This window comes from Dromaius novaehollandiae, chromosome 14 (assembly GCF_036370855.1).
Source record: "Dromaius novaehollandiae isolate bDroNov1 chromosome 14, bDroNov1.hap1, whole genome shotgun sequence".
NCBI lineage: Eukaryota > Metazoa > Chordata > Aves > Casuariiformes > Dromaiidae > Dromaius > Dromaius novaehollandiae.
Genome location: NC_088111.1, coordinates 10,439,371 through 10,583,549, shown reverse-complemented (window position 1 = coordinate 10,583,549; position 144,179 = coordinate 10,439,371). Strand labels below are relative to the sequence as shown.

General features: G+C 41.0%; 3 protein-coding genes and 1 long non-coding RNA gene across 6 annotated transcripts; all 4 read right to left on the bottom strand.

Annotated features, from left to right (window-relative positions):
- Window positions 1-3,480: 3,480 nt before the first annotated feature.
- Window positions 3,481-44,563, bottom strand: LOC135329942 (uncharacterized). Its single transcript, XR_010391609.1, has 3 exons — window positions 43,803-44,563; window positions 5,513-5,651; window positions 3,481-3,570 (listed from the first exon to the last, which is right to left on the bottom strand). It is a non-coding gene; the product is annotated as an uncharacterized LOC135329942 (long non-coding RNA).
- A 7,037-nt stretch (window positions 44,564-51,600) lies between these two features.
- RPS15A (ribosomal protein S15a) lies at window positions 51,601-56,745 on the bottom strand. 2 transcript variants are annotated; one of them, XM_026096447.2, is made up of 6 exons: window positions 56,621-56,706; window positions 55,997-56,090; window positions 55,344-55,481; window positions 54,538-54,617; window positions 53,006-53,091; window positions 51,601-51,733 (listed from the first exon to the last, which is right to left on the bottom strand). In XM_026096447.2, exons 3-6 carry the CDS (start codon window positions 55,474-55,476, stop codon window positions 51,640-51,642), a joined length of 393 nt encoding a protein of 130 aa, XP_025952232.1. In that variant the 5' UTR covers window positions 55,477-55,481; window positions 55,997-56,090; window positions 56,621-56,706; the 3' UTR covers window positions 51,601-51,639. The 2 variants fall into 2 exon arrangements, with proteins under 2 accessions (XP_025952232.1, XP_025952233.1); XM_026096448.2 differs by lacking the exon at window positions 55,997-56,090 and having other exon boundaries at window positions 56,621-56,745.
- A 2,177-nt stretch (window positions 56,746-58,922) lies between these two features.
- On the bottom strand, window positions 58,923-66,863 carry ARL6IP1 (ADP ribosylation factor like GTPase 6 interacting protein 1). Its single transcript, XM_026096407.2, has 6 exons — window positions 66,715-66,863; window positions 64,044-64,177; window positions 62,083-62,202; window positions 61,071-61,188; window positions 60,282-60,366; window positions 58,923-60,044 (listed from the first exon to the last, which is right to left on the bottom strand). The coding sequence occupies exons 1-6, from the start codon at window positions 66,748-66,750 to the stop codon at window positions 59,926-59,928; spliced, it is 612 nt and encodes a 203-aa protein (XP_025952192.2). The 5' UTR covers window positions 66,751-66,863; the 3' UTR covers window positions 58,923-59,925.
- A 5,685-nt stretch (window positions 66,864-72,548) lies between these two features.
- On the bottom strand, window positions 72,549-142,314 carry SMG1 (SMG1 nonsense mediated mRNA decay associated PI3K related kinase). Of its 2 annotated transcripts, none has more exons than XM_064520329.1 (63): window positions 142,012-142,314; window positions 132,331-132,494; window positions 127,832-127,987; window positions 123,171-123,307; window positions 119,367-119,425; window positions 118,412-118,625; window positions 117,457-117,582; window positions 117,290-117,362; window positions 116,528-116,625; window positions 114,763-114,936; window positions 113,451-113,675; window positions 112,671-112,772; window positions 111,945-112,214; window positions 111,215-111,345; window positions 110,383-110,544; window positions 109,856-109,974; window positions 109,058-109,145; window positions 108,865-108,966; window positions 107,745-107,885; window positions 107,260-107,459; window positions 106,772-106,968; window positions 105,868-106,035; window positions 104,859-105,013; window positions 103,555-103,700; window positions 102,701-102,902; window positions 101,236-101,345; window positions 100,703-100,850; window positions 100,156-100,315; window positions 99,644-99,764; window positions 98,665-98,931; window positions 98,080-98,364; window positions 97,174-97,322; window positions 96,792-96,926; window positions 96,259-96,489; window positions 95,980-96,157; window positions 94,986-95,147; window positions 94,463-94,680; window positions 94,129-94,283; window positions 92,919-93,141; window positions 91,634-91,880; window positions 90,822-91,051; window positions 90,016-90,264; window positions 89,484-89,622; window positions 89,287-89,396; window positions 87,817-88,035; window positions 87,196-87,386; window positions 86,361-86,533; window positions 85,692-85,971; window positions 84,681-84,953; window positions 84,300-84,534; window positions 82,596-82,822; window positions 81,269-81,419; window positions 80,985-81,174; window positions 80,275-80,744; window positions 79,102-79,239; window positions 77,981-78,133; window positions 77,465-77,644; window positions 77,026-77,253; window positions 76,355-76,566; window positions 76,050-76,156; window positions 74,721-74,900; window positions 74,500-74,606; window positions 72,549-73,800 (listed from the first exon to the last, which is right to left on the bottom strand). In XM_064520329.1, exons 1-63 carry the CDS (start codon window positions 142,098-142,100, stop codon window positions 73,723-73,725), a joined length of 11,007 nt encoding a protein of 3,668 aa, XP_064376399.1. In that variant the 5' UTR covers window positions 142,101-142,314; the 3' UTR covers window positions 72,549-73,722. The 2 variants fall into 2 exon arrangements, with proteins under 2 accessions (XP_064376399.1, XP_064376400.1); XM_064520330.1 differs by having other exon boundaries at window positions 98,665-98,913.
- Between the last annotated feature and the right edge of the window lie 1,865 nt (window positions 142,315-144,179).

The following is a 144,179-nucleotide window of genomic DNA, read 5'->3' as shown; positions in this document are numbered from 1 at the left end:
TAAACCACTGGCATCTTCCTTTTATGTGAGACAAGCAGAGGAAACAACAGGCTGAATCCAAGTCTTTGTTTGGCTTTATTATGTGCAATTCCTTTTTAGCATTCTGAGCATTTAACCTTGAAAAATAGTGTTGTTTTGCTGCTGTGTTTTCTGATTGTTAGTCTGAAGGCATCTCAGTGGCATCTTTATAAATCTGCTGTAGCTGGTAAATATTTCTTGCAGTCCAGCACTGAAGACTGAAAAACCCAGATCACTTTTAGCTGTCAGGCAATTAATGTAATTCAAAGGAAATGAAAGGTATGTGCAACTGGGACTGCTTTTAATAACAGACGGTTCCTGACTCATGCTTCTAAGGGGAAGAAGAAAAAAAATCGATAAAATAAAGCATAGAGAGAGTGCTGGGAAAGAGCTTGAGACTCTGAATGCTGTTTCATAGCAGATTATGTGACAACTAATATTTGGTGAGAAAACATGATAAATGCATTTATTGATCAGCTGTTTCAAACAACAGCCATAGGTATACTTATACAGGCCTGCATCATGTCACATCATCAGTTTCTCATTTTTTCTCTTTCAGCTCCATCCTGTGTTTTAAATACAGTCAAACACAGGAAAGAGGTATTTATGTTTAGGGACACAATGCCAGTATTGATGGCTGTACTCTGCGCCAAAATACAAGGGGACAGAGAGACCTCAGCTAGTGAGATACAGAGGTCTCGAGACAGAGGATCAAGCAGCTGCACAAACGAGCCAAGGCTTGAGCCAGGTCCCAAGCCCTGCACAGGCGTGGGGAGCCTGTCCGCAAGCAGACTGCAGGAGCAGGGCTTTCAGCACTCGTCCAGGTGTGTTGCTATCAAAGGCAGCAACTGCCCAGCAGGTACCACTGGAGTCCACGGGAACAGCCCAGCATTAGGCATTTCGAAGACCAGACCACAGTGGGTGGTGTGGATTTGGGAACTGAACTGCAGGTCCTATTTATTTAGCTACCTTTTTTATTTGGTCAATAGCCATTCCTGGTGCCACAAAAGGCAACCTCTGGGGCGCTGACTGCAAAGGCCTGAGCTCGAATGCCTGTTTGGCATGGGGCATCCGACACTCCAGCAGCTTGGAGGCATGCGAAGTGAGGGGAGTCTTTCCCACATCACAAAGGTCCCCAAGCCCAGCTGAGGATATTACTGCTCTGGATGAAAAAAGGGCAAAACCTGGGAGGACACAGGCAGTCCCTCCAGAGCTGACTTGGCAGGGTGTCAGCGTCTGCTTTCACAGGACACAGTAGCTCTTCTGTGGATTTTCTATGCATCTTCTCACCCCAGACCCTGACTCTTGTTTCTCCGCCTAGTTCTGCAGTGAGCCGTATTTAAATAGCCCTCTGTACCATCAGCAGAGTTTTTATGGGCATCTCTGCGAGCCCAGAGCTGCAGCATTTCCATTTGCATTCCATGACTAGTTCAGCTTGCACGTAACCTTTCTTCCTCTGGACTCAAAAAGAGCTCTGCCTGTATTAAGATGGCAGGATCAGGCCCTTTTATGATACTGCCAATATAGAATAATTAAAACAAACTAAATGAATAATTCCAGCAGATGAAAATTAATTCAGCCACATAGGCAGATAAAAGCATTGCCTGTTATTTGAAGTGTCTGTGGAGTTGCACCTTTAAACACCATGGCAACCAATGCCATTACTGAGTTCTTTTTTAGATCTCATTTAAAATGTAGGAAAATTGATGCTTTATTCACTCAGGGTTAGGTTTTCTATTTTTTTTAATATGAAAAAATTTTGAATTGGGTATTGTCCTGCTTTTAACATCTCAATCCCTTTCTTGTGTAACCGCTTTTTCCTCCTTCCCTTGTATAGCTTTTCTTTCTCTAGCTCCCTGCAGGTTGACCATTTAACCAGCACCAGACATCCCTCTCCAAGAACCACTTATCGATCTGTTTTCTACTCCTTAACATACCCTTTCCCAGTTTCAAGACCCTCATCTCCACTCAGGCCTAAATGCAGTGGCTTAGTCTGTTTTCTTCTTGGCACCTGATTCCTTCAACAGTCTGCAAATGCTACATGTTTCATCAACAAAACAATCACTTATTAATCCTGCTTGCTAACTTAGAGCCAAATACTCCCATGGCTATAAAATAGCCGTGTTATATCCCCTTTCATATACGGCAGGTGCAGGGAAGTGGCGTCCTTGGCATGGTATCACACAGCCTATTTTTTTTTTTGCTCTCCCCAGTTTGTACGTGTGGGCTATGATCAGCCATTTCCTCTCAAATGGCAGTGCAGGAATCAGCAAACACACAGAAAACATCATTCTTTTCCCAGACTGATCTATCTCTAAGCACCGCAAGGCTGAAAACTGCGTAGGAATTACCATATGGGCAGTCAGTCTTGTCAGGCATCTAGTGACCAATTCCAGATGCTTCAGGAAAAAACTAGTCATTAACATCCCATGTGGGAATTGGCATGTAGCCTTTCCACCGTGCTAGTTATTGCATTGTCTATACCGTGGCTGTGCTGGAAGATCTATTCAAGATTTAAAAGATGTTCAAGAACCATCAAAATGGATCGAGCCTCTGACTTGCACGGGCCCCTGCCACAGAGATTGCACTGGGCAACTCCAGATCGGCTAAGCACCTCAGCAGCAGGGACACAGGAGATCATTTTCTCAGTCCATAAAAGTCTCTTCCCAACCAGTAATACAGCTTACTTTACAGTTCAAAGAATAACATACAAATTCCTATCCAAAATTTGTTAACATCACCCCTCTGGATGTTCTTGTTAGTTCAATCACAAGTCCAATCCTCCTTTTAATCCTGCTAAACCTTGGCCACCGTGATGTTCCTCCAGGATAATTTTAACACCATTCCTTACCTTTTGCTTGCTGGCATTATCTAAGAGTTCCCATCCTTTTGGAACAGCCAGAAATTTGGGATAGCACTAAAATACCCAGGAAACAGTTACATCTGACTAAAATGTACAAGCCCCTTTCAGCACAGGTCTAGCTGAGAGCTGTAACAGGCTGCCATACTCTCAGGTCAAACTATTTATTTAATAAATGACTTGTTCAACAAATTTTCCCCCTCTTCAGCTCATTAACTGCCCCTCCAAAAACAGATTAATTTTTAGAAGTTTACCCATTATTCACAGCTGCTTAATGTATTCAGGAGTGCAGACTACTCACAAGGTGGCCGTACAAAGAACTTAAAACTGTTAGTGGGTATTTGGTAGTCTGTATTTACTTCTGTGTCTTAATAGTTATTGAGTACTGAACCTCTCAGCTGAATTAAACATTTCTGCTTACCTCTAAAATAACTTTTAATTGTTCCTGACACATATCCTGCTTCATCAGCCACATACAAAGGATTCTCTTTTTGGTAAAAAATTACCTGAATTAACCATCAGTCTGACAAGTGTTCATGAACAGTAAAACAGAAGACGAGCGAGCCTCTAACTGCATCTGGTGACTATGGCACTTACCTTAACTCTGCTACTGATTTTCTGGGTGGCGTGAGGCATGCCATTTTACCATCCCGCTTCTGTTCTCCATGATTAGAATGTATAGAAGATCTGGACTGTTGAAAAAATCAGTATGGATGACAATTTGACCCAGTAGAGTACTAGATAAATAGCAAGTACCATTCATGGTGTTGAATAGATTAAATTCATAATTCTACCCCCAAAAAAGTTTTACTCCAAGCAACCATTCCACTGAACTGCTCATTGCAAACGTGTCAGGACAAGAATTCAGGTATTAATAAGCTTTAGAGGAGTTTAAACTAACCACTAAGTTCTGCAAGCTATTTTTCATATAATTTGGCCTCATCAAAGCTTATACAGACGCATTTGGCTGTCCTCAAGAGAGTTAAAACACTACTGCATATTCCATAATTTGCTCATTTTCGCTCACTTGACATAAAAGTAATGGCATTTTCTACTTCATTCTGCACATGGTGAGTTTAAACAGAAATGGCCAGCTCTGAGCCCTCAGCTCAAAATACAAATGTCACTACCTGCGACCCCAGATACAGCAGTAGGGTTTTTCAGGGATACAATTTATATTTGCTGGGTTGCCTTTACTGCTGCGTATTTGCAGAGAATATACTTTTCTTACACAATTGGGAGTGTTGACACAGGTGCCAAATCTAAGATAAGGTTTAGATAGACAATTTGCCCACCACCGCAAATACTGTTTATTTTTCAGTAAACACAACCTTTATGGGGACACAGCACAGGTGTCATGCATACTGATCACACAGGATCTAAAGACTGAGCAGAAAATTAAATCAACAGCATTTAAGTCTGCCAGAGAATTTCTCTTGTCTCTGGCTTCTGGGAAATTCAGTTATAAGGCATGACTGGAACAAGAGGCATGCACCTAATGCAGCCCCATGAATGGTACAGCAAATGATAATGTCCAGGAAGAGAGGAGAAGAACTAGGGATTTTGTTTGAAGAGTTGATTGTTGGATATTTATTACCAGTTATCCACTAGGAGTTATTCCATAACTATTCTCTTTGTACACTTACTGAGTACATCATTGGTACAAACTATGTTAAATACAGGACAGGAAAACAACTTTATTTTCTTCGCTGTTGAAAAAAACATGGCCAGTCTGACTGGGGTTATCTCCAAAGTAACCTGCTTGCTGATGGCATTGGTGACATGGACCTGAACTAACATTTCCAGTAGCCATAATTGTTATACACAGCACCAGTAATTTCTTTCCCAGTAACAGCTTGTTTACCAAATGAGCTATTGTACCCATCTACCAGCAGCACTTTTAAATTCATTTTTAGCATTTTTCTAATGTCACTTGACTAAGTGACCTAAAATAAGCTTGCAACCACAAAATGTAAGCACAGATGTATTATTAGAAAGGAATATAGAGAAATGAGGAAAATGACATATTGTACTATAAGCCAATACGTAATATTCACGGACACCATCTCATTAAAATCTGAAAGGCAGCCTTTTTACTACTTTTGCTTCCACTGATTTATGGAGGAGTGCCTAGGATATCATATTAGCTCTCAGATTCATTCACTTTCTTGTTTTTATGCCGGGAGTAGCACTCCTTCTCCCCTGCCAAATAATATATACTCCATTTGTATCTGGTATATTGTGCGCTCTTATAAACTGTTGGCCAAATTCAGCCCTGGAATGAGCATGTCATTACAATTATGAATCATCAGAACTGCCTCCTCCAGAGAAGAATGTCCTTTTGTCCTTAAACCTGGTCATTTTGTGCAAGAAAGTGACATGAGACCGTGGAGCCAGCTTTGACCCCTTGATGGGGGAAATAGGAAGAAAAAGGAAACTCCTGCTGACCTCCGTATAGAGCTGGTCAAAAATTAAGAGGCCTGAGATACTGACATTTGTTTTCATTCCAAATGGAATGAAAGTACAGGATATGCATAAAAAGAAAAATTCAGAAGGTTTCACTTCAAAAAAATACTGACACACCTGGTTGCAAGCTGCCCATGACTGTGCCCATGACAGCTATGATCTGCATACCTCCTGCTCTCGGGCTCCTCCTCAGCCTGGCATCTGCTGCAGGACCACGTCTCCTGGGGCACAGCGCTGGCACGGGGATCCTGCAGCTCCACGGGAAGGGAGCACCCAGCACCTGGGGAAGCGCATGCGAGCTGCAAGCCTGGTCAGGGAAAGAGAATGGCGACACCCGTCACTAAAAATATAACTCCTTTGGCAGCTTGTGTTAATTTTCAAATGAACCAAAACATATCTCATTTTATTTTCTGGAAAAAAAATTGACAAAAATCAGAGTTTTCTTCTGAAAATATTCTGATTTTGCAGAAATCTGGACACGGAGCAATTTGGGGATTTGTGTGTGTGTGTGTGTGTGTGTGTGTGTGTGTGTGTGTGTGTGTGTGTGTTTGCATTTGAAATTTACAGGAAACCTGCACTAAGTGAACTTCCATTACAAGTGCAGCCCAAGCAGTTAAACAAAAGCCACAAAACACAGTACAACAACTTTTGGTAAGCTGGTTCAATGTAATTTATCATAAAAGCTGCACATCATCTTACATGGGTGAAAGAATTTCAGCTTACGTGGTAAGTCAGTCTGTTACAATTTGCTGACACCTCTGTTGTGATTTACATACATTTCTCTAGCACAGAAACACAAAGACATTACTGATGTTTTCACAATTTTTACCTCTACTACATTAACATGCAAGTTAATCATTCAGAATTACGTTTGCCATCATGCACACAAATCAAATGATTTTCGTTACAAAGAGATTTCTGTAATAAAAGCTGACATCCACGGTACAGAAAATATTTCATGTTCTTTGTATGCAGACCTGAGCTACACAGCTGCCCTTAATGAACTCCACAACAATTGCACTTAGACTAAGTAGAAAAGTCCCCACAACCAATTAATACTCATACACCCATCATTACAAAATATGTATCAGCTGAGGTAAGACAGCTGAGATACTATAGGGACGCAGTGGGATACATAAGAGGTTCTCCACTTTTTCCCAGTCCATGCTAATATCTACCTCCACAGCAACTCCTTGCCCTCTTGCAAAGTTTTACAAAATGAATGTGGTTTATGCAATTTCCAAGATATGAATTACAGTAGGGCACCTTGGTCATGCAATCAAAGTGGTCTTTGTTGCTGCAGATTCCATTATTTCTCCAGAAGACAACATATCTGGCAATCAAACACCCTGTTATTGCCAAGACTGCTTTGCGCAGGATCTTCTCTTAGGATGCTGGTGACACAATGAAGTGGGAATGAGACCTGACGATACCAGCAACGAGAGGAAAAAAATATATATTTGCTAATTATCTTTTGGGCTCCAAAACAAGCCAGTTTGGCTATCAGAAATATTATATCAGACACTAACTAGCCTTTGCATTCCCATGCCCAGGGCGTGCAGGAACGCGGAGGAGGCTTACGGACCTTGCACCCACGATACCGGTCGCCAGCACTTCTCTGACTGCGTGGAGCGAGGCCGCAGCAGACCTCACCTCCAGAAAGCCATCACTGCTTCTGAAGCTGCGGAAACACCATATTTGCACCTTTTGCAAAGGACTTCTCACAGAGCAAGAGGGACTGCACGCCAGCAGCAGGTCTGGAGGCCAGCTCTGGGACGCTGCCTCTGCCTCGCTCTTCCCTGCAGCCCTTCGTGCCAGGCCCTTCAAGGCCTCGTTCCCTAACAGCGTGTCAGATAATTCACCTGCCTATCTGACCATGTGTCTTTTTTTTTTTTTTTTCCCCAGTCATACACTTAGTTTTCTGCTGCTCTGTCTTCACAAATGACTCTGAGGGAAGGGTCCCTTGGCAATGGCATTTTATGCCATGACAGCTCACTATAATGTGCCTCATCAGCCTGGCTCCATAATGTCTGTGCCACTTCACATTACAGCTTAAACAATGGGAATAAATCAAGTAAATGAAAATATGCATCCTGAAGGCCTAATGCAAGTAATTTCATCCATTTTGAGAGCCACCAGCTCTGATTTACTTTAGAACCTTGCATCTGCCTTGAGGGGGCCTCTGAAGTACCCCGTGACTAATGCCCCTATTTTTAGTTTTGTAGCAGAAGCCAAGGAGAAATTAAAGAAATAAAATGGAAAAATAATGAGACCTCATTTCAGCTCATAATAGTATTTTCTCAGGTGACTAAACATTCATTTGACTTTTGGTAGTGTTGAATTTGTTCTCCATTAGGACAAATATGATTTGGAGGCTAACTTGACCTCTGGAGTGTAGAACTTTCTCTTTATCTTTATTGCTGGCTTCAGTTATTTATCAGGTCAGAGCTCAGATTCCAGGAAAACTGAACAAAGAAATGAAATTAGCACAGAAGACAAACAGAACTGGAGGATTCTGGCTTTTGACTCAAATGAGCAATTTCTTTCAGACTGTCACTAGCCTCAGTACAAGATGAGATGCCTGTCAGAGTCCAGCATCTGTCATCTAAAGATTCATTTCACTATAAGCCAGAGATAAGAAAAAACATAAAAAACAAGTCTAGTCTGGAAGAATTTGCAGTAAGTTTTTACAGGTACCTGCTCCCTTTTGCACAATCCTACAGTGTACAACTTTTATGGGGAAGTCTCTAAAAAACAAGCAAAAACTTGGATATACCTTTTAGGAACTAAGGCTGTGGAAAACAAGCTTATGAATAAATTTCTGGAAGAAGAAACAAACATTATTCTCCAAAGATAATTCTTATTCTATAAAGGGGACCAGCAAGTTCTCTGTCTGTCTGTGTGTCTGTGAGAGAGAGAAAAAGACGGACCAATTTCAGATTCTCTGCAAGGAAATGGCAGATTTTCTGATTCAGGTCAAAATATTTTCCTTTGAGTACGCATGTTGAGTATCGACTGTGTTAAGAAGTGGAACGCAAATGCATTTCCTCTCTTAGCATTTCTCACATTATCTTTGTCATGGCCACGCTGTAGAACGTAGTGTACCAGTAGGTTTGAACGCATCCACAGGGGATAAGAGATTTTGCTAACTAGAGCACTGCTAACTTATTTAGCGAAAAGTCATCCAGGACAAGGACCTTGCTTCAGTCTGTTTTGCTGAGAGTTTGCGTTATGAAGAGAGAAACTAAAGTGGATTGAAAAGCTATTAGCAATCCTTCCTCCATCCCTTGAGAAACACTAAGCCAGATTCAACAGGGCTAAAAAGCGCTACAATATGAGTAAAAATGGCTTCCAGCTGCAAAAAAAAAAAAAGCATAGCACAACTGCTCCATCAGTGGGAAGTGCTTCATTTAGCAAATTCAATTCTTAGAAATGCAAAGTGCAAACTATACTGCTCCCTGTTGAATAAACCATACAACTGGCTAAGTTCAGCTGGCCTACATGAAAGGTGACATTTTGCCTAGGAATTTTTCTTAGAAAAGATTTTTTGTTGGTTATTTTTTCACAGATCACAATGGGAATTTCTGCACTAGAGAAAGGTGCCAAAAGCAGCTGCAGGTACTCAAATCCTACTTATTCCTCAGCATAAACAGCAGCCGCCTCCACAAATGGGCCTTGAAAAGGGTCTTTAATGGGCCTTCCCCCAAGGTGAGCAAGGAGTCGTGGTCCCAACCTCTGCAGATGGTCGTCTCCCAGAGGGGTTTGCCAACAATGGCACCAAATGCAGCCTCTCTGGGGCAGAGACACATTCACAAGGAAACAGGGTCACACTACAGCAAATTTCACCCAGTAGAGAATCAAGAAAAGATGTTTTTCGTCCACTATCCAAATCCGCATGAGAAGGTCTTGTGCGAGTCCAGTTCTTCAGGCAGGACCCCGCTCTGAGCTGCCCTCCAGGCTGGGCAGCAGCGTGACAAAGCACTGCAGGTTGGCTCCGTCTGTCCTCACGCCCTTGTGCGCCTCGAGGGAAAAAGGAGGCTTTTGGTGTGAAAAGAGGAGAAATGATCGAAAATAAACTGTGCAAGAAAATTACTTCTGAAAGGCTGTGCTTCTTCCAGGAGATATTATATACCTGCTCACCCTGCTGTTAGAGCTCACTGGATCATTTAGATATAGGGCTTTCCTCATTTTTTTGAGAAGATACATTCCTATCAAAACATTAACTCAGTTCTGCCAAGAAATTTCTGGATCTTACAGCCCAGATCCTTTGCTTGTTCTAGCTCCACTGGTAGTAAAGGAACTGTGACAACTTACATCATGTTGTGTCCCTATGCATCCATTGTATCCAGCTGCACTGCCAATTAAGTAGGTAATGTACATCCTTCTTCATCAAAGTGGTGCTCATAAGAGCCGGGGGTTGTAATGAATGCTGAAAGGACAGAAGGGGGAATCACCTTGACTGCTGCACCAAGGGCCAGCACATGACAGCTCCGTTTGTTTTTCCCCACTTAGGTAGAAGAGAGACTAATCCGTTTGAGAACATCCGCTCTGGGACAATGGGAATGGCCATGCCAGCTATTCCAGCATCCTGTCTCCCACAAAACACAGTGGTCCACAGAACAATAAGTGGGAGATAAAGGGAACATCCTATACTCAAAAGGTGGCTTCAAAAGGATCAGAGGAGGAACAGAACTGCAGCAAATCCTGCAACTGGGACATTCACTTTTCTAATCCCTTTCACAGAACTGATGATCCCTTGCATCAGGAATTCCTTTCTATGAAAACACTAATTTCTAGTCTTTTTTAAAAAAATGTAATCAGTAAAGGCAGCTATTCTGCTTTGGGCAGGATTTCCGGCTTTTGATAGTTGCTCCTTCCAGTTGTTTAACAATTTAAATCATAGTCACAGTGCCACATCTTCATTCCACCGGTCAAAGGATTTTGCCTCCCACAATGAATTAGAAAATGCACATTAGGAAAAAGCTGGCAGACAGATTATTGTGATTATCTTAGCAGCAGGTATTTAAAGCTCATTGTCACTGAAGCTCCTTGCCAATGCCCAAATTTTTTGTCACAGTTGTAAGGTCTGTGCTTCTGGGCTGTAGCTTCGACAGACATCTCCACCAGTGACGCTTCTTGTCTGAGACTCCGCAAGTGTGGCTCAGCGTGTGCTGAAGCACTGCCACGGTGACATGGGCTGTTCATGGGAACGATATGTGACCTGCCATCTGCTCATCCTATATTTTATAGTCTTTAAATTGCACTGTAATAATTTCCTGGCTGTCATCCTGGAAGGAGAAGGAGGCAGCACGAGTTCAGCCAGCTAGCGTGGCAGAGGTGAACAGAGCTTTCAGGCATTAAAAAAGAGACTTATTTAAGCAGTAAGTGCTGGGAAGGGGACTTTAATAGTATACATGGCTAAACTGGGAGGAAGGAAATTTTCTTCAGTAGTTTGCTTGGCACCATACACTCATTGGACAGAAACTGGTCTGGATCCCACTCAGGGGAGAGGTGCAGTGGCAGAGTGAAAATCCTTGGAAAGGGTTGAAAACCAACTTCCCATCACATAATTATCAGAAGTTTTAAAGTATGTTTGCTCTGAAATTGCAAGACAGTACAAGGCAGTTTAGGGCCAGCTCTGATCACAGGACTAGCTCCTTGTGCTGCCCAGGCCTGAGGTTTCAGACAATAAAGCTGCTCCCGAGGCACAGCTCCCTCAGAGGAACATGCGGCCCAGGCGGTCCCTCCGCAGAGGGAGAGGCCTCCTGGGACCCGGAGGAGGGCGGTCAAGCCGGAAGATGACTGCGGCTACTGAATACAAAGAGCAGGTCAAAAAGGCAGTGGGGAGGTCAGGACACCAAGCCCTAACGGGCACAAAAGGAAGTCTGTCTGCCTCTGTATGAAGCTGCCGTGGACGCACAGCCAGGGAGCCGCGGCTCTCAGCCGCTGTCCTCCAGTCAGGGGTTAGCACCCCTAAGGGTGGGCAGAAGCACATTTCTGAAAGAGAAAATACGAGGGTCAAGACTGGGGTCAGACAGACCAGACTGTAATTTTTGCCCTTTCTATTATTTTTCTCTTTTGAATAGATTAATAGCAATTATGAAAGCTCAAGAGCAATAGGTCACGTTTTTGAAAAGAGGCAAGAATATTAAAGTAACTAACTTCCAAGGGAAAACACTCTACTATTAACAGTACAGGCGATACAGGCATTGGAGCAAAGCCTAACGAAACATAGGATGCTGGCCAGAGAGTCAGCTAGTTTGGGGTTTCTTTAATTTTTAATTTCCTCTCCTCTCTGTGAAGGCAAATTGTCAGCTCTCTAGGATGAGAAAAACATTTTTGTTTGCTTATAAAGTCAGATAGAAAGAAGGCTTCATGAGGCATATTTGTCCAGCAGCGCTTAAGCACAACTCTTTGTATGGTCCATCAAGGCCTTGTTTACATGTGGATCTGCCCTTCATTAACTCTTGCGCTCGTTTAGTTCAGCACAGGAATGTGTGTGCACAGACTTAGTTAGCAGCTGTGCTGAGGCACCCTACTAGCTCCACGTTAGCTTTCAAGCGCTGACAAGACCATAGGGACTACAGAATTGGTGTCCCTTCTGGCTTCTCAGCTGTCCAAGGTTATCCCTCACTAAGGATTTTGAGCCAAGTTCTCTACCAGCGTAAATGGAGTTTTCCCTCATTGGTATGAAGAGAGAATTTGGCCTTTTGGTTTTGAACAAGACAGAAATCAATTATCCAGCACACCTTCACAAATGGAGCTGGTGGCACAACTAGGTTGCATGGCAGAAGAAAAGGTCTGCCCTTTTTTTAAAGAAAGATACTTGGGCTGAAGCAGCAGTGGCAGAGACATGACACTCAGCAGAAACCCTTACTTGGTGGTCACTCCATCTGAGAGCGGTCACCATGGCAACAGCGAGCAATGAAACGAACCCATCTGCCGGCAAACTAGTGCCTGCAGGCCTGAGGTGGGACCAGTCCTCCTGAACGTTGCCCACAAGCATCTCAGTCCACCTTTTGTTTTCAGAGGGCAAGTACAAAAAACCAAAAGCTCACTCCTCTACTGTCCTTTTGTTAAGTTGGCTGATGAAGTGGGAACAGAGTGGGCTGTGCGTCTTTCTGCCACGGACATGGTGCATGTTCATGTGAGAGACAGTAGCTGTTTAGAGACTGAGAGGCCATGTGGTGACAGGGGACACTTTAAGCCAACCGACAACACGAAGCATCGTCACATGTAATGCAGTGACCAGAACTGATTCTACGCCAAGGAAAATCAGCTGTGATGCCCGTGCATACAGCCCAGAAAAAGAAGTAGGACCACACAGACGCAGCCCCCATGGAGAGCAAAAGCTGACCTCACAGCTGTCTCCCACTTGCACTCTTTGAAGGAAGCGGTGTTTAGGAGAGCTTAATCACTACTTGGCCCACTGCGGACTTCCTCACCCAAGCTGGTTAGCCACAGACTGGTTGAGCCAGAGGCATGAGCCAAGGGTGGAAGAGTGCTCCCAGCTCAAGTCTTCAGACCACGTCCCCTGCTAGTCCAGTTCCATTATCTGAAACGAGCATCAGGCAAAAACAGAATCTGGCCCCTCCACTATTGCTCATCGTGGTCCCAGGCCACAGCCAACTGGAGTCATCAGAAATCCTCCTTCATTTCAGTAGGCTTTGGATCATATTCAGTGCCTCTCCTAATGTCAGCCTACACCTGAGAAGAGCTGGAGATGCATAATCTATTAACTTACCTCGACCCCTGTGCTCTGGCATGTCTCACACCTGCTCATAGCTGCAATGAGAAGAGCAGTTTTTTCTCTCACTGCAGTCTTTTTCTGTCTCCCAGAAATTTGGTTTGCAAGTCCATCATTTCCATAGCTCCCCATGAGGTCAGCATTAAGAAGTGGTATTTTTCTATTTCACAGAAAATGTTGTCTTCGACAAAACACTCCAAGCAGCACCACATGAAGGTGTAAAGGCTTTCAAATGTGTCTGTTAGGAGCCATACAACCCAGTTCACTAGATTTGATGGCAGAACTACTAACACTTAAATGAAGTCTGACAATTTACCACTTTGGAAGGACTCAGAGATATAATTAAAAGAATACTTAAAAAAAAAAAAAGACATTGAAAATCACTTATCAGTAACTCACATGCCCCTTGGGACCCTGACACTAAACAGTAGATATTGATCCAGATTAAAGTTTACTTCCTTTGCAATGACAAAATACCCTCTCCAGACCTTAAAAGTTGCCTGGCAGATTTCTTTTTCAGAAAACTGGTGTCCTAACATTTAATAAATTTGGCAGTTAAGATGATTCCATACTGTGTTGAATCTAATCTTCTGAAAAATTTGGTTAATGGTGGGATACTAACAAGGGCTATTTTCATGGGAGAGATGGAGAAGGGCACAGAGAAAGCGACTTTTAAATAATATACACTTATTTTGCTGATCATACCAATAAGTATTTAGGAAGATCTGCCATCCTCAAAGATCAGTTTGTATAGAAGGCTAAAAAGGCCAAACAGCTAAGAGGGAACTTTGGTCCCCAGGACCTTGGTGCTTTTGCTGCTGTGTTTCAGACTGGTTCAAAAATCAGCCCTAGCTCAGTCATGGTTTTATCACCACTTCTTATGTCCAAGGCTGCAGAAAGACCAGGTATCCCTTTCCCTTCCTGGGGGTGGGGAAATGGAGGAGGAGAAATAAAGGGCAAATATGCCCAAGGCTGCTGCTGTCTCCTCACCATAGGAGATGCTAATGGTCTTCAGAATCCGGCAGAGACTGAGTAGTAGTCTAGAAGGAAAGTTGAAGGTATCAAACCACCCTGCTAGGCCTCTGAGCATTCTCTCGCTGGGAACTACGCATCTTGTGGCAAAGCAGGCACAGCGATGACTCAAAATGATGTATGGTAACTACGCCATGCAAAAAAAAAGTTCAGGGTTTCACTTAATCACTCTAGCACCTGGTGTGCTTTCTCCAGCAATCTTTGCAGTTAATGGAGAGCACTGCAGAGATACACCTTGTGTGCTTCGTGCTATCACTAACGCTGAGGACTCAGAGGAGCTGTTCCCATTCCTTTGCCGTGTTTCCAGTGTGGTGGAAGTTCAGCCCCGAAACCACAGGGCTGAGACAGAGAGTCATTACGTAATCCCAGAGGTGGAAGTGTACAGACCACTTCCTTGTACCCACACGCTCCAGGTTTGGAGCACTTCCTAAGTAGATCACACTGAAGGGAGTTGGAACGGAAACAATAAAACCAAGTCATAAGGAAGCAGGAATAACTCCCCCAGACAAGCTTCACTAAGGCAGCTAAGGGGGCTGCTGGGATTTACCAGTAGTCAAGACGAATTGGAGGAGACAGGCCAAGAAAACCATTTGCCATACACAACCTCAGACTTCACTGGGCCAGTAAGACTCAAGAACCGTGCTACAGCAGCGTCTAATTGCCACTTTACTACTCGCATGCACGTCAACAAATACCGAGGCTGAAATTCTCCAAGCAAAATGAGGGGTTGAGCTTTGGAGTAAAAAGGAGGATAATGAATAAGATATAAAAGTACTTGCTGGAAAAGACAATCTACTTCATTTAGCGACTGATGAGCTCAAGCACGCAGCAGTGGGACAGCGAGGGACAACGCCTGGCGAATCCGGCGCCTGCCAGCGATTGCAAATGCTTGGTCAAGCCTTTTCTGTCTCCGGCTTCCCTTCCAGTCCCTGTCTGGCCTGCCTGCTTGACTGACACCAGCTTTATGTATGTGCACTGCATCCAGCCTGGCAGATGCTCCTCTATACAGGAATTAAAGCTACAATGTCCTATGGACAGCAACCATGTCATCATGCAACTAGCAGCTCTGACTTCCAGGTCATGCTATGATACAACTCATAGCATTTGCAGAGTGAGCAGGTTTTCTGGATCAGCGGTGCATTTTTTAACTGTGTCACCCTCCCTCACAAAAAGCACATATTGGCCCCAGTATGCCAGGAATTCGCAGCTCCCACGAAGTTCAGTTGGAGCTGACACACGCAGCAATTCCCAGACTTCAGCTCACAGTGCCAGAGTGGAAACGTGCTGGCAAAGCCATGCAGGCAATAGGGGTTTGGGGACCAAGTCCCACAGGGAGAGCACTATCCCACAGGCCTGCACGTCTGTTCGGTTCCACACCGATTTCCAGAGATCGCTGAAGAGCTATCCAAATGCACTATTTTCAAGATTACGCTTTTAATTTGATCAGGCATTTTCACAAGACAAAACCAGCCTCGTGGAAACTGCCACAAGGTTGTTGCCTTCCTTTCAAAGTAAATGATAATCCAGGGATGATTATACAAAGCGCAGAAAAGGAGGCAGGAGGTCAGCCTTGATAAAACAAGCTACAATATAAAGCCAAGCTAAAAAATCCAGAAGTAATTTAAAATGGCTTGGATATTTCTGTGAAAACAGACCAAAGTTTTTGGGTTCAAACAGAGGCAAGAGGCACAGGTCTTTCTGCTCACTTAGACTTCATGTTAGTCTGCAAATAAATTTGATGCATATTTTGAAATGGCACTAACAGTTTTCTGTACAATGGCTATAACCAAAAAGGCTTTAAAAAAGACCCATGCGATATACAGTGAGGCAAGATATCAGAATTTAAAACTATTATTAATTAATAGTCCATCGGAGATTATTTTGCTTTGTGTTGGGAAATGGGTACTGTTCTAAGTTGTTTTAATTTTTGTCTAACAACACTTGGTCAAACAGTAACAACTCGGTCTGCTGTGTCTTGGATTACATTTTTAGTTTGGATTTTGTTTTTTTCCTAAGGAACCATGTACAACTCTGTTCTGTCAGCCTGGGCTGCGTCTAAGAACACTCAGCGTTGCAAAAATTCATAAAGATGAAGAACTGCAAGGAAGTACAGCTTGTGTGGGCCTCAGCGAAGGAGACAGAGGGGTATTTGATGAATTTCTGAAGGGAAAAAAATTATACTGACAGCTCATTTCATTACATTATGGGGAGACCAGGTGGGTCTGAATTTCAGAGCAAACATGCTTGAAGCAACACAAACATCCGGTGCTGTTTCTCAGCAGTATTTATTCTGAATGATCCTGAATGCGCCCAGAGATACTTGCAGCTTGGCCAAGCTGCAGCCACGGATCACTGACGCCCTGCCTCGGGCAGCGAGTGCCCGCGCGCAGCGCAGGGATGGACGTCTGCCCAGGTGGTAGGATGGATACAGCTTTGCAAATCCCCCAGGCAGGGCCCCGTTTCCAGCTCAGCCGAGTGTTGGGGGCAGAGACACAGGGAGGTCTCCTCCTCTTCGGCACCAGGTACAGACCACCAGCCCGGACCCAGAAATCACAGGGACTCGCAGCCTGCGGTCACCTTCATCCCCTGCCCTGTGTTGGACTCAGAGGTCCTTCAGATGAAAGGCTGCATTTCTTTGCACTAATCCACCCCACAACATGTCCTACCGCTTGTTAATCCCAGCCCAGAGGCAGTCTCACAGCTGGGACAGCCTGGGCTCTTTTGAACACATGGTACATCATGTCCCCTTAGCAATGATCTGCAGCACTACAGCTGTCTCCCTTCCACAGGTGTAACCTGTGTTCACCAGATTGTACGGTAGCTAAAAAAGGGGAAAACACCATAAGAAAGCCTTCTCCTCGACGTATTTCTCTGGCTGCCTACAGCATGTGCACCCCTCAGCAAAAGCAGAGTGTGAACTTGCAGAGCATGCCACTGCTGTTCCTCTCATGGCATATAAATCATTTTATCAGAAAGAAAAAGGTTTTCTTATCACCATTTATAAGTTTTGGCCCATATATAAGATTTCAGTTGAGTCTATTGAAGAACATCCGATAATGACACAACTACTTGACATATTCCACCTAAACTACAGCAGCAATTCAAAGGACAAAATATTTTATCAGAAATAAGTTTCAGCAAAATTCAGATTACTCGAGTAACAGACTTTTTTCCTGGCATCTATTTCCAATGAAAGAAAACATTCTTCAAACCTCAGAGCTAGTTCTTTTAACCTTATTTAAAATACCAGTCCATTATCACACATCCACTCTATATTCTTTTTAAGGCTTCTAAGACAAAATGACATGCCATCATGATCTGTGTCCCAAGACCACTGTAATGAGCATAAAGTTTCCCAGCAGCTCTAACCAATTTTCTATCAACTGTGCCTTATATTTTCAGTGTATTGCAATAGGCCTGTCAGTTTGGGCTTGTTTTTTCTTTTTTCTTTTTTCCCCCCCTCTGTTATGTATTCTTGGTTCAGGTTGAAAATCAGATTCTTGTCTCACTTACACTGCTATATAAGAATCAAAAGGAAAATCATTCCAGTGTCACCTCAGGGTAAGAGCAGTATGAAAAGAGAATCAAGCCCAAAGACTTTAAAGTTAATAATAATAAAGTCAAGGGCTCTGTGCAAATGAATCTGAAGCTGGAATTGACTCTGATGGTTCAAATGAAACCCATTTTCAGCAACAGCTTCTTCTTTAGAGCCAAGGGTGTTTTTCACAGCCTTTACCCATCAGCAGCATCTCATACGCTTGGGTAGGAATTAACAGCTAATGTCAAACAAATAATAAAAACCAATCCCAAATGACCCCAAAATCCAGACAGTACAAGCAGCTCATGCTGTGAACGGTACTAAAAGGGTGATATAGCCCCAGGAGCACCAAGCCCTCGCTGCTGAGGGCACCCCTGCACCCACATCCCACATGCCAGGGCTCAGGTGCCACCTCCACAGCACCATGCAGGTCCCCCAGCCAGTACTAATGCTAGGACGTGCTGGCACGTGCCTTGCTCCTGTTTGAGTGAGACTCTAATTTTAGGCGAATTAAGAGAAATGCAGAGCGAGACCTCACAGGTTATTGTAGCTGGGATAACTCTTTGCCTTCCCTTGCCAGAAATGTCAACATGAACAGGATGAGCGATGAACTCAGGAGAGTCACTGGTATTTGCCAGCTGGCAACATCCAACTTTGTACAAGATATGATAATAGACACACCACATTGCCTCCCATCAACCAGCTTCTCTCTTCTGCCAGCCTCATCCCAAGTAAAAATTAATGCTGTTTTAAAAAAAAAATATATATATATATGTATTTACTTATTTGTTTATTCCTTTTCTGGAATCTGTCCAAAGAAACCGACAGCAGCTCTGCATGTTCCTGCCTTCCAGGCTTAGAGAAAAGAGCACAAGTGAGCAAGGCTCCAATATGAGAGGCACTTGGGTCACTACCACGTAGGAACCGCCTGGCTTGCGCCTGATGCACACAAACAAGAGAGGTCGAGGGGTGGACAGCCTTTCCTCAGAGGTGCAGGAGGAGCTCGAGGGGGTTGTCTACGCCACTGCAGGCTGCTTCAGCACTGAAATTCAGTGCATGACTAGGACCAGAGGAGCTCCCCCGGTCACAGCTGGGGCAGCCCCTTTCTCCCCTCTCCCCAGGACCAACCACCTCCTGCAGTCTCCAGGGCATCAAGCTGTGCCCTAAATGATATGTTGTTTTCTCTCACATCTGAAGTCCCGTATTCTTATCAGGGCAGCTGGGTGTGCCCCGTCTCAACGAGCAGGTAGCCTGTGGTGGAACGCATTGTTTGAGTGACTCCATTACTGATGCATCTGTTAATTTAGAAACTTTGGCAGTAGAGGAAATTTACAGCTGGATGTAGCATGACTTGTTTGCGTTTATATTTACAGAACATGCTATGGTGTGCTGTTGTCTTCCCAATAAATCACACAAACTGCTGCTGTGTCTCATGAACTCTGATATATTAAATGCAATATTCTCTTTTATGTCCTTTAGGAGAGAGGAGTATCTCACTTTGGCCATGGAGATTGCTCCAAATGTCATTGAAAGTCAGTGATCAAAAATCCCTAAAGTACTGAATGTCATGGACAATATTATGGTGCATGGACAGCTGAACATGATGCAAAGTTCAGTATCTGCTCCAGAAGCTGGAAGAAAAGCATTGCTCAGAGAGAACAGCAGCCTGTGCGTGATGGTGACTGCAGCAGAGGGATTCCTGGAGCTGCTCTCATGATAACTATTAAACCACAAATCCTGATTTTACAGCCACGCTGGTTAATTTTCCAGGATAGGCCCCTCTGGAAATGAGGCTGTCTCACTGGAAGTGCAGGCCTGGCTATCCTGTGTAAGCCCAAACTGCTGTTCTGAGATATTAGAAAGACACTGTCGCACCGAATGAGCCAGGTTTGCGTGGCAAAGCATGGTGCTGACCCTCTCCATGGCAAACTGCCTCAGCTCGGCTTCGCCCAGCTGCCACGGCCATGCCGGGAGTACCCCTTAGGAGTACCAAGGTGACCTTCACAGACACCAAAGCCCGACTGCCGGCCCCTGCCCACTCGAAGCCCCTCTGGGCCCTTTCAGAGATTATCTTGCACGGCAGAAGACGCCTGCGGAGCTAATGCTGACTGCCTTGTCTGCCTTGGTCCCTGAACAGAGGTGGCCAAACACCTTCCGAGGTGCATCCCTTCCACCGGGAACGCCAGCCAAAACACTAGTGACACGTCCCCCCCGACTAGCAAAAGGACTCTGGCTGCGGAGACTAATGGGGGCAAAAGGTCTGCCCGCTGCTTACCACGCATTCCCCCGTGCCAGCAGTCAAGTCAGAAAGCCAGAGCACCTTTCAGCGGCTCTGCCGGCACCGCTCCCCCGCGCCCGACCTCCCAAGCGGGGTGTAACAGCGCCATCTACTGACTCCTGCTTCAGCAGCGCTGACTCCGCCGCCCAGGCTGCAAAGGCCAATACTTTAACTTTAATGCTTCGCAAGAGAGACAGTAGAGATGTAACCTGCCACGGAGCCAAAGACAGCTGAGAAGCAAGAAATCTTCTGGGTTTCACTAGCTGTCGTTCCTGTTTCACTCTAGATTTAGCAACCATTACACAGCCACAACATGAGTCAGTCAACAAAGATCAGCCATGGGAACCGGCTGATAGACACAAATATGCTAGTAGGCTTTTAAAGGCCATGATAACATGTAATACTCTTAGCTTATTTTAATTAACACAAGCAGAATGAACTAATTGTTGGTGCCAGTGCAGCTGATCTGAGAGCTAAACTAATCTAGAAGGACAGCCAAAATTTTGACAAAGTGCACATTGTTGTGCAAGCTACCAAGTCAGTTTTAACAAGGGGGCAAAGATATTCATACCAGGGACTAGAAAAGAAGCATCCGCAATAGTGAGAGTGCCAACACTTCCATCTTCATTAGTCGGGGCTCACTTTTGTGTTAACGGCCGATCGTGAGCCAGCACAGGCAAACTTTAGTGGGGCTACATACAACCCTCCACAATGGAGAGGAAGAGCGGCATGAAAAGGAGATTCAGAGTACAGACTGGAAAATGCTCCAGCCAGCTTTTATACCAAGTCAGGCAACAAAATCACCACAGGCAGAAAGCAACAGAATGCAAGAAAGCAAAAATTGGCACCTGTTTTTTTGCATCTCGTGCGGTTTCCAAATAGTGAGAGCAGAAGAATGTGGATCAAGATATCTGACAGCTGCCCACAACTAGCATGGAGGATTTGTTACCGCAGCAGTGATAGACGGGGCTGCTAGTCACACCACCAAGTCCAGCCCTTCTCAGTTTCTGGCATAGTTGGTGACATTGTCTATTATGCTTTTGTTCATTTTTTTCAGCTCCTGTAATATTTAGTAGCTGATTAGGCTGGGTGATGATTCGGCAGTCAAGGCCTCTGCCACCCAACCTCTACCAGCCCCAGTAAACTCAAGTTGCAAGACCAGTCTCTGCCCGGGCTTCCTATCCTTTCCATCCTTTTGTCCAGCTCCTCAGCTCTGAGCTCAGATCCCCGTCACATGGCACCTTTCGTTTGTCCCCCTCTTCCACCTGGGTCAAAGGACTGCCCATATTCTTGTTCTTTGGATTTCCTCCCACTGAGCTCCCAGTACATAGCTTCTCCTCATACACAGATACTTCCCCTTTGCAAATATTCATCTGAAAGCAAGGTTTAACCCATCCACGTTCTATTCTTTGGGCTCAGTCCCTCAATATAATGACAACTCAGATCACAGCTCAACATTTCAGTATTAAAGCACAGATCAAAAGCAAGTTTTGAGTCATGTCTTGTGCTATTTGCAGTTCACACTAAATGGGGAACCTCTCTCCGTATATTACCCAGTCAAGAAATAAAGAAATTATGAATTCCATCTGCACATTGTGAGCTGTTTGTTCTACACAGACCAGGAATTATTTAGGGACGAAACTCGCAAACAATTTGTTGTAATGAATTGTCTGAGAGTTTAGCAATCTGCTCACAGGCCGTTTTCAGACAGAACAAAGCAGGAATTCATCCAATAACTTAATTAATTGCAAATTATTTTCTCATGTGTAACAGAAGGACTTTCCACTGAACTGTACCTTCTATGCAAAGATTTTAGAAGACTTTGCACACACTAACATAGCAGCACAACTACACTTTGCGAGAGGAAAATATTCCTTTGTTTTAGAGACTGAGAACAATGAATCTCTGTTAGACATTAGAAAAGTGACCAAAATATCCAAAGTGATGAGTGGCTCTGACTTTCAAATAATGAGAGCTTAGTAGATTTGTAAGGAAAATGTTTTTTTCCTTACAGGGAAAAGTCCTCCCCTAGTTAATCCTGAGAAGTTAGGTCAAAATCTCAGCATTTTTACATGCTGGTGATCTAAAATATATAAAAAAAGAAAAACCCTTTGAGGAGTTTCACTCTGTTATCCTGAATTCTTTGTAATAGAACTAAGCGGATTTGCCACATATTTTAAAGAGAAATTTATAATCTTGTTTCCGCAATTTCAAATGATTTCCTCCAAAAAATTCAGTTTGGGAGACTTGCTGAAATCAGCATTTTTGTGAGTTCTCCCCTACAGAATATTGAGTTCCCAGGCTCTGATCTCTGGCAAACATTGACCTCTGTCTCCTGCCTATCAGCCTGCGCCGGAGCCCAGTTCTCCCGCAGGAAGATGCTCTTGAAGGACAGTTGCAAAGGGCACTGACCACTCCACGTCCCATCTGTTCTCCATTTGTCTGTCCCTCTCATGGCCCTTTGGGATTTTTTCCTTCTCTTTTACATTTTGACTTCAGCTGCATAATCCGCTGCAGCAAAAGGATCAGAGGAAATTAATAATTGATAGCTGAACCTCAGAGAAGTTGTGCTCAGGTACAAAGCAGCATGATGAGTGTCCCCAGGCCTCCTAGTCTGAGTGGCCCTGAGACAAGGTTCGCTGCAACACCAGGCCCCAAGGAAAGAGCTCCCAGCCGGGACTGACACGCTCCCCGCGTTGCAGCTAACTCAGGTTTTCTAGGTTATTTTTTGCTATTGAAATACTGCCTTTTCTGATGGCAGGCAAAGTGAACACTTCCACCTTCTTTTGTTTCCCTTGCTGCCTTACTTTTTCAAAGACAAAATGAAAGTCGCAGCAGAGAGGCAAAACAGTTCAACTGAAAAAGGACTTGTCATTAAAAGGACAAGGGCGCCCTCAGAGCTGTGGCAGACTGTAAATAAAATATAGCACTTTCTGCTGCTCCTCACAGAAAACAGGTCCTTTGTCTCAGCATAGCAGATGAGAAGAGACAGAACAGAAATCCCGTTTCATCCCATTTCATCCCCGCAGGGCTGGAGCGATGCAGGGCACAAGCAGCAAGGGAGGAGGCAGGAGAGCCCCATGTCCCCAGCCGCTGCCCCACCGGCCCGGCACAAGGAACAGCCAAACCCCGACCGCCTGTTACCTACACCCCCAGAAAGCCACCTCACCAGCTAGGAGCACCGTCTCACCTCATGTTCTCGTGGCCGCGTGCACTGCTGGAGGCACCTCGCTGGACACCTCCCGCTCTGTCTATTGGCTGGGAAGGGCACCCAAATTGACCACCTGCCCCAGGCCCCAAGCTACTGCTGCAATAGACAGAACAGCTCCGAAAAATAAAGGCCACCAAGAATGCCCATCTGATGCAAACTTGAGCACGTTCCCAGCAGCTTGGTCCGATGCTCCATATGGAACCGTGGAAAAACTGGAGGTGAGAAGTCTCCTGTCCAAGGCTTGCTCAAAACAAGGCTAGCTTCACAGATACATCAGGTTGCTTAGAGTCTTCTCCAGTCCAGCTTTGAACACCTCCAAGCATGGAGATACCATAGCCTCCCTTGGTCCACCTCTCTGCACCACTCTCACAGTGAAACTTTTTTTCCTCATGTCACACGGAAAGCTCCCCCGTGGATGTGTGTAGGCTGACATCCAAACCAACACCACAGCAGCAGGGCATTGAGCACCACTATCCTGGCATGGCATTGACGCCTGGTGGGAAGGTCAGGTGCGCAGGGGGCCTTGCCACCTGTGGCAAACACTGAATGCAGTCTTGGAGCAGAGGAGAGCAGATCCTCTGAACTCCTCCCAGGGTGTAATTGCTCCAAACGGAGATCCATAGCCTCTGCGTCCTCCGTGTGTCAGTGCTCAAGGAAGGAAGGAAGGAAGGAATTAGCTATGAGAACCCCAGGGATCAGGGGAGGAAGGAGAAAGGGGCACACCAGGAGACTAAGGCTGTAAAGCAACTGGAAACTATCAAGCTAGCAAAACTGCCACTGGGACTGGCAAGCCTGAAAGCAGCCACAGCTCTCCCTCCTGCTTGGGCAGCAGCGGGAGCAGCGCGGGCCGGCGAGAGGAGCACACAAGCGGGCACCACGCAGGAGGCAGAGCCCCCGGCCTGCCTGGAGCACAGCCTGCAGGGCCTCTGCTCCACGTGCTCCTCGGAGGACGGCGGGGAGGGCAGGCGGGCACCTCAGCACTCCAGCCCCGGACCACGTCCACCCGTCCGAGACAGGAGATCCTACACGTGAAGGTCTGCACCCGCTGGCCCAAGACATTTCGGCTGAGCAGTTAATCTGGGGAAAGATTTTGCCCTTTTCGGTAGACTCAAGGTTAAACGTCAGCAGATGCATGTCTTCTTCTCTGGGCTGGCCAGGACTGATGTTTGTACCTCATTATGATACATGCAGCACTGTGCAAAACTGTAGGGTACGGCAGCTGTCAGTTATAACAACCAAAAATCCAAAAATAGCTATTTACAGCTTCAGTGAAGCCTCAGACACAGCGAGGCCTTAGAAATAGTTACAGATGAGTCTCCTTTCAAAAAGAGGCCTTTACAGGACAGAATGTAACAGCTGTGCTTGCTAGTACGCAAGACTGAAGCCTCAGGTCTCTGGCTGTACGCTAAGGAGCTCCAAGTTCTCCGTCAGTCACCAGCCTTGATGCCATCTAGTTTCCAGTTTTCAGTTTGGATGTGCTCATTTTATTTTGCTTGCTTGGGGGAAGAGATTTGCTTTTCTCTGTGTCACCAAGGACTACTCACTCCCTAATGTGAGAACGCCAGTCTGGGGCCGAGTTGCTCTACGTGGAGTGGTGACAACCATAATACACACAACGAATGCCGCCAGAAGGGCTTTTTTTTACTCCTTTGAAGTGACACTACAAAACAGATCAACTTCATTCAGGCAACTTTGAGCAACAACGCCAAAAAATATATTAGTATCCCCTGCCTAGTCCAATAAAAATTCTTTCAGAATCCTTTAAACTTCTCCAAAGTCAGGCACAAAACAGAGCTTGCATGGAAAAGAATCGATCTAAGATGCAGCCTTATATTTAACTCACTCCCTTTCAAAAATGCTCAACTAGAATATTAATTCAAAGGATTGTTATGCTTTTAGCTAAGATAAAATTTCGGAAGAGTCTGTTTTGTTGTTTTAATTACCTGCTCCAGTTTTAAGTTCTTATTGTATAAATAACATGCATTTTAATTGTGTCACTTAAATTAACTTTACATACAAAAGGGAAATCAAATACTTTAATCACGGTTTGTGTGGTAGAAACATCCTCACTTAGATGAGCTTGAAGGAAAGCACTCTCAAGACTTTGAAAATCATTTTCATTCTTTATCTCAGCTTAGAAAGTGCATCTTCGAAACAGAGGGTTTAATGTGCTGCTCTAGCAGGTCAGGAGGTCCCCGGTGCTTTACAGAAGTGGTTATTCTTCTGGTCTCGGTTCCCCTCAGCTCCTCTGCACCTGGGGGGCTGGTGCCATGCTGCTGCAGCCCTCCTCCCCTGCCCATGGCCACATTGCATTCCCTTACCACACGGTGACTAATCCTACTGAATTTAGTTTTCCTCCCAACAAAACTCCCAAACAGACTTAAGCCTTGGCCTGCATATGCATTGCAGATCCTATGTCATCACCACCTCCATATTCCCAGCTAAGAGAGAAACCCAGAGATTTCCTGATGAGCTACCACCGGACCTTGGAAACAAAGCTTAGGTGACAGGAGTAACCCAAGACGTCCTGCAGATCCTGAATAACCCTCAGAATTCAGCCCGGTTCTGGCTCTCAAAACAGCAGCTTTAGAAGGTGTTTATAGCAGCTGCTTAAAAGCGGAGCAAACTTCAGTTGTCACACAATCAGCACAGCCAATTAAATTAGGGAAGCATATTTATGCACCTAACAAGTTTGAATCTGCAGAAAATCCTGCTGGGAGCGATTTGAAAAGACTAATGAGACTTTTCCCATCACCAGCCGGGTATATTCTCCTTTAAAGGTTTATGAGCATGTCATTTAGTTTCACTACAGCTTTTGCAAAATCATTAATGAACCTGAGAAAACAATTAGAGACATAAAAGGGGAAGAAATGTGTGTGTTAGCTTGAAACCTGTGATGATACAGGGTAAGTGAAGCAGTGGAGAACACATTGCTTTGAAGACATCAGATGCAAGATCCTGATGTTTTATGCCTGTTAAAAATATCATCCCTAGTTTTGCTCCTGCTAATCCTAGGATGGAAAAAGATCTTTGTAGAACATTGTCTTGGAGTCCCTATGGCTTATTAAAACAAGGAGGACAGCAGAACAATCTCATTAGAGTAAACAGACTACATGAATGTCAGGCCCTATGCAATGCACCTCATTACTGTCTGCACAAACTGAATGGCAGAGGCATGAATGCTATAAAGGCTGGATCTAGCTTTGATCTTTCGAAGCTACCTTTGAATAACTCCCAGACGAATCGACTACATATTGCAGAAGAAAAGCAAATGTTCAAAGGGAGAAAGAACACAGACTTACAGACTCACAGAGGTCTTCTCTTCCTCTCAGTGCACATAGGTTATTTTGGCAAAACAGAGCCACCGAACAAACAGTGACCTGCAAATACACTGCCTTTTTTCCCTCGGAAAGGCATTTGCTCCTTCTGTGCTGAGATTATAGGAATGGGAATGGAAATGGAGAAAGCACATCTCTAAGCCCGTTCTGCTTCAGAAGGGCACATCTCCGCTCTACGAGCGGCCCCAGCCCTCTGGCTGTGCAAACCTCCCTTGCCTCCGAAGTGCACATGATCCCTGCGCATCGCTGCGTTAGCAGAGTGCCAGGGGGACGCCTGGGCAGCGGGGCAGGCGGCTGCCCAGTGCAGGCCGAGGTAGGGGGATAGGACAACATGTGGTCCTGTCACTAGTGCAGCACTGGACTGAGCTGCACATGGTCTTCTGACCTTACTCCAGCTATCGACCCAGAGTCTGGACACTCCCCTGCTCTCCCACCGACTCCCAGCAGCTTGGGCAGCCTCAGCCCGCCTCCTCCAGCAGCAAGACAGCACCTGCTCCTCCATTCAGTGCCCTTGCTCCATGTGAAAGCATAAACCTACTTCATAACTATCCCCATTAAGAAAGAGTAATGAATTAATTTCAGAGAGACTGCTTTGAGAGCAAGAAAGTACTGACTGACTTCCTGAGCAAATGACCAACATGCTCATCTTGTACTATTGTTTTTCCTCTGTATATAAATAGATGCTGTGCTCTTAGCCCTGTGTAACCGCTCCTGTGCCTTGACATTCACCATGCTCTCATGCAAGTGATTTCTCTTCTTCACTAGTTTCTCTGATCGAGTTTCCTGAAGCTCTCAGACAAATAAGTGCCAATTCAGAAAATGGACACTGCAAGCTTCATGTCTTTTCTTTTACCTTGGAAACACTGCAAGTTTGGCCACTATGCAGCAAAGATACAGCTAAATGGAAGTCAAAAAGCAGTGTCAATTCTGGATGATTTGCAGACTAAGTTTTCTTGGCCATTTAAACTTTTAGCTGCCACCCCCCTCTTATAGAAACTTGCTGTCTCTGAGAAAGTCTGAAAACAAGTCCCGTCTCCTTTGTTCATCAGTGACCCGCAACTGGCAGGTGGGTCGCAGTAATCTGCCCCGTCACAAACTGTTGAGTTAGATAACGTCTGGAAAGCATTTGATCTCAGGAAGGATAACATTTTTGGTGCAGTTTCATTTGTTAAGTGACTAAGTCACTTCTAGAAATAGGACTTCACTGCCTCAGTCATGCCATCATTTCTAAGTGGTTTAACCTACATGCTAGGCTCTCTTTTCAAGTAGCTAGTGATAATTCCAGTTTGGACCTAGAGTCCAGTACAATGAACTGCCGGCCATGAGTCAAGCCATCTTGGTGAAGAGGAAATGAGTACAGATGTCTTAGAGTCAACATTCACTGATAGGAGAAAAGCAGATTGCTTCTACCATTCCCTACACCCACGCAATCTGGGCTGGACTAAGCAGAACCGGTCCGCAGACCAGAAAAAGTGCTGAAAATCTTGTCAGTGACTTCAGTGAATTTGAATTATGTTCCAAGACTCACAAGTTTTGGTGGTAAGAAACTCCCACTAGAATCTTCATCCTCCAGAATGCACTTCTGAGACAAGATGCACCGTGTTCTTTGCTGCAAGGATTAGCATCTTACATACACTGCTCCTGTGCACATCAGCCTAGACATCAGTAACTGTTATGGCTCCATAAATCTACTCAGTCCAGTAGTTGCTCCACTACCATCAGAATTTGGCCCAGCCCCTGTGTCTGGCAGGGAAAATTGCGTGTAAAGGTTCTACAGACCAGAATTCCTCCTTTCCCTGAACACACTCCAGTCTTTTAATTGCCTTGTTTGGATTCTCCTTTCATCCCTCGAACCTTCCTGATGGGAATAATGCACAAAGTAGATGACAACTTTCAAGTCACTTTCATGTCACATCTGATAGCTGCTGTAGGAATGTTATTGATACTGTCATTAATTCTTTCATTTCAATTTTCTCCATACATTTCTGCCCCCAGCAAATCCTCAATATGAAATTATTTTCTGAACTGTTTCCAGCCTGCTCCTGATGTTGCTCTCAGAATGATCCAAAGACAGATAATACAGCTGTCATTTCTCAAGGCTCCCCTGCCATGCTTTGATAAAACCCAAATCGTGGTTTTGATGGTGCCAGATTTTACAAGCCTATTAAGCTGTCTCTGCCATGTGATGGTTTTCCCTTTACGAGCTCCGGGTTGACACAGGGTTTCCATGGTCTTCACAATATTTAACATCCCATCTCCGCCCAACTGCCTGCCTTTTTTTTTTTTTTTAATCTGACTGCCCCTTATAGCACCAGACTCAAGTGAGAAAACCAGCACAGCCAAGAGGACCAAGCACCTTATTTGTCTGCAAGCAGATTGACAGGGAGAAATATTTGCATTTGAATGGAAAAATGTGACAAAGATACCCTGATTTCTGGTTCTGATTTCTGTGTTGTTTTTTTTCCTGACAAAAGATCTCCATTCACCAAAAAAATCTAAAACACATTTCAGTCCACCCAGAAATCTGAGAAATTAGAAACTAAGCATGTGACCAAGCACTGCATTGAAATCCTAGCAGCTTTAGTGAGACTCAAACACACGCAGACAGTAGAGATGTAGAACAGAGAGAAAGGATGAAACCTATTATTCATTCCAGCACCATTTCATTAGTGTCAGACATTTACTATTCTGATGTGCAAACTGGTGATACCTGGCCTGCTCTGGTCCTCCCAGGTTTTGCCCACATGGATTATAATGCACAGGGGAGCAGACACATTAATTTAATCTTTAATTAAACATTGACTCTCCAAAATGCTGCCCACTTCCCGGGAGTTTTCATAATGTTAACCAATTCTTGCGGTAAGTGGTCAAATAAGAGGAAGTTCACAGTGAAGTTAAGTATTCCTCATGAATGGAGATGGCTCTTCTGGAAGCTGCACAGACTGCCCACAGCAGATGGTTGCTTTGAATCACATTCAGTAGCTTCTCTGTGCAACTGCCTATAAAACGTCATACACCAAAAACAAGCCATCTCCACTGTACCCTCGTGCCTTCATGGTGGGTATCAAACGCAGGCTCTAGCTCTCCCCCTCCATATTCCCATCCCCACTTTTACCTTTATAGACAGCAAAACCTCAGCAAAGTGAGTGAGACTAGTTCCTGCTTCCCCGCTCTCCTGAAACCTAGCCAAGCCTGAAGAAAGCTAACTGGAAATTTTCTAATGCTGACAAATGTCAATTAAGTTACAATCAAATTGTTTTGAAATGGAGGTCACAGGGAGAACTCTCACATTTCCGTGAATGTTAGTAGCACACGGATAACTGACCTGGTCGAAAAGAGCAGCCTGGCAGGCTGTGCACAAGCCAACATCTGCGAGTCACACACAGCCCCGGCTCTCGCACAGCCCCGTCTGCGCTGCCTGCAGCGATGAGCGCGCACTTCGCTGGACTGCTGATGTCGAGTCCAGTGCGAGGCCATACATTTGGGAACCAGAAAGACAAGGTTCCATTTACAGGACAGAAAGCAACAGTGCAGAGAAGAAAGCAGTGATCATGGACAGTAACTCTTTTAAAGCTCTCTCTGTAGTGCTGATGCCATTCTTGGATGGTTGAAAAGTTGAGGAGCATGACAGTAACCTTAGCTTTGTATATATGCCTGAGAAGTCCCTAGGAATACCATGTCCAGACTGGTCAGAGAAGGAGAAGACACAGAAAGAAGTTTAAATGAAAGCTAAAAGAAAAACAAGGCCTAGAGAATGATTCATGCGAAGACAAACCTAAGGAATTGAATCCATTGAGTTTCCTGAGTAAAACAAAGGGACAACTCAATTGATCCTCACAGATACACCCAGAGGAGGTGGCCGAGAGTAAGCCTCTTCAAAATAGGACCCAATGGTCAGAAGCTGAAGTCAAAAATTCAGCCTTGAAATAAAAGCTTGGTTATCAGCAGTGAGAGTAATTAAAGCATTGGGATAGCTCCCCTGGGGAAGTGGCAGACTCTCCACTGCTGGGTGATATACTTCAATCTGCTTCATCTATCCCTGCACATCCAAGCGTGCCAGATAGACATATTGCAGTGGTCCTGTCCCACATGGCATGCCCCAAGGCTAAGGGCCTTTGGCTCACACGTGCCCTGCTGTGAAACAAAAGCCTGAAGCCAAGGAGCTCCTTCCCTAGCCAGGGCTTGACTCTGGCTTCCCTGGCAGGGCATGTGGGAACCTGGGGAACTCAGGACCACACCAGGCTCTTGGAGCTCCTAAGGAATCAGCTAAATCCCAGGGCAGCAGTTTACCTTGCCAGACAGGGAGCTTCAAAAACAGATCTCCAATAGTTCCAACACATTTCAAAGTTTTCTAAGCTTTTCCCTGTCCCCATATTTCCCCCTCCCAGCATGGTTTGAGCTTTTTACTTTATATTCAGAAACAGAACCTGTTAATTTTTTTCAGAATTATGAAATTTGCCGAAGAGCAATGTAGATTCAACCACTCGTGAGTAAAACACACAACAATTAGTCATCACACAGACTGCAGATCCCTCCAGCCACTGCCACCGCTCACTCCTTTTCTTAGCAACTTCTCTCTCTTCAGATGCACTCTCTGATGATCACTGCAATACTGGACACACTGTGTCTAACTATCTTTTCTCATAAAGGAGTCATCTCCCAAAGGCCATAAGCTAGTCAAAAGACCTCTAACATGCCAGCCCACCACATAAGCCACACAGAGGTGTTGTCTCCCTTCCAGTAGCACACAGCAGATCTCACTTCCAAGTCCGCCTGACAGGGTCCTTCCAGCTCTGGAATCACAGCAAAAGCCCAGTGCTCCGAACTGGCAAGAGGAGAGCAACAGATTGACACAACCATCTGTGCCATCTATCGCCAGCCTGCTTAGATCGTCCTGGAATTGTACGCAACGCCTGTGTCGCAGAAGGGGCTCATTTTTCTAAACACATTTGCAGTGTGTTGCGCTGGGACCAGGTTTCCCAAATGAACGTGTGAGGCACCACGCAAGAAGTCTGTACTGTGAATAATGGGGCCACAGTTGCTTACAATGCAAGGGTAAGGCAACATCATTCACTTTGAGGTCTTCCCTCCCAAGCTTTCCAGACACCTGGAAGACCAAGGCCAGTTTAAAAGCCAGGCAGTACTGCTTGTTCACTTGCTTTTCCATTCATTCTATGTTTCCAACCAAGAGACTCTGCTGCAACTTGATGAGAAATTGAGCCAAATTTACACTTGCCTCCTCATTTCTAATTCTCCAATAATCACTTTAAGATGGCAAGAACAGCAAGTTAAGTGGCAATAATTTTCCAGTGTGAAGAGACGAGGTCAATATCTACCTTTCTACTTTAGATTTCCCAGTACAAGCATGTGTCATTTCTTTTTATGCATTGCAGGCACCTTTCAAGCATACAGCACGTTGTTTTCTAACAACCCGGAACATCTTGCTTGATGAGATCTCTGTCCAAATTGTTATTTTCCTCCAGCTGGGTCAGGGCTTTCTGGCTTTGACACAGTGAGGAAAGCACACACATTTTCTGTGAGTGCCCACACTGGCAGGAAGAGTGCTCGGGCATCCACCCCACTCCAACAGGTTGCTTCCCCTTCCTTCCAAGCACTGTCCACAGGAGGACATTTCCCCTTGCTGCCACCCAGTCCCCCCCCACCCTCCCACTGCAAGAGAGCACAGTCAGTCACGGTCTTTGCATGTGACGATATGCGTAATTTTCTTATCTGACTCACGAGCTACATGGTGGAAACAGCTTGTCTCACGCAGAGGAGGAGCAACACGTGCAGCAGGTACGCTGTGAAACCAGTTCTCTCAAGAGCAACCACCAGTGCATGACACAGCAGCAGTCAATCCAGGGCGCAGGTGTTGCTCCCAGAAGAGTTCACCTGTCACAGCTGACAGATCCTCGCTAAGCACGTGGCCACTTGCAGCTATTTACTTTTATAATGTCTCCTGCTTGATGGCAAACCCACCCTTGCTGCTGCTGCAGACACTGCTGCTGCTTTAAAAGAAATGTTTCACAAACAGCCATGCAGGGTTTTTATTTTCAAATGAAATTCCCAGCAAGGCCACTGTTTCCACTCTACTCCTCTCCCTCCACTGACACCAGGTGTCCACCCTCCCCAGCATGCACAGAGCCGCAGATGTGTGGCAGACCACATTGCACAATTTGTCAGATCAAGGTTAAGAAAAACAATAATAATCCTTCCTGAACTCATGAATAAACAGACCGGTTCAATTATGGGTAGCTTGCCAGAAAGAACTTCCTATACAAGTCTTTCACAGCACTCTCCCAAAATAGGTGAAGACCCCAAGAATGTCAACAAATGTATCCTCTTGTCATCCCCGCCAGCTGAAACAAAATCCATTTTACAGAGGAGAAGACGAATTGGGAGGTCCTAATGTTTTGCCTGCAGAGATCTACAGCACATGATATCTGCCAGCCCCAATGGTGTGACTGCAAGAAAGTCCGATGATGGAAAGTAATTATTTTCCATCATGGGTAGGTAGCACATTTCACCTACCTGCAATGTTTTACCTAAAAATGTCACAGCACTTTATTAAGTTTTGTGCTGTTGTGCTTGATTTATCAGTAGAAAAACAGAATAGCAGGGATTTCTGCCTTCCTTCTAACCTCCTGGCCTCCCCTCATGTTATTCAGTAACTTGACTGCAGAATGTGTAAGCCATACTGTCTTTCCTAACAGTTCTCCTTAGAGCCACCCAGTGTGCTGCCTTTGAACGTTTTTTCCCATTTATCAGACATTTCAGGTCTCTTCCACACATTCATGGTTCTTGCTTTACACTGCTTACACCAAACAAAGAGAGCAAAAAAGTCAGTACCTGCCTGACAAAGACATGTCTGCCTGCCTCCAGTTTGGTAGCTTTCGAGGGTGTAAATGGCCTCTTCTCTGCAGCAGGTAGGTTTGGGAAGCGCCAGCACCTCCAGGCCAGGAGGACAGGTTTGCCAGGGTTAGCGAGGCAATTGCAGCACACTGCAAGGGCCTCCTGGGACTTCTGGACTCTCTGTGGTGTCACAAGTTCCTGTGGACATGCAGTACCCAGATTAACAGATATATCTCCTGGTTTACTACAATGCCTCAGGGGCAGATATCTCTCAAAGTCTGTCCCACTGAACTGTAGGAGAACTTCTCTGTCCCTCTAGACACAGAGACTTGTGAGAAGGCAATGGAGCCATTATCACTCAGGCGATTTAGCTTTTATTCACAGTGCAATTCCTGCTGCCCATCTCAGGTAGTCCACACATAAAAGAGCAAAATGTCAGCCGAAAATTGAATATCTAGGAAAGGAGACAGAGGCAGAACTACCATTACATGAAGAGCTCAAGGTTAATCACACAGGGAGGGTGCAGTCCTGAATGGGAATGAGCCCTCCAGAGACTGTAGATGCCAGGTGTGCAAAAAGCACAATTCATTGAGAATTCAGTCACCTCTAACCCTGTCTGACCATTCTATGGTTCTCAGACAACTTCAGAATGGAGAAATGGAAATTTTGGTCTGCTTGAACGTCAAAGGACAAACACAAGCTAGAGCAATGCTTTGGCTGGCATTCGGGGGCTGAACTGTGCTCCCACCCCTACCTTGGAGCAGCCAGAGCAAAGAGCTGGACAGACGCACTCCTTGGACCGTGTGCTTCTGGCCAGGCATTATTTATCATCCACTGCCACCTCGTGGCACTGCCACCCACGGAGGCACCCACAGACGACGGACAGACTCCTCCACTGCCATTACTCAGCAGTGAACAGCACAACTTCAAGGAGCTCTCTGGACTGCGCAGCTGCGCAGAGCTGGAGGAGACCAGACTGCATAGTTTTCCCTGGCTGGACACCCTCTCAAAACATCTCCTGCCTAAATCCCAGCCAGTTAATTTAGCCCAGGGCTTTAAAGCCCATCCCTGTCAACACTTTTTTTGCTAGCAGAACAGGACAAAGCAGGTTCACCTGTAGTCAAAACCCACTTGGACCTAAAACGTTTTACATGTGTTACAGTTACATCCCTCAAGATACAGAAACTGCTTTCAGATGCCAGGCAGAAGACAGCTGGATCTATTTTTTTTCCGCAGGCTTATTACAAGTAGATCTGGGAGCAGGCACAGAAAGCAGGCACTCCTGCACACGTACAGCTGTAATTATAAGTTCAAACCACCTTATCCTGACCTTTCTGCAGGACAGTGCTAGCGGGAGTGCTCCTTCTCTGCCATGTGGCCTCTGCCTACAGTCTGCGGTGCCATTTGCAGCTGCTTTGGTTGCCCTGGCTCTGCAGGCTGCTTCCCAGTGCCTTCTCATACTTGGAATACATCAGGTAAATGGAAACGCTGACAGGGAGAGTAATTTAAGCATCCAGGAACCAAACTACCATTAAAACACTAACTCATGCAGGAACACATACATGCTAACATGCTAAGGAACAACAGCCAATCTGGAAAACAATAGGTAATTTTCCTCTGCCTCTTGCTCTTCTTATGGCTCATGCCACCTGTCATAAGTAGCTATTAAAAAGCCCATATTCCAGCATGGAGGAGAGAGGGAAACCTAAAATCACCACCAAACACTCTCCCTCAAATTCTGGCCATCAAAGGGAATTTAATCTCCAGCTGCCTCCAATTTAAGGAATACCAAGTAAAATGGTGAGAATAGACTGCAAAATGCTTTTTTTGCCATTATACTCACTACTGAGGGAAAACATTTTTGATGGGGTGACCTTTGCATTGAGCTTCGTTGTACTGAAATGTGTTTTGCAGACCATGGAAAAAGCTGCTCCTTTTGACAGCTGAACTCGGTACATACAAACTATCCACGAGAAGCTGCATCACAAACAGTGGGTGGCAGATGACAATTAGTTTTATTCTTCTGTTACGGTACTGATGGAGAAAAAAAATTATCTCCATTAGTCACAGCGTGCTTGATATTACAACAAAGAGAGCCCAGGCACTCTCCGTCTCCTTTTCCGTATTTTATTTTCTCTGCGTATCTGCGTGCGTCTCCTTTATTCTGTCACACGCACACGCACTTACTCATCGTCCGTTCCCAGCTTTGTCTCCCCTTGGTTTTAGTTCAGCCCTAAATAGGTTAAACGCAAATCCAGGCAGCTTGCTGAGCCATAGAAGAGTTTTGCTTCGGTCCTTGAAGATCAGGATAAAAAGTGGAACCCAGGAAAGACAGGGATTAAGCAGGAGAAGGAAGGCAGCGCGGGGAGGAGAGGGCGCACGGGCTGACTCCGTAACTCGTGCAAGCCGCTCCCCCGGCACACGAGCCGCCCCGGCACGTTTCTCCCCGGAGCTCATCTTCGCCTCCCCTTTTGGACACACGCGTTCCCTGCCGGGCAGGGGGGCAGAGCGGGGCTGAGACCATGTGGGACCACCGCCCCAAAATGCCCCACACACCACCCGCCATCGCACATCCGGCACCGGCCCTGGAGGGCCCCCGCTCACCTGCTTCCCCAGTGATGCGTCGCTGGGCCCGGGCCCAGCCCAGCCGCCCTCCTTGCCGGCTCCCCCGGCCCGGGGCTGGGCTGGGCCCAAGCCGGCGCAGCTGGGGGCCTCGGGTTGCCCCCTCCGGCTGCGGGTCGTCGGCCCCGGGGCCTCGAGCCCCGTCTGGGGCTGGGCTCCAGCGGGACGAAGCCCTGCAGAAATCCTGCGGCCCTCTCTTGTGCTTGGGGCGAGCTTGTCACCCGGGGCAGTGCATGTTTCCTCAGCGGCAGCCGCACAGCACATCTAGTTCCTTCAAATGCGCCTCAGAAAAGCACCTCTCCCCCATGGCAGGCAGCTGGCGGGCCCTCGCCGGCACCGCTGCCTTCTCCCGTTTCACTGCTTACCCCAAACTCTGTTATTTTTCCTTTTCCTCTTCTCACCGGCGGCTCGAGACACACCTGCGTCCACCAGCGGCACCGACGTCAGAGCAAGGACGACAAGGCCGGGTAGGAAATGGCGCCGAACGGCTGCTGAACCCCTTCCCCGCTCGTCTGCCGCAGGTGACGGAGAGGGGCCGGAGGAGGAGTGGCGGGCGCGAGCCCGGCTGCGCGGACGATGCCGGCAGCGGGCCGGGGATGCCGGCGCGTGGTCGCGAGGAAAGGCCCCCGCAGCGGAGCGGCTGGTGCCTCCACCCAAAAGCAGGCAGGAGCCGCGCGTGTGGGCGCGACCGGATTCGGCAGACGGCTCCGGCGGGACCCAAGCACGCAGCCATCGCCGAGGCAGAGGACGGTCATGGGCTTTCGGAAGGACTCGGCGCCCCAGGAGCCAAGCCCTGCTGGGGGCCAGGCATCCATTTAAACATCATCCATCTCCTTCCAAGGACCCCTTCAGTGAAGCAGCCACAAGTCTGACAGTTTGAAGGCTTGTCTACTCCCTTGGCCTCAAAACCAGACAGGAACGTTCACCACGTCTGTCCTATGGTCAAATACTTTGGATTCCTAGGCACGAGCAGAGCCCTACCATCAACTGCAGTTTCCAATCAGTACAAACCAGAAAGAAGGCGGTACGGTAAGGAAAACGATGAAGAAAGGAGCGAGCTTTGTCAACACTCCAACAGAAGTTTCACACACACACACACACACACACACACACACACACACACACACAGAGTTCACTGAAGCAAGGGCGAAGGTGCCAGTTGCTCTTTGCTCTCTGCCCGCGCTCTGCTGATGGTTCTTCTCCTGACTTTGCCCATAACATCTCTGGCCTTAAGTAAATCCCAACCTCAGGTGGAGAAAACAGCATCTTAGGGTTTCTGCTTGTATGGAAGGGCGCAGGGTTCCTCGGGCAGCCTGTAAACAGCACCTGGGTACTCATTTGTCTCGGCTTCCCCTCCCCAGACAAGGAAAACGTGCCCGAGGAGATGTGCCCTGCGCCACGCAGGGCAGTGGCCAAAGCTCGCGCCGACAGGGCCTGCCTGCAAGAGAGCTGCGGCAGCCCGGCGTTGGCAGCTCCTGCCTTGGGCGCTTGACCCCAGCCACGCGCCACCTCCCTCCAGCTGTGTCAGCACGGTCCCACGTGCAGGGGTGGCACTGGTGCAGCCAAGGGCAGGTGGGGGACGTGAGCCAAGCCTGCCATTGCCCCAGGAAAACATCCGTGGAGCCGTAGCCCCAGAGAGCTTCACAAACCACCCTTGCAGGACAGCCGGGCCGCCTTTCACAGGGGCTGATCCATGGCAAGGGCACTGCTGCAGCTCGGAGAGGGCCACAGCGTGCTTGGCGCCAGCCCCGCAGCCCCAGCCGCAGAGGAGGGGAGCGGAGAGGAGAGCCCTGGCCTCGCCCCACCAAGCAGGGCTCAGAGCACCCACCCTCAGCTCCTGCCTGCCCCATGCTTTCTCATCCCCCCACCTCGCCCTCTTACCCTCATGCCCTTGCCCACTAGCATCAGCCCCAGGATTGCTTTGGAAGCACCAGCTCATACACAAGCATCCCAAAGCCCCCACGTGCCCTGCAGCGAGATCAGCCCGGTCAGTCACATCCGATGCCCCTTTGTGGGCTGCAGCAAACAGGACCACAGGACTAGAAACGCCACACCAGCACCTCCCTGCAGACCCAGCAAGGTCTTTTCATCTCCTCCCTTCATTCCCAAGTGATACAAGCGGAGCTGCCACCAGCACCTCACTGGCATGAACATTGCTCTGTGCTAGCATCCCTGCCATCATCCAGTAAACCAGGAAAAGTTACAGCAAAAATTTTGCTGCATTTCTCATGCATATAAGCACATGGTAAATTTATTCTGTGATGGACTCGGATTTAATCTGAGAGGAAAGCTTGTTCAGTTTCAAACCATGGGCTGGTCTGAGCATGCAACAACTTTTTGCTAAAAAAAGGACTAATTTCAACATACCGTCTGCAGAAAAGCGACTCTGTTTTCCTCAGCCCAGCAGACACCTTGTAAGACTGATGGGGCAGAGGCCACAAGGGCTGCAGACAAGACTCCTCGGCGTGATCTGGGGCCTACGGGTACTATGTAAGACTCCAGACAGTGACCCACAAAGCCAGACAGGGACAGTTACTGAGAATAATCCCATTGAGGCAAGCAAGAAAACAAAAGGACAAACGATTCTAATAAAAATTATATCTTTTAAAGAAGTTATTTGACCATAAATGAACACAATGGTGGCAATATCAGACATGATGGTTGCCAGGTTTTTCCTCCTGAAGGTCAGGCAGCCCTTTGACTAATAAAATTTGAGAAGCACTGCTATAAAGTCTATTCCTCCTCCTGTTCTTTGCCTGCAGAGAGAATATATGTGCCTGAGGATGTACTTCAGATAGCTAGAGCCAAGGATAACTCAAATGATCTTCCCTGATAAAAATATCCTTTGTCATACAGAAGCTCCCAAACCATGATTTTGGTAGAAAATAGGAACGGTCATATTAAAAGCTACACACAGTATACAAAAGGCAAAGACAAAAGTATGTGAATTCAGGTGGTGGTTTAATCATTTTAATATCAGCTGAAGCATTGAAAATGTGATTAGCATATAGTTAGGAGACACTTCTCTTTTGCATCTAAAAATACCACGCCAGCTCTGGAACAGAGCAGGCATCAGCAGAGCAGCAGCATTGCGTAAGCCGCTACGTGCCATTGCCAGCCAGAAGCAAAAGGGCCCCAGGTGCTCTCTTGGTGTTGTGGGAAATAGCACATAGCCTATCAAGAAGTATGATTTTTATGACACTTAGCGTAACAAATCCATCAAGCTCAGCCTGAAATAGTCATTACACACAGGTATTCACACCACGCATTGGCATTGTTTGATAAAAGGCCACACATCTCCTGTAGCACTCAAAAACTGCTATCTATTTTTAAATGTAGAAACTCCAAATGACTAGTTAAAAACTTGAAGTGGGAAACTACATTTAGGGCCCAGTTCTGTGACCCTGCTGTGCATTAGACAGTGATTCCTCACAGCAGCAACAATAACGAAAGCCACGGGTCGCTCACGGCTCAGTTCCCGCAGGCAGAGTTGCCTCTTTGAGCCATCGCAGCCTGGTAAGGTTTGCATCTGTGCCACCGGAAATCTGCTCGGCTGCTTTGGATCAGGACCGTGACTTGCACAGACCTTTAAACACAGGCAGGTCAGCAAGGATGTTCACTGAGTAAGAAGAGCTGAGCACGTACTGCACATTAAAGGTCAGCACTGCTCACACGACCTTCACCAGGCAGAGACAGGCACAGGTCACGCTCACCACTGATCCCCCAGACCGACCGTGAAGGACTCCATCCTTCACACAGGGCACTAAAAGCAAGGACCTGAACGTTGCCTAGACTGTGAGGGACACCCGGATCTTTCCGAAGAGCCTGGGCAGAGGCTTCTTCCCCATCTTCCCTCAGGGGGGAGGCACAGCTGAGTGCTGGCACAGCCACCCCACCAGCTGCCGACCCTGCTGCAGCCCCCACAGCTGCTTCCCCGCGCTCCCCGTGTGGCTCCCATATAATGGCTGTTGTTGTTCTAGGCAGATGGGTCTGTTTTTACTTAAGGCAATTCTGTGTCTTTCATTGTGTTTTTAATTTTCTTTTTACCAAGATTCACTCCCACGACTGTACTTTCTTGCTTCTTCCAGCTTTTGTCCTTTATTTTTACTGCTGGAGTCAGAGATGACTATCTCTAAGAAGGAGATTTCAGCTGCATTATGTTGATGTTAAGTGCTGCTTTTCCTGCCCTGTCTGATTTTCCATGCAAGATGCTTTTCATATAGCTTTAAATGTTTTATTTGCAAATTAGTTGCCACGTCTCCAAGTTTCCCTTTCCCTGCTGGGGAAGCGCCAGCATTGCTGCAAGGAGGGGACTGCCGCCATGGACGGGCCTGAAGAAGCAATCAGCTGAACCGAGGAGAGGACCGCAGAAACCTCCCTAGGACGCAGGCTGCGCTGGGGCACTGTGCACTCCCCGCTCCAGGGCATGCCGCGAGGCAGCAGTGGGCACGCAGTCCTTCCCGCTGCCCACGTGTCCGCCAGCACTGCAGCAGGCTGCAACGCCTAGTCTCCTCCCCGGCAGTGCCCAGGAAAGCCCCGTTCCTCCCCAAGCCTCTTGCCTCTGTCCTGGTGCTGGGAGATGTCCTAGCAGCAAGAAAGCGCTGGTGAAGGCTGGGACTGAAAACGGATCCTGATGCAACCCAGAGCTGGTACAGGCTTGGGCTAGACCTGAGGCGGAGTACAGACCATCCCAACACATCTCCTTCCCCATGGCAGGAGGTCTCTGAGGAGGCCACACGAGTCTCCGAAACCTGCAAAAGTCCTCCAGAGGTGCCCCTTCCCCACCTCCCAGCCTGCCTGTTTGTTGGTCCTGCATCGACATAAACTCCCTGCTCATCTCCCAGTTCTGCAATACCTCGTGGCTTGCTAAGAAACAGTAAGTTCATGCCTGTACAAGCTCTCACACCATACAACATCCCACAGGCTTTTGAAATGATATATAGTCAGAGCCATACAATAGAGTAAGCACTACTGAAAGCCACTGCTGCCTCAGCATTTTTATTTTCAATCAAAGCAGCAATTTTTATTTTTTGCAATGGTTTTTTACCCCTTTGGCATTTTCATTAGAAGACCAACAGAGGAAAGAAAAAGAAAAAAAACCCTCAACAATCCCTGAATGAAAGTTATAAGCAGCCTGACACCCGGTAATGAGATATTTCAAGCTATAGCCTGGCACTTTTATAGTATTTCTAAACCAAGCACTCAATCAAGTGAACTTACAAAGAATGAAAAGTTTGATACTCCCAGGCATACGTCTTAAGGTTTTTCATCTTTCAGTTCAGCAGTGGAAGGATACGGTACAAATAAGGCAGGCAAATAGCTGTCAAGTAGATAACTTTTGCCACAGCACAATTATCCTCCTCAACAACAACAGCTTCTGAGATGGTATTCAGCATTCGTGGCTGACCTGGGAAGCTCCTGGCTCCTCTCCCTTGAAGTACCTCATGATTTTCCTTAAGGAAGTGGAGCTTAAATGACCCCTCTGTCTGTCCACCCTGGGGCCTCCCCTTCCCTAAGCAGCTCCACAAGCCACTAGCTAATTCAAGCAAAGCTTAAACAGGAAAGTAAAAATCCAAGGTGTTCCATTTCTAGATGTTTTTTGCATTAAAAGATATGCAAAAGAGAGGAGGAAACCCTGTGAAACGAGAAGGGGAGATGCAGCAAGGGGCTGCCAGGACCGGACGCTGTCGGCCGGACCGAGCGTGACGGGGACTCCCCGCGCGCCAGCCAGGGAGAGCGGCTGGCTGTGCTCGTGCGCCAGCGCGGGAGAGGCAGGAGAAGAATAAGGAGACAAGAAGGTTCCCATCAACAGAAATGCATTTAACCTGCACATTCAAGCAACCAACCTTATCTCCACCCACCATCCCCATTTGGAGCATCCAGCTCATCAGAAGACTGATGCTTTCACCCAGCGACCCATGCATCTCTCAGATTAATTCCTGCTGGATAACTGGGACATTTCTGCTCCCTCCATGCTCCAAGCACAGCTCAAGTGCAGGCCACTGCCAGCACAGCCCTGTGAAGGGCAGAAACACAAGGGCTGGGCCGGGGGCTCTCCCCTGCAGAAATTTCCCCTCTGCGGGCTTCGCGCAGACCTGGCACCACAGAGCGTCCCCGGCCCCAGGGCTGCGCTGTGTTCTGAAGCGTGAGTGGACTAAGCGTGCCCGACGCCACGCCGCGCTCCCTCCCCATGCACGGCTTGCGCCGTAACCGTTCAACACGAGAAGAGAAAGTCTTCTCTAAGCACAGCCACGTGTAAGCCATTTGCTCAGTAGATCTCCCACAACAAACGATGCCATCCAGAAGTCAGTGCTAACTGCAGAGACAGAGAAATCATCCGCATTTTTCCTATAACACTCCATTGTTATTTTTACACATGCACACACACAGGCATGAGTAAAGAACCCCTCTTATTTCAAGCTGTGCTATTATGCTAACTATAGAGAAATAAATATGCCACATTGTAGCTAATAAGTGTCATTCACATCAGTATTTATTCCAAACATGTTTCCCCCATCACGTCTGCTCTGCCTGGAACTGCTCATCACTAAAGAGGAGACCTTTATTTCCAGTGATTTAAGCAGACAGGAGAGAGTTAGCAATTAAAGCACACTTTTGTTCAGTTTAATTCTTTTTATTTCAGCTATCAGGGAATGTTATCTGCTATCGCGGTATCGTTCTGTTTCTGACGCTGCCACCTACCAGCGCCAGACTCGTATTTCACCAGCCTGCAAGGTGGGTTCCCACACCCTGGAAGGGGAACGGGGAAGGCTCTTGACGCGGTATTAGCTTGCATTTCTCAGTCCCCTGCCCTGCACAGGACATCCAGATCTATACCAGAAAGCAGACTCAAAGCCATTTTTATGCCAAGCTCCAATACATTCCTGTACTGAACTGCTTCGCCAGCGGAGCCCGCCCCAGCTCTCCCACCCCGCACGCCGATCCCGTCTCACAGCCCTCACGGTTGGCTCATCTCTGCTGTGAAGCAACACATTGAACCAAACTCAGAAACTGCTTTTAAATGCTCCCTCTACCTGGGCCAAACTATAATTATTTTTCAAGTTAAACTCAAAATAAGACCAAGCCAGAAATCTTCTACCGGTCATGGAAAACCAGCAAGGATGTGACATCTGCTCAAGAGGGACAGACCTCCCTGCCCATTGCACCACAGCAAACACAACCACCCAAACACAGACGGTTTGTGTAGTCAGCTCCCAGGTCCAGGCAGCCTGCCCAAACGAGGGAGAACTGGTGTGGCAGCTTCAGATCCGAGGAGCAGGGATGCCTAACGGAGGGGCTAATGTTACAGCCCCAAGGAATGAATCCCAGGGACTGGTTGAGGGCCAGCACTAATTACCAGCCCACGCAGACTTGTAGATTATATGTTGAGGATCCTGTTATGCTGGAATACAGCCGGGCATGTTATTGCAAGCAAGCAGACAACCAGCCATGTGAATTGCAGAGATGTAAGGAGAAAAGGAAAAAATATATTTAATTTTTCCCATGACCTTTTTCATTAATTCTCATTGTTAAAGGCCTGATTTATAGAGATATTAAAAACCTAAAGTTCTCATTAATTTTCCTGGACTACTAAAACAAACTCATACTGCACAAAACAATGGACCAAACACCTTAAAAGAAATAGCACAGGAACTCGCACACCAATTAGGCTCCATCCAATTAGGCCTACTTAATGAGACTGGGACAGTACATCAGAGGTGGGTTTCAGCAGCAGATTTTCTATTAAACTCACCAGCTACCTGGTTTTCTCCTCCTGCTCCCAAATATAATCCTCACTCCTTTCTGCTCACAGCCTGGTCCCGCTGAAAACACCACTTACTTGCATCAGTGAAAAACAACGGGAACGGGCACGCTACGTTTCTTCCCCACAACCGAACGGACAAATCCCACTCGAATCTAGCTGCGGAGGAGAAGACAGAGGGATCTTTCACATATACATTTCTGTCCAAGATCACATACCAACTGTTTTGCTGTCCCTGCCTTTTTCATATTTTTCTTACATTAGGGCAATAGAGACATCTAGAGATCACAGATGGGGGATTGCAGGGTTCTGGAAAACCAGTTTTCTGTAGAACGGGTAGCACGAGGCGATTACACCGATGGAACAACAAATAAAGCGAATGGAGTTTGAAACAAAGCAGCTCCGGGTTACAAATGGTGAAGGGACCAAGAGTGAATAGCAGTGAACGCAATAGCAGAGCACGAACGCTCTCCGTTTCCATAGCTTGCCATCCCGCTACGCTCCACCCAAACTGCCAAGAAAAGCCCCTCCTTGCCGAGCAGCAGGTAAAGGCCGGATCGCTCCATGCACACCGCAGCGTGCTGGGGATCCCCGCCCAACCGCAGCCGACACAGGGCGTGCAAAGGCCGCGGTTAAGCACAGCACTAACAGACACAACGCTCGGTAAAACTTAACTTAGACCTAGAACTTAAATCCTGCCCTTTTATTCTCTTAAAAATGTAGCCTAATCTGGGCTAGAGACGTCCCAGCCTCCAGGAGGAGCAGCCTCCTTCCCCTCTGCCCACCAGGCAGCAACCCGACTCGCCAGTCCACGACGCGGAGGCCCACGTCCAGCCCACGAGCACCGCCGCACCAACAGCCTCCCGCTTCTCCATCCAGTTACAGGACTGATAAGACACAGCATCCTGAGGATCAGGAGAGTTACAGCCAGTGACACCCCGTAAATCTAGGCCTGAATATTTCATAAACTCTGCAGGGTGCTGAGCAGGCCTGAAGGCTTCCAGGTAAATCACAGGAGCCGCAGGAACTGCCAGCTTCCAGGGAGGCCACAATGCTTAAAAAGCAAAGATCGTTCCACATGTAATATTTTGCAAGTGATCCTGGACACGTCCTTCATTTTCAATCAACTTCCAGTATAGAGGGAACCAAATACATCAGGAGGTTGAAACACAGTACTGCTGTACCGCAACAGAGTATTTTGTTGTAACTGGGCACCAGATATTTGTATTTGCTTTTAACTAAATCAAGCAATAAAAATGTCCTTCAGTTGACCCATTTTTACATGCCTACAGCCAAATTGATGAGAAAAGTCAAATCACAGCTCAGAACAGGTAGTACAAGCTACCTATTTCACTAAAACATGCACCAGACCCATATGATTTTATAGAACATTTAATGTCCACTTGAATAATATTGTACATCGCTATAAAAAAACCTAAGTGGTGGTTGCTGGGTGTTTTCAGCCAGCTGATCTCAAGTGTCCTGCATTACCCTGCTGCACGGCACTAAAACCTGATCAGCTACCGCTGCACCATGACTCTTGCCCTGAGGCCAGCCAAGAACAAACCACCCGTCCCCAGAGGGTCCTCACAGGCAGCCGGGTGTCACAACTGCCATACGGGGGGGAGTGGGATTCAAGGACACAAAACGCAGTAGTAGCAAAGTCAGCTACATTTAGTCTATTAAAGAAACCAGACATGCATGTGATTACCTTGTTAGGCTGCGGCTAGTAACCGGCACGTAAGAGATCTTGCAATGAGGTTTTTACATTTTCAAGGTCCCGGCACCGTGACCATGACTTTGTGCTTGATGAGAGCAATCCTTGCAGCTTTACTCCACTTGCAAAGGCAGCTTCACCACCAGCACCTTCCTGTTCATGTTTGCTCCCTCGCATCTGTGCGGAACTAAACTGGGTGAAATTTGACAGGAATGAGGTCCGTGTCTTTGTCACACAAAGGGCAGATCAGATAGCTGAGTGGTCTCTTCCGGACTTACTTTCAACTCAAATATTAGAAGGTGGAACATTTGTCTTAACGACACAAATACTATTTTCCCCACTTGTATTTTACATACTTTTTTTGTCCTGCATCTTTCCTCCCCCCATCTAGGCCCATTAAAACTCCAGCTAGAATTTGTGTCAGGTGATCAAGAACATCCATTTTTCTGCTTAAGGAAAATGAGCGCATCAGGAGAGTCAGCTTGCTGGAAGCAGTAGAGTCCAGCTGAAACCTCTGTTACACAGACTGAGGTACTGTCACAACAGAACAGAAGTATCTGCTCATCCTCGCCATCTAAGTACTGCATGAGAAAAGATACAGTCCCGAAAACACACTTTCACTTTCTCTGGAAGCACCCTAACCAGAGCCGCACGCCCAGCACGGAGCTATATCTCAAACTGCTGCACAAAGCAAAGTCCCATCTGTTCCTGGTAGACACACAACAGTCCCTCTCTCCCCAACCCTTCACTGATTAAAAAAATCACCACAATGCAATTAATAGCAGTGCCTCCCAGTCTTCAGAAACAAGGAAGACGCTTAGGAACAAACATCACAAACGAGGAGGACAAACGAGCGCAGTCCGTGCCGCAGCTGCCCTCTCCCGGTGAAGCACGAACCTTCTGCAGGCAGCAAATTCCCGCGGGCTGCCACCTCCGTCCAGCTCCTCCGGCCACGCAGATCACAGCACCCGGCCAGCACAGATTGTACTGCTTTGCCCTATTCACAGAACCAAAGCCTGGCCCAAGGTCCAAGTTTCCGTCCACACGCTGAGTAAGAATCACTTGGTAGAGGCTAAACACAACCCGGTCAGACCAGGAGGACAGGACAGCTTTCAAAAGCACGGGGAGCTACCGGGTAATCCTGGCTGCCGGGACTGCCTGGCTACGTACAGGGCGACCTCCCAAAGGTCAGAACTCTTACTACCTTCACCAGAACCACATTTCTTTGCACATATTCTCCTTTGCTTATAGTGCTTTTAATTTAAGATTATTCTTATATGTGTCACATAATAAACCAGACTAGATGAAATTAAAAATGTAAATGGGAAGTTTTATGCCTTCAGACATCCTCCCTCTCTCTGTCTGACAAAAGCAGCAGGAGGTCAATGGATGCATCTTTTTTCCCAGGAGAAGATGCACCTTTAAGTATCAAGCGATAAAGGCTTACCCAGTTACTCCTATCATGTGCTATGTCACCACTTTCTTGGTTAGAAACATTTGCAAACAAAACCAAAGTATTCTAGGTCATGAATAGAGCCAGTAGTCAAAATATGATGTACCAGAACAAGCAGATGATGAACAGCAGGAGAATTAAGAGGGAATTAGACAGTTATTTTTTAAAACAGAACTGCACAAGCAAAATGGCTGCACTTGAGCAGAAAAAGCATCCAGAGACATGAGTGGGAACAGGGCTGTCTAGCTTCTGGAAGGCCTCAACTCCAACGGAAAGCTTTTCTGAACTCGGTTAAATCCATCGCAATGTTTAGTGAGAGCCTGATATTTGCTTTAACTGGTCATAACACACCAAACTGAATATTGTTTTAAATCTAAATTTACTGAATAGTATTAGACAAAACACAAGAAATCCTGCCATTGGAGAGCATGTAATTGTAATAAAAAAAACAAAATAATAGGTTTGGCAGCTTTTCTCTTGGTGTTAGCGCGGCACAGGTCCCGGCTTCTCTTGATGACAAAGCAGCATCAAAGCCAACAGTCTTTCAACAGGCAAGACCAGCCAAACCCACCCATGACCAGTCCATCTCTCCCAGCTGAGCTGCTGAGATTGTGACTCCTTAAAACAAAACTGTATTTTCTCTGGCAAGGTCTGGGTAGCTCACACAAACGCCAAGGTGCTTGCCGTAAGCTAAGGCAGCCTAGAGGTTCCCAAAGGACACCAGGAGGCCCTGACGCACTCACCACTTCCACCCATTTTCTCTTTCTGCTGCACAGCAACAATGTGCATCCTCTTCTGCCACTGCTGCCCTTCTCCTAGATGCCAGTAAGCAGGAAAGAGTCCCTAAAATAACTGCTCAGACGCCGGAGACCAAGGTTGAGTCACTACTTGCATTCCTGGTGCAAGGAATTGACACAAGTCTGAAAACCAAACCAACACAAAACACACACAGCATTCAGGGGAACTGAGCTGAGTAAATTATCTATGGCAGAAAAGAGACAAAAGGGATCAGGAGGAGGAAGAGGAGGAGGAGGAGGAGGAGGAGGTCACGCCTGGGTGTTTCCAGCAAGGACACTCTCACACAGGCTTTTCTCTATTGCAGTATTTTGAAATCCATACTTATTCCCACCTCCCATGTTATCTTAAATGAGGACCTACTGCATCCAAGTCAGAAGAACTTTACCTCCGTGAACTAGACTACAAGGCAAGTCCAAATATTTAGCTCTACTCAAGGAGCAGAGGCCAGCAGCAGCGCCGAAGCCAAGCGGGCACTAACCAGCGCTCCCGGGATCCCCCCCTCACACTGCAGGATCCCACTGGAGTCTCCAAGGACTCAGTCATCTGCTGCCATCTGTTGACAACTTCCCACTGCAGAAATAGCTCTTTATTTCTCCTGATGCACAGCAGATTATTCACACATTTTATCCCATTCTTAAACAATGGCACTACTATGGAAAACCACGGAAGGTTTTCCGACACATTGGTTCTTCTTACGTGTCACCCACCCTCCCAGTTTCCCCCATATGATGCCATCTGCCTCTGCCCATACAGGGTCCCTCCCTAACATCTCCCTCTGCTCCACAGGTGCCAAACACCTTCTCTCAGACTAAGGCTTCAACTTGATTGCCAGTTGCAATCAGTACTCAAGCTTGCAGGTTTGTGCCTTTTTCTCTTCTCACCTCTCCCTGTTAATCCTTTTTATTACCCCCAATGATAGTTAACTTTTACATACAAACATTGCTTTCCTAAGGCACATGCCCCTAGCTCAGGAAACACCACTGATGCTTAGAAAAGCACCAATTTGGGGGTTTAAACATGTCTGAGAAAAAGAATTTCTGCACCCCCCTTTAAAGTAGCTGCATTCCCACATTCACAATCCTGTGCCAACTCCTCAATCTCATTTCAGAAGTTACCTGGATCTCCAGGCAGCAGCCACTATCCAGGGGTAAAGACCTTTCCCATCAGTGAGCTGCAAACTGACACGTACTCGTGTATCATCTTAGGACTCAGATCGGCTGCGTTAGCTTCCTGTAAGTGCTGTAAGTTTGTGCAAAATGCAGAATTACAAATAGGGCCAAAAAGGTGCAAACCTTTGCACTAAACCTCTCTGCATTAAGCTAGAGATCCTCCTTTAAGGAGCAGAATCATAGGAGCAGACTATTCCAAGAGCAATGCCAAAACATTGAGCTGTTTTCCCAAACACACATCCTGGTACAGCTTTCTGACTGATGAAAGGCACCTGCCCCCAGCTGCCTTCTAAGCCTAAAGAAAAATAGTAATTTCATGGCATAGTCCTACACTGGGAACTGCCACAAGTTGTGTAATTGTGAATAGGAAGAAACAGTCACAAAGCATTCCCTATATGAAGTTTTATGGAAATCCATGCTGTAAACTACACATGGTAAGGTTTGCTGTGGAAAAGGTACAGCTGCTGCCATATGCTTACCCAAGTCATTCTTTTCACAGCTCTCATTTCTTTTTAGTAATTCTGTAAGAGTTGTCAGGTTGGCTCCAGCAGGACTGTGTCATGAAATAACTATTCCAAACCAGCTGGTCAACTGAGAATGTCAAAATTACTCTTATTTCAGGACTATATATACTTCTCTATATTAGGCTCATCATAATGCATTTGTGTAGTATTAAAGCACATACCCTTACTACAGGTAAACTGTTTGATTCTGAAAAAGTTCAATGTGTTTGGTCTCTAAAACTGGCTTAAAACATGAAGAATGTAAAATTAGCAGGGAACCTGAAGCCATAGTAAATTCATACAAAGGAAGCCTCCTTACAGCACCGCTGATCGTCTCCCATCAGATATTTGGAACATCTGTGGTACCTGAGACTGATACAAACCAAGACTTTATAAACATGAGCAATGGAATCTGGAGGTGATCTTCAGGGTTATTTTAAGCAAGAGATACAACAGCTTAGCTTGTGCGTGCGATCAGTGGCCAATACTGCAGAACTCTCTCCATGAAGAATCCAAAACACTTCTGTGACAAGAGTTTGATTTAGCAGTAAGTTAGAAAAATGGAGCTAAGACAAACATTTTTTACTTCATAACTACTCTGTGTAGTTCAGTTTGTAGAACTCTGTCTCCAGGTGACCAAATTTCTGCCCCAGAGGATCACAAAAAGCTCACTTTCTGATTAGTGATACTGAGGCTTACACTGACCACACTTGAATGTTTTGGAGCAATCTGCAGTGCAGACTTTGTGAACTTTAACTGAATGCAACAGATGCAAGAGGAAAACTAGCCTTTTTAATACTTGTGCTCCTCTCAGTCAAGTTGCAAATCCCTTTACTATGGACCCTAGGGTGCACCACCAGAATGCACGCTTCAAGCATTCGTTAGCAGCTCTACTGCTAACTACTTGTTCATCAAAGACACATTAGGTTAGGACCATACCTGCCAGCCCAGAAAAAATTAGGACCTGCTTGTTTAGGAATAAGCATCACCTTCTGATTTTCCCCATAAGAAAATAACCATTCAACCTACTTCAGTTTAGCAAGTTACAAACTACGCAGTTTAAAGACTTTGCGCCTCAAGAATCATTTCCATCCCAAGGCTCTCTGAAAAGTTTTGTGATGGAAGTAGCACCTTCAAGGCACAGTACTCCTAGTCAAACTATTGTACTTATGATCAAGACATATCACCAAGAAGGAAAATTGTTTCCAACTGTTTGTACGAAGGAAAACCATGAATTCACCATAGCTGCTTTAAAGCACGTTGAAAGACTTGTTGAGTTTCCGTATGAACTTTCCTAATAGACTCCAAAGAAAGCAAAACAAGGCAGAGGATTTCCAACTGCTGTTGAAGGGCAATGCAGTCAGCCCAGAAGCTTCCTTCCCATTCTCTGCTGTCTGCAAGTAGCTCTTTGTCCACAGTCACTTGCTCTGTGTACTGCTTTGAAAGAAGCTGTTGATTTTTCTGTCCAGTACACTATGCCCTCATGTATCAGATGCGTAAAACAGACTGACAACACAATACTAGACATTCACTGCTTGCTGGTTCAAAACTCCTTACTCCCTCACTTCAAAAGGGATTTAAAAAGATCTGAAACCAAACAGTTAAGTCTGCATGGCAACATGCAGAGCAGCTGCAGAGCACCTACCCTACACAACAATTATGTTTCCAAGAACCATCAAACTAGAAATTTGAGAAAAAAATTGATTTACCCTGTCCTTCAGTTACTCCCTACACTGTAAGTTTGAAAGAAGTTTGTGTGATCCAAAATCAAGTTTCAGGCATCTCAACTACTGCACAATCTTGTGTCTTATAATTTTTTAAATAATCTTAAACCACAACCAGAAAATAGCTTCTGGCAGGGCACCTGCTATTATTTAGCCTACAGATGAAGCAATGGAGTCGCACTTATTTAGAGACACACATATCTAAGAGGTGACCCAACCACAGGACAGAAGAGTATGTAGCTTAGAATTCCCCTACTGAGGCTGTTTTGGATAACTGTCTGTAACTCATTCAAAAAACAGGTAACTATTAAAAGCATGTTATATCATTAACAGAAATAAAAGTTGCAACCATGGATGGTGTGGAACTCAAATGTCCGCGCCGAGTCCTTAACTTGCAATATCTTACATTTGAAGTAAAGTCAGAATTTTAGCATTGTTAAATAGCTGTCTGTTACAAGCTCTCTTGCAGGTACAGCTAGGAATCATTAAAATACTGACTGGAAACACCACAGTCCATTTGAGCAATTTATTAGTATCCTCTTTTACAAGTTTTAGAAAAAGAATCCCAGGATTTTGCCTCCTGTGTGTTTTCGCCTAGCCTCCTCGTGGTCCATGATGCCAGCTGAGGTTGTCAGTACTATGTACCTATTAAGAAAGAAAAAACGCTCAGTAATTTAAGTTTTGTCCTATACTCATGCAGAGCTGACAGCAATATCTAACTTCATTTTTATACTACAACACTTCAGATCTGTTTCTGTTAGAATTGACCTTATGTAACTAAGGTCAGGTTAGCAAGTATCAGTCAACAATAAAGAGCAACACTTCTAACAAAGTACAATTTTGAAGCACACAAAGGACATTCACAGGATTCAGATTTCCAAATATCTGCATAGTCTCAAGCAAGTTTTCATATACATTCCTACTGTACAGCCAGTTCAGCTGTTCCAGTGCTACCAACTGTATAGTTTCTAAACAAAGTCTGCTGCTGTTTTAAGCAGACATTCTTCTTCAGAGCAGGTATAGTTGCCATGGTGCCAGACAGCTCCTAAAGTCTGAATGCTTTATCACTCAGTGTTTTGAGCATAGTTCACTGTGATGCAGATGGGTATCTGCACTGACAACTAAAGCAGCCTTAGTAATTTCTAATGCCGCCATCTGGATTATCAGTATGCTTCATCCACAGAGCTTGATGACTGAAAACCTCTTGTGCCACCACTCTACAAATACTCTTGAAAAAAAATCCCAATATAACAATACATAGTAGTAAGCTATAGGTACAGCAAAACTAAGCTTAACGCTGGAGATTTAACAACAGAAATGACAAGAACTGTTAAATCCTGCCTTTGACAGGACAGACTGGATGAGCCACTGTTGTAGCTCTGTTCTTCTGGTACACTGTGATTCATTACTCTTGACTGAGTGAATTTTGGGAATGATCACCACACTGCAAAATAGTAGGATTCTCTATGTTTTGGAGGTTTGTTTAACAGAAGCCCTAGGTCTTGCATCACTTAATATCCAATTCATTTACTCACAATGAGCATGACTAAGGCAGTATGACCTACTTCTATCGATCTGGTAACTTTGATTACTCACTCCCCACATGTAGATGACCACCAGTAAAATTAAAATGACTAAGAAAAATCCAATAGCTGGTTTCACCATTTCTTCTACAGTTTCAGTGCAAAGCAAAAATAGGTCCTTACTAAGCAGAGCCACTTTAGAACTGGTTTAAAAAAAAGCATTTACATAGAAGTTTAACTTTTAGGCTGATGTTTACTTTCAGACTCAGAGAGGAAAAATGTCAAGTGAGTCTAACTTAGAAAGTATGGAAGTGTAACAAAAAAACCCTTCCATACACTCCCTTCTCCAGCTTGTTTTACATAGGACAGGTATTTAACTCCTCTCCATACTTACCCAAATTGACGCGAAGGCAGTAGGTTGTTCTGCCACTTTTCCAAGTCCTTCAGCTGAACATCAAATCTGGGACTGATTACACCACACTATAAAACAGAACTCCATTACAAACAGAAAAACTTCATAAATTGCATTTATACATCTGTCATTCCAACTCACTGTATGAAAGAATTTAACAACTGCCATTCGAGTCTTTTCTGTCAGCAAAAGATTGAAGTACCAAGAAATATTCTCCATTACCCATATTGTGAAACAAGACTTTTTTCTCAGATAAGTGAAGACTCTCACGCAGCTAAACAACTTTTATTTTCTTAGCCTTTGCTTCTTCCTCCTTGCCTGCGTGGAATGACTTATATTGCTACTGAAGCTAAATTAACAATTTAATGGCTAGACCTGGAAGAGTACAAAAGCATACTAAGCTACTAAACATTAATATCCTACATTATCAAAAAAACTGCGATTACCCAGGGGTATTTTATTTGGAAAAATCATCATACAAAGTTAGCCAAGAATACCTGGACATTTTAAACAAGGAAAAATTAAACATGCAAAAAAGTCATCCTCTTTTTCAAGTTAAGCCTATTAATTATTGACCATGACCACTACCAGCTTCAATTAGCTTAACAAATATCCAGAACAAGAACAAAAGTACACCTTCTGCGCTGATGGACATTTTACTGAACCAATTTTTCTGTTATTTCTACTACTGAGAGAAGCATTATGTGCAGCTGTACCACTCAAGATCATCTGCAACATCATTCAGAGACAGCTTAAGGAACACCATATTCAAAACTGACATATATTATGAAACCTAACACAATTCAGATTATTAGTGCTGTAAGTCTCTCCCTACTACACTCAAATAATTTTTAGCTACAAGATTTGTTCTTCATGATGATACTTCCCAGCATATTTTAGTTTACTGAAAAACTACCTCTCACTTGAATAGCTTAATTGGAAACAATGATACATTGCAAAGTCATCACTAAACTAGACAGGACAGCATTTTAAGACAAATGCACAGGAAAAAAGCAATTGCCAAAATGTATGCAAATACTTCATATGCCCCAGCAACTTAAGAAGCACCAATACAATTGGAGAATGTACCATTTTACTTTCCCTTAACTGCAAGCAAAGACCATCTATCAGCAGCAGAAAAGCTTGTCCTCTCACCATTTACAGGTATTAAGCATCCACTGGAAAGCAGGTCAACTGCTATATCCATCAACACAAAAGTCTTTTAAATAGCTTAAACAAAAGAAACCAGGAAATCACCAGGTAACCAAAAAGAGAGAGAAATACAATGTACTTGCAAGCTCGCATTCTGTGTTTAACAGAACTGTAACTAGACAAGCAAGAAAAAACAACAAACAAGTTAGGCTACTGATAACATCCATACCACTCTCCACGTACATGAACTTGACAAATACCATCTTCTTTATAAGTAACATTTTCAGAATTGGAGAAAACATGAAAAGGTCTCAGATTTAAACAGTTTCCTAGAGAACTGAGTTCAGAAAGACAAATCCTACCTTGTTGAGTCTGCCTGTGAGATTGACAACAATCTTCCCAGCTCTGTGATCATCAATTATCTCAAATTCACCAATGTAACCTATAAGAGATTAGAAAGCAGATAAAACCAGATGCATAACACACAGCTACATACAACTCATTTTAACTAGGTTGCACAAAACTTGTTCAAACATCTTCAGTTATTTAAGTCTAAAAAGCACCTTAAAAATACAGCATCCAGATAATTTCTGAACACTTTGTTTTCAACAAACAGGTTAACCCACTTCAGTGAATCTGGTGTGGCTCAAATGCACCAAAGGACTGTCTGTTGTACTTAACTACACATGGATTCTAGCTTTACAGAATGTAACACTGGAAGGAGAATTAGCTTTTTAGAACTTGTCTCATACCTGTGGAATCCTTGCAGTAGTTTTATACCTTAAAAGTTCTTTTTTAGAAAGAATACAGTAATCAAATAAGCTTATCCACCCCCAACAATACAGTTAATAGCAAACTTGCATAAAAGCATACATACATAACTTGTGGAGTCATTCTACAATGACTATTACCACCAACTAATTGTTCAAGTCTAAACAGAACTACATTGCCAGTTAAACAACACGCTCAAGCTCTTCCCAAAGATCTCCTTCATTACAGCAAACCAGCCGGAAACCATGAATGAGTGCTTGCCATTACCCAGGAGATTTTTTTTTCATTTAAACCATTTACGATATTGAAATTAGACAGAAGAAACTATTATTATCATACTGGACTTTGTTTGTGATCCTTCACAGAAAAAGGTCAACTTCGTGTAGTCTAAACTTACCATGCTTCATCATCACAGTTAAAAACCGGACAATTACTTTGGAGCATGGCCTAATGAGAACTTGGCGCTTTCCACGTTTCTCTGCATTGTTGATGCTTTTAAGAGCATCGGCCAGAACGTTCATGCGCACCATGGTGCCTGTGGGGAAAAAAAGAGGCAGTTATGTATACCAGCTTTTCATCACGGATATGTTTAGAGGCACACATTTTTTTAGAGCTACTTTTTATGCCCTAAAAGATCTAGCATTCTCACAAAAAGTTACACTGAAGCTTAAAAAGCACTCTTAGGTTAACAAACAGGTCAACTCATGTAGTCAAGTATGTCCAAAGGGATTCATAACCATCATAACAACCTGGGACACGTGACTTACTGTTACTTAAATATGGCTTTATCAGCAGACACACAGATTTAAAATACACTATCTAGAAGACATTACATCAACATGGCACCTTTCCTAAGTGAATTGTTTTGGGCTTTAAAACTTACGGAGCATTAGCTCTGTTTGAAAAACAACATATACATGATGTTAAATATATTTGACACAGTGCTCTCAGAAGGGCACCGGGTATGAACTTTCGCATTCTAGTGACAAGAACAAGAGCTCTCCCAGTACCACAAGGCATTACATGACTTGATGCTGTCGTGCCACTTACTAATAGAGCCAGTGCACTGCCAGACTACACAGGACGGTGCTCCTGACGCTGGGCCCAAGGGGCCAAGTCAAGCCATTCCCGAGATGGCCGGGTCCTGCAGCACATGAGGGGTTTCACCACCGGGCAGGAGCCCCCGGAGCAGCAGCCCTCGCTAACTGCTGCGCAAAAGCGAGCCCAGCCAGCAGCCCTCCGCCCGCGGAGAGCCGCCCGCTCCCGGGGCCCGGCCCGCCGCCCGCTCCCCAAGCCCCGCGCTCCCCCCGCCCCGGGCCCCACCACACCATGCTCGCTCCCTCGAGCCCCGGGCTTGGCGTCCGCCTGGCCGAGCGCTGCCCAGCCCGGCCTCCCCCTGCGCCCGGCCGGGCCCGGCCTGGCGCCGCGGCCCCCGCCCGCAGCTCCCCCCGCAGCCCTGCGGAGAGCGAAGTCACAGCCCGGAGGCGCTGCCCCCCACCCCCTGCTCAGGAGGCTCCAGAGAGCGCCAGGCAAGGCGCCGGCAGCCCGAAGCCGGCGGGGTCGGTCGGGCGCAGCCTCGGGGCCCCGGGGCGGCGGGCGGCGGCCGCCGCAGGGCCCGGATGGCCCCGGTACGCGGCGGATGGCAGCGGGGACCCAGCGGCACCCCCCACTCACCGGTGCAGCAAGATGGCGGAAAAGGAAGGGGCCCGGCCCCCGCGCGGGCTTATGGGAAGTTGCAGGCGCGCAGGGCGCCCGGGAGAGTCTCGCGAGACTTGCCGCCCCAGTCGGGAGGCGCCGCTCGCGAGGCCCAGCCATCCCCTATTGGCTGCGAGCCGCGCCCGGCAGGCTCGCAGCGGCGCTTCCGCTCCGTCTCCTATAGCAACGCGCACGCTTCCGCGGAGAGCCGCGCTACGGCCGCTCGCAGGGGCCAAAATTAGTAGAGAGCGGGGAGCGCGGGAGAGCTGCTGCCGCCAGCAGATCCTCGACCGGGACACGGGTGCAAACGGATCACGCACCGCAGCCGAGTGTAAAACATCTGCGTTTGGTGGAAGAAAATCCAAGAGGCGAATCCTGGCCGGTGTTCGCACCCGCAGGCGGCGAGCTCCAGGGATGGAGCTGAACCTGAAGTAACTGCGCACCAGAACCAGAAAGCAGCATCCGAGCGCTAACTTGTCTTCTATACAGCAAACTGTGCAGAAACACCAGTTCTAGACGGACAGCTGAACCTGGCACAGCAGGCAGTTTACTCCAATCTGAATACACCAGCACCTCATCTTTAAATAATGTAAAGCCTCTGGTTTCTTGCTATTTTTTAAAAAAGATGACTCAGACCAGCCTTCAACCACCACCCTGCACTCCACAGCTTTCTGCCATCCCATCAGCTGCTACAAAACTTTAAGAGGAGAATCCCTGTTATGGCACAAGGTTTGAGTTCGAGCCAAAAGCAGCAGATCAGCACTCTGCTGTCAAATGCAACTCTGAGAGCTCGCTCCAAGTGCTGTACATGTTGCAAGTTCTCTTAAGAACCAGCCTGGAAAAAAAAAAACAAAGTCACAAACTGAAGTACAAGAAGGTAGATGGCAGAAACCATAGAAAGGTTTTCAAAGAACCAAAAAGACAGCTTAAACATCTTCGCTTGCCATTTTAAGTTAAATACAAAAAGTACATTTTAATCAAAACTTAACAGGCTAACAGATACCTGACTTGCCAGAAAAATTGACTGATGTGACACTGTTACTACAAAATACAGACTCCACAAAATAAGAACATGTGTATCCATGCAGCATGATTTGCAAAGTCTTGCAGTAACAATGCAAATCCATGGTCTCTAGCAAATACATAGTGGGTAGCTACAATTAAGCTTGAAAGTGTTTTAAAAGGTGCTATTTCTCTCAAAATTCTATTACTGTTACGCCAGATGACATTTTACCCTGTCTTCAGGGTTCAATTCTCTGCAAACTGCTAAGTCATATTAATGTATATGATGAAAGTATTAACTATAGCTGCTGGGAAACAAAGTTCCCTTACAGTCTTGAAAGTAAAAGTGTTCTCACAGTTTTCAAGTCACCTATAAAAACACTAGTACCCAAAACCAGCATAATCCACTGCAGACTTAACCTACATTGTAGAAAAGGGTTCCCAAATTAATCATGCCTTCTAGGTCATTTGAAGGAGCAGAATTGCAAGTTGTCAGTGGTTTAATTATATACATAAACCCTCCACCCCACCCCCCACATAGTGTAGGAATTCCTAATATATTTGATTCGTACTGGTTTTAATTGGGCCATATACACTAACAGAACAGTGTAGTACTCCATATTGGGAGGATTGACACGAGGAGCTGAAGGTCTATGAGGGAAACAGAACACCACACCAAGACAATTGATTGTGTTTCTACAGAATTTCAACTTCAAATGAGAACATGGCTCAGAATATTGTAACAGAAAAAATTATACTGCTTCATTATTAATCTGGGGGTGCAAGGGTTGACCACCTCTTCTGAAGACAGCTCTACAGCACTGTTGAATATCACAGCTTGCCGTTTATATGAAGTGTATCTTCCAACAACAGTTTATCTGTGCAAGTAGAACATTTTCTAAATAACAACATTTTCAATATTACATTGTAGCATCTCCCTGCATTTCAGATCTGTTACAAATTTGACTTATTGGGCACAATTTGTCTTTCTTCCCCACAAATCCTTCCATATAACCCCAGTCCACTTTATCAGCTTAAATCAACTAGGGATGATGTTATTACAGCTCTTCCCCTCTACAGCAGAAGCTGTCATTACTTACCAGATAGAAGCTTTACTATTTGCTATGGGCTATTTCAAACGAAAGATGCTTTTCTGTTAAGACACTGCACTGATCTAGCAATGTACAGGACTACCATGTGACACTCGGACACATACCCAGGTCCAGTTCTTGATTAACAGACATATGCACAACTTTATGTTCAAAGAACAACTCTGAAAGAGGTTTCTCAAGTCTATATTTATCTATTCAACAATTACAATAGATACTGAAGAGAGTTCATTTTAAAACAGTAAACTTTTAAAATGCGTAACACAGGTTTTAGCTTTTTAAAGAAAAAAGTTCAGTTTAAAAAAAAAGATGGGAGAGGTCATAGAAAAGCACAAACAATTCAGACAGGCTTATTTACAAGAGACAAATCTAGCCTATTCAAGGTGATTTTGTGTACAGACAACATTCATAAAACCAAATGCATTACATGGCTCCATGACAACAGCAGTTTTTAAAACAATCAACTGTTAAGGTAACACACACCTTAACTCAGTTTCTACAGTTTCAGTGCAATAAGTTGAAATTTATGCTACAGCTAAATAACTGAACTAAAAATGTAGGTATTCCAGAACCTATTTGACAGACAATATGATCTATGCAGCCAAATAAGCAAACAGAGGTTTGGCGAGGCAACAGGATCACCTTCTGCCCCCAATTCTGGGTATGCACCCTCAGCTATAATTATTCTTCATTCTTATTCAGGTAATTATCTTCCTCCCACAAAAATCAGTAGTAACAAGTCTCCAAAAAGTGGGAGCTTTAGAAACTTCCATACTTGCTGTGGCCACAAATCATTAGTTGATTAATGACTGGTGAAGCTGACCTAATTGCAAGAATGCTATTCATACATGACAATACTGCTGTTTTTTGAGTTGGGGTATTTATTTATGGGGCTTCTTAATTTGGTGAAGATACTGAATAAGCTCCACATGTCAAAGGTCAGGATCTTTCATATGAGATCAGCTGCAGGCTGCAGAACCATCAGCAACAGAGCAAGGGAGACACAAATCCACAGCAGTTGCTAGAGTGACATTTTCACTGATCAGGGAGCCAATTAAAAAAGAAAAGTAAGCCAGTGAGCAGGACAACTTCTTTCTATTATCTTAATTATACATTAATTCTCAAAACTGTTCCCAAGGAAACCTTTTACAAGAGTGAACAGCAGTTAAATCTTCATTCATTTTTCTTCTCCTTGTGCTTGAGAAGTTTGTTTATCTCCCTTTTTGCCATTCCAATGTACTTTGTAATGATCCCATGCTGGTTTAGTCCAGGAAACAGCAGCAAGAAACTTACTAAGGAGAAAAAACCCAAACAACTGGAATTACTTAATACTCCTTTAAAAAGCTCCTTTCACCTTGCAATTTCTTGCTTCCCTTAAGCCCCATTAACTGCTTAAAAACAGAAAAAGGAACCCCCCCCCCCCCAAATCCCCATCACACTCAAATAATCAAAACTAACTTCCACCAGCCTCTTACCTATATAAGCAGGTAACAAAAAAGTTATTTCTGTTTTGCACACTGTAAACTTACCAATAAGATACGTGAGAAAGAGATTGTGAACTTGCTGTCCTATCCAGGCAACCACAGCAAGAGAACAAAGCATGGTCATGAAGTACTAAAAAATGAAAAGGAAACATTAACCAATAATCTGATGGGAATTCTACCCCTTCCCTTCAATATGAGGCATTATTTCAAAATTCAAAACTGTCTTGAAGTTCTTTGCCCCTTTCACACGCAATATTTATGCATAGGCCTGTTAAAATTATGAGATCACCAAGTCTACAATTGTACTTTCTTATTTATTTTCAGTTCATCAGTTTTACAGTATGTAGGTTCTTTTCTGTCCAGATATGTATGATGGAGCCAGATTGTGCTATCCCAACCGATGAACTTCTGTTTAACGCAGTACCTGAAGCTGTTTTCAGGACAATATATTTAGCAGCTCATGTACCTAAGCTGATATATTGCTATGGTCTAATTTTCCAGGCATTTAGTGTACACTGGAAACATCTACTTTAAGGTGCTCTTGCAAACTGGTTTTCCAAGGATTTACCTATCCAAACAAACCCAGTTTATCTTTAGATACCTTCAAGTCAAAGGTATGCTCTCAACTTGCAACACTGTAAAGTTAGAAGTGGTGTAACTGCTACTCAGGATTTAAATAAGATGTGTGACTGGCATTAAGTCACAGCCAGAACTGTTGTTTCTAGGTGAAAAATATCATTTTGTTCAGACATAACCCTTGCTAAAACACTTAAGATTAAACAAAACAAAGACATAGCTTAAGACAACACAGAAGAACTCCTGAAACTCTGATACCATTTTAGGCTTCTCCTCCTTCAGTGTGAAGAGACGTCTCCACCAGCCAACAATTCTGCGACGAGTTTTTACCAAATTGCTGCAAATTTCATGAAATCTTTGTTGCTGCTCAGTAGTCCTTTTATTGGAGAGGGGACAGAAAAAGAATTTAAGTTTTCATATGAAACTTTAATTCCTATACTATTTTTCTAGCAGAAGAAATTTGTCCAGTATTTATCTTCATACTTGCTTTGTTAGTTTAGTATCTTAACTTTATTGAGCATCGCAATACAACTGTGTGTGTCGTTTTAATTTAATTTAGCATTTTCTGTGTACACTGAATCTCTCTTAAATCCCAACCCCCTGTTAATCCAGAAGACCACTGATTTTAATCTCTATCTGCCACCAGTCTGTATTATACTGGCTCTTAGGCTGATACATTATTAGACAGGAACATCTATCCAGTAGTCAATTTAGCACAGATGTACTAACTTTTATTTTTAATTCAAAATGTAGTTCAAATAAGGTTCTCCTCTAGCTTGCCATTTTTATATAAGCCTTGACTTTCTCCCAATGTTTCAATCTCTTGTGACCACATCTATACTCCAAAGAGTATGTGCATTATGCTTTACCTTCATCAATATTTACAGCTACCACTCTCTTTCTGAATATATGATATAATCCTCTTCTCATAATTTTAGCTGTATCTAATATCCATTAATTGGTAAAAGCTAGTTTAGCAGAACTAAATAGCATCCTTGACGTAGCGCAGAAAAAGCCCATATTCCTGCAAAAATCTTATTTTGCTGGAAGAGAAGGAACAATAAAGATATGCTGCAGTAGCTGTCTTTCAAAAACACAAGAATGCAGGACATCTTACTATGAGTGCTTACTTCACATATAGAGATTGCCAGCTTCTTGCTATGGTATCTTTATATAGGAGTAGTCTGACATCTCAAAGTCAACTACCATTTTGATAAAGTTCATAATTTCTTTATGCTCAAGAAGCTATTTTAGTTTAAGCTTTCCTCACCACTTATTAGAGCCAAAGATTCTAGGTGCGAGAGCAGGAACAAGGTAATCAGCCAAACAGAGGAACATAACAAAACAGGAAACGCCTGAAAGAACAGATGGATCCAAGTAGTAGATCATCCTGTAGAAAGAAGGTAATGGAAATGATTTCTGGATACTCAGTCTATTAAATACTTGACTTATTTAGCCATCTCTTCAGACTGGCTCAAGACTGCAAACAGTAGTCCTACCCTCTTGCCCACTTGCATTCCCCCCCCCTCCAAATTTGCTCCTATTACTACTAGTTTTAAATACTTCAGTACTATTACAAGCAAATAGAGATGAAATGATCAAAATACAAGTTTCTTAACATACTAGGTAAGAAAATGCTAGAATACAGCATAGCATGAAGTACACTAGACCTAAAAATTCATTATTGCTCTATGGAAGTCAAGCTCTAGTGAACATTACACTGGCCGGGGCAGGGGGAGGAAGGGAGGCAAGTGAGTTTGTGAGCACTGAAACAGTCAGCTAGGGTGAAAGCTCTAACCTCATTGGTTCTCAAGTAAACCACAATATCCAGATACACTATAGGCTGTCATTTACTTTGTCTCTCACCATAACAGTTGGCCAAACCAGTTCTAGACATGGAGTTATAAACCTCCAATTAGGACAGTGCTGTGCGCTCTGACATACCACTCAAATGCAACTGTATCAGTTCTGGACAAGAATTAGCTTATGTCATGAGTGTCTGTTAACATTTAACTGTGCCTTGTGTTACTTATTCGCATTTAGCAGCACTTCCTAAACACTAAAGTAACAGAAATACTGTAAAGAGGTGACAGTCCATTGCAGGACCAATCTTTTTATACATTAGGCACAGCACTACGTGCTGAATGTTCAAGTTCATGTTTGCTGAAGTACCAATTCCAAATTCAGGATTTGTAGCAGTTCTACTTCCTCACAGTATTATTCAACACGTTATCTTTCCTTCTATAATTACAGACAATTTATAAGCGAATATCCTGAAGTTCATGCAATCACACTTTTTTTTAAATTTGCTTTTCAGTTTCGTTCTATTTCTACCCTCCTCACCTCCCTTGAGAACCATAAGCTTTATTTAGATCAGCCAGAAGACAGTTTATCCCCATCTCACCTAGTTCAGCATTTATACTTATAACTGCCTTCTTTTCTTCACTCCAAGAAAACAAGCAACTGGCAAACTTCACAACTGATACGGACATTTATCTGTACCAGGCTTGTAGGGGTCCTCTCGGCTACTACAGTATTACATAAAAGCACATACAAGTGCATCCAGCAATCCAGCTCAGTAGCTCCAACCCAGAGGCAGTTAACATTTTTCCACCCTGTTGACCAGAAATTACCCACAGTCTTCCCTTCCCCCCTCCTGCTCTCTTAAAGAGCAGAAGAGCCAGTCTAAAGTACCAATTGTGTGAAACTGACTGAATTCATCCTAAATGCCATGCCAAAGGTGCAAAACTGCCAGTATTCCTGAGAAGTCTGTCTGATGGAAACAAGTTTTCCATTATAACTTGAAACCATAATGGCACTGCTTTTGGCTCAGGGAAGACAGACACAGAGGATAACCAGATCTGACTAAGTAGGATACAAAAACGAACAGCATACAGCTGAAGGTGGTAAGAAGCTAGAGCAGTCATCACTGACAAACAGCTTTTGCAGAAAGCACTACCTGTCCCCTCATTCCCAGCAAGTTTTTTAAGTCTACAGTTGAGAAGTTAAAAGGAATTGCAAGATGTGAGTGGAACATGATGGGTGTTACTTCCTGTTCCCAGTTCTTTTCCATTTTTCTTTTCAAGAAAGTTGACATGCATTAAGGAACAGAACTTGGAATAAGAAAGTTTCCCATTAGATTTTTAAAGAAAATGGCATACTAATTTTCTTAACAGTTTTGCTACCAGCCATGAGAGTGCAGTGCTGACCTATGCTCCATGAGCTACTTACAGGAAAGAAAAGGAAACAACACTCATCAGCGCAAGAGGAAACCAGGCTCTCTCCCAACGAAGAATTTTATCAGTCATCAAAATCACTTCTCCCCATCCTTGCAATTGCTCTTCCAAGCTAGCAGTTTCTGCAGCCTACACAAAAAAAGAGAAGAAAACTTTTTATTACTAACCAGAATATCACAATAGCTTCTGTATGTGAAGTATCTAAAAAAGTATATCATAAATAAAGACTGCAGTCACAAATCCTTCTGTGTATTTACATTACTAATGATGTTGTAAATTATTTACCATGCTATGACACTGTAACAGTGATATTTTAGAAAAGCCAAGATCCCAACAAAGTTGCAGCATCTCATCTCAGTATATAAACTGGTACAAAGACTGAGTTCTCTTAAGTTCACTTTATGCACTTTGCCATATATTTCCCAATATGATTAACTATATGCATGTTCCCATTCTTCCTCTCCTTCAAAGCCTTTTTTTTTTTTAATTACAAAACCTGTTACTATAGAACCTAACAAAAAGTAGTATTCTATAAAGCACTTATATGTCACATCCCAAATTGTCTATTTCAATTCTCTAATAAAAAAAGATGTTAAAGTAAGTGTTCATCCTCATCCTGCTTATTATAGTTGAGATATCTAAAAAGCGCTACTTTATGGCTATTCTCACTACATTCTCCCAAATTTTAGTAAGCTAGTTTCCCCCAATCTCCCCTTTATGGCACTTTTCCCTTCCATCAGATTACGAAAAACTTAAGCTTTAAAGTCTAGCTAGAACCTCTCAAATTCTCAGCAACAACACTAGGAAAGCTGTGAACATGAGAAGTATTTAAAATATGTTTAAAAACAACTCTAACACATTAAACTAAAGCTTTCTTTCTAGTTGCTGTCCAATATGAAACGGTGTTTCTTGGAAGACAGATTAAAAAAAACTCAGAAACTACAGTAAGGAAAAATTATCCAGCTGATCATATTCAGATTGCAAAGAAACAAAGTCTTTCCACAAGTTGCCCAAGACTGTGACCAGGGGACCTTTACACCCCTTCCTATACTAACAAAGGCATAAAATGACGCAGCTGCTCTCTGCACATCTTTTGGATCTGCTCCAGCATCAGCTTGCGGAGCAGCTGGCATGAGAACTGCCACATTTAATAGTTCACCCTCAGTGGGACAAGAGATCTCAGGGATTACAAAATTCAAGTAACCACGAACAGAGCAGACTATTTCCTACAGAGTAAGAGGTTAAAAGTCATAATGGCCTGCACATCTGCCGTGCAGAGATGGCAAGAGCAGGTTTATTTCTCAAGTGGATAGTACATTTACTTCAAGTGAGAAGCCTTACACCACTTCCTAGGTAACAAAGACAGCTGCATGCAGTTACTATGGTAAAGCACAGTTCCCGTATACAGTATCATTGTAAACTATTTTAAAATTACAGTTAAGGACAAAATAGCGCAGACAGCTATTCACCTGACATGCCTCCGAGTTATCATTTCATGTTTTATAGAATACAAACCCCCACACAAAGGAAAAAAAAAGCTGCATTTCTCCAGAAAACATTTTACACAAACTGTTTTTCTTTATTACTTGTGTCCGTCTGCAGTTAACAACACAGTTAAAAGAAAATTTAATGGGCAACACAGTGGAATATAACACTGTAATTAGTAGTAGCCTGCCTCTGTCAGCCTATGAGCACAGTAACTTGTTTTCCCAGTGGGTCAGGAAGAGAAAGCTTGCTAAGTCAGTTTTGTCAACACAGTCAGTTTTGTCAACACCAACACACGTCCATCAAAAGTGATTTTTCCTTAATTAAACAACTTCAAGTTTCCATAAATCTGAACTTCTTTTCTGAAGGGGGCATCCCTCTAGAACATCAGACATATTTTCAGCAACGTAGGCCCGTTTATTTTTCCTCGGAAATTTAAATATTCTTTCCACGTCTAAACTACTGCAAGTGCCAGTTTCAGTTCTTTCAGCATCTCCCAGTTGCCCAGCTTCCCGTTTTGAGAAATGCTGGTAGGCGGTCCACTCGGAAGCCTCCCTTCTCCCACCCTTCCACGCCTTGCTTCTGCAGCAGTTTTCCCAGTACCCGTCTGGTTACAGGGACCGATGCGGTCGCACCCTTGCCCAAGCCCACCCTTTGTGTATTTAAGGTAGACTAGCCACCCAGCTCCTGTCACTATCTTCCCGCATCTTTTAAGCATACGACAGCACAGCCGCGGGATGTTGAGACACGAAGACATGAATATTAAACGCAAGCCTTGTCCATTAGGTAAAGCGAGACACCACTACGAGCCTGCGAGCAGCACAGCAACAGCAGCGCCCGCTCCCAAGTACGGCACAGAGCCGCCCTAGCTGAGCTCAGCCTCCGCCAGGCCCGAGGTCCCAGTCGATCCACGTGCAGCAGCCTTGTGGGAAAGAAAGGCGGCCGCCGCCGGCCGAGACCCCGGCCAAGCTCGGCTGCCCCGGCGCGGGAGGGCCGAGCGCGGCCGCCAGCCAGGCCGCGAGGCGGGGAGGCCGGCCCGGGCCCACCGAGGCCCTTCCGCAGCCGCCGGGAGGGGGGCGACGGCCCGGCGACGCCGACGCGTAGCCCCACCGGCCCCGGGAAGGGCCGCTGCCCGCCCCACGCCGCTCCGGGCGGCGCCGCAGCCAGCCCCGGCCGCTCACCAGCTGGTTGCTGCTCCTATTGTCTCCCTCCGCCATCTTGCACCGCCCCCGCGCCGCCGCCGCCGCCGCCCCCCGCCGTCCAGCCGCTCCCCGGGGCGCCGCCGCCCCTTATAACCGCGGCCCCCTCCCCCCCTCCCGTCAGAGTGCCGCAGCCCTGCCCGACATCGCGATTGGCCGGCTCGAAACGCAGCGCGGGCCAATCCCAGAGCGCTGGTCGGGACTCGCCAACGGCCCGTTGGCCGATGGGATTTGAATAGAGGCAGCCGCCCCTCCGCCCTTCCCCCTGCGCCGCAGTGCGACTGCGAAAGGGGCATCCGTTAACGGCCGGGCCGCCGCGGGGGGCGGCGGCGGCGCCTGGGGCCCGCTGGGCGGGCGGGGAGCTTCGCCCCACGGTGGGCAGCTGCGTTGCCTGGACCGGGCAAACCGGCGGCTTCAGCAGGCCCCGAGCGGTGCGGCGTGACCCCTCCCAGTAGTTGGGCAGCACACCAGAAAATGAGGAAGCTCGCCAAGGGACAGAGGCATCCTGAGGAAGGCAATCCAGCAAAAGCGCAGTCAACACCTGAGACATAACCACAGCCTTGTTAATGCCGCTTAGTCAAAAAATAATTGTCTGGACTCAGTACATGCAGAACTGATTTAATCCTACAAGCACCTACAGTGCGTCAGAAAAACAAATGTTTTATTTCAAGCAGAATCTGCTTTTTTTTAAAAAAAGTCTTACCCCTGTAACCTAAAAATGTGATTATCAGAAGGCATTAAATAAAAGGCTACTCAGTGTGCTTTCTAAAAACATTACCTTCGCTTGCCACATACAGCATGTTTAAACAATAGTCAGATACTTCTGAAACTGAAAAGAATGTTTCAAGACTAAGAAATAGCCCACTGTCACCAGAAGGCCTCACTAACAGAAATTTTCTTGCTCCTAACATTTTCCTGTTTTTAATAGCATAGGTATTTAAACAGATTGCTTTTGATGTGAAACAGCCATTATGTCACCTGTAAGACAGCTGAACCCAGCTGCAAGAGATTTCTTAAAGATTACCACACAGGAAGCAGATGAAATAATCCATAGCTTCCCTGGAAGTTGCACCAGCTCCGAATACCACAACATAGCCACCATAATTACCATCAGGAGTCCAACAACTTGCTCTAATTTTTTCACAAGCTGTAGTAGCACAGAAATAGACATGGGAGAAAGGCACTAGGAGATGCATTTATTTACCGACTCAATTTCCTAGATGTTTCAGTGATGCATGTATTATGAGCTTAATCACTGTCTCGAGGATGTAATGCAATTCCACAGTGAGGGAAAGCAGTTTTTGTGTCAACGCTGATAAAATGTATTGCTCTTCTTCCACCCCTTCACCCCAATTCATGAGCTTGACGCAGAGCAGAAAGGACACAGTGCTAGCTTTCACCTCAGCCAGGGCTAAGGCTGGTACCTTAGAGGTACATGTCTTTGATCTTCTGGAATCTTGAAGGATTTTGAAGAGCACTCTGTAAGGAATGCTTTACTGAACAACTTTCAAATTGATTTACTTGCAATTCCTAAAAGCTGAGAATATCCTTGTGTATTGTTTTGCACTCACCTCAGAAATGTTGGGTTCCACCCCCAAATCCACTATTGCACTACAGCAAACCTCAAACAAAAAATAATTTCATAAGAAAGCGATGTCAGCAGTAATTCTGACGAAAGTCTTTTGAGAAAGCAGTGCACTGTGTTTCTACTCATGTCAATACTGTTATTGCTCCTAGGAGTATTTGCAGCCTCCTGCATGAGCCAACTCAATAGAGGCAGCCAGACAGCTCCTGCTTTCATCTAGTCAGATGATTCTCTCCACAAAAACATAACAGTCACCAATAAAAAAAGCAGATATTTTCCATTGTCTCCATCCCCACTGCCAGATTCATCAGTCTCCCAGGCAGTCTTTCAAAAGCCAGCTCCCAAATGAGACTACAGCTGCAGCTTTTCTCCCATCCCAGTGGGCCTGTGCAGGTCTCCCTCCCTGGGGTAAGTGCTCCTCCGGGCCCAGGGTGTGGAGGGCAAAGCGAGTCTGCCAGGACGCCCTCGCTGTCCAAGAGCACTGGCGCAGGTGTGCACCCCGCTGCAGAGAACACGAGGGCATCAGGCACCACTCGGCGCTCTCCTGTGTGAGCAGCCAGGCCACAGAGCACAACATAAATCCAAAAAATAGGCATATGTGTGTGGGTGTGTATAAATATAAATACAACATTTGTTAAAACTCCTAGTCCTAATACAGAAGGCAGAGAATGGCACTATCAGTAGTGTGGAAACCCAATCATGCAAGTCTGTCCATCACCTCCCACATATTACCTGAACTGCAGAAAACCTGTACTTTCCTACATGCTTGTGTCATGCAGATTGTGCTGCAAGGTAGATGCATTGTTCATGCATTGATATTCTCTTAGAAGGGATGCACAGAATTTGCAGCAAGCTTCAGACTTAAGGTCACTTTTAAAACAGATTAAATTAAATGCCCAAGCTAACTTTAAAGCACCATTAAGAGAAGCAGTGTAATTAGTCCCTGCATTTGGAGAGGGGGAGACAAGGGGTGAGACATTTTACATAGTAATTCTCTCACTCCTTTAGCATATGTAACAACATAATAAACTCATCTCAATTTTTTTCCCTTACGCTATTAACAAAAAGACAAAGCCTGATGGAAGTGAAAAATTGATCTGATCAGTTACACATTTAGGTACACACAAAAGTAATTTCATATTTAACATTTATCTACATTTCTAACAAAATAATCTTTGTTAACTAAAATGCTGGTAGTGCACTCCTGAATAGATCTTTTTCACTACAGAAAAAGAATATAAATTGCGTATCACATGTTTAAGAAAGCAAAAGCTAGATGGATGGCAGTTCTCATCTTAAACATTTTTTCCTGGAACAATTATTTAACCCCTAAAGGGGCATTCCTACTAATTTAGAAAAAGCTTTAAAAAAAAAGGGGAGGGGGGAAAGAGGGAAAAATAAAGCAAAAAAAAAAAAAACCTTTTCAAGCATCTAAGCATACTAAAACAGCAAGACCAGATGTACTAGGCACAGAACACACTGATGAAAGAAAATGGATCTTCAGGACTACAGTATTTAAAAAAATTAAGCTTTAACTCTCCAATTCTCTACAGTATTTTTGAAGTAATATTTGTATATGGTGCTTTTTGTTCAGAGGTCTCAAAGCAGTTAACAGAGGATAAATATTATTTTATCAGTTTTGAATAGAAAGCAGACAACTATGTGCTGTTGCAGCACCTGTGTTCATGGTCGCTGTGGTTCCCACTGTGAAGTCTGTGCAGTGAAGCATGCTTGTTTCCCATGCAAGATAACCTAGCACTAGCATGAAGTCTCACCAACGATTTTATAGAAACCTAATTCAAAGTCTTAAAAATGTCTTGTCATTTTTGACAGAAAGATGTTTTCTCCCAGATGCAATGTCTCAAAATTCTGATTTATATTAGACTTGAGTGTTGCAGATAGTTGAAAAATTACAGATGAGAAATACTATTTTAAAAAAAGAATAATCACTGAATGAAAAATTGGAAGTTGAACAGGAAATAAACAGATCATGAAGTGCCTGCAAAGTACTGAAAAAATTCCATTACTGTAAATATTTGCTATGATTTCAACTTGAGTTATATTAACTTGACATGCCACTGAAGACTCCAGGTTGCTTAGGCCTAAACACATTGCAATACCCTATTAGGTAAAGCAGTGCTTCTACCTTGATTTTACGGAAAGGGGGTGGGAAGACAGACAAATTAGTGACTGGAGTCCCAGAGGGTGGAAGCATGTATCTCAACCATTAGACTATATAACTGAAAGGAGGTAACAACTTAAAACTGCTGCACCCACTTCAAATTTGACTGTAAGGAATTCATTTATAGCATGATCCCTTGGGTTAACATTTCCTGCAGGTGAGCATCATGCAAAAACCTGCCATCCGCTGAACAGTTCAGCTTCTATTACTTCAGTTGATTTATGTATTTATGAAGATTTTGATTCTATATTTTCATTATTCTAGGTTTTGTTGCAGCAACAAAGTAGATGTCTCAGTTTTACTGAAACAAAGTAACCTTATGTCTTTATAGGAAAGACATTTTAATAAACAACCAGTCTTACTTAACATGCAACATGCATGTACACAATCTGCTTAAGAACTCTATTTCAGGTTGAACAAAGACCGTACCAACTTGCCACATTGTCAAAACTTACCAGGAAAAATGCGTTTTTATTTCAGCACATAAAAGTTGACAGTCCCACAAACTGCTAAACATGAGTTGTCTCCTTAACATTACACACATTTGATTCTCTGTAGAATCCAGTTATAATCTCGGATTCGTTATGTACCAGGCCTTTTATTCTTCCCCATAATTTTCAAAGCCACAGTTTTGCATAAAAGGAAATTAGGAATACAATTTTTTTTTCTTTTTTTAAAACTTTATTAAATTACGCAGTAAAGAACCCATCTCCACACAAGTGTTTCATTTCTGGATAGCAGAGGTATAATACACGAGCCACAGGTGAGTGCGTTACCCCTCCCTTCCCCCAACTTCCAAGAAATAAAACAGCATGTATAATACACTCTTATTACTATGGTACTCCAAACAGATTGTTCATAAGGTTATTTTTAACTGGAGAAAAAGTAAAAAGGACTAACAGTGTAAAGTGTCTTGTTCTGCATATGAATGTTCTTCACTGCAACATTCAAACACCTTCTTTCTTGCAATACATGGCATGGCAGAGGGTTCAGGAAGCAATGACAGTGGAATGCATTTGCATATGAGTATCATTAAATATAAAGCCTGTGACTTCCCTGGAGTTAATCAGGCAATCAGAATGCAACACAAAAGAAAGAAAAAGGCCATATGTCTGTTGAAATTTCTTACACTTCAAAGTGCATGTCCACGAAAAATTGGCAACAGAGGAGAAAGTGAACTCTAAGACCTACTTAGGAGGCAGAGCAGTTAGCATAGTGCAAATACTGAAAATAATATAAGTTCTTCTATTACTTTTGTCTGGTATTAATTTGTTACCTGAAAATCGTTAGCCAAGCTTTCTACTCAGATGAACTGCTGTAAATCCATTCAATTAAATGAATTTTATCCTAGTAGTGAACTTGGCTCAAATTCTTTAATACTTAAATTTTGATTGAAAGAAATTGAAGTGTGTTTTTACTCTGAAAAGTGACTAAAATGGCATAAAGGAACTTCCCATGTCTATCGTTTTTCAGCAGCCGCATGTAAAGAATTCACCAAATTTACAAAAGCAAACTTTTTATATGTAGCTATGCAAATTTATCTGAGTTAAGACACACAACGTTCATTTCTGCTTTGGATATCCCTGTAAAGAGATTCTGTAGTTATAACTGAATTATGTCAGGTTTATTTGGTATAAGAAAAGCAAGTTTCCTTTTCCTAAAGGTGTTTCAGAGCCAAAGACAGTCCAAACATTTAAAAGGAAGAAGTATTTTAGACAATTGACAGACAAGCAGGACATAGTTCTAAAAAGATGCCATTTTTGGAGAGACTTTTCTGACCATAATCACACTTTGAGTGAAGAACTGATTAAAAAACAAAAAGCCTTGGTGGAAGATTCACTATGAATGCATTATTGAACAACAATCTACAGAAGTAATATGGCAAAGCAAAATTACTTTGCAGAAGTCTTTACAAATCTAGTTGAACAAAAATTGGAGAGTCCTTCATTTGTTGGATTATATGTATACCCCTGTGAACTGAAGCACTATAATTTACAAGTGTAAACTAAAAGTATTAGGAAAGTGAAGTAAAAAGCGTATCACTCTACCTCCACCAGAACATCACTTTATTGTTTATCTGTCATCAACAATGTAAAACTCTACTAGATACTCTATCCTGGTTTTTAAAAAGGTAAAGATTACATTGGATTAGCTACGTCGTACGAAAGAAACTACAGCAATCACAGTAGAATGAATTGGAGGGACAATTTGAATTACAAAAAAGTGTACACTGCAAGCAGAGGGAAGTGCACATTAAATCAAATGCCTGTAGGATTCATTACTTTTAAATGCACAGTGACAATTTTGAGAAACTGTACATGATAGAATCACAGAAATGACTTTAAAATAACCAAAATTACATTTTGCATTTGACCATCCAACTCATAAGTAATCATTGATGTTCTACATTTTCAGTGCTTTTGGAAAATTTGTTTACCAAACAAAATTTAAGTTGTTAATTTGACTAAGCTGTGAAGTAGAAGAATTGAAATAAAAAGTATATTGGAAGTACGCCTAAACTACAAGAATAAGCCAAAAGAGGGGTATGCAAGGAGAGGCTGGGAGGGAGGAAAGAAAGGAAAGAGGAAAAGGAAAAGAGAACAAAGGCTTTTTCTTCTATCTCAGAAGTTCTTCCAATGCAGCGTATATCTGATGTACAGCTCTTTGCTTTCAGTCCATTTCTGAAGTTTACATTTTGTAGCCTTTTTCTGTACTAACTGGTCAACTCAACCAGCACTGTTGCCAAGCAACAAGAGTAACAAGAATCTGAATGCATCAAATCTTCCTTTGCTGTGATTTCTTCATGGCCCCATTTTTTTCTGTTTTTCTTTGAACAGGGTTCGGTGTTTCCTGAATTGTTCACAGGGTCAGGTGGAATTGAGTTCCAAATCACTCTGCGGTTTGTAGCATCCCGATTTCTTTCTGCAGCTAGCCCCCAGACACATTTGCAGTTCTTCCGTAGCAGAAAGACAAACCGTGTTGTTCAAGCGGTGAACTTTCACCCTTGACCTTGGGGGTTGCAGACCATTGTGTTTAGCGTATCCCTGAGTGCAGCTATCCTGCAGGATTCACTTCCCAGTGCACCGAGATTTCCTAGGTTTCCTCAGATTAAGCCCCAGTATGCATCACCACCGACTGTGGTGCGGCTACGGATGCCTGAGGCCGAGTTGATTCTGGTGGATGTCTGACCTCGCTGAACCAGACTCATCTGCTTTCTCCCTACTCATACCCAGGCAGTCCAACCTTCATACAGCTGAGCCAAGTTATCTAGATTAGTTGCTTCCTTAATCACAAAGTCAACCTATTAAAAAGTCAAACAAGAAATTAAAATACACTAGATCTCAAAGTATGTTTAGGTGATCTTCAAATCAACTGTTCAATGTTGCCTGCGTATACAAAGTTTCAGTGGGGAAAAAAAAACCTATAGCAACTGGACACAATTTTACATAATTTCTGACAGTCCACAGAAGACAGGAATGCATACTGGGGAAAGGAGTGAGGGGAAGTTATCATCTCATTCATAACCCCAATCCGGAAAACAGTCCCAACATTCTCAAATTTACACGGGCACTTGGGTCCACTGACTTCGATGCTTCAGAGACAGAGGCATTGTTACGTTATGCTGGTGAACACAGACAAGTCCTGTATGTTAGACAGCTGTAAAAATCTAACACTTTCACTGGATATCAACAGCTGTGTAACCAATGTTGGCTTAAGGTACAAAAGGCAATTTTATCAGATTCATGAGTTTACATAAAAATGATATAGGAAGCGAGAACACTTGATAAAAAAATGAATGCAGCAATATAGGGCAGCTGCATACTTCACTTGCTTTGAAATATAAATAGCCCATCTCAAAAGAGAAAACAGACCCCATTCACCCTACGGTTTCATTTTTAGAGTTGTACTTCAGCATGCGCACGCACACGCAGGCGTGCACGCACACATACGAATACTTAAAGCAAGGTGTAGTAATTGAACTTTACCAGTTTCAACTCACCTGTTCAGCAACAGACATTCTCCTGTTGGGATCCACATCTCGGCCCTCTAACTTGGCTTTGACTCGCTTCCACACACTAACTGCATACGAATTCCTTTCCTGCACAGCTAAAAGCACAACATAAAGTTGAATTTTACATTCCAGCACAGAAGCTTTTTTTTTTTTTTTTTTTTTTTTTTTTTTTTTTTTTTTTTAAAGGAAACAAAGCCCACTGTATTTACCTTTTCCTGTTTTAGGGTCCCTGGCTGTTTTTTTAGGACTACAGGCAACATTTTTGCCAGTTCCTGGGACCGTGCTTGGAGGAGTATCTGCTGATGTGGCAAGATTTTTCTGAATTAGCTTTCTTGCATTCTGCGACATCACCTCTGGCTGAGTTTTCTGCCCTGTATTGCTACGTACAGCTGTAAAAAACAAGTTAAAATAATTTGAATTAAGCCACAGAATTTCATTGAAATCTACTTTCTGAAACTAGATTTAATTTCAGAATACGTTTAAATTGAAAAATTAACCTTTATTCATCCAAATAACCTGTTCACTATTGAATTGCAGTAGTTAAATCTTTAGCTTTGCCTTCTTGCATAAAGATTTCTGCATCTTTCTTTATGAACTCCTAATATCAAAACAAGCAGTCGTATAGATTGCGCCGTGAGGTATTATGTCCCACTCCAGCAGCCTTCAACTTTTATTTTCACAAATGCATTTCAGTCAAAGAAAGAGGAGACTTAACATAGATCAACTATATATTCAATGAAGTTTGAAATGAGAAAATACTTGTTCTTATCAAGATTGGATTTTGCCCGTTAAAAACACATACACATTCAAAATAGTATACTATAGATGTGAGAAGCATTATCAAATATGTATCAAGTACAGTTAAGTACTTCAGTATAAACAAATGCATGAGTCTCTGAACAGTTCTTCTCTCTTCAGTCTTTCCCATTTCCTTCTCTGTATAAAAGCCAATTCCTTTCACTTCACAGAATTAAACCAGAGGTTCTGTTCTACCACAAAAAACAAATTTCCATCAAACAATTTTTTAATGCTCTCTTAGGCTGACTATCATTTTGTGTAGCAGTTATGAAAAGCATTTCCTGTCCTTAATGGAAGACAGGAAACTATGCTCAGTCCAAATATTGATAGCAGAATAACTCTTTAAATAAAAAGAAATACGTGCTCGGGGTAAGTTTATGCATGTTTTTGTTAACTGTAAAGTAATGAAAAATTTTGTGGACATGAATGCATTAGCACAGTTTCAGAATTTATTCCAAAGTCACCATAAGTTTTAATAATAACTTTAACATTAATTATTGTTTAGTTGATAACAGTGTATAATACACAACAATGGGTCCCATGCATTCTGGGCTTTGTGGAGTAAAGCCAGATCTTGAAGGCTGCTTGATCATCCAGTATTAGATGTTGCATAACTGGAATTTTATAGGCTATTATAATTCTGTAAGGACTAGATGCATTTCAAGATTTATCAAAGATTATGATCCCTTCTCTAACATCAACTTCTCGTGTTTAAGTTTTGGTACTTTTTCAAGTGTTACCTGCAGCAAAGGTTGGCTGATATGTAGCAGATGATGTTGGGCTCGAGCATTCATTCGATGTATCCGTGACTAAGGGTGATGCAAAACTCACTAGATTATTGTAGACACTAGAAAACATAATGGAGTTGATAAATATTCATGCAGCTATTCAAGTTATATGAAAATTCAAAATGAAAGCCAGGAGTCAAGTTTTGCAAAAAGATTTTAGCATGCTAAGACAACCACCAAGTAGGCACACAGTGCCGTGCTTCTGTTACAGGCAAGTGGATAAGCAAAAGGTCTTCAACAAACAGAAGGGAACTTACCTTTGGCTCTGTGTTTTTAGTTCTTTCAAGGTGGGAGTTATTTCCTGCAGCATTTCAACATGCTCCTGACTGCGGACTTGACCCATTACCTGAACTAATGTAAACAAAACCGTCTGAATATTATCTTGCCACGATTTATATTCGCCCAAGAACTGCCTAACACTATTCTCATAGGGAACATCTTCACCATCTGCCAAAGCTGCTTCTTCATCCTGTAACACAGATGCGTTAAAAAGGTTTAACTATTTGTTATATTTTTTAAAAAAGAATGAAGTTTAGCATTTCTTAGTTTTTTCAGCCTCTCAGTTCATTATCTGACTACAAATAACCATCATTTTCAACAGTTGCATCTCAAGAAAATAAATTTGAAAAAGACCATGTTTTACTCATTAAAAGCTAGTAGGATTTTTAAATGCATAAAAAAATCTTTCAACTGCCAACAGACAAAAAGGCTTCAGGTCAATCAAAACGCGATTAACAACTCTAGAAATACAGCTTTATAAAATGGATTTGATCTCTAAAAATTCATATCTAGAATGCTATATGCATGAACAAAGTTCACTGCTTTTATATATACACAGATAAACACTTTATTTATAAAAAACGTTATTTTTCTTGAACTATACTGATATTGTTTTCAGTAATAAAATTTAATGACATTTCAGGCATACCTTTGCCATAGCTTTCAGCAGATGCTTGACATCTCCAAGTTGTCTATTATGACCAGTGAGCACAGTTTTAATACTATCCACCAGGTTCTGGATTGTTTCACAAACTGTTTCTATTTGCTGTTCTCTCTCTGTTTGTACTGTTCTCTGTGTAGATATTTCCTGGGTCAACTGCTTGTGAGCCGAGTGAAGCCATTCAGAGCTACCGATGGGATGTTCGAGACCGGTGCCCTAAAAATAACAGAAGCGTTTTAATAGCTATAACCAGAGATAAAATTCAATTACTGTGTAGGTGCTACTACCAAGTGTTCAGCAGCTGATGGTATAAACTGTTATCCATTACTCATTAGAAGGTATGCATGATATTACGTAGAAAGACAAAACAGAGAACTCATTACAGTAATTCTGTAGTGTTATATATTTTGCTTTGACCTTTACTCACCACTCTCTGAAGTAAGCGAAGCTCCAGTTCGGAGACTGAACTGTTAAACTGTGATGCAAATGAACACATTTGTTGACAGCGTTTGAGAAGTTCAAATAACGCAGCATCCAGATTTAAGGCTTCCGCTGTTCTAGTACGTAAACTTTCAAAATGAATGATGTTACTGCAGAGGAACGTAACCTGAGGATCAAAGCGAAAGCAAGAAAGAAGAGATCCGAATTAAACTGTGTATTAAACTGCATTTGTTCCATATCCTTAGAAAAGCGAATTCTAAACACAGCAGTAAAACTGCTCTGTTACAATAATGATATCATTTCAGGGGCATCCAACCCTGTGGGAACTCTCCCAGAGGTGATTCATATTGCCTTTAAAGTGGGATTCCCAGAAATATTTGGATTTCTATTCTTGCTGTTTAGATGTTGAGGGGGGAAAATATCTTTCACATAAATCAGTTATATCTTAAGTAGAAAGTAACAAGTAAACATACTTAAGACAATACTTCTTTATCTATAGTACCTGACTTGCTCTTTGACTTTCTTTAAGGACAAGGTTTCTTCTTTCAGCAATAGTGGCATCGAAGTCTTGCAAGACTGGTGCCAGTGCTGGATTAGCACCTCCTGCCCATTTTAAACGCTGCTCAATACTTGCTTCAAGTGCTGCAAGTTTCTCCTGCATTGGGAAAAAATAATAGGATATTATGTGTGTGTATACGTGTGTATATATATATACACACACAGAGCACATTAAGCCTAACTTGAAAAAACATGCGTATTAACTCATGATTTAACATACATTCTTATATCCATATATATATATACATATATATAAGAATATGGTATATATGAATGACAGATGTAAGCCTATGCTGTTTTCAGCACACATCTCAACTGGATTTGATTGTTATGAAAACAAAATTACCTGTCTAGATTTTAACCCACCACAAAATATGTTAACAAATTAAAGCACCACACGTCCAGGCTAAAAACAAAATAAAATCATGGGAGTCCTGCACTCTTGTGGAAGTAATCTTCAAAAAGGGATTATGAGCAGTACCTTAATAAAAACGAAACTAAAATTCAACAAGTTGAACAGTAGATATTTTTAAACAATTAAACATCCTCGATTACTGTAATACCCCAAAGTCTTAACAACGAAACACACAAAACCAAAAATTAATTTGTTCTTACGACAGCCTGAAAAATTGGGCAGATCTACAACACGTAGAAACCTTAACAAACACAATAAAGGGTTTACCCAGACTTGCACAGGAAGCTTTCAACACTTTGTTAGTAAAATGATCACCTAAGACAAACTTAAAGAATAAGAATATGATCAGCCTTCAGCAGGAAGGGTATTTTTATGTGTCAGATTTTTTGCCCATGGAACAGATTTACTGGTATACAAGGTGGGAATGTTGTGTACTATAACATGACAAAAATCAAATAATATAATAGCACACAACAGAGCAAGACAAAGGCAAAGCAGACAGAAAGAGAGCAATGAAAATACCATGAAACTTGTGCTTAGATAACAACACAGCTAATAATCTGGAGATGGCAGATAATTCTGGAATGTATGCTTTGAAAGAGTCACGTTTCAATACACTGCTGAACAACCGCCCCCAATAGTAGCAGTACCTGGACTGTTGCAATTGAAGCTTCAATTTGACTGAGTGTATGAAGTTTCTTTTTCATGCTGGCTAAAATTGCAGAACGAGGTGGAGGAGTAACAGAGATGGCCTGTGGGCGACTGATGAGAAGATCTTCATGCTGCCACTTTTTTATTTTTTTTTAAAATAGGAAAAGACTTGATTAGCAATATTGCTCATTACAAAACACTGCTTCACAAACAGCAATTCCAGTATTCTGGTACACCTTATAAAAAGGGTATTTCAAAAGGACTAGGTATCTGAAGACGATACCAGCATGTTTTGAAGTTCTGAATCATTAGTGTTAAATTCTATAAACAGTCGTAAACTATGCTTTGTTGGATTGGACAATTATGACATTAATCAATCATTAACTTACTAGAAGTGATTTACATACATTTCCTTAATGTAAAGGAAAACTCAATCTTCAGAAACAGTTCACTTGTGATACATTACAAAACAAACAGACAATTTTGCTGACCAACCTATGAAATGGGTTAGTAACTGATATGGACAAAGCCTCTACCCTTAACCTACAAGTCACTACAGAATGAAGACCAGTGAGACTACAATACAACTGGATACCAACATACAACTCAATGTATGCAATGACACTTATCTAAAGCCTCTGAAGAATGGTTTTATGTGATTGATACAGCTGCTATTTATATTTGTTTCATGAGGTAGAAGGGAACAAGGAGTGAGTTAAGGCAGTGAAATTTGAAGGAAGGGTATAAGATGACATTCAGCAACATATACCCTCTGCTTTAAGCAACTGCATTCTTTAGTTTTTTTTTTTTGTTTGTTTGTTTTTTGTTTTTTTTTTTTTTTTAAGGGCAGGGGGAGTAGGACAACATTGCTTGCAAGAATGACAATGAATGACATCTTTTCTTCTAATAAATGATTTTATGGTTACTGAAAAAAGTTGTGTATCTAGTCAAAAAAAGAATTTACACATTGTTACATTTGCATCTTATAAGGCAGCTAAACTTCAAAAGTAATTAGCTGTTACACTTCCCCCCCCCCATACATTTAGGGAAGAATTAAATATCAAGTCCATTAAAATACACTAAAAATCATTTGACAAAATAAAGTCCCTGTAGTGCTCAGACACCGTAACTATTTTCCACAGATAAAATTTGCAAAGAACATGCAGTCTCACCTGGAACATGGCAATATGCAGCTGCACTCTCTGAAGACTAGTCTTGCAAGATGAAATACTGGTTTCAAGTCTGCGCACTAAATCATGCTTCTTCCATGCTGTATCGTATGAACTAGCTAATACTGTTGCCCTGTTCATGACCAACTGTGAGAACTTGCCAATTTGGATATTGTGCTCCACAGCTTTCTTGCACAGGTCATCCACAGAAACTTTGCTTTCTGCTCCGAAGTCCTTAGCTTCTACCTGAGCAATGATATCCACACCCAAAGCACTGATGAAACTGCACAAAGTAAGTCCCAAAGCTTGATTTGGAAGGCCAATTAAAAGCTGCCTCACAAAGTCAGCTGTAAAAGCCTTTATTGGTTTGGCCATTTGATCTTCACTAAAACAAGAGTTTCTGTAAAGGGCTTTCACATTGACAATTTGCACAGGTCCATTTACTGTGTTCTGGTCTTCAAGTGAACTGATTCCTTTTAAAGGAAAGAAATAGATAGTATTTTTGTTATAAATTAAACATTGATACATTAAAACTATCCAATTTAGAAACACAGCAAAAATTACAGGATTTCGCTTTTAACTTCTGGCTACTAGCCATATATGAAAGATAAGTTATAAAAAAATGTGACTATCCTTTTAACATTTTTCTCAAAAGGCCATTAGATGAGAAGTGGACAAAGCAATACTGAGTATTTGACAACATACTTATTTACCTGACAATGTTTTAGAAAAGGTACCACAGAGTCTGAAGAATTCTTTAATTGTTTGCAGTCTTTTCAGAAAGAAAATTTCCTCTAGAACTTGCCGATTATTATCGTCATCAAAGAAGTTAACTTGGGTGCTTCGGGCTTCCCTGATTATGTCAATCTTACGCCAAGCAACAGGTATTTCCATCTTGTTTAGCTGAGTGATGTAAAGGAAATAATTAGTTTTGTTTTATAAACCTTTTACTCCTGTCTCAGAGTACTTTGAGGAAAAATAAATAAATAAAAAGTACCTTTTCAATCAATAAGCCAAATGCAGTTTCCACTTGAGCGAACATTCCGTCAAATGCTACTAAAAGCATCTGACCAGCTGACATTTTGGGAGTCTCATCAACTGAACCATTTCTTGGCTGAATCAACTCACCATACTGAGCATGAAGTACTCTTAAAGAAAGAAAATTTACATATCTTTACTTAATCTACAATCAATAAACAGGATTTTTTTTTAAAACCCATTTTCCCCATAGCTAGAGCAGACTGGAACCAAATGTAAGCTGCATTCAAACTAAGTGAATTTTCTGCAGGTTCTTTTTTTCCCCCCCTTTTCTTTCCATATGATTCTATACATCGAGTTCTAATGGTGGACCCATAAGAACAGCTGACATTATTATACAAGTTAGAATTGTATTAAGGGTCCACCTCTAAGTTGAACTTAAATCCCAGCTAGAGGATACAGACTGTACTTCCTATAAGCACAGTAAAAAATGATGAATATTAAGTGATGCAAAAATTACTTTTTCTTCCTTGAAAACCAAGCACTGATTTTATGAATACACACACTTCTAATTGACTGAATGAGGTATGGGCTAAATAGGTGGAGGATGAGGTTTCACACTACGGCTGAGATGCTTTAACAGCTTGCTGCTCCTGAAAGGGTGGTCTTATCTTCTCCCTCCCTCATTATCACTTTTGACCCTCAACTAACAAGCTGAGCAGGCTTGCCAGTGGGCAAACCATGAAGAAAATTAACCTATGAGAAAAAAGTAAATTGTTTTTAACTGGTCTAGCAAGATTCACTGTACCACTGATAGATGAGATGAGCACCACATAACTGGCTCAAAGGAAGCAGCAAGACCACTCCTTCTACTTGGCAGGAAGCTTTTAAAATTGCTCAGCTGTCTAGCAAGCACCTCTCCAGACAGGTACTGTCCCACGTTACAAGTTGCACAAGTTTGGTTATCAAGTCACTGATTCATTAGGCAAAAACTGCCCAAAGCTCCCAACAAGGAGGTACCATGGCTACAAGTCCTCCCTTTCACAGGTTCCTCCCACAGACCCGTGGACCAGTTCCTGTTCTTTTTCTCTCATTCCTTAAAAATTCAAATATAAAATCATAAGTAGGCATATTTTGGAATGTTAACTACCATACAACTCAAAAGCCTACCTTCAGCAGATAAATGTTTCTATTGCTGTAGCTCTGCATTTGTTTTACTGTAAAATCTACACATGCTCTTCTTAAAAGCCTGTATTTCAATCAAATGTACCAAATTAAGAGCAAGAAAGTATATGGAGACTTCTGAACGTATTAAAGCTGAACTAAAAAAAAGATGTATGCGATACCTTGCAACATCAATGTAATGAGTATGTGTTTCTTCCTCTAGTCCCATAGCTGCATTTCGTAAGTAGGCTTGAAGAGATTCAACCAATGTTTGCAAAGGGACTCCATCAGTTGTTTGTTCAATAAGATTATCCAGTTCATGAAGCATACTTTCTAAGGTGTACTCTCCTTTCATTAAGCACCTAAGTGCTTCAGGAAAAATGATCTGCCGAAAGTTTGAGTTCAATTCCTGTTGAGAATTAAGTATGGAATCATAAGAACTTTTTCCCCCAAAACCATTGTATGCAACACCTTTCTCATTTTAGTATTACACCACCTACAAAAGATGTTATTTAAATGATAACAGGATGCTAGTTAGCAAAGGGTCAAAAAAAAATTTAATTAAAAAAAAAAATCAGGAATATGTTTCCCTCTAAATTTGGGGCTAGCAACAGGTTTTAAACTTAGGACATAAAATTTTAAAAAAGAAAAGATTTGTCAAACATTTACATAATGTAGTAACAACTACCTCACAGCAACAGCAGCAATCTCTTACAGCAATGCTCAGCAAAAGATTAATGGTGCAGAGACCACATTTTGCAAATCCATTTGTTCAAATGATTTAGATTTTCTTTCCCACTACAGAACAATAAATGAGTTAAATTAACTGAATTTATGATTTGCTAAAGTGATTGGACTAGAGAAGGCAACAGAATCAAAGATGCCAGATAGTGATTATTGTAGCTAGAGGCCTATTCACACCATATAAATCACTGCAGGTAGGAAAAACAGTACTTTAGTATGTAAAGCAATTTTCACCATGCAGAATGCATCAGAGGGCTACAGCAGGCTATGAAAGGGACCAGCCATTGCCCTCTGTCTCCAAAATGAGACAAGACACACCAAAAAAAGATTAGTTGTCTTGACTGTTTACCGAGCTTCACATCTCATCTAAGAGCTCAAAAGCGAATATGGCAGCATGTTGGTGAAAGATCCAGTTGCAGTGCAAAGAAATGACATGCATGCTTCTGAAACACAGGGTAATGCTTTGAAGAGTGAAGAAAAAAGTGAAGAAAATCTCAATGCACTCAAAGGTTGGTAAGGAAATACATTTCAAAAGCAATATAGTGGGACCAAAACCCTCAAAAACCAGCTAGAGTTTGTAAGTGCCTACATTCCTTACAAGATGTTTGTTTTACCCAAGCTGTCACTAATGGAATATTTTGGTAGTGAAAACTCTTTTAAAATGCAAAATTAAAAATGGATTTTTCTCCTTCCTATTTTGGGGATTGGGGTCTGTAAAACAGGTTTTCAGAATTTGTCTCAGGCTACTTGTTCTGGATGAAAATAAGTAAGGCTTTGCAGGAACAGAAAACAAACAGCACATATTAAACAATTTGGAAGCTGTTCTGGACTAGCAGCAACAGAATAAAGGAAAAAAACATGAAGCTCTTACTTTGCTACCAACTTTCTCATGGTTATTCTACAGCAATTTTAAAAACTTGTCATGTATAGCTCAGAATGGTTTCTTCTGACCAACAAAAATGTAAACGGAAGTAGTAAGTGGCTGGTCAACTCAGTGAAAAAGTGGAGCAACCAAGACTAAGGTCCAAAAAGTTTTAGCAATATCATAAACAAGCATTTAGCTGTTTTTAAGGAAGGATTTGTTAAGAACGGTTAGAAGATTCAGGATGAGAGAAGAAAAAAATAACAAAAATAATTGTCACCTGAAGTGAGATATATACTCCATTAGCTAAGTGAACAGCTTCTGATGCTTCAATTGGGTTAGGAATATCCAAGTCCTGGGGTACCAGATGACACTGCTTCAGCAACTGTACAAGGCACGTAACATTCCCACTCATGCTGCACAGCTCCTCCAAGAACCAGGCTCCATCTCTTGAGGTGAGATCAACCAGCTGCTCTCCAGCACTGGATGCTGCACCTTCCATCATCAGATTCCGCCTAGACCAATTACGATGCTTAGTTAGACAAGTAGATACCTACATGCTATTGCATGCATATATGCATAATTATGTCACTTGGAATATTCCTTTAATGTGGTCTTAAAACATAAATAAATATAAATAATGTCTCAAGAGGCACCTCACCTTGTAAGTGTGCAGAGAGCAGAGATGATAACACTTGCTAAGCTCAGTGAGCCCTCCTCTCCATTTTCATGAAGGAAAACTTTTATGCAACGTTCAATTTCTTTCAGCTGTTCCTCACAGACAGGTACAGTAACTGCTTCTTGTTTCAAACGCTCCACCTGCCTGATAAGCCTGCTATTTATGTCTGCTGCGTAGCGCTGTAGAGTCATTTCTGTAGCAGTTATGAACTGACACATACTTGGAGGTGGCTGAGGAGCATACTGCATTTCATACCTGTAAAGCAAGAGCACAGTGACAACATTCTTCCTTCTCAAGCTCTAGCAAGTTGCATTCCACTCCCTGGAAAGCAAAAATACTCCGCAGTTGAACAGTTATCACATCACGCACTTCATATCAATCTGAAATACCACAGCAGTCAATGGCTATCCTACTGACACCTTCTAAAGCATCACAGAAAGCATCACATTCCATTACTATCTGCAAGGACAGAGGCCAGCCAAATAGAAGTCCTCTAGGCAAAGAAAGAAGATAAGGAATAGGAAGGAAAAAGGTTTCAGTGCAAACACTTGAACGTGATCTAAAACTTGTAGGCCAAGCATTAGGAATGGTGCAATGGCCTGGTTTTGGAGCAAAAGGAAAAAAAAAACTGCCTGAAAATTTGTTTTAATGAAAAAAGCCCTTGATAGACTTAAGTAATTTTTAAATGCTAGAAACTTTCCAAAATCCCTGATTATAACTACCCTAAAGCCACACTTTGTTATTCATCTTTTTATTATGGGGAAGTGCTACTTAGTTTTCTTTTTGCAGTACACAGCAAGACTCTGCAACCATATTTTTAAAGCAGCTTTTCATCTTTTTTTCCAGGCTTCTGGAATTACAATTTAAACTTGTTTTGGGAGGCCCAACTTAATTATGAAGCAAAACTGTTAATTTTAATTTCAAAATTAAAATCCTAAAACAGCTTGAAAGCTAAATTCTTCCCCCCCAAAATCCATTATTTTGCAAACTTACTTCCTGAAGATATCCTGACAGCGTTCTATTGTCATGTTACAAATGAGTTCTTCCATCCAAGTTTTCCATTGCTCAATTCGGTGTTTCTGAAATACAGCCTTTGGATACTGAAGAGCTACGGTTGCATAGTTGTGCAATTGTTCAAGACAACCACGTAAAACAGATCTTCTTTGCTGAAGAAGAGCACCAACCTCTCCTTCTAATTGTTCACACTGACTGATTAGATGTGCCTGGCCTGCATTTTGCAGAAATGCTGTTGCTGGTACATAACTGGGAGGACCTTTTAAGACAGACAGTTAAACAATTAACCTCCACTGAACTCTGAAGCATACAAGCACTTCATAGCATACAAGCACTAAGTATTAAAATCTTTCCCAAAACATTGTTTCACTTGTGGTAAAGGAGGCATTGAGTATTCATACTGCCAATTTTAAGCCCAAGGTAAGAGAATAATGTACACAACTAGGGCAAGCTAGACAAGTTCAAACCTTCAGGGAGTTTGAAATAGAAGCCTTGTGGTGTTCTAAATCACTCTTTAGGGAAACCCATGCCTTTTCATTTATTACATACATAATCATGCTTTTAAATTAGGGTATATTCATAATGCCTCCTGATATCGAACTCATTTTCAACCCATCAGAAAAAAAAGGATCAAATACTATTTTATACCTAGGTCCATTTGCGTGCTTATTTCTTGAAGCAGACTTGCAAGTTGTGTCGCCTCTAAATTGTTGAAAGCAGCTTGGTAATGTGTTATCCACTGCTCAAATTCATTCAGCTTCACCTGGATTGCTTCCTGGACAGCTCTTTGTTGAGACTGCAACTGTGTGTGCTCAGAATACCTAAATCATTGAAGTCACAGAATCAAGTAAATACTACCAGGAAACAAAAGTACTTAATTATATTGAATACAAAACTACACTGAACCATACCATACTACTTTTTTGACCAAAAAGTTAAAATACTCTCACCAGTTACATAAAATTTCCAAAAACAAACATTGTGTTCATTAATTATGGTTTCCTACAAAAAAAGAAGAATGTGTGTGCATGCAGACATACTTATCCAATTTTGAAATCCTTGATCAATTTCAACTAAACTTGAGAAATAAGTTGAAAAGTTAGAAACAAAAATGTGTCATATATCAACAGCTAAGTAGTGATCCAAATCAGTAACCATACTGAAGGAAAAAGCATGCTTAACTCAGACATTATGTCGGTCATTTGACAGCCGCTGGCTGTCAGCACATTCTGGTCAGTACACATGAAACATGCAATAGCAGAAGTTACTGAAGAGGTATGAGGCTTAGGACATAAAGAAAATTATTAAGTAGGAAAATGGGCTTCAGTAATTGTTCTGCAGAAGGAATGAGTTGTTTACTGTAAGATTAGCTATTAGTCTCTCTCAGATACACATTTTTAACATCTAACTCATAAGCACATTATTAAACCACCAACTGTACCAAGCCTTGACATCCCCAACAGAATGCCAGGCTCCTCTATACCTGTGCTGAAGTGTGTGAGAGGGATGATCCACTCCTTCTGCACCTTCCAGAAATTCTATCTCCTCCAGTAGTTTTCCCTGCAATTTTTCTACATCTGTCAACTGTTCTTGCAAGTTCAGATACTCTTCTAAACTACTGTCCAATTTTGGAAGCACAGACAGCATTTCATCTCTGTTCTTAAACCAGTTAACCTATAAGCAAGATACAGAAGTTTAAAACCAGGCTTAGTTCAAACAGATAAGAAAAAATATAAGGCAAGACAAAAGACTCCAATCATGTTGTTCATCTAGAATTACCTTCAATGCTACAGGTCTAAATCTTAACAGACATTTAGATGGCTGTCTCTAAACTTCCATTTTCATTCCTCCAGTCTCAGTTCAGCAAAACATTAAGGCATGTTTTAGGGTTAAGCACACACAGAAACCAAAAACTAAATATTTGCAAGCTCCATATAAACACTTCCTCACACAGAAACTCAATTTAGCACAATACAATTTGGGAACTATTTCTAATAAATGACTACCCTCCTCCACCACCCCCAAAATGCAAACAAATGAAATAAAAGTGTACGTGTATGGCCCATTCTGGTTGTGTAATAAAAAACTACTGTAGTGAACTCACCTTTATCTCAGCCACTCTAGAAGAAAAGAGACTACGTGTAATATCTCTTTCCATTTCTCTTTTGCTCTGTTTGTTTTCAGCCTGCTGGCCACCACCACCGTAGACAGCTCCTGCAAATCCTGCTTCACCTCCTGCTGTCCAGTCCACCAGAGGATCATATACAAAAGCTTCGAGCAACGTAAGCAAAGTTTCTCTCCCACGCCGCATGATATGCAGGACCTGTATCATATTTTAAACAGACTTATTCTGAGCTTGTGTTATCACTGTAGATCAGTGGAATTTTAAATACAAAATACTGTATTTGAGTAATTACAGAAATCCATAGTTTATCCATAACCACCTCAAACGCAGGATCACCACCACAGTATGTACAAATGCAGATAGCCTACTGTAGCATTACTAAAACTAAACTTTGCATTCTAGCACTCCTAACAAACTCTATCCTCTTTAACAACATCCCCTTGAGGAAGAAACCTCTCCTTTGTTCACAGTAATCATATTTGCCATGGTTATATAGGATGAAGAAAGAGGCTAAGCAAAACTTCATGAGCTATTTTATTCAAAATTTGTTTGATATCAAAATGGAAAAAAATAGCGCCCCCCCCCCCCCCCCTTTCTAAAGTATATCTATAAGGTTAAACAACAAAACAGAGAACTGTCATGGCTACAATCTTCATGAAGAGCCACCTTACTCACTTGGTACAGCACTACTGCGGGGGGGGGGCGGAAATACTACCAAGATTGAAAACACTTTTAAGAAAAAAAGAAAATCCTAAGACACATTTGTTAAGCCGTTACATCACAGCTTAATAAAATGTTCCCTGTTTGTGGCACCAATGAACATTTTCCAGAAATTCCATTTCATCTGAGTTCTTATAGTAAACTTGAAGATACTAAGTTTTCAAATAATTTTAGCAACTCAGTAGTAGTAATTCACAGAATTTACACAAAAGAATATAGAAAGAGTGGGATCATGCAGTTTAATTTCCTCTGTAGGACAGGCCACTACATTTTTTTCATTTTCTATTAACTGAATGACTTGCATCTTATTAAAGCATATATTCATTTGGCTAAGGTGCATGTTCCAGAACAGTAACGCGAATTTGAAGACAACATTTGATGTTTTAATGATATAGTTACATTCAAGTTAAATGTAATGCAAAAAACTTCTATTTCTTGAAATTGCAATAAAGTATGTAATGTGGTATTCAATTTTTTTTATTTTTAATCCACAGCTACCAAAAAAAACCACAGAATAGTAGCTGCACCACTACCTGCATCTAAATTTAACTGGCATTCATCTATTTTTAAGCATCTAATTTAAGATGTACCTAAAATAAGTCCAACTAAAAAATCACACCAAAAAGAGTGAAGGCTTTATCAAAATCAACAGCAGAATGCTTAGTAGAAGTTCTAAGACAACATATGATAAGTGAAAGCCCTCTGTTTTCTGCACATTTCCTAACTTACCTGTTCACAAGAAAGCCTGAAAACCCCTTCTACTCCTGTCACACCAAGTGCTGTTTCAATATTGTGCGTCATCCGGAATGGAACCTTCTCTGGTACCCTGAGGCTTTTCCCTTTAAGATAAAAGTTAAAGTTGTTTCTTTTAAACATCGAGAAATGAAACCTTTTATTTGAATAACATATAGCACTTTTTAAATTACCTTTTTCAAAGCAAACATTATAATCTATGTGGACAACTTCTCCTGTAGTCATATCTATAAGAACATTATCCAGATGTCTGTCTCCAAGACCAATGATGTAGCCAACCATGGACATAACTGCAGTGGATCTTGCATACGACTTTAAAGAGAGTTTCAGGAAAAAAATTATTTGTGGGAATCCTCTGCCAACACATTGGACTGACTACCATCTTAAAATACTATTTAAATTTAAGTGTAAGACATATCAAAACCAACTTATTCCAAGCTGTTTATTTGTTGTCTGATGATATCTTACAAGAGTTCTCATTTCTTAAGCTGACAGCTTTACATTAATAAACTATGGTTATTAGGTATATACTTTTTTCTTATTCTAGAAGGCACAGTTGTTTCTGTTAGCCAACATTTCCTTCAGCAGTGCTAGCTCACTTAACTCAGGAGCATTATTGCTTGAACACGTCCCAGGCATTTCTTGCCCCTCATACCATTAAGAATATAGCCTTTCAAACTGGAAAATACATCTGCTACAACTTACCTGTGTAACTCTCCACCATTCATCTGGTGTAGTACACGATGACCAAAGTTCTTTAGCTAGAAGATTCGGTGGGGTTGCTTCCATCAGTTCTTCTAGAACAGCCCTCATTACATTCAAGGGCCAGTCACGACGAGACACATCAAGACTAAGCCCAACTGCCTTTAAAGCAGGTCCAATTTTACTGTAGTAAAGTTCACTGGGTCGAGGCACTATTCCAGGATTCTGAGGAGTCTGATAAGAATCTTGAGCCTAGAAGAGGTAAATAATGCTAGTGTACGCACTGCAACTCTCGTTACCACAGAAGAGTATCTCAAATTCAGTTTACTGAGAACAACATGAAATCAACTTCACTACTCTTTTACAGTTCAAATAATTATTTTAAAGTTCAATAGCTAACAAAACCTAAAGATACTGAAAAAATTTTGTTCTGGCCTAACTCTACTATTACCAAGGTCAATTTCAGAACTCCCACTGTGTTATATTGAAAAAGAAGAGAGTTAAGAATGGGATGTGAAACTAACATGACTTAAACCAAGTTTAACTGTATTTGTTCAAAAACAGTTCTTGAATTTTTATGCCAGAACCATATACTTATGTTAGATAGTGAAGTACATACATGCAATTTCATCTGACATCTGGTCAAATCCCAGGAGATATGAATACACAGAACTGCTCTGCATTATCACAAGAAAACCACGTTTTAAACCTTTTTAGTTTACAACTACTTAAAACCAAATAGGATCATAAAGCAAATCAGGACGTTTCCCTTCTGAAATGCTCTAGCTGGAATAAAACCTGGTTGTTACCTTCTGTGCTTGTAAGGCAGCTTCTCGCTGTTGCCATCTCTTGTAAAGTCCAAATAAAGGTGTAGCTCCATCCACCCACTGAATCAAGCCTGATCTTGTTCCCAGAGGTGTCACGGAATAGTGCCTTGCATGGAACCTTGGTGTCTCTTGACGGTTAATGGTGGCAAACATTGTGTTCACAATTGATAAGAACTGCATGATTCTTTCATCTAGATGCAAGTCTTCCAAACCTGTGTTAATTTGTTTCAAATTCAGTTTCTAGAAATAAAATTCTTATCCTTAAACAAAGCCCGAAATACAGCATTTCTGAAATCATAACTCATTTCAGAAGCTTTATAAACCACTCAGATTAAGGATGAGGAGTTCAGCCTGAATCTAAATGTTTATGTGGAATTTGCCTACTAGAATCAGTGTATCACAGCTGTGAGCAGTACACACAACAGTAACTGATATACTACACAATCCTTTTTCTTTGTGGGAAGGCATGAAGTCTCAAAATTTCTCTTCCAGGTACTACCTTAAGCTTCTGGAAAAGTGCATCCAGCTAATCCTATCAGCGTGCAAGCAGAATACTACCTCTGATGTAACCCTTGAAGAATGGATCTGAAACACCTGATTTAGAGCTTCACAGGGCAAAAATCCTAGAACACATATTGGAAAGTGGTGAGGGGAAGGGTGCAAATGGACCAAACAACACTTTCTCCCTATCATAACGGTAGATAAAAAAAGGTTACAACAGTGTATCTTCCCAAGTTTAGTACAGTCTAACTTATAGCAAGAGACAATAACTTATGAAAAATTCCATTTTTTACCTTTGAAAAGGTACGGATAGTTCTTCCCATCTGAACCCAGGAAAAGCAACTTTTTAGGTTTGGTTTTCGTAGGCAGAATTGTGATGGTGCTGCCCACACTATGAATTGTGACTGTGTCTCTGGTGGATACTTCTCCAGGGAGTGCTATTTCAGTGTTCATCATGGCAGCCAACCAGGGACTGATTTCTTCAAGCCGTAAAAGGTAACTAGCCCGTTTCTGTGCTCTTTGCTGCAAGCTTAGCATAACCTGTTCCAAAGAAATTTTGTTTTAGGTTGAGGTTCACCTTAGCAGCAAACATGAATACAAACAAAACATAAAAAACACCCCTCAAAACAATAACAAAAAAACTTGGTGATCTTTCTCCTCCAGAATGCATGGGGATTTTCTTAAACTAAACTTCAGCCTTGCTACCCTACTAATTCATTTATAGCTTAGGGATAAAGATGACAAAACCTAAGCAAAGAATATCCTTTAAAATAATTTTATGAAGTATGTATACCCTGTCTTTTGATAAGCACTAAAGTCATGGCAAATCAAATTCCTTAAGAGGTTTGTTCCTGTATGTATAAATATTTGTGTTGTGTTGAAAGATAGGGAGCTGCTGAACTCTGCTATTCATATACGAATATGTTTGCTTGTTCTGCAAAGCAGAAGGGGAATTATGAAAAAAAATATGTTTGTGTAAACCCAAGTATCTATCCATCAAGCTGTTTAAAAACTACTAGGTTGGCTCTGGATATCCAAATGGACAATATGGATATATATTTCGTTTCTCCTCAGACCTTTAAGAAACTAAGAAAAGATGACATAACTGAGAAACTTATTACAAAACAGTATCTTTAGGAGGGGTAAATCACTTGAAGGTTGCTGCACAACCTGAGGACTATGTTTAAGGACAGCTGGAGTACCAACTTGTTAGATTTTGAATCCACTGAATTCAAAGGGCATAGAGTTTCAAAAAGACAGTTTTTTTTTTAAAAAAAAAAATTGAAGTCTTCTGTCCCAGAAACAGACAAGATTCCAGAAAGCAGAAGATGCAAGCTTTGAAAAAACAAAATAACTCCATTAGGTAGAAAGATAATAACGCAGATAGTCAAGGCATCACTAGCATTTGTTAAGGATGCAAAAACTACTGTGTTACCCTGAAGCATGCCTGTAGTGAATGTTGGATACAATTATGAAATGACTAGAGACTAGCAATAGAAAACTAAGGAGAGAGTCAAGCACATACTGCGGCAAGAATGTTTAGAGCCTTTCTGCCATATTAGGTTGTGCATACTATACCTCTTTAAACGGGAGCCAGCTGCTTCCAGGTTTAGCAGGATTCAAAGGATTCTTAAGTTTCTCTAGTGCATTTTCAATAGCATCTCCATAGTTATCCTGAAACCATTTCTCATGAGGAGTTTCTGCAGGAGCTGCAGTGATGCTCCGTACATGTTCCAAAGCAAATACAATGGGCTTCATTAGAGCTGTATGTTTTTCACGCATGATTGCTATCTTCTCTTCTCTATTAAAAAAATCAATTTCCTCTTAACTCCATAAACAAGTTACTCCATAAAACAAGTTAAACATTAAAATGGACCACAAGTGAGACATCAAACAGGTCAGGAAATGCTTACATCTCTAAAAAGAGGCCTTCACAGATGATTATATTAAAAGGAAAAACTATTTCATTCCACAGTGAACACATGTTCCGCTGTTTGGGGTTTTTTTTTTGGTTTTTTTTTGGTTTTTGTTTTTTTGTTAACTGAAACACTGAATAGGACCTTTCACTATTGGACACCCTGAGGAGAAGCTCAGCAAGCTCAAAGCACTCTAAGCAACTTATTTCCTTTCTTTATCACAAGAGCTCTTGACTACTATTTCCTGATGGGATACAACACGATAAAGAACTGAAAGACAGTGATTCTGACTGCTCTCTTTTCCCATTCCATGTCAGACTTGACAACAGAATTCAAGAGGCATTTTTAAACTTACTAAGTACCCAGTGAATGGCTTTCCTCTTCCACAAATCCATTCACAGTGATTGAGAGAGAAACACAGGTAAAAGAAAAAAAGACTTCCTGAATACTGAAAACCAGAAGTGGTTTAAGGCATTCTGTTTATCTTATCTATTTAGTATAAACTCCAAACAGCTGACTTCTCTTAACATGTCTTTCCTCATCTCAGCTGACTTTTAAGTAAGACTGTGGAAATGGAGAGCTATAGGATCTCAAAAACCTCCAGAACTCAATATACATTGGGTTTTACCACATTATCACCATGGAAATCCTAGCAAGGATTCACAGATAGACACTGTTGCTCTTATCACTTCTGATTTGATTAGATTACTAGTCATAGCATCAAAATGCTTGTGAACTGAGGTCACTGGCTTGCACAGAAGCAGCTAGGGCCATGCAAATTTAGGAGCAACAACACTGTTGGTCGATTTGACTGCATGCTTCCCCAAGAACAATCTTTGTCATGACTTTCATTCAAATTATTCGCAACATACTTCCGTAGAGTGTTGTTGTTTTGAACTCTCTTGACTTCATCTTCCAGTTGCTGAATCCTTCTGAGGACATACATGTGCTGCTGAAGTAAAACTCCCAACCAAAGTTCATCCCAAAGAACTGTAACTCTGCGTAACTCAGCTACCAGCATCTGAACCTGTACGAAATAAATTAAGATTCACTTACTTTTGTAGATGAACAACCTGAAAAAAAGATGACAGTCTAATAGCATGAAAGATGCAACAAAACTTTCAGTATCCTTCCACACAAGATATACAAGTTACACATTTTTAGTTCCAAGTGAGAGCATTAACAACATACATTTTGCTTATTTACCTGCAATACCATTGTTGGATTTGCAGTAGAGAGTTTCTCCACAATTTTGCTGTAACAGTCCTGCATCATTGCTTGATCTTCATTTAATCCAACTTTTGTGTCATCTTTACTGCTTTCTTGAGAAGTTGGGGGGCTCCCTCCATCACATTCACTACCCAACAATTCTTCTCCTTGAATATTACCTAGCAAAGTGGGGATGGCAGAAGGGAGCTTGTTCCCTAAATTTAAAAAGATGTTCAAATATTACCTATGCTGTTCTGGCCTCAAAAGACAATACCAGTCAATATATCGTTTAGCATCAGGACCCCATATTACACTAATTACTGTCCAAATATATGATGATACAATTGAAAAGACTAACTTATTTGCTAAGCTGTTAGGTCAGAGTAAAAGCTATCAGTGATGTCCCATAATATGAAAGTTCTTAAGAAGGAAAGTATCAAGGAGTCACTAAAAAAAAAAAAAGAAACATATAGAAAACATCAGCTAAAACATATCTGAACATTTCATTTTTCCTCCTTACCTGAGGTTTGGGATTCACTACTAAGTGAGATGGTACCCACTATTGCAGGATACAATATGAGATGAGGAGAATCTTGAGCCACTCGACACAACAGGTTGCAAATACTTTGACGAACATACACTTCTGGGTGATTCAGGCGGGAGAAGAGCTGAGGAATAATACCTTTATAAACAGGAAAAGAAAAGGTGCTGAATCACTTTGCACACTGTAAATGATACAGATTTTTTTTAAGCATCCTATTTTTGCATTAAGAGAATGTGAATGGAGTTTCCCAATAAAAACTTCTTGTTTTAAATAACTGTCTCGTACAATACAGATACTAGTTTATTTTCTCCTACCATTCAAATGCAGATGACATCAAACGCAATGTACAAATCCTGCAGTAAAGCACGAGGAACTGAGTTTTGCACACTGTATCTGTGGTATCTTTTTGCAAAAAATCAAGGAGAGTCACATCAGTAGTTCTTAGCATCAGAAAAAACAGATGTTTTTCAAAGGGTAGTACAATTTTACAACAGTTGGTCTCTTCCTGTACTGCCTTCTGCACTCAACAATTTTTTGTGGGAAGGCCCCTGATCAACCAGAACCAGTAGTGTAGTGATAAACAACTCGTGCTGAGACATTTGTCTTTGGCCAGTGGTTACCAAGAACCTTAAAGATGCATCTCTTCTCTGAACCATTTTTCAAACTGTAGTTAGGAAAAAAATTTTTTTTTTTTAGGAAGATAGAGCAGTACTTCACAAACTACATTTTCTTTCTTCTTTCAATGTTTTAAAGCGAGGTGGGGGGAAAGAACCTCTACTAATGATCTGTTCTAAAACCAGAACAGAGACTGGAGAACATCCTGAATTAAATTAATTAAAAGCAGAAAAAAAAAAAGCTTTCTCTATCATGCTTACATCTGAACTTTATGAAAGCACAATGAATAACCTTCTGCTTGTTTAGTAAAAATGTGTCAAAAATTAATTTTAACAACTAAACAACATGTAATTACCTCTCCAAGGAGCAGTAGGTGTAGTTTCCAGCCCATGCTCTAGATACTGTCGAAGCTCCCCAGCATGTTTCACAAGCAACCGTAGCAATCTTAAGGTTGCCATCACAATAACATCGTCAGTGCTTTGTTCAGAAGTATTTCTTAAATGCAACCTAGGGTCATCTTCATCAAGAGGAACCTTTTATATCAAACATAGAAATAATACTCTTAGCTAACTATATAACACATATCATTTCGAAATATTTGTAATTTAACTTTCCTCACCAGCACAACACTAACCTGACCAGCATTGAGTTTGAGAAAAGTAAAATATGCACTGCAGGAAAGTTTATAGAGACTGAAGATTCTGTCTACAACTTTTCTCCACACTTTAATTAACCCTTCTGTTGCATTTTCATCAAGATCTGAAAGCCAGGGACAACTTGTTAATAACTGACGCCATATAACATCCACCATATCATCTTCTTCATTGTCTTCATTTTCGGTGATTTGTAGAGTCATATCTTCATCCTAAATGCAAATAAAGAGAGAACAGATTTGACTAAGTCCTCCTGCTACTTCTACAAACACACATCAGTTGCTCATCCAGTTTTTTTCTAGGCAGCTCACTTAACTGCCTTACTTGATCATACCACCATAATCTACAGAACAGATGTTTTACTGCTTAGCTAACAGCTGATTTCTTGAGAACTTCTATGTTATTTGGATTTTGACTTTAAAACATTTACAAGAGTTGCTATGATTCACAACTAGAGGAAAATTTAGTTTCAACCTGAGGTAGAATACTTTTAAGCAAGCAGATTTCCACTTACTTGAATCCCAGCCGGACGACACACTGCCTGCCCAAGAATTCCGTAGATTTTCTCTTTGTCTTCCTCTGCAATGCTGTCTGGAAGCAAGCTCTGAACCTCAGATTTCTCCCGGGGCAGCAGACGAACACCTTCTCCCTGACTGTAATATTTAATGAATTATTGGCCCCCAAAATATTATTTGTAGAGCTGAACCTATTAATATTGTACACAACACATCACGAAGTTCACTTCTATTTAGAGAGGGCAAGTAATCAAGAGAATACTCACAGTTCTCTGCTCACATGTGACTTATCATAGAGAACTACAATCATAAATACAAAGCTAGAGTTCCTCTTGAAAAAGGAAATTTTTATGGTTTATAAATTTAAACATTAGTATAAACTTGCCTGGCATTATCAACTACTTTCCGGCCCCATCTGTAAGCCCAACTAGCAAGGGCTGCCCACGACTTGGCTACTTCAGGTGCCTGTACTGAAGACAAGTGATACAGTTGTCCCAAGATGAAGTCAGGCTCTCCAACTCCAATATTTACTGTGATGGGAGAAATAAAGCAACATACATGATTTTATGTATTATGAGGTAAAACGTACTACTGATTTCCTCAACACACAAAACAACAAAGTATTAGAAGTAAGCCTTTTTTTTGCTCAAGTTAGTACTGCAAAAGTCCAGTTTTCAAAAAAACAATCATTTTTCAGCTCTGATACGGCTGGCAAAACAAAAACCAGCTTTACATATGCTAACAACTCTACAATTGCTCTCTCTCTCACTTTCTTAGAAACATGGAAGTGAAATTAGAGGCTCATGATCTCCAAAACATCAAGATACTACACTTCAGAAAGCAAACTTCAAATTACCCTAAGGAGAGGAAGAGAGGCACATGTGTTTATTTGCATATACATCCATTAATATCTTTAAGTTTTGACAATCTGCAAGAGGGGAACTAAATTACATGAAGCGGGGAATTATATTGTTACCACAAAACACAACGTAAGTGTTCAAATTAAATGTAGATTAAACATCATGAGAAAACCTAAGGTAACCCCTTCTCATGCTCACAAGGGCCTTCTTGTCCAGTCTTATCACTTGAATGACAAAAATATCAGAAAATAGTAAAGTATCAACATTAATTTAAAAAAGTCCCATTATGCAAACATACAATGTTTTATATTTTTTATATATGCTCAAAACAAGCACACAAGTGATATAGCACTCAGCCTATATCAATGTAACAGTGGCTAACCCTCAGTGGAACCATCAGTCATTAATTCCCCCCCTCCATCTCTACCTGTAGATTCACTTTCAATCCTGGGGTATTCTTCTTCTAGCGTATTAACAGCTGGGAGATCAATCAGCGTATATATGTTTTTAGACAAGGTGGACAAACCAGTGAGATTCTGCTGTTGTCGAGCTCTATATACTTGTTTCAATTGTCCTGATATCTCTTTCCATTCTGCCTGTATCCATTTAGCCAGAGTGAGAATAGATTTAGCAACTGCATATTCAGCTTTGGCAGACTTGCAAAAGGATATGGCACAAGAACTCAGCATTTCCATAGCATGTGTTGACTGACCTGCATATCATTAAGAGTATATTTTCAGTAAAGTGTTAATTTCATTCAAAGTGCTTCTAAAATTCAGCATATTCAGATACAGCTTGTAATACATTTTACAGAGAAAGTTCACATTTGAAATTAAAGGTGACTAGTGAAGAAAAATCTATTTGAAAACACTTTCAGATTGAGACAATAGCTAACAGGATGAAATCAATTCCTAAAGATACCGTCCTACTGTGATTTCTTCAAGGTCAGGGGAATTAGCCTGATTACAAGGACAAGAAGCTCAAGTATCTACAAGATAATCAACAAACTCACCTGCTGTGTATAACAATTTTGTTTTCTCAATATCAAGTTCAGGACCCCATTTTTCATCCATCTGACCTGGTGCAGACAATTTTTTAAAGTGCTGGACTAGATCTTGTGCAGTGGTGGTTTTTCCTAGCTGAACTTCGCTGCATTGGGCAAGCAATCGCGTAGCTAATGCAATATTTCCTCGTTTCCGTGCAAATTTTGCTGCTGTTAAGCCCAGTTCCATCAGATGGCTCTTAATTGGGACTGCTGGTTCTGAAGAAGAAAGACATTCTAAACAAAAGAATTAAACAAACAATAATTCCATCTGGGGTATCCAGATAATTTCTGTTCAATTTATTCTGTATATGGCCATCAAAAAAAATAAAAAATGATCAGCTCCTATCTCCTAAAAACTCCTTCAGAAATCCACATGACTGCAATTTTGTCTAGAATATATCTTATCTGAAAGAAAAATATATATCTATAGATCATCTGCTGGGCAAATTGGTCATTTTCACTATAAGCATTCTTCTTAACTAAGAAATGTACTCCTTCCCTAATGGTACTTCCCCCCGCCCCCATTAGCTTTTTTCCATATCACACATTTAAACAACTTTCATGATTGATTTTAAAAACCAGCTGTAGAGAGCACTGAAGTGTTCAACAGTAAAAGCATATAAAGTATGAAAAAGAGCCAGTATGCAGTAAAGTGCAATGAGAAGAGTGAATTTATATTATAGCAGCTAAGCATTTCAGAATAAGAACTTGTTTGCTTTTTTTTTTAATACTATCTACACTACAGTCATGATTGAGACCCCTAGTTGTAAAGCAGAATACCTAAATAACAAACTTTTCTTTTTCTTTAAAAAAAAAAAAAAAAAAAAAAAGGAAAAGAAAAGAAACCAATTTAAATAATTCAACAAGATATGGCTGCTTTTAACAGCAGTTTTAAGCTGAAATTCTGCATTTATGTTCCATAACACTGTAATTAGAGTTTGCATACCTTTCAGTTTTTCCATCAATTGATTCTGGTACACTGTGTATCTCAAGGCATGCATCCATGGCCTTACATCATGCTGTTTGCATGACCTCAAAGCATCATTAAAGAGAGGTATAAGACAATCCTGTAAGAGGCAAAGTCGCATAAAATATTTTAAAGTTACTTTTATAGTATTTATACTATTTATATAGTATTTATAGTATATATATTTATATATAATATATCATTCTTAAAAGCACACTGTAATATTTATTCCTACAACACAGTTGGATGTAATTTACATTAACTGTAATCAAAAGAAATGGTATATTTACTATACTATACAAAGAAGTTCAACTGAAGGGTAAATTAAAAACGCTTTTGGGTCAAAACATGTAAAGAAAACTAAATGAGGCATTTTTGCAACACTATCAACAGAAGTCGGAACAATTAATTTATATTCTATGTTCAAGACCTCATGACATGGCTATTCAGAAGAAAGACATTACTAAAATTTAAGTTTAAATCAGACCCACCTCTGATGTCAGTCTGTTGGATACAGTGTTTTCCAAAGCAGAAGAACAATACAACTGAAGAGTGCTCAACACTGGTAAAGACTGAGACACAGTGAGTGTGGACAGTCTTAAAGGTCCAATAGCTATTCGTGAAGTTTGCTTCAAGTATTTTATAACATTTCTGAAATGAAAGTTAAGAATCAGAATGGTCACTTTTGTTAGCTAGCCTTTTTAAGAAAAAAATATTAAAAATACTGAAAAAAACAGCAAACATCTTCCTATGGATGATGAGAAAAATGTTCCAATATCGTATACAAGTTGCATAATGATACTTTCCATATTAAGTTGACAGGAAGCAGTTCTTTATCAACCAAAGAACTACATGACCTCCGAGTTGAACACCAATTTATTTTCCCTCTGTAAATTTATACTTCACAACAAAAACTAGTAGCAAACACCACCGCAGATGCTGAAATACAGATAGAGTACACTTTTCACGAAGTTACGATTAACAAGCTAAAGCAGCTTTTCACAGTACAATACATTCCTTTGCGGCACACTAACTTACTCAGATATTGACTGCCACTTTTGCTCCTGTTCTACATGGCTTACAGCTGTTGCCAGGCATACTGAACTTCTCAAAAGCTGCACTTCAACTGCCTTTTGAAGTTCTCTTGGATCAGGACTTAGCATATTAGGAAGGAGCTTCTTCATGTCTACAAGGAGATTAAACATTTGAAACCAACTACAATTGTCAAGTTTTAGCATCACGGTTTGAGAATACATCTTTGAAAGCAAGGAAGTTTGGGAATAACTTGTGTGTGCATGTATATAAAAACACATGTATATAAAAATTATTTTAGTAATTTGTGATAGATTAAACAAAACAAGCTATCTCCATAAAACACACATCTTCCAAAAAACTTGCAACAACATTTAGAATTATCATTACCAATTATTCTGAAGCTTGGTTCATAAAGGTTACAGCACTGAACACAGCAAACTGTATTTGGAACTTTCAGTGTATCATTTACAGAGACAAATATAGGGTAAAAATATTTACTTTTGTATACGAAGTAATGTTAATTTATATATTTATACCTATTTTTTCTTTGGATCCCCCTGCAAGTAGGTTAATGTTTTCTCCTGGTAATAACTCTAGTTGTTCTGTGCATTCAGTAAGTTCTCCAGATTCAAAGCTGCTCAAAGATCTGCAATTCAATGTTTATAGTTTTATTTCACATTTCTTATTTCATTCCAGATGCTAAATATCTTATGATGAAAACAGCAAAAGAAAAATTCAAGCCTGACTCAAAGCCCTGAAATTTTAACACAGCATTGATAAAAGACTAATTCTAAGCAAAGTTTCCCATTTTCACATATATCAGTAAATGGTAATAATACTAAACCAAACGGCTAAATACTATATTACAATGAAAGGACAAATACTCTCTCCAGCTATGAAGCTTTTCATGTTGTCAATACTCTATATACAAAATACTCTATCATATGCAGTCTGAATTTGCAAGTACTTTAAAACAAACAAAAATAAGATAAAAAACAAAGCACAAAACTCTTAATGCACAGAAAAGTAAGTTTTGTGATGGAATTTCATGAGGCCTGGATTTCAGTGCTTCAGTTTCCGTGAAAATTTCAGAAATAACAGAATATTGTGCAAGGCATAGATCATATAAATTTATGTTGCTTAAGAGCCTGAGAAGCAAACTTTCATTTTCTTTTCATTGTTCAGCATCGATAAATAATTTGGACATTATCAATTTTCCACCAAACTATACAAAAAAGGTACTGAAAGATTACGAGGGGTAATGGCTCAAAATCTGGAAGACTCAAATGCTCAATATTCTTGTTCCCATCCACTCTCAAGGAGGAGTTACTTAAGTATCCGGACTATAAAAGAAAAAAAGTCAGTATGTGAAAATTCCCACTTTTACTATTTCAGTCCTCTTTAGGACTGAGTCTCTTCTTGATCTGTTCAGAAGAACCAGAAAAATATACCAAGTGCTAAGAAAATAAATAAATAAATAAATAAATAAAAATAAAAAGAGAGAAAAAAACCCCACCACACAAGCAACGACACTTCCAAGAAAAAAAGAAAAAAAAGCAGCCAAGACCACCTCGTTAATGCACTTTTTATTTTAGACTTGCAAATTAAGATATTTTGTTTTTAAAGAGATTACAAAAATTTATAAAATTCATTTAAAAAGTCAATATATTAACAGGCAACTTATTTTTAAAAATATTTATCTTGGGGGAAAATACTCATCATCTGCTAATATAAGAAGCATAAGTTTGACATCTTTTACTTGAAATAAATTAAGATGTTTTCCTTGAACACTTAAAAAAACAACCCAAAATAGTCAGAAAGCCAGAGTAATCTAAAATGATGTTAACTTTTTACTTTTCCGTATGGCTTTTTATTATATGTCCCTAAGGACACAACTTTCTTCTTACCACAACTCTATTTCAATGATATCCACTCTCCAAAAACTTTAATTTTTCAGTACTCTGAGATAGATATTGTTCAATAAATTAATGATAATCTTACTTTATGTAGTTAAAATCCGCTTTTAGATTGATTGAGGTATTACTAGTATTCTTCTTCAAGTCATGGACCATATTTTGCCATTCCTGAACAGCAGACCAATCAGCAATGGAAATGTAACATTCACATGCTTTGTTGCCCAAGTAATTTATAACTTCAGGTGAAGAGTCATTTGGCTTAGTTAGAACAGTTTTTCTAGTTTCTCCTGTGAAATGAAAAAAAATATATATATTTTTAAAAGTAAGTCTATTACTCAACATAATTTCCAAATCTGTTGTCAAGAGAAACATTCCATTTTTTAAAACCAAATAGTTACACAACATTTGCAGTACTCTTTCTCTATTAATTTTTTTTAATATATAAACAGAACATTTTCAAAGGAAGTTTTGGAAAAACTAAGTCCATATCTGTAAAGAAATAAGAAAATTGTTAAGAGCTAAATTAGGAACAAAGTCTCTTTTCAAAGATGAAAAACAGAATATTGAAACAGTGTCTCATATTAAGCTTTTCTTTTTGAACTAAGTAGCACACGTGATATAATTAGGTCAAAAATACTAAGCTTTAGGTTATGACAGTCTACAATAATTTAGAACTAAATTACTTTAAATACAAAATGTTTTGCCAATCACCTTAGTGTCACTCAGCTAAACCTCAGTACTGCAGACCCTCAAGTATCTATGCATAGTATTAGCTTCAGTGGCACTAAGCAGTTATGTTTAACAGAAAGTTTTTCAGATGCAGGAATCAGATGCTGTGAAATCAGCATGGCTACATCACTGAATGTTTTACTTCTAATTCTGTACACAGAGTTATGAAATCTGTATAGCTTTTAGAAGAAGAAACCAATAAACACTCACCGTTCAGAGAGTGCTTTGGGCTGGCATTATTGACACTATTGGAATTGGCCAGCTTCAGCACAGCTTTATCAAAGCCTGCTATGCAGCAATCCACGCCCGTCATGGAGCACAAGTGCTCCTGGTACTCCGCAGTTGCCTTCTCAAACCTTAAATGGTTTAATATCTTAGTCAGCATTTTACAGCAGCAGTTTTTTTATTTTGGTAATTAGACTGTATTTTAACACTTCTTTATCACACAACCCAAAACGTTAACATGCAACTTGGGGGGGGGGGGGGGAGGAGGGGCGGGGAGGAGAAGGTGATTAAGATAGAATACAGTTAAATCTACCAGCTGAGAAAGCATTTTCCAGTGATAGCCTAGTATAAGAGCTTTTCCATTCAAGTCTTAATGCCAACTTCAAAAAAGTATAGGTTGAGGCACAGGCATGAGTTTTAAATTTGATTGTGGTACTTTCTACTTGAATAAATACACCAGAATACTGATTAGCTAAATAACGTTTACTAGAGGTTTGTAAAACTGGGTCTAGGACAACAGTTCACACCTTGAACTTGACATTCCTGGGCAACTCCTTATGTATTACAAAGGTGTACATTACTTTAGAGTCTTGTGAAATAGGAAAAAAAAACCAGTTTATAAAAAACCTTTGTGTTTTGTTTTTAATATGGAAACAAAAAGCTCTCCCTTTCTTCATTTCATATGCTTTTCCCAGCATATGTATTCCTTTAAGTAGATGAAAGCTCCACAATATTCTTAATTAAGGTATACTCTTAAACATCACACATTGACCCACTGACTAGTATCTGTAACTGAAGATTCTACTTTGACAGAAGTAGAAGCTACATCTCCAGAACAGAATAAAAAATGTGAAGTATTTACCTCAGATTCCCTCTCAAACTGTGGCCAGTAATCAGATCACACCATTGGCCAGAAAATTCATTAGAAAAGATTTAGTCATCTTTTGCAATGCAAAGCTAAGTAATATGTGAAAATAGTATTGCAATATACAAGATATTATGGGGAAAAAAAAAAAAGCAACTCAGGAATATCATTTATATTCAAATCCTGGTAATATAGTTAAAACTGTACATATCGAAAAGTGCAGGATGCATTAGATAATCTGAAAGACAATGAGTTTCCTCAATAAGGAAATTAGCTCAGTAGCCTTGTTTCGTGTCACAATTTAAAAGATTCAGAGGTAGAACTATAAATAAGAAAAATAAGTCCAAAGTCATACCATCCAACATTAAAAACAAAGCAAAACAAAAAAAGCACACACACGTGCGCGCACACACCCCGAACTTACCGCCCTTCTGCCTGTTGAGCTACAGAATTGATCCAGGCAAGACTCTTCCCAACTACAGCAGAAGACCAGACAGCTATACCCTGAATAGCTTCAGGACAGTGAAGCTCACATAATGCTTCCACCAGCATCATAATTGTCACCTCCAATTCATTTCCCTAAAACCAAAAATAAAAGCTTTATTTAACAAATATCATATGAAATAAAAGCTATATACATTGTTACATGCTTGAAAACAGTAAAGCAGTATTTCACTATATGCATACACAAGGTGAAGTATTCTGCATATCCATTAGGTTGCACTTCCTTCGGAAAAGGGGCGGGGGGGCACTAAGGACAGAAGTTTATGCTGTGCATTCACAGCCTGAATGCTCCATTAGTAATCACTATGTTATGGTCTATACCCATTAAAACACATGTGAGAATTCATAAAGCTGTGAGCGACAAACATCTAGCAAACCTCCTTTGTTTAAATATTTAAGTATATCAAGCCATGTATTCAAGAAACTATTTGTGCCCTTCAACTTTTTAAAAAAGTGTTAACCAGTTTATTCTCTCACCCTACACCTCCACTTAGCTAGAAATTGCTTTGCAGGGGAAAGGTTCCCTTACCATACATCCCCCTTCTGCTCACACCCAAAGCTTGGTACAGATACTGTCAGAAGCTCAGGAAAGACTTCAGACTAATACAACAAACCTATCAAACAAGTACCATAGGGTTTAAGCAGAACCTCCCGCTTAAAAATAAGTTATTCAATTCAAACTGTATATGAACTATAGCATTTATTAACTGTACTTAAGCAAATGCATATGCTACACACTAATCTCCAACTTACAGTATTGCCTAACCACAAAAACCTCTTAAAACAGGAGCATGAATTTAAAATACTATTTAAAATAACAAGATCCTTGACAGACCACTTGGTGCAGTAACTGATTGCCTCAGCTTAGTTCATTTAAAATATTGTAGACTATAGCAAAAATATTCCCACAAAGTCTGAGAAGAGAATACCTGAGAGATACTATTATTAGTTTTCATTTCTGTGAGCAAATCAAAGCCATGTCTGACTGTCACAGCAGGCTGGCCAGCCAGCAATCCAACTCTCATGATGGAAAGTCTAATCCGTGTTAGCCAATCTTGGCACGTCTGACGATTAGTATAAAAGAATGTCCTGATAACCTTTTAAGAGAGAAAAATAAAACACTGCATAAAAATAATAATTAAATACTTAATATTTATAAACACAATCAAGTCAAAACAAGTTTCTTCTCTCAAATTTAATTTTCAATTAAGAAGTGAAGAAACAGATAAAATTCTGTTTCTTGAATGTTAAGAACTGCAGATGCTCTGAAATCATGTATAGCATGCAACTGGCCAGGCACACTGACAAGCTAAAAATCTTGAAATGAACTGTCTATAAGTTACACGTTACTGCCATGTCAAAATCTGGTAATTACACAACTTATTTCAACAGTATTGTGAGGAAATGTTTTGCAGCTGAAACTACACAGAAGGAAATGCTGCTCACACAATTATTTTATCCCTCCAAAAGCAAATTTAAACCTCAGGTTTTTGTGTTATTTTATAACAGGAAGGTCAATAACAGACAAGTTAACTGCTATAAATCAAAGATACTGGAAACCTGCTTAATTTTGTATCACTACACAAGCTGGGATTCTAGAAATGTATTTCCTATTTTCACATGTTCTCCAGGAATAACATTAAGTCAAAGCTGCACAAATTAAGTCTCAAACTCTGCTTTCGAAGTAAATCTTCTCTAATTTGTCTAATTAGGAAACAAAGTTTGATTACAGCACCCTGTCCAAAAGATTCCACAGTAAGACCAGGACAGCCCTGAAAACTGCCAATTTAATGGACTATTTGAAATAGCATCAGCACTGTAAGAAACACAAACCTTGGGCGGTGAGGTGAGGGCATTGGCACATCCTTCATAAGCATTGTACATCAGTTTTTCCAAGTTCTCCAGATACTGTAGCAAGAGAACAAGCCTAAGCTGGTTGCTACTATGTCCTTCGTCATTGTCTGCAGTAGTCCATTGGCTAACATCTTGGTCAGGGTTTAACGTGTGGGCTGCAAGACTCCTAATAATACCTATGCATTTTACCAAAACACAGAAAGAACAAGTTACATTACTAGACAGTACTCTACTTAAATGTGTCAGAAGATAGCCATGCCAAAGTTAAGTCTCTCAAAAGTGCTATCATTACTAGCAATTATGGAATGGATATTCTGCAGTTTTGCTTCTTGATATTTCAAACAAAAGCTTGTTAAAAATCTCTGAAATCCACTGAAAAAGACACTGACTTTGTCTTGGTTAGTTCTTAGGTGCACAGTCTCTTACAAAGAATATCCCACACAAAATTCCTATATTCTTTACATTACCTTCAATTGTTTGAAATGTATCTTGAGCTCTACCCAGAGGAGTTCTTAACTTCGAAAGAACAGTAAACTGAGCTGCTTCCCAGACAGCCCATTGCCAAAGAACAGCATCAGTCTTCAACAGATTGCGAGGGATAGTTGGTTGATCCCGTTTATCTAGTCTTTGACAACTGTAGAACAACCTTTCTAACCAATTATCCTTCCTGTAAGAAAACATCAGTATATGAAAACAAGTTCATACTGTATACAACTCACTCTCAAACACATCCCTCATAGAACTAGTTCCTGCAGCAGTTTATATATGCAAATATGTAAAAAGGTGCATCTTTGAATACATTTAAAAGTACCTAAAAAGAATTGTAAAAAGTGATTGAAGGTAAAGCAATGTAACTTGTAAAGACACTTACAAATTTTAAACCAGATATATTTTGAAATTGTTTACTATCCATTTGACATCCATGAATTTCAGTTTTAAGAGAAGTTCTTACCCAGTTCTGTGGGAGCTTCCATACAAAATGAAACTAATGACATCAGAGAAATCCTGTGGATGGAATGTATTACTTGGAGCTTTGCTCATATGACTTCTTATAGCCAAAGAAATTTCCTGTATTTCTGTGTGGCTACGGTTACTATAGGAATAGGAGGAAAAACAACACATGCCATAATATATTTGAATCAATCAAATGTTATACTCTAAGACAAAGCAAAAGACCTCACAAAAGTCAATCATTTAAAATATTCTTTTTTTTTCCCAATAGTTATTCTTATTTCACATATATCTTAATCCTCAACAATAAAAGGTAGTAAATTACCATAACAGAGTATACCTAACAGTGGAAAACATACTTGAATGCAATAAAAATGTCTTCTCTTCCGTGAAACTTCAGTATGACATTTATACGTGTGATTATCCAGAAGCAGTTCACAAATTATTTACAGTAGATATTCAAGGTTCAGGTTCTCCAGAGCAGGAAACTACCAGATACTACAGGCAGTTTTGAATATCCTGTCTTTTCTGTATACAAATTGAGACATTTTCTGTCATCAGTGGCATCAAGCTAACTGAGAGAAATCCACAGGGTAAGAACTGTTATACACTGCTCACTGCTTTGGGCTCCTTCATGAGAAACTGCTTCAATACAAGACATTTGGAAAGAAAGTCTTTGCATGTGCTTCTAGACCAAAGTATACAGCTGAACATATTAAAGTTGAAAATTACTAAATCACATCTTCTGAGCATATCAAACATAGCTGCAATGAATAGAAATAAGTACATTCTTTTGTTATAAAACAAAGTGCTTTAAGAGCTCAGGTCTTTAAGACACAGATTGCAGGAAATATTATTGAAGCTCTGGATAACCTGTACCTTACAAGTATTCACATCTCTCACAAGCAGGACTGCTTAGTTTATCAAATTTGTTCACTACTTTGTATACTACCTACTATTCTTAAGTCTGTAGCAAAGCAGAAGGGACACCAAGACACTATCATGTTTTTTGGCTTTAAAATCGAGAAAACATAACACTCCAATTATTACTTTTTCATAGAAATCTTATTAAAGAAAACAACCAAAGCATTCTCTATATTTAAATTAGCCTGAAAACTTACCTCAATACCACATCTAAGGGAATCGACTTCAAAAGTTTTCCAAAAGTTTGTCTCACACGAGCACCACTATGTACGAGTTGAACACGACATACATCAACACATCTGCATCATCAAAAAGGACAAAGAAGAAAAAAGTCGTAACATTTCCGTTAACAAGATAATTCAAAGAATGTACAGAATTCAGTGCAAGTACCTTTGTAAAAGATCATCTGGTAGGGAGGAAGACAGAGCATGGAGACTACTACATGCCTGAAGACAAATATTCACATCTTCCAGAAGGGCTGCATTAAGAGTTGAAAAGACAAGATGTTACTCTTGCTAGAATTTGATAATTTACTCATTATTCTGGTTGTGGCAGAACATCTATAGTATATCTGGTAGAAAGAGGCACAGGTTCTATGCATTACTTTGATTTAATTGACTGGTTTCATTATAACAAGAAAATGTTTATAACACAAGCAACTTACGGATTTGTTATTACATGGCCTTTTCTGATTGTTGACAGATTAATCATCATATGGCCTGCATACATTTGTAGTATAACTTTTTTAATAAGGAGAAACAAAGGTAAAATTAGCAATCCCCAGCCTTGGGAAGTTACGGAAACATTTGTTCCCATATTTTTCTTTCCAGGTTATTTTGAAATCCAGCAAAATATATCACATTACAGAATGTTTCCATTGCTTTTGATAAAAAAAAAAAATAAGCAATCTTACTTGCAAGATTTAGAACATCACTAACATTTTGGTAGATCAATTGCATAATCACAAGTTACTATTTTAAGAAAATAATTATTTGCATAAGTAACAGCTATTGAATGCATTTGAAAAAAAGGGAGTGAGTTTTTGTGCAGTTATAACCAGACGCTCCTCCCAAAAATAAGTGAGACTATAAGCACAGGTAAGGCTATCAGTGAAATATGACTAAGATGCATTATATACTTAATTATGCATGATAAAACATAGTAAGTAAAAAGTTTGCAATATCTTACTGTTTGCTAGAAGTCCTTTACAAAATTTATGAAAAGATGGGAGAGAAAATAATGGTGCATATGTTTCTGATTTTTTCATCAGAACAGCCACTTCCAAAGCCCATGTCATAAGTAGTTTCCTTTAAAAAAAAAAAAAGTATTAGTCACTCTACATGGTTACAGAAATACGTCATCTTTCAATACAACTTAAATTACTTCATGTTACAGATGAGTATCATACAGTAACAGGCATTTTTAATCAAGCTTAGCTTTCATAGCGTATCAGTAATACAAACTTTCAAATATTGCAAAAGTTTACTTTAAATCAGCAAAGATTTTTTTCAGCACAGTTTTGATAGCTCTGCTTTTAATGTACAGATCTTATGAAGCTTTCAGTTTTTGTGATTTCCATACATGAAAATGAGAAACCACTTCTTCCATAGATACTCCTGCTATTTCCAAAAACCAAATACTTTAGCAGTTAAAGTTACCCCAAGTTCTACAAATGAAAGTATTGCCCTCTCAGTTAATAACAAAATGATAGTTACCTGGTATCTTGAGTAAGATTATCCTTCTTAAGAAGTAGCCCCAACAGGTTTAGTATGATTGAGAAATGTTTCTTTGTAGCTGTGGTTACAGTACTTATCACTGCTCCATCAAACAGGGAGGGAGAGGAAGAACTGAGGCTGCTGGATATGAAATGATCATGCCTGGAAAGCAAGGAAAGAACAAGGGATATTTCCTTAAGTATAATGGGGAAAAAACAATAGCAGAAGTTAACACGCACTCACACGCTACCAGAAATTACATCAGCATAATAACCACATAAGTCAGAACCCCCCACCCCCCCAAAAAAAAAGTATTCTGATCCTTGGCGTATAAAAACAAAACTATAATTTTACATTAGGCTATATAACCCAGTAGTATAGTTTCAACTATCTCCAGTATCAAATGCTTAGTGAAAAAGCACAGAAACCATGTAATTAATTAGTATCTTCTCTTAGTTTGGCAACATTCTATAGTCATAAGGTCCAAACTGCATTTAAACTTGTTGTTTACACTTCACTGTCTCTCCTAGATCTCCTAGTAAACAATATAGCTCCTTATTCACTCTCAGTAAAATTCTCCATCAGTTATTGCTACTCAAACTCAAGACTCCTAGTCTGTCTCTGAATAAAATGTCAAATATTAACCCAAATTAGGTTTTCTTGACTGAGATAGAGACCCCCCCACAGTTAATGAAAGTAAAAACTGATTAAGGAAGTTTGGCCAAAAGCTGAATTGTAATAGCTTAAGTTCATCCCTTCAAAAGATATATTCCATTTAGACCAGCCCATCCTAGTCCATCCTAAAATACTGACAAATTATTTGTCTTCATACCTGGAACAATGTGAATATAACGTATAGAGAACTGCGTACTGGACAGCAGGAAAATGAACCGCTATGTCATCGTGAACAATCATCAGATTTTTACTCAGTAGTGCAAACACAGTCGGCGAAAGGGCCCACATCTATAAAACAATTGCAATATAAGCACAAAAAAAATAAATAGTATCTATTTCTAAAGTGAGACTTCCATACCATTCATTATTTTGTTTTGCTTGTTCACAACACCATGGAAATAATTTTTTAAAACTCCATTCGTTCCCTAACCTTGATTGTAATTATTTTCTTTCCTCTTTTTAAATCTGTTATAGGGGTTTATTTTTTTATTTGAAGAGATAAGGAAGAAATGTTTTCACGTGCCAGATATACTATCAGAACTGACATAAAACTGCTCTATCCATCTCATTTTTCTCCAAGAAGAATAATAGAACCCAGTGCGTGTAAGATACTCTACCCTGGAAACTGCTTCTCACTACGCACAGACTAAAAATATAGCCCACCCATTCTGTCCTGTGTATGTTTTAATACTGGAAGATTTTTTTCTATATTATAAGTCAGGAACCAAGTATAATCCCTTTAATCACACACACATACTACTGGTGAAATATCTTGTAGTATATCCAGAGTCTTATGTTTACCCTTTAAGTTAAAAGAAATCCACAGCTTAAGTAAAAAGGTGTTTTTAACACTTTTTGCACAGATTATCTGTACAATTTTTACTCACCCCAATTAATGAGTTTTTAGCATTTCCAATAGTACTTAGGGCACTGAGGTCAAATATTACAACAAACTTCGCATTGGCCACATTGAATACATGGTTCTTGAAAGCATCATGCTGGATCTCAGAACAGGCCTCAGGAAGATGTAAACTACAGAGAAGACTGTTGAGAGCACAGGTCATTTCTCCTAGAATCAACCTGTAAGCAGTCTCCAAAACGGGAATGTTCTTCAGGCTCAATACCGCTTGATATACAGCATGGGCTGCTGCAACAACCTTGAGAATATAAAATAATTAAAATAATAATCGATTAGCATGAAATTTTAATATATCAATTGCCAATATAGAATTTAAAATTATGTTTCTTTATGAATAGTGTAGTGTGATGCACCTAAGTCTTGCGTTTTCTATAATTAAGTATTACTTAATTATATAATCTATGGAATGCTTTCTGAACCAGCTCCTCCTATCAACATAATGCATGCTGAGTATGAAAAACATAACTAATGACTTTACATTTTGTATAATAACCAGCTTACCAGTTCCTTATCCAATCCAAATGCCTGAAACAAGAACTAGCTACATCTGCTCTCTCAGAAGTTTCATAAATACAGACATATAAAAATACGTATATATATTTAAGATGAGCAAAGTTTTACAGCCTAATAAATATGTTCTAAGAAATACATGAAAGCTGCTGTGAAACACCTGTAAAAAGTCCCCTTCTCTTACCTCTTTCTCCTTATGATAACGAAGTACGAGTAGTTTAGACTCTGGTATAAATAATTTCTCTACAAACGATGATGGCAGTTTTGTATTTATTTGTTCAACAATCTAGCGATAAAAATAAAAAAAATTTTATCTGAATGTATTACAGATTAGTAGAAAAACAATATTTTAATCAATCTCAAATATTTACCTGTATTTCATTTAGAAAACTCTTATTGAAATAGCTTCCCAACAATACAAATATTTTATATTTGCTTTCCCAAATTCATATTCAGCAATCTAGCTATTTTTAGACTTTTCAACTCAAGTAGCACTTAACAGCAGAGCTGAAAATGTTGCTTGATTAGCCTATATCAAAATGGGTTTAAAAACTTATGTGGTCTAGCCTTCGAGAACTGTATTTTGAAGAAGTCCAATTTCCAAAGTTATTGGCGGTGGCAAAAGTAGATAAACACATTAACCACTCAAGTTTTAAAATTCAGACAGTGTTACCAATTATAGAGGCCAGAAAATGGTATTGCCTAAGAGTCAGCAAGAGGGGGGGAAAAGCCACTGTAAACTAAAAGCCACCTTATCAACAATTCAAGCGCATAAACAAGCTACCAGGATATGCTTCACACAAAAAAAATTACAAGCGCTTAAGAGGAATATTTTTGCTTATGGTCAGAAAGTTTTAACAAATAAACCTATCTCAATATCAAATATGCAAAAAAGAAGTATTATACATATAAATAATATTTTCCAATGGGAAAAACTACAACAATAATAAAAGTATATACAAACCAGTGTCAGCAGATTCAAGACTGAAATGATATAATCAGTGCCACAAGTCTGACAGTTTTCCATTTGATCTAACCCATATGTGATAACCATGTCACAGTGTATGGTCATACTTGGGTCCAGACTACCAAGTAAAACACCAACACACTCATTGGCAGCTGTAAGGACTGCTTCAGAAAAGAACACTTGATTTGCTGCTGTCACACATCTCATTACTCTATACAGAACCTGGAAAAATTAGAAAAGAAACTAAATGAAACTCCATTTAAAGGAGAACTGCACACTATTTAATCATATCCACATCCATTTGATATTCTATCCTATACCCTACTTTGCAGCATTATTAATTCTGTCAAGAAATATTCTGAATAATGCATACGTACATTACACTTTATAAGTGTAAGACAAAAACGAACCTTTGATTGCTAGGTTTGTTACTAATTTTTAGATCTACAAGACACAGGAACCCAAAATTAAGTATTCAGAATCCTATTGAGCACCAACTGATGTCAACAGAACTCCTATTCTCTTGTGAAAGATGGACTAGTTTTGCTTTTCTTGGACTTGTGTCTTAATCTGCAGAGGATTCTTGTGACACAAGTTACACAACTGTCTTGGCATTAATTAGGAAATCCATACCACTATTTATCCCAGAAGTTATCCCTAACAGAATTCTGCAAAGGCATAAATTATAATTGTGCAGCTCGTGTAACAGCAACAAGAGGTTAACTGCAAATATTTGTTTTGTTTAATCTTTGTTTCAAAACCATTCACACTCTCTGCAGTTCCTGTTACAGAAGCACAGAAGCTACTTCTCACACTGGGTAATATTTATTCTGAGTTTACACTATCCCTTATTATACTTTAGAAGAAAAGGACTTCACTATCTGATTTTGATTAGATCCAATTTCAGTAGGGATACAGTAATAGCTACATTTTGTAAGTTACACTCATAACGAAACTTCAATTTTTATAGCACCATAATAATTTGAGTAAGTGGTAACATGTAACAATTAAAGACAGATAACACAAGCATGAACTTAGTCATATGAAATCAGAATGTCTTCATAAAATACATTATTCTCTGGTATTTATGGCTCCCACCTGCCACTTTCACAATCTATACCAGAATATTTAATAGAATTCTTGTAGCATATTTCTTTAATAAGGAAATGTACTCATTCAAAGCTGTATATAAGCATATTTATCAACTGCCAAACATACACAGACTCCAAAACTCAGCAATGAAGATTTTTTCATCATATAATGATTTATGTCAACAACAAATAAACAAAAAGAAAAACTGAGTTCTTACATCAGTTACATATGCTTCCGTAATTGGTGGTCCTCTAATTGGGCTGAAGCGTTCCCCAATACTCCTCACCACAGTACTGAAAACCCGAAGAAGTGCAGCCAGTTTAGGTAGCGATACTGAAGGAGGAGGAATATCTTCATCTACTGATTCTCCAGAAGCCACATGGCTGAGGTCCTACGGTGCACAAGTTTCATGCATCAGTATACACTAACAGTTACAATATATGCATAAAAGATCAAAATACCAGGTTAAAAATACTTAAATATATCCAATATATTGACATACAGACATTATCCAAAAATAGATACATTTATCCAATATATCTAACTTCACAAACATACCAAGACAGACTATATCACACAGTGAAGAGCAAGTCACAGAACAGTAATGAGATGTTGCTCATCAGTTCAGGCACTGAAACAGTACTCAGACCACATCTTGCAAATTAAGAGAGAGTCTTAAAGTGTTCTTGCTCCCCGAAATGTGACCATCCACACTGCCGCACTGTTAGAGCACTTTGTTGCATACCTCTGCCTGTGCTAGCTACCAGTCTCCCGCACAACTCCCAGCTGCAGTTCGGGACTCAGGGCGTTCCAGGGGCCATTCCCAACACACTGTTTACCTGCAGCTATCTTGATCTAGAGACTAAGAGTTTATGAGTGGGCTATTTCATGCCAGCTGGCTTCAGTGCCTGGGAACATTCCCAGAAGCACTGATCTCATTAGTATAGATATAGCCTTCGTCAACCCCACTGCAAGATAAAACATGCTAGCTTAAACCATCTCCTCTATGATTTAAGTTGATGCACGTTATCTTAAAATTCTACCATGACTTAGGATATATATACTATCCACTTCAGCAGACAAGCTGATAAGCAGTGACTTATTATACTAACTTAATCATAATCATGTGTCCACATCTACAATCACAACAGTGCAGATTTCTGTAGATGTGACAGGGCCAAGAAGGTCTGTGAATCCTAACTCCTAAAGCTGTACCATCAGAAGTCTTCCTGTACATATAAGCACACTAATAAAACTGAATAATTAATTTTGAGTGAAACAGATTGCGCTGGAAATGCAGTTTTACCTATGGAATCTGCACCTAGAATAGGGCCATTCTGGTACCATCTCTAATTATATAAAATATGGCAATATTTAGTTACAGCCATACAGTCTTCCAGAACACATTTGCCTTAAGGAAAAAAGAAGAAAAAACCTCTTCCTTTAATGAACCTTCAAACAAACTATAACTGTGCCCTATTAATTAAGCCAAGGTTTCAGAGCTCCTGCTGCATTATTTACTACACAATATAATCTGTTACTCTGTTTAAATGCCTGATATATATCATTAATCTAAGGCAGCATTAAAAATCTCTTTTCACCCTCCCCAAAACAGTCACTTCATCTGAAAAACTTTGGACAATTACAGAAAATATCAGGAAAGACTGAAATAGCTTCACTGCAACTTTTTGAAAATAAAGATACTCCTGTTTGCCTAGCTATTTTAATTTCTACTTTAACATGAGTCTGAAAGACAAGGGCTGAAAGCCTGGCTGCAATTTTATCCAAATAGTCCATGAGCACTCAAGAAATGTCATTCTACATCCTTTGAATATGTTCTGTAATTTGATCCTCTTCTCCCCAGGATATTCATATAATTTTATTTTCTACAAATGTCATTTTTACATAAAGTCACAGCTGTGTATTTCTTAATTAAGACTTTGTAACAGTTAATTCTGCTATCTACAATAAAGCCTGTTTACCTCAGCATAAGCTTCCATATCTTCTAAAAACTGACCCAAGAGTGTGGTAGAAAAAGTAAGATCAGCCACCCAAAAGGGCTCCAAGCTCTGTAACCATCCTGTATAAAAATACCAGCCCAGTTAGAACAGGTGAACAAAGTTACATTCCAAAATGAAAAATCTTTAGTTCCATATTACTAAGGTAAGAAAAGATCATCCACATGAAAGTTTTAAAATAAGCTTTTTTTTAAAAAAATTATCAATTGTATTTCTCTCTTTTGCCATTTTCACTTTAAGGTCAAGTCCTGTCGCATGACATCTATACATTAGAGAAAGAATCAAGAATTCTGATACAGTAAGCATAATGACTTGCTGTGAGCTCCTCCAAGATGACTGCTGTAGTGGTAGGAAGAAGTCTCCCAGTTTCCTAAATTCCACTATCTTTACTTACTTTATTTCCAGTATTTTTAAGCATATTTGAGAAGTACATTAAGAGGCAATTTATTTTTTCCACAACTTAAGAACTGAGAACTAGAAAAATTATTAAAAATTCCTGAAGAGTTGCACAAAGCAACTGACATTTAAACAGTCTGGATAAAGCATCCTTTTCCCACGTACAACATAAAATAGCAAATGGAAATTTACTAGGAACAAAATCTGTTACATAGCTAGAAACTCATTTTTGTTTCACATCCACATCAGTATGACCAGACACAAGTGAGTAAACTTATGTCTTCTGGAAGCTAGATTGGACTACGTTAGTGACTCTTTGGCCAAACTTACCAGACACCTGTTGTGTCAATGAAGGTTTCTGAGTGTGATCTATATGCCACCCAACCAGGATGTCCACTGTGTCCTGAACAACAATTTTGAAAAAAGGTTAATTACCCAATATGTTATACTAACATTCCTATGCAAGACAGAAAACACAGAGGACAGATTAAGCTTACCCGAAAATTGGTGCTGAAAATGTGTGGGTAACATCGGGACACCAGAAGGATGCATTTGACACATTTGCACAATAACTCTGGTGTATCCACATTTTCTAGAACAGACTGCAGGCTGGTCATTACAAGCTAAAAAGTAAAGCAAAGCTACTAGACATTTCACTCCATTAAAACAGCACATGAAAAAGTCGTAAGTTATTAAACAGACTGCATTTATTAGCAAACTACTCTGATTCAAGCAACAGGCACTTTTCAATATTTATCTTTTTGTCTCCCTACAGAACAAAGAACATCACATACACCACTCCAAAATAACCACTTCAATTAGGTTTCTGCTCAGGATATGGCAGACCCAGGTTCAAGGTTTGGAGGTGCCATTTTCTTAAATTTCTTAGCCACAGGACAACTAGCTGTCCTAAGCTCCCGTTTCTTCTACTGAAGAAGAAATTAATCTTCTGCTCCATGAAATTAATATTAAACTGGAGCACTGATCTTGAATGTAGTAGTTTTACACCTAAAATAATAGACCTTAAAGTCTGAACCAAGAGACCAGGTTTGTCAGCACACATCCTCCCCACTGTCTGATGCAACAGAAATTTAAGTAGAAACTGTAAATGGGAGGAGCACATCAGAGCAATCAAATGGCTGGGTTTTGTTTACCATTCCACTTGAGCTGTCTTTTTGGTTTCAAATTGATTATTCATCTTGGATCTGCGATATATACTGAAGTGTTGCATTCAAACGTGTGAAGTCTTATGAAGACATGACATTCTCTTCTAATGAAACCAGAATCACAAGAACTCTATTCAAACAGAAAGTTCCCTCCCAGTGGTACTTATACCTACACTTACCTATTATATCAACATAGCATTATTTGTTGTTCATTCTAGTTAAAAAGTTGATTCGAGCATTGCACTACAAAAATTGTTTATGTTCCTGTTTTAACTTGTAGCCTTACCTGCATTACAGATGAAAAGGCTTTCTTTTCTCCTACAGTCTCTAGTGCTTTGTAGGTTGCACACAAATAAAGAAGCTTAACTTCATCTTTCGTGGATGAGTTGAATTTGCTAAAAATCCATTTAAAGATCTTCTCAGCCTCATAGCTCAGAGAAGCACAAAGAAGGCCAAGACAGCAAGCTCCTTCCTGTCTAAGTTCTTGAAGCAATTTGCTACTGTATTTGTGGGAAGAAAAAAGAAATGTAAAATTTCTAGAGGTGAGAGCAGAACAGGAGAAACCATACCAAATTACAACATTTTCTGAAGACAGATGCATGAATGAAGCTGTTCTACTCCTACTTAACCGCAGCAGCCACCATAAAGTTTAAATAAAAATTATGGATCTGAAATCCATTTTCTATGAAATAAATCAATTAAAAGAATACCATATATGTTGCTAATCTACTTGGAACATGCTATTCAAGGAAGAAGATTCATAACACAGAGCTGACTTTGGAAACACTGAACTAAACACCAAGCAGCCTATACAGGCCTGAGCTCACTCTACCTATGCTCTGAATTGGCTATAGATGAATTAGATCTGGCTGTGTAAAAATCTAAGTTCAACTTAAAAGCTACATAACCACAGCAGCACAATACTATGCCCAAGCTATTAAATCTATTTGAGACAGACTTCATATCAACTATAAAAAGCCATATTTCTGCAGTAAAATTCTGTGTCAAGCATACTCTAGAGTCTAATAGTATTGTTGATATGCTTAAGAGAGTCTTAACTCTTCCCCACTTCTGTCCTGTTAGTACAATTTGTCACATCCATGAAAAAAACAGTGAATGACAGTTTCTTTCAGCACTTCCCCCTCCACTGCATTTCTATACTGAAATCCAAATTTAATGCTGTCACTATTTTTCTTCCTTCAAATTTCCAAACCATCTAGTTTTTCCTAATTTCAGCTTACCTTTCATTGAGTACATCATGAATGGCAGTCAGGATATTATCCAGTTGTTTAACCAGTACCTGTAACACAAGATACATAAAAGCCATAAGCATAATACTGCCATAATAACTTCTGCAAACTAGATTCTGTTTACACCCACGTTAAAAGCACCATTGCCAATTCCATTTGCTAATAGAATGCTATTATGTTTTCCATGGCCACTGCAGACTATCATGACCTATATTAAGCAATACTGCAACATTATCCTACATGTTATATTTCATATTTAGTTACAGTAACCAGGAAAATACACTGGCAGTCTGATATCAAGTTTTGTTCTAAGTTTAGTTCTTGCTGATAACATTACATCACAAATGTAAGACTCACTATACAGCTTATCAATAACATCTATTGAAGACTCAGTTTCCTATATTAATAATCAAGTGTATCAGCATTTAATTGATCAGCTAATACAGTCTGGAGTACTAAAATTTCTCCTTAAGCAATCCTGACTTTCAGAGAAATGGAGAGAAATCTTCCAGGGGCGAGACATTACTGATCAACCACTACTTTCCAGCATATATAATCGGAAATATTTATTTGCCTAACATGCACTGAAATACATCAGAGGTGCAAAATAATATGTAATACTGTTACAGCTAACATATAAGGTGTTAACAAGAAGCTTTCCCAATGAGTTAATAAACGGGTCTGTTCTTTCCTTTAGAAGGATGATAATCTAACACCATGGGCAGGTGTTACTTCTTATTTTTGTACTGTTCAAATTTTAAGCATCACGACTCTTGGGGGGAGAAAGAAAGAGGTCTGCATGCTTAGCCCCCTCAGAACTCACAGGGACATTTTAAGAACATGCCTGGCCTCAAAGAGGCTATAAAAAGAGAAAAACAACGTCTATACAGTTTAGAAGAACACAATGCCAGTATGCACTGCCTAAATACTTTCACTAATTTATTTTGTTGAGCACCTTTACATTACCACACCAAGACTGACAAGAACTCTATTTAATTACATTTAAAGTATAAAGTAGTGCAGCAGTTACTGCTAGGTTATGTATTGTCCTTTACAGAATTTTACACCTGACATTGTGGGGATCACTTGATATCTCATCTTATTCTCATTAGCTAGTTGGGAAAGATTCAAGGGATTAGCTAGCTGGGACAGATCCAGAGAACAGTTTCTCAGTGACTAACTATTAACATTCTGATCACTAGGGAGTACAAACTTTTTCATGGCTGATTTGCAGACATTAGGATGGCAAGTCCAATATATTCTAAGAAATACTAATAAACCTAGATAAAAGGTAGTTATAAAAACTGAAAAAAAGGGTTGAGAATAGAAGAAAAAATAATTCCAAAGAAAACATGAAATAATTATGGAAAATATTTACTTGGCAAATCCCTGAATTAACAAGGATTTTGTTCCAAAGAAAGGCTGAATTATTAGCTACACTTGCACATGGTCTGCTTGTGGCTAGACCTACAAAACGCAAGTCTTACCATAAGTGTCACAGCTTTGAAAAAGACCAGAAATACCACCAGAGAGCAAGAGAATGAATCAACTTCTTATAAGCACAGACAGACACAGAAGTCCTAACTTTTCCGGATTAACCCATAACTGAAGTATCACAGCACTGCCCGTAAATGAGTGTCAGTGTATTTAAACTGTCACTTCTTGCCCTTTAAATATTTGGAGAAGTCCTAAGCTCGCTCAAAGAAAGGGGGCAGGGGAAAGAAAAGCATCTGATAAAAACCCTTAATGCTTTATTTCAAAATAAGCAATATTAAATACTCATGTATATCCACTCTAGGATAATTTTTTTCTGAATCCTTAGAAAACACCTGAGGACATTAAAGAGTTCAACATCTAATTAAAAACGTGAAGACCTAAAGAAAACAGACTTATTATGTTGGCCTTCCCCTACCAGGGGAGGATTTACATGTAAAAAAATCCTAGAAAGTTTATGCACAATGATTAAGAGTCATGGGTTTCATTTTAAGTCTGAATGACACAAAATACATATTGACCAGCTGGAATGGTATGTCCTAGTTTTTCTAAAGATGCATATTATGGTTCTTAGACTCTCGATAACCATCAGGAATCTTTAAGGATTCTATGTTTTCTTAAGTTCCCAATATTTATCAATATTTAATAAGATGATCACTAGAGGCAAGACAACCAATAAGCAGAAATCAGCACCAAACACCTAGATTCAAAAGAGACACTGCAGTTAATTTTTAATATGTTAAGAGTAATTTAAACTTTGAAAATTTCAAAGACAGATGACAAAATAGATAAACATATCAGTTACTGGAGAATAAGTGTTGCAACTGTTCCATTTATATGATTCTCTTTTATGCACTTCTCTCTACATAATAGCCTGAGTACATTTGTCACTATTTAAGTTGCAAACCTGTAATATCAAGTCTCTGCAACTGATGGCTTCAAGTCTGTTCCTGTGTCCAACAGCAACCCAGTGGAAGCAAAACATTTTTTGTATTAGCATTACCTTTGTGAAATCTAAACTAGAAGTGCTGCATGCAATGGACAGTTTAACAAATTGATGCAGCCTTATTCCCAGAAATATTCTTTGTTTACAGATATACAATTATCTGGTAAAGATAAAACTGCAATTTCTTCTCAATCACACTTCAGCTTTTCAAATAAAAGACAATAAAGTGCTGTCAGACTTGCAACATGAAATCTGGACAAATACCCATCACGACAGCTAACTTAAAATAATCATAAACATGCCTTGAACTCCGATTACCAAAAAGACATCAAATTGAAGCAAAACCTCCTACTGATTCTACCAGTCTCTGTTGCCATTATGAAACACATTCACTGTCACGAATGCTTCCTCCTGAGCAAAGTTACCGAGCAAGCATTACAGCAAAGCAGCACTGTTTACATCTCTAATGCTGTTTGAGTTTACACTCTTCTTGTTGGCTTCTTATGGTACAAAGACTGACAAAAAATGGTTTTGAGCAATTTTATTCCAGGTGAGGTTCAGAGTAAAGTCCAATTTACTATAAAACTAACTATAAGACTTTTCACTGGGATATAAACCATGGAAGCAATGAAGTACTTTAAGAATTTCCGTTCTTCCTCTCAGGACAGCTCGTGGGCTTGCACCATGCAAATAATCATTTTCCCAAAAACAAGGTGTCATGTTCACTTCAAAGAATTTGACACTCATTTCTTCCTTGCCCAGTACATAGGAAGCTACTGAAGGAAATACTTTTGTTTATGTGAGGACAACTCACAATTCAAATGTGGATAGGATGCTCTGGATAGGTTATAGGACGCTAAATGGTACTCTCCCTATAACTCACTTTATATATACATTTAGCTAGAAAGCTACTTATTTCAAGATAATCCATTCACTGAAGACTGTATAAATATCTGCATGGTTTTAATTTAAAATACAAAAACAGCTCTTGAACAAGACAAGAGCACATTTTACTTGGATTTTCCTCTATTTCCTTGTTGAAGGATATAGAGGATATTTCCAAGACCAGCCAACAAAAACAACAAATTGAATGCATACTTATTCTTATAGCTCATACATTCAGTAGTTTGCTTTAAGGCAGCATGTCGTAGGTAATCAACCAGAAAAAAAAATTCCAGAATGCTAGAGAAAGGCCAGACAACCCAGGAATACTTAATACTCTTTCCCACATTGTGTATAAAAGATCTTTCTCACAGATGTTTCTCACTGATGTTTCTCAATACTTACACCTTTGTAAAGACAAGTTTATAAAGAGACAAGTATTTCAGTACTACAGAACAGGCAATACTACTAACCAGTTTGTTTTCTGGTTGCTGAATGAATTCTTTCAATTGCTTTACAGTAGCCAGTCTTCGGTCTCTGTCGTCTTCCCGAGTAATCCTCCGAAGAAGATTTGACAGTCGAGACTCGTCAGAATAAGACAACGATCGCTCTGAAAAAGGCAATTGTTTGTTTTCTCTACAACATTTTATCAATAATACCTTCATGAGCTGCAATAGGCATTTATGTACTGAGTAAGTCGTAATAGTACTTTGAGGAAAAAAAGTGAAAAATACATCTTGATTTGTTTTAAAGCTAATGTGGGAAAATTTAAATATAAAATCCAGTTTAGCTACCAAAATATTTCTTCTTTTCTGGTAGACAGAAGAAACACAGCCAGTCTCCTGTCTCTCAAACTGGAGAGAGAACACAAACAGTTCTGTGTTTGGTTAGCAGATTTAGCTCAATATTTACAAAGATTAAGATAATTAACTTTCAGAGCTGAAATACACCTTTAAGACAGGATAACTACACAACTACTTGGCAAACTTATAGCTTCAGTAGCTAAAATACTCCTATGGATACCTAAAAAGTGCTGTAGATCCTTACCAGTATCCAGGAAAACACTTTCAGAACTAAGCAAAATTTGGATTTACTTCTAAACTAAGTCCTTGGTTTAGTCCTCTTCAGTATAAATGGAACTAAAAGTGTTTGCTGTGGTTAAATCAGATTTCTGACTGAATATATAAACAAAACAGTTCAACAAATTATGTTTAAAGCAATCCCTTTGGAAAACCAAATTGTTCCTTGAAGTAAAGGACCAGATTATATCCCAAGTGACTAACAAGAAACATGATTCTCTCTCCCATTTTGTCATGGGAAAAAAGATTATGGGTAGTCATCTTCTGATAGCTAGAAGAGTTCTGCACCTAAAAGGAAAAGGTACACAATTGCTCTGTTGAGGAACAGAAGTACACATTTGTGCATAGGTAGTGTTCAGTGACTTAAGTCTTTTCTTCCCCCTGCTGATTCATAACACATCTAGCATCTTCCTAAGATGACACTTCATATAAGTTGATCAAAATCACCATTGATATCAGTGAAAAAGGTCACAACTCAGTTTACTTGATCTAGATACCAATTAGAACTTACTCTTCCTGGATACAAATGATTACTGTACTTCCCTCATTTGCAAAAAGAAAATAAGGTTTCTTTTCAGAAGACTAACATTAGATTTTTTCATGGTGATTAAATTAGAAGACTTGTGGAACATGAAGATTTTATTAGTCACAGTGACTATTATGTGAACATTCAAGACTACTACAGATGACTTCTCTTTCTTGATGTTGCACAGTCATTTCTAGGAGAACACTTTCTGTATTATAGTCATGAACAATATTCTCAACCTTACTGCCATGTCTTTATTTCTTGAATTTTAAAAAAAAGCATGAATAAAATAGGCTTTGATAATCTGTTTCTTGCCAGGCATCAGTTTAAGCAATAAACTTTGAAGACACCTGACATCCTGAAAGATTAAGAAGCTTGGCAAACAGTAACATGTCAAGGAAAGCTGAAGGATCAAGTATATGTTTTGTTCATAGCTAGAATATCTGCATAAGACATTAAACCTGTTGAGGTGTTATCTGACAGGTACGAAGAATCCTTCTTTTAGGATACTCCCGATTGTAAAGTATATAGATATCTATTTAGGAAGAATTAAGTTTCTTTTTCTTTGCTTTATCTGGGAACCGCAGCCTTCTGTGGTGGGGGGAGAAAAGCCACATATCTAGTGAGAAACATGCAAGGAATCACAATTCATGAAAGCATCTTCTGAAGTAGTATCTGAAATCTTTCTGAGTGATGTTGCCGGTTTAAGGACTGCAATTCCCGCTATCTCACCTGCATCTCAAAATCTCCTTTTATCTCTATCTGCCGGACCCAGACTTGGCTTGCCTGCCAATGCTCAATACAAAGCCAAAATCCAGGGGTGCAAAAAGGGACCTAGTGCACTGGCTCATCTGGGAAAAAAATTCCAACAGTACATAGATAGCGCAACAGCTATTCCTGAATAATATCAAGCATGGACTTTCTTCTACTAGAAAGTACTTTGTGCTGCATTACTGAATGCACCTCAAAAGTTTAAGCTAAACTGAATCTACACACACTTCTTTCCCTTTTAGACTGCCTACATATGAAGGCACTCAAAACAGCAGTATGAATCTACTCCTGAGTTACTGAATGCATTGGCAGTCCCTTAATACAATCCTTTCCAAGGGAACAGATGAGCCTCATGGGAAAGAAAATTTTATTCTACAATATGCCCTCCAGCTACACACAACCACAGACACTAACCCGGACCAGAAATGCGCGGTACATCACCTGTCTTTTTTGTCTCACCCAGTTTGTGCTGATCCCTGCCACGCAGCAAGCACATGGGAAACTACAACCAGCATCAGCTGGGTCAGATCACTAGAGATTGCTCTTGAAGGACAAAACAGGATGAAGTGGTTTGGAAAATACTGCCTTGCTAACTACTACTACTTTTTTTTTTTAAATAGATTCTAAATCTTTCTAAGGTAACTCTTGTCCCTATAAAGTGTTGGCTGGCTCTTCAGTTTTAGATGAAAATTCAACAGAAACTGTAAGTCCTAAATTAGTTAAATATTCTGATTTTTCAGTGCCCTGTCTTCTCCGCATTTATCACTTTGTTTGTAATCTCTTCATGGAAGATGCTCTAATTTATTTGGAAAACACAGTTGTGCTGTCCTATAGATGAAAAAATCCTAAAAACAGAACTGTATAAACACCACCACCACCAAGGTTACTGGTATGAGACATTTCACTGCTGCTGGAACAAGACATAATGTTCAAAATTATCTACTAAAAGCTCCGCTTTTATTCCATTTAATAACTGATAAACATTAACATTACATCCTGAGATAGTAAATGTTGTCTGTTGAGCCATAATCGCAACCTAAAATAAACCAAGGAATAAAATAACCACCAATATGACTGAAATATATTAATCAAAGCACTAGTTAATGAATACCTGCACAAGACTTTCAGGTGTGCGTGGGGGAAATCAGCAAGTTCTCAGCCACATACCACAGAAGACTGCTATTTTAAAAAAACGCTAAGAGCACACATTCATATAACGACAAACTCAAGCAAATAAAAAATTAAAAAATAAGAATTTGCTGTGACATAACCCTATTGTATTTTAAAGAAGCTATCAAAAACAATAATGATTTGCTAAAACCTACAACAATCATGAAGATTCCCCAGTTAACACGGAGACTCTCAAACTCTGGCATCTAGGGAAAAATAAAAAGCATGCAAGAAGCATACAAGTTATCGGTAGTTACTTCAGTCACTCGGGATTATAGTTTTAACATTTTAAAGATTTATTAAGGTGGCGTTCACTTATCCAGGAAAACATTGTGAGTTTTCTACCAAAAAATAAATTTCTGCCAGTAAATTCCTTCGCAACTGCACTACTGTAAGTATTATTTACAGAGTTCTCTATTAGACAACTATCTATTTCCTCTAAACAGACATGATTTAAGGCACTAAAAGGCAGAATGGTTTCAAAATTAAGACACCAGAATGGGATTTCAAGGTCCGAGTTTAACCCATTCCAAAGATCAGGCTTTCATATCAATCATGTCACTAGGTACTTGCACCTCAGTGCCTCCACCTGCAAAGCACATTGAATAGTCTTTCCTGTCACTTTTTGTCTCATTTAAAATGTAAGCCCCATGAGGGGAAAGGACTACGTCCCCATATGCTGACCTAAAGTAGCCACCGTTTTTGTTGGTAGCTCAACTACTTAAGTGACAATGTTTAGTCATAAAAAAGTATCTATTTGCATTCAAGTGTCCTTGGACCAACATTTTCTTTTTTTAACCATGATATAAACTCAAGTAGTGTGAATAGTGAAGTTTTGTTTCCAACAAACCTGTGTCCAGCATTCTTACGCCCTCTCATAACTCCAGATTTCCTATCACTGTATCTCTTAAGTCCTTGCCCCATTCTTACGGTGCCTCCAGTTCCTCCCTGGCCTCTAATCCTCAGCTGAAGAAGAGGCATGAACTGTGGCTGGTTCAGGAATAGGCATCTGCTGACTAATTAGCTGGTATGATGCGATGACTCGTTCACCTGCAGGTCAGTTACAACCCGTAATGGTTGCGCTCACACAACAGTTTTTCCCCACAGTAGGGGCTGAAATTTGCAAGTTTTTACTCAGGCAACAAGTTTAAGAGCATATCCTCTCTCTTGCAGCCCTTGATCTCTTTGCCACATTTGGCTAAATTGAATAAGGACTCAAAAGCTATTAATAGAAAATCAAGAGTGATAGCACAAGTGTTAGAGTTGAGAGATCTGCCTAGATTATGGAGGAAATCTCAAAGGGAAACAGTAAATATATCCTTATTTTAACCCTAATGAGATCCTGCCCCCTCCCTTTACAAACCAAAGTAAATTATCCAGTTACAGAATTATTTTTATATTCTCACTTTGTTTCTTTTAGAAACAGGCTTCTAAAGATGACAGTTTCCATCAACATCAACCAACTGCTTATTACACAAGAAAAAGCTATACAGGCTGCCTATTCATAAAGAACTTCTTATCATATTCTGAACACGAGAGGTTGTGAAGCAAGGAGATCCCTTTTCCTGAAAGCCTATGGCATCCTTACCCTGTGATTTCCTCATGTCTTTTGTGGCTAAAGCACGATTCCCATGCGGAACACTGGTAAAATCAGGATTGGTCACATTGTTAACTCTCAGCTCTTGCCCCAACGACTTCCGACCATAAGTATTTTCCCCAGATCCTCCATTGACACTGTAGCCACCTGTAGAAAAAGCAATATAACATTAAAACAGGCTGCCAGGCCATCTATTCAGCAGGGTCGTATGCTACTAGTTATTTAATTCATATTCAAATTAACATTCCTATCCTCTATCTTTAGTCTGATTTTCCACCTTCACAAGCAAAAGTCTTTTGCTATGTCCTTTAAGCTTCCAGGTCACATGCTCAGAATCCAATCAGTCTTTTTTTGACTAGTTTATAGAATAACTCTATTACTATATAGTTTAACATGAATTTTCTTGTATTTTGGAGTTTTTATTATTACTTCCGTTCTTGTATTTTAAAAGACCCTTTGCATCAACCTGCTAGCAAGCACAGCTAGAGGCATTCACCTATTTGCTCCTTGACGACCCATACAGAATTTTAACTCTGTTATAAACCATCCTCAGGGTCAACAAAATGGCCAAAAAGTGAGAAAGCTTTGCAAAAGCCACAGATTATTTACATGTAAGTACAAAAATTTCAAGTAGATCACAATTCACAAATTGAACAATTCTTTCTAAACATACAACAGCAAGTATTTTCACACATTAATATTGACATTAGCTTAAATGGATTAAACACAATCCTAAATTCTCCCACTAAAAGTATACCTGGTACATCTTTGGTAGCAATACAAAACAGAAATAAAAGTGCCATTTTGAGTAATTGGATTATCTTTACTCCTAGATCCAAAATAATTTACACACTCGAATAATGAAACCAAAGGTTCTTTCTAGTCTGTCACATCACTGAAGGATGGGCTCTTCCCCTCTGCAATAAATACTGCGGAGAAATGAAACTGTCCACCAAGCCTGAACAACACTTCACTCAGTGTATTACAGCTTACTTTTGAGCCAGCTGTGCAAACAGCTTTCTAAAGTGCCTTCCCTGTTTGAGATAGGGAAGAATCAAGCAAAAAAATTGAACGTAGAACAACAAACGATATACAAGACTTCTTTCAGCAAAGTTATTTCCACAATTCCACCTGTATCAGGTCCAAACATCAAGGTGAGTCTGGACCTCAGTGGATGAAAAGGATGTCATCTTGATGGCAAAGCTTTTGATAAAAAATTGGATCTGTGAACTACAAGTAGAAGTGTATGCATTGCTATACATGTAGGGCTACCCTACCATTACAGCTGAGACTTTGCAGTGTTCTGTAATTAACTAAGCAGTCACAGTAAAGATAATTTGTGTATATTTTCATTTACAACATTAAACTCTGTTTGTAAGAAACTAGCATGTATGCCACCTTAAGGTTATTATGTTATAACAAAGTAACACTCTCCTACCAAGAAAATTACTTCTAATAGCAATAATTATATTTATGCCTAAAGAGAAGTATATTACTAAAACGCAGCACAACAGAGAAATATAATTTCACTGAAGATGTCAGATAATCATGCATTCAGACCACAAACATCATCGAAAATATACATCCTGCCATATACAATTAGAGTTCTTAAGCGTATTTCATACATTCCCTCCAGCACTCAAGAAACCCCAGCTGTTTTTGCCCATTTGTAAGAGCACGTGGTACTTTCTATAATATATTTAAAAAACAGCAGGGCAATCAGGTATTTAGGCATAAAGGCTGTAAATATTACATTATAACTTTCTTTATAGTTATCTAGACAGTTAGCTGCAGGTCTGAAAAGTTTTCGAAAACTGTAGTGAATTTATACAAATTCTATCCAGTCTAGTGAAGCGTTAAACCTGAAACCCAGGAGAACGCAATCAGCTATGTCACTAGGTATTAATTTTAGCATAAATATACAGATGATATGACATATGAATATTAGTGTAGTATCTTTCTCACAGTGAGGACTCTGAGCACATCAAAGTTACAGACCAAAGGGGATGACTAAGGAAGGGAGGACGTATCACTTCTAAGTAAAAATCCAGAAAGCTTTTATTTAGTTTTAAAAATTATAAAACAAGACATGAGTTTGCAAACTGAAAAGTAAAGGAGAGAAGACGAAAGGGAGGGACCTAATTGCAGTCTCCCACTACCTACAGCAGGAGTGATAAAAAAAAAGACAGAGCCAGACTTGTCTCAGTGGTGCAGAGACAAAGGACGAGTCAAAAGTCGAAAGCTGCAACAAGAGAAACTCCGATCAGATATAAGCCAACAATTCTTTACCATGAGAGTGGTAAAGCACTGAATGAGCTGCTAAGGGAGCCTGTGGAACAGTCCATCCTTGGAGGTTTTCGAAACTGAACTAGACAAGGCCTTCAGCAACCCTATTCAGCTTGGAAGTTATTCCTGCTTCAGGCAGGACTTTGGACCAAAGACCTGAAGAAGTCCCCTCCAATCTACATTACTCTACAATTCTATAATTCTTCGAAGCATCTGTGGCCTTTAATCCAGACATACTTGGTAGCGCCATTCCTATTTTGTAGGATATTCCACAAAATCTGTAAGAGATATTTTTAAACACTGGTGCAGAGGTCAGGGCACCAAACTGAAACCTACCCAACAACTTGCATTTATCATCATCATGAAACAGAAATAAATTTTAATGGAGAAGCGAATATAGAAGTACATGTCTTTAAAGTGCCTTTGGACCAGAAATTTCCAAGGGAGAACCAAAGAGACAGAGCTGGTCATTTCCATCCTACCGAGTTTCATTTAGAAGAAAAAAAAAAAAACCCTATTCTTCAGAACTACAAAAAACATGCATTTTCTTTGCTTGTAACTTTTACATATCAAAGGAATATTGTTCTCTATCAGATAGGAGTCAACTTCTAGAAATGAAGAAAGTCATTTTTATTCTCAATACCAGAAACAAACAAAAAAAATCTTTTTAAGAATTCCAGGTACTTACAATGGTTATACATCATAAAAAAGCTACAAGTTCTTCAAATGAAAGCCCGAAGCTGGTATACTCACCAATACATTAATTCAAAAATCTTAGTAAACGAGGAAGCCATTCTGCATCTCTAAGCTTACAAATTTCTACAGAAATAGAAATGAACTAGAAATATATGGAATCCAGTTTTATAAAACAGAATATCCTAATCACCTCTTTTCAAGTCACAACTGAACAAAATAGCTGAGTTAAAAGTGTTGAGCTAGCAGAGACATGTCCTGGAAAATACAGTACTGGGGGGAGAGTTAGGTGCATTTTTCTTTTCAAATGGCAGTTTCCCAGCAACTTCACAAAACGCTACCTCACTGGACTTGTCTTGAACCTTAATATTTCACCATGTTCCGAGTTTATTATTTAAATACTAGCACACTCTGAAGTGTTTAAGAATAATATGTCAGTGTGTTTGAAACACACTAAAACTCAACGTTAGCAGTCACATTACTTTTTAAGAAGTTTCTCTTTCAAAGGTAACCAACTCATAAGGTTCTTAAGTTACTCAGATAAACAAATACCTATTTCACTTTCCTTTCTCCTATTAACAGTACCTACCACTTATAAAAAAATTTGCATGGGTACACTCATCCATAACTTCCCCTAAGATGAAGCATGAAGCTGTTTACAGAAAGTTACAGGGCAGAGAAGTAAGGGGAGTGCAAGTGTCTGAGGTTCAAGAACAAAAACTTCCATACTAATATTACTGTGAAATTTTGAGTTCTCTGGTCTGGCATGTCTGAAAATAATTTGCATAGTCAAGAAAAGTGATTTTGCACGGAAGAGACCCTCTTATTTCTTATCTATATTTGGCAATTCAAAAAAAAAAAAAAGAGAGAGAACAGGGATTTCTCTTTCACACAGGTCCAAGACTTACTAATTAAAATTCTCAGCTGTTTTCTTGAGAAAGTATTTAATGCATCCTCATAAAAATCAGAAAAAACTGTATTAGCCATCTTCAAAATACTTAAATATATACATCACACAAATCTATATTAAGTCAGATTGAGGAACAGAAATAGAAATTCCCCATTTAAGACAAAACAGATTAGATTGCCAAACTAAGATTCCAGTTTGCTGTTAAAATCCCTAGAGCTGCAATAGATAATCCATCGGACTAGCGGTCCATTTAATCAGGCAGTCTATTTCCAACATTAGAAGCATTAGATACTATGCAGGAAGAAATCACAGCCTGAAGACCAGACACATCCAGAACACTATTCTTCAGTAAAAATTGTTTATGCATTAAGTCTTCTCTTGCATTCTTCTGCTAACGCAACACCATATTTTCCTCACTACCCGTAACAACAATTTTTCTTTGATCCCCGTCAGTGATACTGTGGCACAAGTTCTAACAATCCACTGCATTGCCGCAAGATAAATTAATAAATAGAACACAATTCCTCTCAACCATTTCAAGTTTACTACCTTTTTCTGAATGTCCCCTCAAAATTTACATGTGAAACAGCAAGCTGTATACCTTTTTCTTCATTCTGTATGTCAGTGTGGACTCTGATATCATCGTGTCTTTGTCGAGACACCACAGCTGAATTTGAGGGTTGTAATCCATAGGAGGCAGAACTGCCCCGATCTCTGGATGAAGAGTATTTTAAATTGTCCTGGTCAGCTGATGCACTGTCAGTTCTATAAAAAAAAAAAAAAAAATTTCTTTATGTAGGGGTATAATAGGAGTGGGATTCACATTCACTTATAAATGCAACATATTTCAATGACAGTCCCGAACATATTTGCCTCTGTTAAGAGTTGCATGTCTAACCTACTTTTAAAAAAGTGACCTTAAATTCATGTTGGGATTAGAATTGATCAATTATTACAACAGCATGCAGAGGAAATGCATTCTAGTGTGTCAGTGCCTTGTCTTAAAAAAAAAGTTCTCAAGTATACTTTCAATGAGATGCCTATCTAAGATTTAAGGGAAAATTACTTCCAAAAAAGGAAAAATAAAATACAATTTTACAATTAGCTGATAACAGTGTCTACCATTAGTGAAAGCCATTACTGATCCACACAATGACATTTACACATTATGTTAGGGGCCTTACTGACCAATGTAAAATCACTTATTAAATGGAAGAGTTACAATCATGTAACTGATGATCAATACAGGAATCACTAAGTTTTTGCAAAATAAAAAAAGCAAAACAAAAGTAGGCTTTACTATGGAAAAGCTGGAATGTAACTTAAGAGCTATTAGCATATAGGGTAAAGGACGTTTGAAGCTAAAAGTGAATTTTCAAAAATTTTTTTGCTGCATTAAGTTTAAACAATTCTCACATCAGAAATTTGCTTTATATCCCAGAATAAAATTTTAAGGAAAAAAGATGAAAATTAAGACAACTCTTCTCATTGGACACTATGAATGATTTCATTTTCAAAAATACAATAAGTTTTTATATACTAAACTTCAGTGTGCATGAGATTCCAGAATCTAAATTCAACTGCTTTCAATGCATTCTTATCAGTAACACTGGAGATTTTACAGTAAAAAACAACAAAAGAAATGGCACAGTTTTGTACCACTCACCTATATCTGGAATCATGCTACTAAAGTTATTTACAGAGGGTTTTTTTAAAGCAAACTCTAAAGATTTACTGTTTTTATTTCAAGCTTTGTATAGCTCTTTTGATTACTTAACAAAAAGCAGGACAGACCTTTTCATTCCTATAAGTTAACTACAATTTGTGCAAGGAATAAATACCACAAGTTCTTGAGAAGAGGCTTTTTTTTTTAAATGGTGGTTAGAACCAGTAGACAAATTCAGGAAAAAGGAGTTAAATACACTCCAAGACCAAAAGGGAAAAACAAAGTCAGCTAAAAAATTTTAAAAGACAGTTGTTACTTAAACCATGTCACAGGTTTGTTTTTTTCAAAAATCAGTTCTTCCTCAGTAAAGCAGAAAGAGTAGTACCATGAGTGTGCATACTTGCAAAGATGACTGCAATTAAAAAAATATAAAAGTAAAAAAGCCCCACATACTTCAATCTCCTGAGAATGTTACAATAATACATTATCAATTTGGAATAGAGTTAGAAAGAAGAGAATTATACTTTTGCCCCGTCCCCTGAAGCACCAAGTTTAGATTCTAGCTAACGTTTCCACATTGGAAAGTTGACAGTAGGCTTGCTTTGTAGGTATTATTCTGTTTTGCTCTATAAGCAAATTCTTCTTTAAGTACACACAGTAAGACAGTTTTCTTCATTCGGTATTCACCGTGACATCAAATTACTTTTATATCAAGCATTTGCTTGGATTATTTTATAAAATAACCTATCCTAATCTTGATTCAACAGGCAAAGCCTCAGCGCAAGTCTTTGCTTATGACAATCAAGTAGGATTGTAGAGATGCTTATAAAATTGCACCTCCATCATCCACATAAGTTATGCCAAACGACAAAAAAGATTTTGCACTGTTTCTTCAAGCAGTATGAGCTTTAAATGCGCCTGTACCACATTCAAACTCTCCAGGCAGTTACAGAGGCCCTGGTTTTAATCCCTGCCCAGAAAGCTGTAGAGACCTCCAGCTCACTTTGAGGAAGAGCAGAGTTTATCAAGGAGACCCTAAATGTTTTAGCCTTTCAATGAAACAGGCCAACAGATTTTCAATTAGTAAATTTAAATACCAGTGGGTTCTTAACACTGTACCTTCCCAAAGAGCATTGCCCTTTTTAAGGTGATGTACTGTACACTATCATCTCCTATTGTCAAGCATTAACTCTTTCAAATTCATTTCAGTTAGGCAAGTAGTAACTGATTAAACATAATTTTAAAGAATGTTCTGCATATCCCAATCAACTGAAAAAAATATACATGTTCTCAACTAACTTCACTTCCTGTAGCACAGCCATGTAACATTTTGTAAGATTTTCCATTGTGGTAAAATGCATAAGCCTATTGGTAAAATACATAAACTTATTGTTTCTCTGGGAAGAACTATGTACTTAATTAGGTCTGTATTTGGGAACAGCTTTCTGCAAGCTAAGCAGTTCAGAAGTTATCACATGCCAGACAGATCAGCACTCATCTAAAAGGTGAACAAGATTTCATTAAAAATGACTGTTCTCCTTGAATGCACCAATTTAAGAGACAGTAGTTCACACTCAAGAAACTGTCCCCAATACAATAAACACATGGTTCAGACAATCAGCAATTTCCAATCTTTCTTATTGAGGCAGAGAAAAACCACTTCGTGCAAAGACACTGGCTTCCAGAGAACTAGATTCTGTGACCCAGTTGGCTCCTATAATCCCTATTTGAAGAAAGAACTCAAACTGGAACAAGTGTGGAGCAGAGTCATCCCAGAAGCACAGCTCATCATCCCCCAACTGCACTCTCAATGCATTTTTAGCTGTCCATCGAAGCACACCATTTGTCAGACGTGAAGGGAATTCAGAGAGTTGTGTGGGAGTCTCCCTCATCAGCACTCGAGGAGCTTGCAGGGCGGACTTATCCTGCACCAGGACCAGAGGATACTACCCCAGTACCACCAGCTGAGTATGCCCTACCCTTAAGAGGAACCCAGATGCCTGGGGTCACCATAGGGCACTGCTGTGGAAATTCTCAACAGAGCACAGCCTGCATACACAGGAGAAGACATTTAATTTTTTCAAATCTGTTTCTGAAAAATATCATTTTTCATATCAGTAACACACATACAGTTTTGAAAGAGGAGCACTTAGAATTCAAAACCTGGCCACTCTCTGGACAAGTACCTGCCAGTCTTACAAACAATTACTTTTTTTCCCCCCTCCCTCCACTCTTTAAAGGTACACTGCAATCATTTCACCAGAGACCAAGCACTCTGAACACAAAGAGCTCTACTGCTGGCTATCTCAATTCATGCCTGTATTCTAAGAGGGCACTTTTTCTGCTCACATGGGAGTATTTGCACTTCAATTACATTATGCCAAGCAGACGGTAGGTTATGTGACAAATGTAGCACTTTGTGTAATAGCAATTTTATCAGCTACATACGTTGACATTGTCACAGAAGCAAACATATATTGTGTGTAATAAAACCAATGTACAATGTTAGCAACAGATGAGCATAAGTACAAATACAAGTGTGATATTAGAAGATGAAGGTAGAATGAGAAATTGCAAAAACAAATGCAACTATGATCATCTTATAAGGTGGCAAAAAGATTTTTGAAGCTGCAGCATGGGACACTGTTAAAGTTATATTTCCACCTAAAAAGCTCATGGATGGAGACTAAGGAAAGTACATTAAGAACACAGATGATAGTTTTAGTCTGTGCCTGGTTATGGCTAGAAGATTAACCAATTACCATAACCACTAGCACCACTTTCTTGTGCAAACCGTTTTAGCAATGTCATTTATAGAGAAGAGTCCACATCCAGTTTTATGTTAGGCAATTTTTAACCTCTTTTTATCCATCAGAAAAGAAAGTAGTTCACTTGCCTAAATATGCAGAAACGGCCACAGTAGTTCCCTCAGAAAAGCTAGTTAATTCTTTCTCTAGAACACACTAAAGGAAACATACACACTTCCTTTTGGAAAGGTCTATCTCATTCCATCAAAAGTGATAATTTGACCACACCAATTTATGAGACTGAAGAAATGCCCCTTTTTTTTTAAGCAATAAGAAAACCTTAAGAATTTTCATCCAACAAACTTGTTACAAACAACTTGGCATATACTATTCATTATCTATAGCTCTTTCAGAATGACCCTGCCATATGGATATTACTTCCAAGACAAAAATCATCTAATTATTCTATTTCCAACTACAGAATCCACATGGAGGTTTTATTCTGAGACAAATACACTGCAATAGTCATCTTATCTAAGCTGGTCAATTTTATTTGCTCTATTTGCCAAGATTATTTGCTACAACGCACATAAATTCTTCACTACTTGAAATCTGTATCAACACTCAACATTTAGAATCACTGTATCCACTCAGATTGACAGCTTTCCACCAAGTTTCCAACCTTTCTTTCCACTGGCACGCAGAGTGATGACAACCCTCTTTCACTCTCCCTCTGCTTTTACCTCTTTTGCCATGCTCTTTTATCATCACTTTGTCCATCTCACCGAGTCCCCAGACCTGGCTCAGCCCACCCCAAAGCCTACTTCTATTTCTACTCCTGTATGGAGAGAGGCGCAGTGAAAATATAAATGGCCATGTTTACCACCAGTGTAAAAAATTACTAATCAACTATTTTTCTACTCCAGTTCTGCCATCTTCTCTGCCGGACAACCACCTGCAATCTCAGCAGCCCTTCAAATCACCTCTCACTTCCACACTGCTCTCTTATGCAGTAGTTCACCAATTTCCTCCTATCCTATGAAGGATGTTAGGAGGCAATGTGAAGGAAACATATGGCGTATACTCACCATTTTTGTATTTTTCCGTAGGCATCTGCTGATGGCCATTTTTAGAGACAGAATATTAGGCTAGATAGACCATTGGTCTGATCTAGTATAGCCATTCTTGCATGGAAGACTACTACTCTCCCAGTTGCTTTTGTTTCCCACTGACACTTCCATGTTCTTTCACCTTTCTCACATTTCATTCTCTTCTGGCTGTTCCCTTCATATTAAAAACATAGGCTGTCACATCACAAACCTAGGCTCCCCGACATTTTAAACAAAAAGCCTCTCTGATCTCACACCTTCCCAACAACCATGTTATCAGCATATCCAATGAACTATTCCCCCTCTCTCACATGCCTGGAGAGATGGGAAACCCTTACCAACTTTCATCCTACCTTGCCATGTATAACTATGCTTGGGTAATTTCATCATCTTCAAACATCGCTATGCTGCCAACTTTCAGGTCTCTCAGTTACAGATCTATTTCCTCATCTTAACTGAGATTTCCACCTGTTTTTGACATCATCTTCTGAGTTTGCATGTACAGCCAAATATGTAGAAGAGCTGGAGCTGAGTTCAACTCTACCTCAACTTTCCTTATCCATAGAACCAATTACTATCATCCTGTTTGTCAGTCAATGCACTAACCCAGCATTATCAACCAAGGCCTATAACTGCTCATACCACCCCTACATCTACAGTCCACACTCTTTCTGCCTAGCTTAATATACTCTTGCACATGTATATATTCATTGAAACTCCTGTCCATGCCCTCGTTATAATTTATATCCACAATGACTACTTCTTGCCTTTTACAAAAGACATGCCTCTGCCCTTCACAGCCATGTAAAAGCACAACCCTAAATATCACTTTCTTAGCTCATTTGCTTTGACCAGTATCTTTGCTCTCTGCCAATACCTCCCACTCTGTCTCATATTAAACACAGGGTACCTGTGTTCAATTATAAAGCACTAGTCAATACCGCTCTCTTGCTTAGGTTACAGGCTACCTGGAAGGGGGATCATATTTTACTGTCTTGTGTTAAGTGCCTGTCACAATGGGGACCTCATACCTAACTTGGTTTGGTAGGCACTACTGTAACAGAAAGAAGCAATTCAGGACATTGACTTACATTGTATGAGAAGGATACACTCCATTTTCAAAAACGAATTCCAAGACTGAACCTGCATCTAACAAGACACTTCTGGAACTTCTCAGTTGTGTGAGATTTTCTTTCTCACTTCTCCATATACTTCCCTGCTAACCTACATTTATGATGAGAGAAAGACAAAAGAGGTCCTGTTAATTAAAATCTATTTCCCTTTCTCACTGTGGCCTAAGGAAGGGGGGAAAAAAAAGCACCATGGTACACCCTGCACTTGCTAACCTGCTAACCTGCACCCAGACTCTTGCTTAGTACATGAAATAAGTAAGTGAGTATGAGTACATGAAACTTGCTTCACCACCCACCGCATTTCCAATCAAAGTTAAGATCTATCGCTTGTTTCAGTATATAATCAATCTTTCACACTATGCTGAATTAACTCTGCTCATATGCAAAACCTGCACACTGATGTGATTTTAATTTTTTTTCCAGAAGTCATACCAGGGGAAACGCAGCAAGCTATCAGACATAAAAAGGAAACAAACCAGAAGGTCTAGAAAGTTAAAAAAATGGGGGGGGGGGGGGGGGGGGGGGGGACGGACAGAATTTTATCAAGCTTTCTCCATAAACCTCCTTTTTGTCTGTAACATACAGCCAGTATTTCTCTAAGAAGTTCCCACGTTGCTCTAAGTTAGAGACTAGCATATCTTAGTGTACACACAGATATGCATGCATATACCATTTACAGCTTATGCCTCTGCAATATATGCTGTGCAGACCACTCCATTTCCAACTAACAGATATGACTGCATTCATGCAGGCACAGAAAACAAATTCTAATTAAAAACTACTCTGCCTTAGAGAAGGATCTAGGCTCCAACATTCAGTTTCAGACTTCTTTCATCCCAAATCCAATGCTCACTGTTATTATTACTATAGTATTACTACAAGCTGAGATTGAATCTCACTACTAGGTTCAGATTCTATCTAGTAATTTTTACATGCACAAAAATAAATGTTTGAAAAAGATCTGAAAACATATCAGTGAATTAGAAGTTCCATTTTTTGTCTTGGGAACTTGAAAGAATTACAACTACGGCAGTTTTCCTTCTAGCCAAGTGCATGCCCTCTCCCACACCCTGCAAGAAAGCATTCACCAGCCACATCACCTGAGCTAAACAAAACTTACAATCAACAGACAACAGAAAGAGGAAGGAAAAGTATATTTGGGTATATTTTGTGTTGCTGGCTTTGTCCAAGAGCACACTCTAAACAATCAAGGAAAGAGAAACATTTATAGCTATTCAGTTTTATATAACAGATCTCCTTTCAACAGCACGTGTGAATCACTTTTTAAAAAACCGTTAATGCCAAAATGACAAAGACAACTGGTTTAATCTCTATTTCATTTTTTTCTTAGGGTAGGCTCATAGGTTCCATACAGCCAAAGCTAGGTTTATGAGATTTTTAGAACTTCAGCATGACATATAGAGAAAAATGTGATCTGTGTTTGTGACTCTGTGAACATTTTTAATCCTCATATTCTCTCGCTGGAAAAAAACAAGTATTTAATGGAATGGATGAAATTCAGTCCTTACTGCTCCCAGGATCAGTGAAGAGATGTGATTTATTTCTTTACAAGAGCCTTAGTTACATGTTCTGATGGAAATAGAGGTAGACCCTATCCACACTGTGAAGTTCTCCTAGTCTGCCACACTTTCTGTAGTGCTTTCGGATTTTTATTTCCACTCTGGCTTTTTGGATACTTGTTTTAGCAACCCAGTTTACAACAGTTTATGATTTGAGAGCTAAGGAGGCAACAAATTACAGCTTGGGGGAAAGGAGCAAAGAGTCAGAAGGAGAGGGAAGAGACAAACTGCTTAAGCCACTTTTACTACCAGGTAAGGCGTTGGGGCAGATACATTCTTGTTTTCACCACTAACACAACTGAATCCATTGCGGACAATGATTTATTGCAAAAAGCCAGTTTCCTAGCACAGGAGCAACTTCATCCCTGTAAGAGATTTTTCTAAGCTAAAAATAAGATAAAACTTGTGACAAATTAACATATCCAACCAGGAAGCATTTATAGGAGCCATCCACTGCCAAAACACAAGTTGTACATCCAGTTTCTTCCAGGTAGGAACTCCAGGTCAACAGTCAGAGCCCAAAACTCCAGACTATAGTCCAGAAATCTGAACTAAGGTAGTATTTAGGGAATAAGAGAGTTATCAGACTTCATACACCCCAGAAAGTCTTCACTGCTACTAAGAAGTAAAAAGGACTATAAAAAGATGTTACCAGCAAGGTCAGCAAATTTCTAAGCGAGAAAAAAAAAAAAAGACAAATTACTTGACCAAGCATCTCAATAACGGAAGAAATCAGAATTTAAATGACCACATCCCATTAAAAACTGAGCATTTCTCATTTGAGTACTCAGCTTTATCCCTACAGGTAACACTGCTAGCTATTCAAAAAGGAAAGCTTCTTTCACAGTAAAGACTAAAGTTACACATATATTTTTTAAAAGATCTACTTCCACATCCACCCAATTTTCCTAGTCCAAGCCACATAATGTAATCAGAACTGTCATCTTTAACTACATTCCCAAGTACCTGCCACTCTATTCCTGGCTGCAAGTTATAAAGCTAGGATCCCTCACCATGTTGAATTTTCAAAAACACTAAAAAAGCCCCAAGTCTTCCACCCTAAAAAACCCCCATGATTCTAAGAAACAGCAAGTTTACTTACAATTTTTATACAACAACTTTGGGTACTAACACAGTAAACCAGAGCAGTGTAACAGACACATTGGTATCAGGTATCTTAGAAGTAATCAAGGCCTGATCTCCCTATGCTTGACTACAGAGATCAACTGATTTTGAATCATTACACTTATTGAGGCTAAGCACTATGCATAATTGCACCTTAAAACTTAACACATTGTATAAGCTCTCTCCCCAGTTTACTTCCAGCTCAACTACTTTCCCTGACCTAAGGGAGGGGGAGAAAAAAGAAAAAAAAAAAAAGGAAAGAGACTTTCTGTACTATTTTACTACCTCCCAGAAGATCACAAGGGCTCTGCAGCCTCCAATCCTCTACTATTAACTGCCAGTTAAAAACCAGATTGAAAAAACACAGCCAGCAAGGCCCCCCGCGAGCTCTCAGTCCGGCTGTGGGCACCCCAAAAATTTCGGCTTTCCTTGGAGGGAAACACCTTCAAGCAGAGCGTGCAAGGGCAACAGAGGTGCTACTCACAGGAGCGCGAGGGGACCAACAGCCGCCGGAGGGAGATACACCAGGGCCCCCACGAGCGCCCGGAGACGCCGGGGGCGGGAGGCAGCGGCCGGCTGCCGGCCGCGGCCGGGCTCCCACCGCGCCCTGCGCGGCCATCAACGCTTCCCCCCGCGCCGCCGGGCGAGGCGCACCCGGAAACCCCGCCCGCACCGCGGCCGCGGCCCCGGGCAGGGCCCGGCCGCGCCGGGCACCTTCCCCGCGGCCCGGGACGCGTCCGCCTAGGCCCCGGCCGCCCGGCCCGGCCCCGACCCCGACACCGGCAGGCCCGGCCGCTGCGCCGCTCGCCCGCCGCTAGGCCCCGCCGCCGGGACGCGGCCCCGAGCCGCCGCGCTCGCCGCAGGCCCCGCGCCGGCAGCCCCGCGGCCGCTGGGCCGCGCCGCCCCGCCGCGCCCTGCCCACCTGGGTTGCCAGTCATTCCAGCTGCGCGGGTGGTAGTGCTGCCTGCTGCCGGTGCCGCTCAGCCGAGACCCCGGGGCTCTGCGGCTCATTACCTTGCCCGAGACGGCATGGCCGGCCGGGCAGCGGCGCGGGGGGGCGGCGGCGGCGGCTCCTCGGCGGCGCGGGGCGGGCGGGCGGCTGCTGCCTCACACGCAGGGGAGGGAAGGGGAGGCGGCCGCGGCGGCTGCTGCTGCTGCCCGCCCGCGCGGCATGCCGGGATCGCGGGCCATGGGGCCGCCCGCCCCCCTCCGCGGGGCACGCCGGGAGGGCGGGGCGCGCGGGGGGCGGGGCCGCCGCCGCCGCCTCCGGCCGGGCGTCCCCTGTGCGGGGGTGGCTGCGGGGGCTCCGCGGGGGCCCGGCAGCGGGGCCGGCGGCCTCCCCCCTCCCTGCCTGCCCCCTTCTGGGGCGGACGGCCTGCCGGCACCGCTCCCCGCCCGGAGACGGGGCTGCGGGTGTCCCCCCATGACAGGGGCTGCGGGTTTCCCCCATGACAGGGGCTGCGGGTGTCCCCCCATGACAGGGCTGTGGATGTTCCCCCATGACAGGGGCTGTGGGTTTCCCCCCCATAACAGGGCTGTGGATGTCCCCTCCCAAGACAGGGCTGCGAGTGTCCCCCCCATGACAGGGCTGCGGGTGTCCCCCCATGACAGGGGCTGCGGGTTTCCCCCATGACAGGGGCTGCGGGTGTCCCTCCATGGCAGGGCTGCGGGTGTCCCTCCATGACAGGGCTGCGGGTGTTCCCCCATGACAGGGGCTGCGGGTGTCCCTCCATGACAGGGCTGCGGGTGTCCCCCATGACAGGGCTGCGGGTGTTCCCCCATGACAGGGCTGCGGGTGTCCCCCCCATGACAGGGCTGCGAGTGTCCCCCCCCATGACAGGGCTGCAGGTGTTCCCCCATGACAGGGCTGCGGGTGTCCCCCATGACAGGGGCCATGGATGTCCCCTCCCAAGACAGGGGCTGTGGATGTCCCCCCCCCATGACAGGGCTGTGGGTGTCCCCGACGTGACAGGGGCCATGGATGTCCCCTCCCAAGACAGGGGCTGTGGATGTCTCCCCCCATGACAGGGCTGTGGGTGTCCCCGACGTGACAGGGGCTGTGGATGTCCCCTCAAGACAGGGGCTGTGGATGTCCCCCCAAGGCAGGGCTGTGGATTCCCCCCCACACCCATGACAGGACTGCCGGTGTCCCCCCCATGACAGGTGCTGTGGCTGTTCCACCCCAAGGCAGGGTTGTGGGTGTCCCCCCAATGACAGGGATGAGGATGTCCCCCCAAGACCAGGCTGCAGATGTCCCCCCCCCAAGACCAGGCTGCGGATGTCCCCCCAATGACAGGGATGAGGATGTCCCCCCAAGACCAGGCTGCAGATGCCCCCCCCCCAAGAAATGGCTGAGGATGTCCCCCCAATGACAGGGATGAGGATGTCCCCCCAATGACAGGGATGAGGATGTTCCCGCCCATGACAGGGCCATGGATGTCCCCCCAAGACCAGGCTGTGGGTGCCCCACCACCACCAAACCAGGCTGTGAACATCCTCCCTGCTTCCCTATGCAGCGGCCTCTGCTACCCTTCCCCTCGCTGGGGTCTCGGTGGGGAGCTGCTTCCCCCTAAATAAGTCCTTTTCCCTGCCCGGGTTTCTCCCCTCGGCAGTCACCCATGTGGCACTGCCAGGGAGAAGTCTGGTCTTTCCTTTGACAGTGGTCAGCAAAAAGCTGACTAATCATATCCTACTAGTTTCTCCTTCTTCCTCCCAGCTGCTGAAATGCATTTGAAAAGAAAACTAGCAACATTTCTTCTTCCTAATCCTGGATTACTCTTCTGTGTGAAGAAGTTGCCACACTTGCTGGAAGGGCTTTCGATGCAAATAGCAGGGAAGCCCTCTCTGGAAATGGGAAGGCAGGCAAATCTGGGAGGCGGGGGAAAGCCTCCTCCGTTTGGTACATATTCTGGCTACATTTCTCAAAAAAAGATGTAAAGACTGTCTCGAGGATATTGTTTCTCCTCCAAGATCTAGAAACTTACATTAGCTTATTTAATAAACCTAATTCCTGTCTGCAGAATATTTCCCTAGTTATGAAAAATTATGATAGCTTGCTCAGGTATTCAGCAAAGAGATCCATGTAGACCA

Coding starts and splice junctions, on each gene's coding strand:
- SMG1 (XM_064520329.1), bottom strand. CDS start 142,100: ATGAGCCGCAGAGCCCCGGGGTCTCGGCTGAGCGGCACCGGCAGCAGG. Junction 116,626..117,289: donor ATTGACACAACAGGTGTCTG/GTAAGTTTGGCC, acceptor ATTTTTATACAG/GATGGTTACAGAGCTTGGAG. Junction 89,397..89,483: donor TAATGTTTGCTTTGAAAAAG/GTAATTTAAAAA, acceptor TTTATCTTAAAG/GGAAAAGCCTCAGGGTACCA.
- ARL6IP1 (XM_026096407.2), bottom strand. CDS start 66,750: ATGGCGGAGGGAGACAATAGGAGCAGCAACCAGCTG. Junction 64,178..66,714: donor ATAGGAGCAGCAACCAGCTG/GTGAGCGGCCGG, acceptor TTTTTTGTGTAG/GCTGCAGAAACTGCTAGCTT. Junction 60,367..61,070: donor AGGAGGAGAAGCCTAAAATG/GTATCAGAGTTT, acceptor TTCATTTTTTAG/TACTTCATGACCATGCTTTG.
- RPS15A (XM_026096448.2), bottom strand. CDS start 55,476: ATGGTGCGCATGAACGTTCTGGCCGATGCTCTTAAAAGCATCAACAAT. Junction 54,618..55,343: donor AACTGTGATGATGAAGCATG/GTAAGTTTAGAC, acceptor AATCTCTTATAG/GTTACATTGGTGAATTTGAG. Junction 53,092..54,537: donor TCACAGGCAGACTCAACAAG/GTAGGATTTGTC, acceptor TCTGTTTTATAG/TGTGGTGTAATCAGTCCCAG.